This window comes from Anser cygnoides, chromosome 37 (genome assembly GCF_040182565.1).
Source record: "Anser cygnoides isolate HZ-2024a breed goose chromosome 37, Taihu_goose_T2T_genome, whole genome shotgun sequence".
In the NCBI taxonomy this organism is placed as follows: Eukaryota; Metazoa; Chordata; class Aves; order Anseriformes; family Anatidae; genus Anser; species Anser cygnoides.
The window spans coordinates 903,041-1,043,240 of NC_089909.1; the positions used below are offsets into that span (position 1 = coordinate 903,041).

At 61.9% G+C, this 140,200-nt stretch overlaps 6 protein-coding genes, 3 long non-coding RNA genes and 1 pseudogene across 10 annotated transcripts in view; 3 read left to right on the forward strand and 7 right to left on the reverse strand.

The window, feature by feature from the left end:
• Positions 1-10,846: 10,846 nt before the first annotated feature.
• LOC136788479 (uncharacterized) lies at positions 10,847-13,336 on the reverse strand. The gene is made up of 3 exons (XR_010827237.1): positions 13,269-13,336; positions 11,545-11,631; positions 10,847-11,462 (listed from the first exon to the last, which is right to left on the reverse strand). It is a non-coding gene; the product is annotated as an uncharacterized lncRNA (long non-coding RNA).
• Positions 13,337-16,614: 3,278 nt separating this feature from the next.
• On the reverse strand, positions 16,615-105,221 carry BCL3 (BCL3 transcription coactivator). Its single transcript, XM_066987018.1, is given in 16 exon segments — positions 16,615-16,744; positions 17,443-17,580; positions 18,588-18,829; positions 21,379-21,544; positions 23,315-23,937; positions 88,469-88,505; positions 92,272-92,439; positions 93,326-93,403; positions 95,296-95,340; positions 95,342-95,385; positions 97,997-98,144; positions 98,147-98,188; positions 101,218-101,326; positions 103,681-103,691; positions 103,693-103,775; positions 105,179-105,221. Coding segments are annotated over 15 exon segments (1,878 nt in total). The 3' UTR covers positions 16,615-16,744; positions 17,443-17,541.
• On the reverse strand, positions 26,892-43,315 carry PSMC4 (proteasome 26S subunit, ATPase 4). The gene is made up of 11 exons (XM_066986972.1): positions 43,176-43,315; positions 40,607-40,705; positions 39,766-39,952; positions 36,590-36,736; positions 34,803-34,912; positions 34,608-34,701; positions 33,226-33,393; positions 31,775-31,851; positions 28,867-29,035; positions 27,713-27,768; positions 26,892-27,078 (listed from the first exon to the last, which is right to left on the reverse strand). The coding sequence occupies exons 1-11, from the start codon at positions 43,209-43,211 to the stop codon at positions 26,965-26,967; spliced, it is 1,257 nt and encodes a 418-aa protein (XP_066843073.1). The 5' UTR covers positions 43,212-43,315; the 3' UTR covers positions 26,892-26,964.
• On the forward strand, positions 44,897-52,223 carry LOC136788473 (endogenous retrovirus group 3 member 1 Env polyprotein-like). 2 transcript variants are annotated; one of them, XM_066987023.1, is made up of 2 exons: positions 44,897-45,562; positions 50,486-52,223. In XM_066987023.1, exon 2 carries the CDS (start codon positions 50,534-50,536, stop codon positions 51,698-51,700), a length of 1,167 nt encoding a protein of 388 aa, XP_066843124.1. In that variant the 5' UTR covers positions 44,897-45,562; positions 50,486-50,533; the 3' UTR covers positions 51,701-52,223. The 2 variants fall into 2 exon arrangements, with proteins under 2 accessions (XP_066843124.1, XP_066843123.1); XM_066987022.1 differs by having other exon boundaries at positions 44,897-45,558.
• On the reverse strand, positions 61,346-66,012 carry LOC136788432 (uncharacterized). Its single transcript, XR_010827228.1, has 4 exons — positions 65,993-66,012; positions 64,516-64,566; positions 63,295-63,447; positions 61,346-61,615 (listed from the first exon to the last, which is right to left on the reverse strand). It is a non-coding gene; the product is annotated as an uncharacterized lncRNA (long non-coding RNA).
• Positions 64,987-65,973, forward strand: LOC136788447 (uncharacterized; annotated as a pseudogene).
• On the reverse strand, positions 66,563-70,596 carry LOC136788448 (uncharacterized). The gene is made up of 3 exons (XM_066986991.1): positions 70,375-70,596; positions 68,717-69,994; positions 66,563-66,606 (listed from the first exon to the last, which is right to left on the reverse strand). Exons 2-3 carry the CDS (start codon positions 69,918-69,920, stop codon positions 66,563-66,565), a joined length of 1,248 nt encoding a protein of 415 aa, XP_066843092.1. The 5' UTR covers positions 69,921-69,994; positions 70,375-70,596.
• Positions 70,678-83,654, reverse strand: TOMM40 (translocase of outer mitochondrial membrane 40). The gene is given in 11 exon segments (XM_066986973.1): positions 70,678-71,442; positions 71,444-71,498; positions 72,658-72,682; positions 72,684-72,761; positions 74,165-74,241; positions 75,839-75,961; positions 78,246-78,285; positions 78,287-78,343; positions 78,463-78,564; positions 80,037-80,129; positions 83,324-83,654. Coding segments are annotated over 11 exon segments (978 nt in total). The 5' UTR covers positions 83,570-83,654; the 3' UTR covers positions 70,678-71,360.
• A 5,149-nt stretch (positions 105,222-110,370) lies between the features above and the next one.
• The window catches only part of LIPE (lipase E, hormone sensitive type), a 31,430-nt gene continuing 1,600 nt past the window's right edge, over positions 110,371-140,200 (forward strand). The window contains 14 exon segments of the mRNA XM_066987019.1: positions 110,371-110,457; positions 115,100-115,695; positions 120,788-120,831; positions 120,833-120,881; positions 121,998-122,143; positions 126,383-126,583; positions 127,740-128,034; positions 134,572-134,666; positions 134,668-134,812; positions 136,298-136,450; positions 137,157-137,323; positions 137,325-137,441; positions 139,327-139,416; positions 139,418-140,200. The exon segment at positions 139,418-140,200 is cut by the window's right edge and continues 1,600 nt beyond it. Coding sequence (XP_066843120.1) covers positions 110,447-110,457; positions 115,100-115,695; positions 120,788-120,831; positions 120,833-120,881; positions 121,998-122,143; positions 126,383-126,583; positions 127,740-128,034; positions 134,572-134,666; positions 134,668-134,812; positions 136,298-136,450; positions 137,157-137,323; positions 137,325-137,441; positions 139,327-139,416; positions 139,418-140,200 — 2,892 coding nt within the window. The 5' untranslated portion in view covers positions 110,371-110,446.
• Positions 113,441-114,189, reverse strand: LOC136788483 (uncharacterized). The gene is made up of 3 exons (XR_010827240.1): positions 114,116-114,189; positions 113,564-113,880; positions 113,441-113,523 (listed from the first exon to the last, which is right to left on the reverse strand). It is a non-coding gene; the product is annotated as an uncharacterized lncRNA (long non-coding RNA).

Here is a 140,200-nt window from a genome sequence, read left to right on the forward strand (position 1 = left end):
CCACCCCCCGACCCCACAACCCCGTACCTGCGCTGCCGGCCCCATAACCACCCCATAACCCCATATCCCCCCTGACCCCACAACCACCTCTGACCCCATAACCCCCCACAATCCCCCAACCCCATAACCCCCCCATAACCCCCCCGACCCCATAACCACCCCATAACCCCACAGCCCCCTGACCCCATAACCACCCCACAACCCCCCGACCCCATAACCACCCCATAACCCCACAGCCCCCTGACCACATAACCCCCCCGACCCCATAAGCCCCCCCTGACCCCCCGACCCCATAACCACCCCGCAACCCCATACCTGCGCTGCCGGCCCCATAACCCCCCCATAACCCCATAACCCCCCACAACCCCCCGACCCCATAACCACCCGATAACCCCATAACCCCCCGACCCCATAACCCCCCCATAACCCCCCTGACCCCATAACCACCCCCCGACCCCATAACCCCGTACCTGAGCTGCTGGCCCCATAACCCCCCCATAACCCCATATCCCCCATAACCCCAAGCCCCCCCCGACCCCATAACCCCCCCGACCCCATAACCCCCGCCCCCGCCCGCGACCCCGTACCTGCGCAGCCGGCCCCATAACCCCCCCCGCAACCCCGTATCCCCCATAACCCCACAGCCCCGACCCCATAACCCCCATAACCCCCTGACCCCATAACCCCCCCGACCCCATAACCGCCCCCGACCCCATAACCCCCCCGACCCCGTACCTGCGCTCCCGGCCCCATAACCCCCCCATAACCCCATATCCCCCATAACCCCCCCCCGACCCCCCGACCCCATAACCACCCCATAACCCCGTACCTCGCAGCCGGCCCCATAACCACCCCATAACCCCCCCCCCGACCCCACAACCCCCCCGAACCCATAACCCCCCACAACCCCCCCCGACCGCATAACCACCCCATAACCACCCCATAACCCCCCCGACCCCATAACCACCCCCGACCCCATAACCCCATATCCCCCATAACCCCATAACCCCCCACCCCATAACCCCCCGGCCCCATAACCACCCCATAACCCCATAACCCCTCTGACCCCATAACCCCCCCGACCCCACCCCCCCCCGACCCCATAGCCCCCCTGACCCCATAACCCCCCATAACCCCCCCGACCCCATAACCCCCCCGACCCCACAACCCCCCCCGACCCCATAACCACCCCATAACGCCCCCCGACCCCGTACCTGCGCTCCCGGCCCCATAGCCCCCCATAACCCCATATCCCCCATAACCCCCCCCGACCGCCAACCCCCCCCGACCCCATAACCCCCCATAACCCCCCCCCGACCCCATAACCCCCCGACCCCATCGACCCCATAACTCCCCCCCGACCCCATAACCCCCCATAACCCCCCCGACCCCATAACCCCCCATAACCCCCCCCCGACCCCATAACCCCCATAACCCCCCCCCGACCCCATAACCCCCCATAACCCCCCCCGACCCCATAACCCCCCGACCCCATAACGACCCCATAACCCCCCCGACCCCATAACGCCCCCTGACCCCACCCCCCATAACCCCCCATAACCCCCCCCCGACCCCATAACCACCCCATAACCCCATATCCCCCCATAACCCCATATCCCCCCATAACCCCATAACCCCCCCCGACCCCATAACCCCCCCGACCCCATAACCACCCCATAAGCCCCCGACCCCGTACCTGCGCTCCCGGCCCCATAGCCCCGCAGAGGTGGCAGCCGTGGGGCAGGAGCAGCCCCAGCAGCGCCAGCTCCAGCGCCGCGCCCACCGCGCTCAGCACCCCCAGCGCCAGCCCCGCCCGCACCTGCGGCACCCGCGCCGTCACCCGGCGGCACCCAACGTCACCCCGTGGCACCCAATGGCACCCTACATGGCACCCCGTGGCACCCCGTGGCACCCAACGTCACCCTACATGGCACCCTACATGGCAACGTCACTCTGTGTCACCCTACATGGCACCCGGCGGCACCCAGTGGCACCCAACATCACCCCCGTGGCACCCGGTGGCACCCTACATGGCACCCCATGGCACCCAGTGGCACCCAATGTCAGTCTATGTCACCCTACATGGCACCCTGTGGCACCCAATGGCACCCAACGTCACCCCATGGCACCCGGTGGCACCCAGTGGCACCCGGTGTCACCCTACATGGCACCCTGTGGCACTCTATGTCCTCCTACATGGCACCCAATGGCACCCGGTGGCACCCAGTGGCACCCAATGGCACCATATGGCACCCGGTGGCACCCTACATGGCACCCAGTGTCACCCAACATGTCATCTAGTGTCCCCAATGTCACCCGGTGGCACCCCATGGCACCCAGTGGCACCCAATGGCACCCAATGGCACCCAATGGCACCCAATGGCACCCTACATGGCACCCGGTGTCCCCAATGTCACCCAGTGGCACCCTACATGTCACCCAGTGGCACCCAACATCACTCTATGTCACCCTACATGGCACCCAGTGGCACCCAATGTCACCATGTGACACCCTACATGGCACCCGGTGTCCCCAGTGTCACCCCATGGCACCCAGGGTCACCCTACATGGCACCCCGTGGCACCCAACATCACCCCGTGGCACCCTACATGGCACCCCGTGGCACCCAATGGCACCCAACATCACTCTGTGTCACCCTACATGGCACCCAATGTCACCATGTGGCACCCTACGTGGCACCTGGTGTCCCCAGTGTCACCCCATGGCACCCGGTGGCACCCTACATGGCACCCCGTGGCACCCAGTGGCACCCAACATCACCCCGTGGCACCCAGTGGCACCCTTCATGGCACCCAATGGCACCCAACGTCACCCTACGTGTCATCCGGTGTCACCCCATGGCACCCAGTGGCACCCAACATCACTCTATGTCACCCTACATGTCACCCCATAGCACCCAATGGCACCCAACGTCACCCCGTGGCACCCTACATGGCACCCCGTGGCACCCAGTGGCACCCTATGTCACCCTCCATGGCACCCAATGTCACCATGTGGCACCCTACGTGGCACCTGGTGTCCCCAGTGTCACCCCATGGCACCCGGTGGCACCCTACATGGCACCCGGTGGCACCCTACATGGCACCCAGTGGCACCCAGTGCCACCCAGTGCCACCCAACGTCACCCTACATGGCACCCCATGTCACCCCATGGCACCCCATGGCACCCAGTGGCACCCAACGTCACCATGTGGCACCCAGTGGCACCCTACATGTCACCTGGTGTCACCCCATGGCACCCCATGGCACACAGTGGCACCCAGTGGCACCCCATGGCACCCAACGTCACTCTGTCACCCTATGTGGTACCCAGTGGCACCCAGTGGCACCCAGTTGCACCCCATGTCACCCTACATGGCATCCCATGGCACCTGGTGGCACCCTACATGTCACCCGGTGTCACCCAGTGTCACCCAACGTCAGCCTACATGGCACCCTATAGCAACCCATGGCACCCCATGGCACCCAGTGGCACCCCGCGGACCCACGGGGTGTCCCCATAGGGTGACCCCATAGGGTGACGCCATAGGGTGACCCTATAGGGTGTTCCTATAGGGTGTCCCTATGGGGTGTCCCTACAGGGTGACCCTATAGGGTATCACTATGGGGTGTCCCTATAGGGTGTCCCATGAGGTGTCCCTATAGGGTGACCCTATGGGGTGACCAAAGGGGTGTCCCTATAGGGTATACCATGGGTTGTCCCTATAGGGTGACCCCAAAGGGTGTCCCAATGGGGTGTCCCTACAGGGTGACCCTATAGGGTATCACTATGGGGTGTCCCTATAGGGTGCCCCTTGGGGTGTCCCTACAGGGTGACCCTATAGGGTGACCAATGGGGTGACCCTGTAGGAGTATCTCTATGGGGTGTTCCCATAGGGTGACCCTATAGCGTGTCCCTATAGGATATTCCATGGGGTGTCCCTACAGGGTGACCCTATAGGGTATCACTATGGGGTGTCCCTATAGGGTGCCCCTTGGGGTGTCCCTACAGGGTGACCCTATAGGGTGACCAATGGGGTGACCCTGTAGGGTATCTCTATGGGGTGTTCCCATAGGGTGACCCTATAGCGTGTCCCTATAGGATATTCCATGGGGTGTCCCTACAGGGTGACCCTATAGGGTATCACTATGGGGTGTCCCTATAGGGTGTCCCATGAGGTGTCCCTATAGGGTGTCCCTATAGGGTATCCCATGGGCTGTCCCTATAGGGTGACCCCATAGGGTGACCAATGGGGTGTCCCCATAGGGTGACCCTATAGGGTGTCCCTATGACCCCATAGGGTGACCCCATAGGGTGTCCCATGGGGTGTCCCCGTAGGGTCACCCCATGGCGTGACACCCAAATAACCCCCATAGGGGTGCCCCCCGCCCCCCCCCAGTATCCCACATTATGCCCCTCCCCCTTCCCCCAAGCCCCGCCCCCTTTCCCCAAGCCCCGCCCCCTTCCCCAAGCCCCGCCCCTTCCCCCAAGCCCCGCCCCTTTCCCCAAGCCCCGCCCCTTCCCCAAGCCCCGCCCCTTTCCTCCCCAAGCCCCGCCCCCTTTCCCCAAGCCCCTCCCCCTTCCCCAAGCCCCGCCCCTTTCCTCCCAAGCCCCGCCCCCTTTCCCCAAGCCCCGCCCCCTTCCCCAAGCCCCGCCCCCTCCCCCACAAGCCCCGCCCCCTTCCCCAAGCCCCGCCCCCTTTCCCCAAGCCCCGCCCCCTCCCCCCAAGCCCCGCCCCCTCCGCTCACCCTCCCCAGGGAGGGGCTCAGCGCCGCCGCCGCCAGCACCGCCCCCGACACCATGAACTGGGGGGGGGGGGGGGGGCAATTAGGGGGCAATTAGGGTGGGGGGCAATTGGGTGGGGGGGGCATCGCCTGCCCCACAACTGCCCCCCCCCACCCCTTATTGCCCCAGGGTGCCCCCCCCCACCTCTTTACCCCCCCCCCCCCAGAGACCCCCACCCTATTGCCCCCCATAGGTGCCCCCCCCATAATTGCCCCTCCCCAGTTAGCTCCCCCCCCATAATTACCCCCATTAACCCCCCAATAATTGCCCCCCAATAATTGCCCCCAATAATTGCCCCCCAATAATTAACCCTCCATTTAACCCCCCAAACATTTGCCCCCCAATTAACCCCCCCCAATAACTGCCCCTCCCCAATTACCCCTTAATTAACCCTCCCCAATAATTGACCCCCCAATAATTGCCCCCTCCCCAATAAATCCCCCCAATAATTACCCCCAATAATTACCCTTTCTCTAATCAACCCTTAATTAACCCCCCCAATAATTGCCCCCCAATTAACCCACCATAATTGCCCCCATTTAACCCCCATAATTGCCCCCACCCCCCAATAATTAACGCCCCATTTAACCCCCCCATAATTGCCCCCTCCCCAATTACCCCCCCAATAATTACCCCCCAATAATTACCCCAATAATTAACCCCCATTTCACCCCCCAATAATTGCCCCCTCCCAATAACCCCCCAATAATTACCCTTAATTAACCCCCCAATAATTGCCCCCATTTAACCCACCCATTTCAGCCCCCATTAATTGCCCCCTCCCCAATAACCCCCCCCAATAATTACCCCCCAATAATTACCCCCCCATTTAACACCCCCAATAATTGCCCCCTCCCCACTTACCCCCCCATAATTACCCCCCAAATTGCCCCCCAGTAATTGCCCCTCACCCCCAACTACCCCCCAATTGCCCCCCATTATCCCCCATTACCCCCCAATTACCCCCCCACCCCCCAATTGCCCCCCTTGCCCCCGCCCCCCCCCTCACCAGGGTGCCGGTGCCCAGGGGGACCCCGAGCTGGGCGCTGAGGGGGTCGGGCAGGGCCCCCAGCAGCGCCCCCAGTGCCACCTGCAGCGCCCCCAGCAGCACCTGGGTCACCTGCGGGGGGACAGCGGCTGGGGCGGCCCCATGCCCCTACTCACACCCTACTCACCCCCTACTCACTCCCTACTCGCACCCCTAATCACCCCCTACTCGTCCCCTTTAGCCCCATTCACCCCTATCACTACTTATCCCCTACAGCCCCCAGCCCTATTCACCTTTATCACTACTCACACTTTACTCACACCCTACTCACTCCCTACTCACACACTACTCGCACCCCTAATCACCCCCTACTCGTCCCCTTTAGCCCCATTCACCCCCGTCACTACTTATCCCCTATTGCCCCCAACCTCATTCACCTTTTCACTACTCACCCCCTGCTCACCCCCTACCCCCCAGCCCCATTCTCCCCTTATCACTACTCACACTTTACTCACACCCTACTCACGCCCTACTCGTAGCCATAATCACCCCTTACACATCCCCTTTGGCCTCTTTCACCCCTTTTTCACTATTCACCCCTGCTCACACCCTACCCCCCAGCCCCATTCACCCCTTATCACTACTCACACTCTACTCACACTCTACTCACCCTTTACTCACTCCCTACTCGCACCCCCTAATAACCCATTACTCATCCCCTTTAGCCCCATTCACCCCCTGTCACTACTTACCCCCTACAGCCCCCAGCCCTATTCACCTTTATCACTACTCACACTTTACTCACACCTTACTCACACCTTACTCACCCCCTACTCGCACCCCTAATCACCCCTTACTCATCCCCTTTAGTCCCATTCACCCCCATCACTACTTATCCCCTATTGCCCCCAGCCTCATTCATCCCTTTTCACTACTCACCCCCTGCCCACCCCCTACCCCCAGCCCCATTCACCCCTTATCACTACTCACACTCTACTCACCCTCTACTCACTCCCTACTCGTACCCCTAATCACCCCTACTCGTCCCCTTTAGCCCCATTCACCCCCTATCACTACTTAACCCCTAAAGCCCCCAGCCCTATTCACCTTTATCACTACTCACACTTTACTCACACCCTACTCACGCCCCTACTCGTACCCATAATCACCCCTTACTCATCCCCTTTGACCTCATTCACCCCTCATCACTACTCACCCCCTGCTACACGCCCTACCCCCAGCCCCATTCACCCCTTATCACTACTCACACTTTACTCACACCCTACTCACGCCCTACTCACACCCTACTCTTAACCATAATCACCCCCTACTCATCCCCTTTAGTCCCATTCACCCCATCACTACTTATCCCCTATTGCCCCCAGCCTCGTTCACCCCTTTTCACTACTCACCCCCTGCTCACGCCCTACCCCCAGCCCCATTCACCCCTTATCACTACTCACACTCTACTCATACCCTACTCACACCCCCTACTCACCCCCTACTCCTCCACTTTAACCCCATTCACCCCCTATCACTACTTATCCCCTATCACCCCCAGCCTCATTCATCCCTTATCACTACTCACACCCTACTCGCACCCTACACACACCCTATTCACCCCCTACTCGTCCCCTTTGCCCCCCTTCCCCCCTTTCTCCCCCCTACTCCCCCTACACCCCCTACTCCCCCCTTACTCCCCCCAATCCCCCTACTCCCTCCTTACTCCTCCCCTCCTCACTTATTCCCTACTATCCCCTGCTCATTCCCTACTCCCCCAACCCCTTACCCCCCACCCCCCTTACTCCCCCCTTACTCACCCCCTTCCCCCCTCCTCCCCCTTCTCCCCCTCCCCTTACTCCCCCTTACTCCCCTCTTACTCCCCCCTCCTCTACCCCCCCTCCTTTACCCCCTCCCTCCTCCTCCTCCCCCTCCTTCCCCCCCTTACTACCCCCTCACTCCCCCTCCTCCACCCCTACTCCGCCCTTACTCCACCCCTCCTCTACCCTCTTCCCCTCCCCCTCCCCCCTTACTCCCCCCCTTCCCCCCTTCTCCCCCCTCCTCCCCCTCCTCTCCCCTTACTCCCCCCTTACTCCCCCCATACTCCCCCTTACTCCCCCTCCTCCACCCCTACTCCGCCCTTACCCCACCCCTCCTCTACCCCCCTCCCCAACTCCTCCCCTCCTCCTCCCCCCTTACTCCCCCCCACTTCTGCCCTCCTCCCCCTCCCCCCTCCCTTACTCCCCCCTTACCCCTCCCCTCCTCCACCCCTACTCCACCATTACTCCACCCTCCTCTACCCCTCCCCTCCTCCTCCCCACCTCCTCCCCTCCTCCTCCTCCTCCCCTTTACTCCCCCTACTCCCCCTTACTCCCCCTCCTCCACCCCTATTCCGCCCTTACTCCACCCCTCTTCTACCCCCTTCCCTCCTCCTCCCCACCTCCTCCCCTCCTCCTCCCCCCTTACTCCCCCCCTTCCCCCCTCCTCCCCCCCCTCCCCCCCTTACTCCCCCCTCCCCCTTACTCCCCCCCACTCCCCCTCTTACTCCCACCCTCCTCTACCCCTACCTCCTCCCTCCTCCTCCCCCTCCCCTTTCTCCCCCCTTCCCCCTCCTCCCCCCAGTTACCTCCCCTTACTCCCCCCTCCCCCTTACTCCCCCCCACTCCCCCTCTTACTCCCCCCTTACTCCACCCCTACTCTACCCTCCTCCCCTCCCCTCCCCCCCCTTACTCCCCCCTTCCCCCTCCTCCCCCTCCTCCCCCCCAGTTACCCCCCTTACTCCCCCGCTCCCCCCTACTCCCCCCTTACTCCACCCTTACTCCCACCCCTACTCTACCCTCCTCCCCTCCCCCTCCCCCCTTACTCCCCCCTTCCCCCCTCCTCCCCCTCCCCCTCCCTTCCCCCCTTACCCCCCCCCCCCTCCCCCTCCCCCCCTTACTCTACCCCCTCCCCCCTCCCCCCTTACTCCGCCCTTACTCCGCCCTTACTCCGCCCTTACTCCGCCCCTCCCCGCTCACCCCCAGGGCCAGCGCCTCCCCCCGCAGCAGCCGGGTTTGGATTTTCGGGGGGCCCAGGCCCGGCCCCCCGGCACGACGCGGGTCAGCAGCAGCACCCCCGCCATGGCGCCCCTGGGGGGGGGCGTTTATAGGGACAGACGGACAGCGGGGTTTATAGGGACAGACGGACGGGGGGGGGGGGGGGGGGGTTATAGGGACAGACGGACAGCGGGGTTTTTGTAGGGACAGACGGACGGGGGGGGTTTGTAGGGACAGACGGACGGGGAGGTTTATAGGGACAGACGGACAGTGGGATTTTATGGGGACAGACGGATGGGGGGGGGGTTTATAGGGACAGATGGACAATGGGATCCTTATGGGGACAGACGGACGGGGGGGTTTGGGGACAGACGGACAATGGGATTTTATAGGGACAGACGGACAGCGGGGATTTTATGGGGACAGACGGACAGGGGGACTTTATGGGGACAGACGGACAGGGGGATCTTGGGGACAGACGGACAATGGGATTTTTATAGGGACAGACGGACGGGGGGAGGGTTTATGGGGACAGACGGACGGGGGGTTTATAGGGACAGACGGACAATGGGATCCTTATGGGGACAGACAGATGGGGGGGGGGTTATAGGGACAGACGGACAATGGGATTTTTATAGGGACAGACGGACGGGGGGGGGGTTTATAGGGACAGACGGACAAGGGGGGCTTGGGGACCCTTATGGGGACGGGGGGGCAGTTATAGGGACAGACGGACATTGGGATTTTATAGGGACAGACGGACGGGGGGATCTTGGGGACAGACGGACAATGGGATTTTATGGGGACAGACGGACGGGGGGGTTTATAGGGACAGATGGACAATGGGATCCTTATGGGGACAGACGGACGGGGGGGCTTGGGGACAGACGGACAATGGGATTTTATAGGGACAGACGGACAGCGGGGATTTTATGGGGACAGACGGACAATAGGATCCTTATGGGGACAGACGGACGGGGGGGCTTGGGGACAGCGGGACCCTTATGGGGACGGGGGGCACTTATAGGGACAGACGGACATTGGGATTTTTATAGGGACAGACGGACGGGGGGGGTTATGGGGACAGACGGACAATGGGATTTTATAGGGACAGACGGATGGGGGGGGTCTTGGGGACAGATGGACGGGGGGGTTTATGGGGACAGACGGACAATGGGATTTTATAGGGACAGACGGACGGGGGGGTCTTGGGGACAGACGGACAATGGGATTTTATAGGGACAGACGGACGGGGGGGCTTGGGGACAGACGGACGGCGGGGGGGGCTTGGGGACAATGGGACCTTTATGGGGACGGCGGGGCACTTATAGGGACAGACGGACAGGGGGGTTTATGGGGACAGACGGACAGCGGGACTTTATGGGGACAGACAGACGGGGGGGTTTATAGGGACAGACGGACAAGGGGGCTTGGGGACCCTTATGGGGACGGGGGGGCACTTATAGGGACAGACGGACATTGGGATTTTTATAGGGACAGACGGACGGGGGGGACTTTTATGGGGATAGACGGACGGGGGGATCTTGGGGACAGACGGACATTGGGATTTTTTATAGGGACAGACGGACGGGGGGGGGGGTTATGGGGACAGACGGATGGCGGGGGGGCTTGGGGACAGTGGGACCCTTATGGGGACGGGGGGGCACTTATAGGGACAGACGGACGGGGGGGGGCTTTTATGGGGACAGACGGACGGGGGGACACTTATAGGGACAGCGGGACCCTTATGGGGACGTTGGGACCCCCCCCCCCATTCCCCCCCCCCCCCCCCCCCCCGTGTCCCCAATGTCCCCAATCCCCCCCCCCTCCCCCCCCCCCCCCCCGTCCCCTACCTCTCGTCCCCGATTTTTGTCCCTAAAGGGGGGGGGGGGACCTTGACCCCCCCCGCCCCCCCCCCCCGGCCCCTCCCCCCCTTTCGGCCCCGCCCCCCCCAAAAAAATTCCGGGATTTTGGTTTCGACAGCTTTCGGGGCCCGACGCGGTTTTGAGGACAAAACGGGCGATTTTGGGGGCAAGAAATTATTATTTTTTTTTTTTTTTTTTGGGGGGGGGGGGGGCTCGGATCAGACTTTGGGGACAAAAACTCATTTTTTGGGTAAAAACGCGGTCCGGGGAAGAATAGGGTTCGGGCCCGAGGGGAATTTTGGGGCCAAACCGCCTCTTTTTTGCAGCTAGGATCACATTTTCTTCGAAAAACGCCCTTTTTTGGCCAAAACGCCGTTTTTTTTTTTTTTCGCTCTAAAACCCTTTTTTTTTTTTTTTTTTGCACCAACCCCCCGTTTTGGGGCCAAAACCTGCTTTTTTGGCCAAGAGTCGGGCCCGGGGCCAAGCCCCGAGCCGCAAGCACGTGGCCGAGCCCCTGTTTCGGGGCTAAAAATTGCTTTTTTTTTTCATCCAAATGTCGTCGTTTCGGTGGTTTTCTTTTTTCGGCGCGACGTCGTTTCGGGGCTAAAAGCGAGTTTTTGGGGCACGGGGCAGCCGCCCCCCCAGCACGGACACGCGGGGTCCCCCCAGGGTGACGACGGCCGGGGGGGCCAGATGATGACGGTGGTGCTGCGGCGTGAGGTCATCGGTGACGTCATCGGTGACGTCAGCGGCGACGTCAGCGGCGGCGGCGCGCAGCAGCTGCAGCCCTGCAAAGCGACGCCCGTCAGGACCCCAAAATCGCCCGAATTTCACCCAAAACGAGGCGGGGGGGGGGGGGGAGGCACCCACCTGCTGCTTGGGCGCCTTCCTCTTGGCCCCGGGGCTTTTGCGCCGCCTCCTGCACCGGCAAAGCCGCCCCATGCGCCCCCAAAAGCCCTAAAACCGCCCCAAAACGGCGCCGTGAACCAAAAACGGCCCAAACGGCCCCAAAACGGCCCCTCCCCCTCAAAAGCGGCACGGAGGGAATTGGGCGGAATTACCCCAAAATCCACCCCGAGCACCCCATATAAGATCCTCACCTCTCGCCCCAAAATACCCCCAAAAAACCCTAAAGCGCCCCAAATTAACCAAAACTGGCAGAAATCGGCCCAAAGGACCCCCAAAGTCCCTAAACTACCTGAAAGACACCAAACCAGCCCAAACTGCCCCAATTATGCCAAAATAGCCCCGAAACAACCCGAATCACACCCCCAAACCCCAAATTCTTCCTCATATCAACCCAAAAGTCCCCGAATCACTCCAAAATAGCCCAAATTACCCCCAAAAGACCCCAAATCACCCCAAAATAGCCCAAAATAGCCCAAATTACCCCAAAATAGCCCAAAACAACCCCAAATAAGACCAAATTCCTCCCAAATCCCCAAAAGTCCCCAAATCCCCCCAAAAGACCCCAAATTCCCCCAAAAGACCCCAAATCCCCCCAAAACAGCCTAAATCACCCCGAAATAGCCCAAAATACCCCAAAACAACCCCATATTCTACCCAAATCCCCCCAAAAGTCCCCAAACCACCCCAAATTCACCCAAAGTGTCCCCAAAATCCCCCCAGCACCAACCCCACCCCTCAGTCCCCTCCAAATCACCCCGAGAAACCCCAAAAGACCCCAAAATGCCCCAAATTACCCCCAAAGAGCCCCAACAGCCTCTAATCACCCCAAAATACCCCAAATCACCCCCAAATACCCCAAATCACCCCCAAATTACCCCAAATCGCACCAGAAGACCCCAAACCACCCCAAATTCCCCAAAGTGCCCCAAAACACCCCGAAAACAGCCAAAATTGTCAGTAATCACCCCAAAACAACCCCAAAGTGCCCCAAACGCCCCAAATCCCCCCAAATCCCCCCAAATAAGCTCCCAAAAGCCCTAAAATACCCCCAAATCACCCCAAAACAACCCAAAATTGCCCAAAATCACCCCAAAATCACCCCAAATAACCCCAAATCCCCCAAATAACCCCCAAAGACCCCAAATCCACCCAAATAACCCCAAGATCCCAAAGAGCCCCAAATCCCCCAAACAAGCCCCCAAAAGCCCTAAAATACCCCAAAAGAACCCCAAAGCACCCCAAAATACCCCAAATTCCCCAAATCCACCCAAGTAACCCCAAAAGACCCCAAAACCACCCAAATAACCCCCAAAGACCCCAAAACCACCCAAATAACCCCAAAAGACCCCAACCAGCCCTAAATCCCCCCAAACACCCCCAAATTGTCCCAGATGAACCCCAAATTCCCCCAAACACCCCAAATCTCATCAAAGCCCCCCAAATCCCTCAAATTCCCCCAAAACACCCCCCAAAACCCCAAATCCTCCCAAATTAACCCAAATTGTCCCAAAACGCCCCCAAATCACCCCAAAACCCCCCAAATCCCCCCAAATCCCCCCAAATTCCCCCAAATCAACCCCCTCCCCCCAAAGCACCCCCCAATAATCCCAAAACCCCTAAAACCCCCAAAACCCCCAAATCCCCCCCAATTTCCCTCCCCTCTCCCCTTTTTGCCTGAATCCCACCGGTTTTGCCCAAATTCGGCTGTTTTGGGCCCGAAGCGGTGCCTGGCCCCAGCCCAGGGCGGGCATTTATAGGGCGGCGGGACCGGATGCCGCACCCCAAAATGGGTCACCCCAAAAGTGACGTCACCGAACCCCAAAAGCCCCAAAACCCCCTCATTAAGGGCCGCCGCCCCGTCATTAACCCCCAAAAGCCGTGATTCAACCCCAAAACACGTCGTTAGAGCCCGAAACGGGCGGGGCGCCCGAAACCCCTCATTTGGGGCCGAAATGGGGCCGCCAACCCCAAAAACCGGTTCCCGAACCCCAAAACCAGCTCCTGAACCCCAAAACCAGCTCCCAAACCCCAAAACCCAGCTCTAAACCCCAAAATTTGTGTTTTAAGCCCCAAAACCAGCTCGCAAACCCCCAAGCCCACCCCCAAACCCCAAAAACTAACCCCTAAACCCCAAAATTGGGGTTTTCAACCCCAAAACCAGATCCAGAACCCCAAAACCAGCTCCCAAACCCACCCCTAAACCCCAAAATAGGAGTTTTCCAGCCCCAAAACAGGGTCCTGGACCCCAAAAACTCCTCCTAAAGCCCAAAATTGGGGTTTTCAGCCCCAAAACAGGGTCCTGGACCCCAAAAACTCCTCCTAAAGCCCAAAATTGGGGTTTTCAGCCCCAAAACAGGGTCCTGGAACCCAAAACCTACCCCTAAACACCAGAATTGGGGATTTCAGCCCCAAAACGGGGCCCTGGACCACAAAAACCAACCCATAACCCCAAAATTATTCTTTTTTCAGCCCCAAAACGGGGCCCTGGAACCCAAAACCTACCCCTAAACCCCAAAATTGGGGTTTTCAGCCCCAAAATGGGGCCCTGGACCCCCAAACCCACCCCTAAACCCCAAAATCAGGGGTTTTCAGCCCCAAAACGGAACCCTGGACCCCAAACCCCACCCTAAAACCCCAAAATCGGAGTTTTCAGCCCCAAAAAGTGGTCCTGGACCCCAAAACCCATCCCTAAACCCCAAAATCGTGGTTTTTCAGCCCCAAAACAGAACCCTGGACCCCAAACCCCACCCTAAAACCCCAAAATCAGGGTTTTCAGCCCCAAAAGATGTCCTAGACCCCAAAACCCACCCCTAAACCCCAAAATTGAGGTTTTCAGCCCAAAAACGGGGTCCTCGACCCCAAACCCCACCCTAAAACCCCAAAATCGGGGTTTTCCAGCCCCAAAACGGGGTCCTGGACCCCAAACCCCCCAAATTTGGGTTTTCAGCCCCAAAACAGGGCCCTGCTCCCGCCTTTTGGGGTGAAAAAAGCAGAAAACGGGAGCGGGGAGGGTGATGACATCATCGGGGTTTTGGGGGCAAAAAAGGGGGATTTGGGGCCAACGGAGCCCGGAGCAAGTCAGGGAGCGCTGCAAGGGGGGGCTCATTTGCATATCGATTTGCATATCGGCTCATTTGCATATCGACACACCCCGTCTTTCGCCCGTGGTATATTTGAGCGTCGCCTCATTTGCATACCGCCTCATTTGCATAACATCTCATTTGCACGCCCACGATGTCACGTGATCCCCCGGCCCACCATTCGGGGTCATTAGGGACCCAGCTCATTTGCATATCGATCAATCCAAGTGGTTTATTGGTGATTCGTTTGCATATCATTTACATATCGGCTCATTTACATACCGATCGCAGCTCGGCTCATTTGCATATTGCTCATTTACAGGCTGGCTCGGGCGCGCATTCGCGCCCGGCTCATTTGCATATTGCACATTTGCATGCCGGCTCATTTGCATACCGCTCATTTGCATATCACCCACGCATGTTTCAGTGCCTCCGCAAACCCGATTTTGGCTTTTTTCGCCCCAAAACTGGGGCCGCGAAGCGTGGGGGGAGGGGGCAAGAATCAGTGCAAAAAACACCCGCTGGCAGCTGCGGAATTTTGGGTCGAAACCGGCTCTTTTTGGGGCAGCCCGCCAAAAATCGCCGCTTTCGCCCCCCTTCGTGCAAGTAGTGCCCCTAAAATCGGGCTTTTTCACCCCAAAAAAACAAGAAAAAAAAGCGCAAACCCGGGGCGGGCTCCCGGGGATTTTTTATTGCCCCCAAAAAATCGTGCAAAAGCGGCCGAGTGGACGGATCCGGTGCTTTTTGGCCCCAAAACGGGGCCCCCATGCAAAAAAACAAACAATTTTGAAAAAAACAACAAAAAAAACGTAATTTCCGGGGCGAAACGGGAGGATTTTGGCTCAAAGCGCCGCTTCGGCCTCGAAAAGGGAGGACTTTGCCCCGAGGGGCCCCTGCACCGGGGCAGGGAGCACCCATGGGTGCTCGGGGCCGTCCTGGGGGCACCCGTGGGTGTGGGGGGAGGCGGGGCCTTTGGGTAGCACCCACGGGTGCCCCGGTGCTTCGGTATTTCCTGGTAGCACCCATGGGTGCTGGGGGAGCTGAGTCCTTCGTGGTAGCACCCATGGGTGCTCTGACGCTTGGGTCCTTCATAGCAGCACCCATGGGTGCTCCAACGCTTGGGTCTGTCCTGGGGGTACCCATGGGTGCCTCGACGTCCAGGTCCTTCGTGGGAGCATCCATGGGTGCCCCGGTGCCCACTTCCTTCCTGGTAGCACCCATGGGTGCTAGCTGCCATAATGCTTGGATCCTTCTTAGTAGCACCCATGGGTGCTGTGGTGCCTTGGGTCCTTCGTGGGAGCACCCACAAGGCTGAGTCCTTCACGGCAGCACCCATGAGTGCCCCAGCACCCGAGTCCTCTTCAGCAGCACCCATGGGTGCCCCACCACCGATTCCTTCAAGGCAGCACCCATGGGTGTCCCGATGCCCAATTCCTCCAGGGCAACACCCATGGGTGCTCTGGCACCCCAGTCCTCTCCAGCAGCACCCATGGGTGCCCCAGCACCAATTCCTCCACGGCAGCACCCATGGGTGTCCCAATGCCTGAGTTCTTCATGGCAGCACCCACAGGTGCCCCAATGTCCAATTCCTCCAGGGCAGCACCCATGGGTGCCCTGACGCTCAATTCCTCCACAGCAGCACCCATGGGTGCCCTGACACCTGAGTCCTCCAGGGCAGCACCCATGGGTGCCCCGACACCTGAGTCCTCTCCAGTAGCACCCATGGGTGCCTCAACACCTGAGTCCTCTCCAGCAGCACCCAAGGGTGCCCTGGCACCAATTCCTTCAAGGCAGCACCCATGGGTGCCCCGACGTCCAATTCCTCCAGGGCAGCACCCATGGGTGCCCCGACCCCTGAGTCCTCTCCAGCAGCACCCATGGGTGCCCCGCCGCCCGTCTCCATCCTGGGGGCACCCATGGGTGGGGGCGCGGGCGCTGGGGCTGTGCCGCGCCCCGGGGGGTTGTTGCAGGGGGGGGGGGGAGGTGCCGGGGCGAGGGGGGGCACCCATGGGTGCTACTCGGCCACCTGCACCCCCGCGCAGTTCTCCTTGCTCTCCGACGTGATGGCCAGGTACTCGGAGCTGGGGGAGGGGAGACACCGTTGGGACCCTACTGGGAGCCCACTGGGACCCTACTGGGACCCCATTTCCTACTGGGAGCCCACTGGGACCCTACTGGGACCCCATCTCCTACTGGGAGCCCACTGGGACCCTACTGGGACCCCATTTCCTACTGGGAACCCACTGGGACCCTACTGGGAGCCCATTTTCTACTGGGACCCAACTGGGACCCTACTGGGACCCTACTGGGAGCCCACTGGGACCCTACTGGGAGCCCACTGGGACTCCCCTGGGACCCCATTTCCTACTGGGAACCCACTGGGACCCTACTGGGAGCCCACTGGGACCCTACTGGGAGCCCACTGGGACTCCCCTGGGACCCCATTTCCTATTGGGACCCCACTGGGACCCTACTGGGAGCCCACTGGGAGCCTACTGGGACTCCACTGGGAGCCCACTGGGACCCCATTTCCTACTGGGACCCCACTGGGACCCTACTGGGAGCCCACTGGGACTCCACTGGGAGCCCACTGGGAACACACTGGGACCCCCACCCTTGGTCCAGCCCACCCCATGACCCCGCCCACCCCCTGACCCCCGCCCACCCCGCGCCCCACACCCACCCCACGACCCCGCCCTCCCCGCGACCCCGCCCGCCCCTCAGCCCCGCCCACCCCCCTCGGCCCCGCCCACCCCTCCCCTCGGCCCCGCCCACTCACGCGCTGTCGGGGGCGGGGCCGAGGCGGCGGCCACCTTGCGGTAGCAGTAGAGCATCTCGGCGGCCAGCCAGAGGGTGAGCAGCACGATGAGGGCGTACATCAGCACCTCCGACACGATGCTCGCCAGGTCCCGCCGCGCTGCGGGACACGCCCCCCGCCCCTAAGCCACGCCCCCTTCCCCAAGCCACGCCCCCTTCCCCAAGCCACGCCCCCTTCCCCCAAGCCCCGCCCCCTTTCCCAAAAGCCACGCCCCTTTCCCAAAGCCACGCCCCCTTCCCCAAGCCCCGCCCCCTTTCCCAAAAGCCACGCCCCCTTTCCCAAAAGCCACGCCCCCCTCCCCTCTAGGAGGCCCCCGGGCTCTTTTGCCCTTCCCTCCGGCCCCGCCCCTTCGCGTAAGCCCCGCCCCTCGCCTCAAGCCCCGCCCCTAACAATAAGCCACGCCCCCTACCCGTAGCCACGCCCCCTTGAATCCCAAGCCCCGCCCCCCTGCTGCCCTGAGCCCTACCAGCACCCAACGCACCCCACCCTAAAATAAGCCCCGCCCCCTACTAAGCCCCGCCCACCCAAGCCCCGCCCACCCAAGCCCCGCCTCCATTTATAAGCCCCGCCTCCATTTATAAGCCACGCCCCTCCCCGGTTAGACCACGCCCCCAGCAATAAGCCCCGCCCCCTGACACCCTCCCCCACCCCAGTGCCTCACCCCTCCCAAACCCCGCCCCTTCCCAAGCCCCGCCCCCCGTAAGCCCCACCCTTCTAAGCCCCTCCCCTTAAGTAAGCCCCTCCCCCTTTTCTTAGCTCCTCCCCCTTTCTTAGCCCCTCCCCTTAAAGCCCCACCACCCCTTATTCCTCCACCCCAACCTCCCCTTCCCCACCCCAACCTCCCCCCTTCCCCTCCCCCTTCCCCTCCCCCAAAGGCCCCGCCCCTTCCTTGGCTCCTCCCCCCTTTCCCCAAGCCCCTCCCCCTTCCTTGGCTCCTCCCCCTTTCCTTAGCCCCTCCCCTTAAAGCCCCACCACCCTTCACTCCTCCCCTTCCCCACCCCAACCTCCGCCCCTTCCCCTCCCCCAAACCCCACCCCCCGGAGGCTCCGCCCCCCCCGACCCCCACCCAAATTAAGCCCCGCCCGCCGCCCTCAAGCCCCGCCCACCCTCGTCGACGACGGCCAGGCGCACGGTCTTGTTGCGGGCCAGGCTGTAGACGTAGCCCTCGAAGGTGAGGTTGCGGCGGAGGCGGCAGACGTAGAGGCCGGCGTGGGGGCCGCCCCACGGCCGCCAGGCGCACCGAGAGGTCCTGCAGGTCCCGCGTGCCCCGCGAGCCGTTCCACGCCAGCACCCCCTGGAACGGGCCCGGCGCCACCCACGCGCCCTCCTCCGGGGTGTAGTGGAGGATCTGGGGGAGAGGACGGAGGGTGGAGGCCCTAAAGCATTTGGGGTCATGGCCCTAAAGGATTTGGGATACGACCCTCACGTATTTGGGAGCACGGACCTAAAGGATTTGGGATCATGACCCTAAAGGATTTGGAGATATGGCCCTAAAGGATTTGGGATCATGACCCTAAAGGACTTGGGATCATGACCCTAAAGGACTTGGGATCACGGCCCTAAAGGATTCGGGGTCTGCCCCGCGAGCCGTTCCACGCCAGCACCCCTGGAACGGGCCCGGCGCCACCCACGCGCCCTCCTCCGGGGTGTAGTGGAGGATCTGGGGGGAGAGGACAGAGGGTGGAGGCCCTAAAGGATTTGGGGTCACGGCCCTAAAGGATCTGGGGTAACGGTCCTAAAGGATTTGGGATCATGACCCTAAAGGACTTGGGATCATGACCCTAAAGGACTTGGGATCATGACCCTAAAGGATTTGGAGATATGGCCCTAAAGCATTTGGGGTCATGGCCCTAAAGAATTTGGGATACGACCCTCACGTATTTGGGAGCTCGGACCTAAAGGATTTGGGATCATGGCCCTAAAGGATTTGGGATTACAATCCTAAAGTATTGGAATCATGACCCTAAAGGATTTGGAGATATAGCCCTAAAGTATTTGGGGTCATGGCCTTAAAGCATTTGGGGTCATGGCCCCAAAGAATTTGGTATCATGGCCCCAAAGAATTTGGGATCATGGCCCTAAAGGATTTGGGGTCATGGCCCTAAAGGATTTGGAAGCATGGACCTAAAGGATTTGGGAGCACGGACCTAAAGGATTTGGGATCATGACCCTAAAGCATTGGGATCATGACCCTAAAGGACTTGGGATCATGACCCTAAAGGATTTGGGGTCATGGCCCTAAAGGATTCGGGGTCATGGCCCTAAAGGATTTGGGGTCACGGCCCTAAAGGATCTGGGGTAACGGTCCTAAAGGATTTGGGATCATGACCCTAAAGAATTTGGAGATATGGCCCTAAAGGATTGGAATCATGACCCTAAAGGATTTAGAGATATGACCCTAAAGCATTTGGGGTCATGGCCCTAAAGAATTTGGGGTCATGGCCCTAAAGAATTTGGGGTCAGGGACCTACAGAATTTGGGGTCAGGGACCTATGGAACTTGGATTATGACCCTAAAGGATTTGGAGATACGGCCCTAAAGGACTGGAATCATGACCCTAAAGGATTTGGAGATATGGCCCTAAAGCATTTGGGGTCATGGCCCTAAAGCATTTGGGGTCATGGCCCTAAAGCATTTGGGATACGACGCTCACGTATTTGGGATCATGGCCCTAAAGTATTTGGGGTTACAAGCCTAAAGGATTGGGATCATGACCCTAAAAGACTTGGAATCATGACCCTAAAGGATTTGGGGTCACGGCCCTAAAGGATTTGGGGTCACGGCCCTAAAGGATTTGGGGTCACGGCCCTAAAAGATTTGGAGATATGGCCCTAAAGTATTTGGGGTCATGGCCCTAAAGGGTTTGGGGCCATGGACCTAAAGGATTTGGGGTAACAGCCCTAAAGGATTTGGGGTCACGGCCCTGAAGGATGGGGATCATGGCCCTAAAGCATTTGGGGTCATGGACCTGAAGGATTCGGAGTCATGGTCCTAAAGGATTTGGGGTAACAGCCCTAAAGGACTTGGGATCATGGCCCCATAAGCACCGTTCCCTGGCCCCATAAGCACCCCTGCAGCCCCATAAGCGCCCCATAAGTGCTCTCCCCCAGCCCCCTAAGTGCCCTCCTGGCCCCATAAGCACCCCCCCGGCCCCATAAGTGCCTTCCTGGCCCATAAACACCCCCCTGGCCCCATAAGTGCCCCATAAGCGCCCTCCCGGCCCCATAAGCGCCCCCTCCCTGGCCCATAAGCTCCCCCTGGCCCCATAAGCGCCCTTCCCAGGCCCCATAAGCGCCCTTCCCGGGCCCCATAAACGCCCCCTGCGGCCCCATAAACGCCCCCCAGCCCCATAAGTGCCCTCTCTCCGGCCCCATAAGCTCCCCCCGGCCCCATAAACACCCTCCCAGCCCCATAAGCGCCCTTCCCGGGCCCCATAAGAGCCCCCCCGGCCCCGTAACCACCTCCCCGGCCCCATAAGCCCCCCCCGGCCCCGTAACCGCCTCCCTGGCCCCATAAGAGCCCCCCCCCCGGCCCCGTAACCGCCTCCCCAGCCCCATAAGTGCCCCCCCCGGCCCCGTAACCACCTCCCTGGCCCCCTAAACGCCCCCCCTGGCCCCATAAGCGCTTCCCTGGCCCCATAAGCGCTTCCCTGGCCCCCATAAGCGCCCCCCGGCCCCATAAATGCCTCCCTGGCCCCATAAGTGCCCCCCCGGCCCCATAAACGCCCCCCCTGGCCCAATAAGAGCCTGCCTGGCCCCATAAACGCCCCCCTGGCCCCATAAACGCCCACCCCCGGCCCCATAAGCCACCCCCCGGCCCCGTAAGTGACCCCCTGGCCCCGTAACCGCCTCCCCGGCCCCATAAGCCCCCCGGCCCCATAAGCGGCCCCACACACACCTTGGTGAAGTCGGGGGCGCCCTCGGGGCGGAAGAACCACTCGCCCTCGGCCTCGGCGGGGGTCTCGCTGCGGCGCTTGCAGGCGATGCACAGCAGCTTGAAGGGGAGCCCCAGCACCGCCTCCGTCTCCGAGTCCACCTCCACGCAGCCCCCTGCGCCCCCGAGGCTGTGGGGGGGCGTAAAGGGGGGGGGGTCAGTTATAGGGACACCCCCCCGACCCCAAAATTGGGGAGAAATCGGGGTTTAATGGGATCGGAGCGGGGTGGGGTCTCCCATCCAGCTGCGAACCGGGCCTGATCCTGCTTAGCTTCTTAATTAAATGGGGTGTTCCAGGGGGGTGAACATAGGGAAAATTGGAGGGGGGCACCCAAATGGGGACCCCCCCAGCACCCCAATATTGGGGGAGTCACATGGGGGGTCAGGTAAAGGGGAGACTGCCCCCCGACCCCAAAATTTGGGAGAAATTGGGGTTTAATGGGATCGGAGCGGGGGTGGGGTCTCCCATCCAGCTGCGAACCGGGCCGGACCCTGCTTAGCTTCCCAATTAAATGGGGTGTTCCAGGGGGGTGGGAGCATAGGGAAAATGGGGGAAGGACCCAAATGGGGACCCCCCCAGCACCCCAATATTGGGGGAGTCACATGGGGGGTCAGGTAAAGGGGAGACTGCCCCCCGACCCCAAAATTTGGGAGAAATTGGGGTTTAATGGGATCGGAGGGTGGTTGGGTCTCCCATCCAGGTGGGGACCGGGCTGGACCCTGCTTAGCTTCCCAATTAAATGGGGTGTTCCAGGGGGGTGAACATAGGGAAAATTGGGGCACCCAAATAGGGACCCCCCAGCACCCCAATATTGGGGGAGTCACATGGGGGGGTCAGGTAAAGGGGAGACTCCCCCCGACCCCAAAACTGGGGAGAAGTCGGGGTTCAATGGGATTGGAGGGTGGATGGGGTCTCCCATCCCAGCTCCGACCGGGCCCGACCCTGCTTAGCTTCCCAAATTAGATCGCGTGTTTTAGGCAAAAAGGGGGGGGCCGAACACCTGCCACCCCCCGAGCACTGCAGGGACACGGGGGGGGGGGTTGGTGACACGCGTGTGCCACCCCCGGCACCGCAGGGACGCGTCACGGGTGGCGGTGGACACCGGGGTGGGTGGGCTGGGGGATGGGGGGGGGGGTGGGACCCCGGGGAGGGGACAGGGACATGGGGGGGGGGGGGGGGGGGGGCAGGGACTGCGGCAAAGGGGACACTTGGGGACGAGGGGGGGTTGGGGGGGGGGGACAGGGACTGCGGCAGGGACAGGTGACAGCGGGGACACTGCGGAGAGGTGGCACTTGGTGGGGGGGAGGTGGCAGTTGGGGGGGAGGGGACACTTGGGGGGGGGGAGGGACACTTTTGGGGGGAGGGGACACTTGGGGGGGTGGAAGGGACACTTGGAGGGGGGAGGGGACACTTCGGGGGGGGGGGGTGACATCTCCGGTGTCATCTGTCCCCGTGGTGTCACTTGTCATTGACGGTGGGGGGGGGGAAGCGGGGGGGGGGGCAAGTTGGGGTCCCGGGACAGGACTTGGGGGGGGCGGGGGGGGGGGCGGAAGGGTCTTGAGGGCCTCTGGGGGTCCTCGAGGGGATCCCGAGGGGTCCTGAGGAGTTTGGGGGAAGTTTTAAGGGGTCTGGGGGTCCGGGGGGTCCAGGGGAGTTTAAGAGGGGTCTAGGGGGTCCGGGGGGTTAGGGGGTCCTGGGGGGTCCATGAGGGTCTAGGGGGTTCTGAGGGGTCCGGGGGGGTCTGAGGGGGTCCTTGGGGGTCGAGGGGGGTTCTGGGGGGTCTAGGGGGTCCTGGGGGGTCCAGGGGAGTCCTTGGGGGGTCCAGGGGGTTCCTGGGGGTCCAGGGGGTTCCTGGGGGGTCCAGGGGGGTCCTGGGGTCCCGGCCCCCCCCAAACTCACCCATGAGGAGGCCGAGGAGCAGCGAGAGGCCGCTGAGGGCCATGGCGGGCCGAGCCCGGCTCCGGGCCGGTTCGGGTCCTTTCGGCCGGGTTCGGGCCGGGTTCGGGTCTCTTCGGGTGGGTTCGGGTCCGGTTCGGGTCCTTTCGGCCGGGTTCGGGCCGGGCTCGGGTCCCTTCGGGTGGGTTCGGGTCCGGTTCGGGTCCTTTCGGCCGGGTTCGGGCCGGGTTCGGGTCCCTTCGGGTGGGTTCGGGCCGGGTTCGGGTCCCTTCGGGTGGGTTCGGGCCGGGTTCGGGTCCCTTCGGGTGGGTTCGGGCCCGGTTCGGGTCTCTTCGGGTGGGTTCGGGTCCGGTTCGGGTCTCTTCGGGCCCGGTTCGGGTCTCTTCGGCCGGGTTCGGGTCTCTTCGGGCCCGGTTCGGCTCCCTTCGGCCCTCCCCGTCCCGCCGCTGCCTCCGCGCCGCCCCCCTCAGCCCCTGCCCCGGCCATGGGCCCCTCCCCCGCCGGATCCCGGTCCCCGCGGGGGGGGGGGGGGGGGGGGAGGAGCGGGGCGGGGGGGTCCCGGCCGCTGCTGAGGGCCCGGGATGAGGAGGGGGCTTCACGGCATGGCCGCCGGGGGGGCGCCGGGGCCGCTTCGGCTCCTTTCGGGGCTCTTCGGAGCCGGTCGGAACCGTTCGGGGCCCGGGATGGGTTCGGGGAGGGTTCGGAAGGGTTCGGAAAGGTTCGGGGAGGGTTCGGAAAGGTTCGGGGAGGGTTCGGAGCCGCTCGGCAACGTTCGGCTCTTTCCGGAGCCGCTCGGCCCGGCGCAGTGCGGCGGCGGAGGGGGGCGGGGCTGTGGCGTCAGAGGGAGGGGGCGGGGTCCGCGCGTGGCCACGCCCCCTCCTCTCCCCCGCCCGCCCTCCGGGTCCCAAAATGGCGGCGGTCCGCCCCAAAACGCCCAAATCCCCCTTAAATCACCCAAATTCCGCCTTAAATCCCCCCAATTTCCCCTTAAATCCCCCAATTTCCCCCTCCATCCTTCCAAATCCCCCCTAAACCTTCTCAGTTTTCCCCCCAATCCCCCATTTCCACACAAATTCCACCAAATTCCACCTAAATCCCCCCAAAATCCCACTTTTTCACCAAACTTCCCCAAAACCCTCCCCAAATGCCCTTGCACCCCCCCAAATCCCCTCTAAATGCTCCGAATTCCCCTTAAAGCTCCCCAATTACCATCCTAAGTGTCCCCAAATCCCACCTAAATTAACCCAAATCCCTCTTAAACGCCCCCAAATCCTCCCTAAATCCCCCAAATCCCGCCTAAATTAACCCAAATCCCTCTTAAATGCCCCCACATCCTCCCTAAATGCCCCAAATCCCACCTAAATTAACCCAAATCCCTCTTAAATGCCCCCAAATCCTCCCTAAATCCCCCAAATCCCACCTAAATTAACCCAAATCCCTCTTAAATGCCCCCAAATCCTCCCTAAATCCCCCAAATCCCACCTAAATTAACCCAAATCCCTTAAATGCCCCCAAATCCTCCCTAAATCCCCCAAATTCACCCTAACTTAACCCAAATCCTTCTTAAATGCCCCCAAATCCTCCCTGAACAGCCCCAAATCCTCCCCAAACACACCAAATTCCCCCTAAATCCCACAATTTCCCCTAAATTTGCCCACTTTGCCCTTAAATCCCCCCCCAGATCCTCCAAATCCCCCCCTTAATGACCCCAAATTCCCCCCAAATTAACCTAAATTCCTCCTAAGTGCCCCCAAATCCCCTATCCCTGAAATGCCATCTCCCCAAATTCCCCCTAAAATCCCCCAATTCCTCCCGAATTCCCCTTAGGTCCTTCAAAAATCCTTCAAATTCTACTCATTTCCCTAAATTCTCCCTAAATCTCCCCAAATTCCCCCTCAATCTGCCCAAATTGCCCCTAAATCTCTCAAAGCCCCCCTAAATCCCCTTAATTCAACCCAAATCCCCCAAATTCACCCCAAATCCCCCAAATTCACCCTAAATTGCCCCGAATCGCCCTCCCCTGAAGCCACCGCATGGTCGTGTCCCCACCGATGTCCCCAGGGATGTCCCCATCCTGTCCCCATGTCCCCAAAGATACCCCAAGGCTGCCCCCATAGCCCCAAGATCGTCCCCAAGGCTGTCCCAAAACCCTCAAGATTGTCCCCAAGGCCCCAGGGTTGTCCCCAAGGTTGTCCCCATGTCCCCAAGGCTGCCCCAAAGTCCTCAAGATTGTCCCCAAGGCCCCAAGGTTGTCCCCAGTGCTGTCCCCAGGTCCCCAAGATTGTCCCCATAGTCTCAGGGTTGTCCCCAAGGTTGTCCCCAAGACCCCAAGCTTGTCCCCATGTCCCCAAGGCTGCCCCAAAGTCCTCAAAATTGTCCCCAAGGCCCCAGGATTGTCCCCAAGGCCATCCCCATGTCCCCAAGGCCACCCCCATGTTCCCAGGGTTGTCCCCATGTCCCCAAGGCACCCAAGGTTGTCCCCAAGGCCGTCCCCTTGGCCCCAAGATTGTCTCTATGTCCCCAGGATTGTCCCCAAGGCTGTCTCCATGTCCCCAAGGCCATCCCCATGGCCCCAAGATTGTCCCCAAGTCCCCAGGGTTGTCCCCAAGGCCATCCCCATGTCCCCAAGGCTGTGCCCAAGTCCACAGGACTGTCCCCAAGGCCGTCCCCATGGTCCCAAGATTGTCCCCATGACCCCAAGGCTGTCCCCAAGTCCCAAAGATTGTCCCCAAGGCCATCCCCATGTCCCCAAGGCTGTCCCCAAGGCCCCAATATTGCCCCCAAGGCTGTCCCCATGTCCCCAAGGCCCCAAGACCGTCCCCAAGGCTGTCCCCAAGTCCCAGGGTTGTCCCCAAGGCCCCAGGGTTGTCCCCAAGGCCATCCCCATGTCCCCAAGGCTGTCCCCAAGTCCACAGGACTGTCCCCAAGGCCGTCCCCATGGTCCCAAGATTGTCCCCATGACCCCAAGGCTGTCCCCAAGTCCCAAAGATTGTCCCCAAGCCCATCCCCATGTCCCCAAGGCTGTCCCCAAGGCCCCAATATTGCCCCCAAGGCTGTCCCCATGTCCCCAAGACCATCCCCATGTCCCCAAGGCCCCAAGACCGTCCCCAAGGCTGTCCCCATGTCGCCAGGGTTGTCCCCAAGGCCCCAGGGTTGTCCCCAAGGCCATCCCCATGTCCCCAAGACCATCCCCAAGGCCGTCCCCATGTCCCCAGGGTTGTCCCCAAGGCCCCAGGACTGTCCCCAAGGCCATTCACATGTCCCCAAGATTGTCCCCATGTCCCCAAGATTGCCCCCATGTCCCCAAGACCGCCCCCACGTCCCCAAGACCGCCCCCATGTCCCCAAGGCTGTCCCCATGTCGCCAGGGTTGTCCCCAAGGCCATCCCCATGTCCCCAGGGTTGTCCCCAAGACCCCAGGACTGCCCCCAAGGCCATCTCCATGTCCCCAAGATTGTCCCCATGTCCCCAAGGCCGTTCCCACGTCCCAGAATTGTCCCCGCCGCCACCTCCACCCCGCCCCCGTGTCCCCAAGCAGACGCAGCGCAGGCGGGCGTTGAAGGGAAGGGTCCGGGCGGGGGTGGGGGAGCGGGGGGGAGGGTTTATTGGGGGTGGCCGCGCGTCCCCAAGGTCCCCGAGGTCCCCCGAGAGCTGTCACTTGTAGAACTCGTGCTCCTGCTCGTCCTTCTTGATGACCGTCTTGTAGGCCTTCTCGAAGTCCTTGGCCAGCACGATGTACCGGTTCTCCCGCACCGCCAGCATGCCGCCCTGGGGACGTCACCGTGTCACCCGGTGTCACCTCCGTCACCCGCATCACCCCCCCCCCAACTCCGCATCACGTCACCCCCCCCCCCCCGCCCGGTGTCACTGAGGTCGCGTCGCCCAGCTCCGCGTCACCTCACGGTGGGTAGACCAGGCCTCCGTGTCACCCAACGATGGGGGGACGATGGATTTGTCACCCGTGTCCCCAACTTGTCACCCTTCTGGACATAGACATGGCCTCCGTGTCACCTTGTCACCCTTCTCGAGGTGGACACGGCCTCAATGTCCCCAACTTGTCACCTGACTGAGGGTAGACCTGGTCCCCGTGTCACCTCCGTGTCACCCAACGATGGGGGGACGACGAATTTGTCACCCGTGTCCCCAACTTGTCACCCTTCTGGACGTAGACATGGCCTCCGTGTCACGTCTTTGTCACCCAACCATGGAGGGACAACACATTTGTCACCCGCATCACCTCGTCACCTTACTGTGGGTAGACCTGGCCTCCGTGTCACCCAACGATGGGGGGAGAACGGATTTGTCACCCGTGTCCCCAACTTGTCACCCTTCCGGAGGTGTCCCCGTGTCCCCACGTCCCCTGTCTCCACGTCCCCATGTCCCCTGTCCCCCTGTCACCCACCTCCTGGCAGATGGAGTTGATGTCGGCCCCCGAAATCTTGTCCGGCCGCGCCACGTCTGGGTGAGGGTGAAGGAAGCCAACGGTCCCCGGTGTCCCCGATGTCCCCAGTGTCCCCTCCCTGTCCCTACAGGGTCCCCGATGTCCCCTGGGGTCCCCAGGGTCCCCATGGGGTCCCCAATGTCCCTCTCAGGTCCCTGGTGTCCCTTGGTGTCCCCACGGCCCTTGGTGGCCCCGGTGTCCCACCACGTCCCCATGTCCTTGGTGTCCCCATGTCCCCAGTTGTCCCCACGTCCCCTCATTATCCTCTTGTCCCAATTGTCCCCACGTCCCCTCATTGTCCCCACGTCCCAACTGTCCCCACGTCCCCTCATTGTCCCCACGTCCCCTACGTCCTCCATTGTCCTCACACCCCCTCGTTGTCCCCGTGTCCCCCATCGTCCCCACGTCCCCCACCGTCCCCGTAACCCTTCATTGTCCCCACGTCCTCCATCGTCCTCATTGTCCCCTTTGTCCCCCCATTGTCCCCATCGTCCCCATGTCCCCCATTGTCCCCATGTCCCCCATCACCCCCACGTCCCTTTATTGTCCCCACGTCCCCCATCATCCCCACCTTCTCCTTCGCCCTCACATCCCCTTATCGCCCGTGTCCTCTGCCATCCCCGTCCCCCATTGTCCCCGTGCCCCCCATCAGCCCCGCGTCCCCTCATCGTCCCCGCGTCCCCAACTGTCCCCACGCCCCTTCAACATCTCCGCATCCTCCGTTGTCCCCACGTCCTCCACCACCCCCGTGTCCCCTTATCATCCCCGTGTCCTCCGTCGTCCCCGTGTCCCTTTATTGTCCCCGTGTCCCTTTATTGTCCCCATGTCCCCCGTTGTCCCCATGTCTTCCATCGCCCCCACGTCCCCTTATCGTCCCCGTGTCCTCCATCGTCCCCGTGTCCCTTTATTGTCCCCATGTCCTCCATCGCCCCCACGTCCTCCACCACCCCCACGTCCCCTTATCGTCCCCGTGTCCTCCGTCGTCCCCGCGTCCCCTTATTGTCCCCGTGTCCCCTTATTGTCCCCACGTCCCCTTACTGTCCCCACGCCCCCTTACTGTCCCCATGCCCAGCATCGTCCCCACGTCCCCCGATTGTCCCCGTGTCCCCGGATACAGTCCTCGAGGTCCACCTCCTCGGAGAGGTTCATCTTGCCAGTGATGGTGGAGAAGATGAGGCGCTTCTGGCGCCGGTCGGGCAGCGGGAACTCGATCTTGCGGTCCAGGCGGCCGGGCCGCAGCAGCGCCGGGTCCAGCGTGTCCGCGCGGTTGGTGGCCATGATCACCTGGGGGGACACATCACCCGCGGGACCTCCTAGAACCCACAGGACCTCCTAGAAGCCGTGGGGCCTTCCAGAACCCATGGGACAAGCCTGGCACTTATAGGGTCACCTAGAACCTGTGGGATAACCCTGGCACCTCTAGGATCACCTAGAACCTGTGGGATAACCCCGGCACCTCTACGATCACCTAGAACCTGTGGGATAACCCCGGCACCTCTAGGATCACCTAGAACCCGTGGGTCCTCCTAGAACCCGTGGGACGATCCTGGGACCTACGGGACAACCTAGAACCTGTAGGACTATCTAGAAGCCATGGGACACCCCTGACATCTATGGGACCACCTACGACCTGTGGGACAGCCCTGGCACCTATAGGATCACCTAGAACCTGTGAGATAACCCTGACACCTATAGGACCACCTAGAACCCATGGGAAACCCCTGACATCTACAGAACCACCTAAAACCTGTGGGACACCCCTGGCACCTATAGGGCCACCCAGAACCCACGGGACACCCCTGGCACCTATGGGACCTCTGAGAACAAGTGGGGCCACCTAGAACCCATGGGACACCGTTGGCACCTATGGGACAACCTAGAACCCATGGGACAATCCTGGCACCTACAGGGCCACCTAGAACCCATGGGACCATCTAGAACCCACGGGACAACCCTGGCACCTATAGGGCCACCTAGAACCTGTGGGACAGCCCTGGCACCCAGAGGGCCACCTAGAACCTGTAGGACTATCTAGAATCCATGGGACACCACTGACACCTATGGGACAACCTAGAACCCATAAGACCATCTAGAACCTGTAGGACACCCCTGGCACCTATGGGACCTTCTAGAACCCGTGGGACAGCCCTGGCACCTATAGGGCCACCAAGAACCTGTGGGACCTTCTAGAACATGTGGGACATCCCGGTACCTATAGGGCCACCTAGAACCCGTGGACACCCCTGGCACCTATGGGACCACCTAAAACCTGTAGGGCCGCCTAGAACCCATGGGACACCCCTGGCACCTGTAGGACCACCCAGAACCCACAGGACCACCTAGAACCTGTGGGGCACCCCTGGCACCTATAGGACCACCTAGAACCCGTGGGACACCCCTGGCACCTATGGGACCTTCTAGAAGCCACAGGACCACCCAGCACCCATGGGACACCCCCAGAATGCATGGAACTCCCGTAGGACCACCCAGAACCCACAGGACACCCCCGGCACCCATGGGACCACCTAGAACCCTTGGGACCTCCTAACACCCATGGGACCTCCTAGCACCCATGGGATGTCCCCAGCACCCGTAGGGCCACCTAGCACCCACGGGACCTGGTGCCAGGGACACCAATAGGGTGCTGGGAACACCCGGAACCCTCAGGAACCCAGGGACACCTCTGGGCCTCCTGGCGACACCCAAAGGACATCGGGGACACCCAAAGGGTCTCCTTGCACCCATGGGACGCTGGGGGCACCCATGGTACCCTGGGGGCACCCACAGGACCCTGGGGGCACCCACAGGACCCCGAGGGCACCCACGGGACATCAGGGACATCCATAGGACACTGGGGACACCCACGGGGTCTCCTTGCACCCATGGGACTCCAGGGGCACCCACGGGACTCCAGGGGCAAGACTCTGGGGGCACCCATGCGACTCTGGGGGCACCCACGGGACTCCGGGGGCACCCACCGGACTCCGGGGGCACCCACGGGACCCTGGTGCACCCACCGGACTCTGGGGGCACCCACGGGGTCTCCTTGCACCCATGGGACTCTGGGGGCACCCATGGGACCCCGGGGGCACCCAGGGGTCCCTGGGGACACCCACGGGAGACTGGGGACACCCAAGGGGTCTCCTTCTACCCATGGGACTCCGGGGGCACCCATGGGACTCTGGGGGCACCCACGGGACCCCAGGGGCACCCATGGGACTCCGGGGGCACCCACCGGACTCTGGGGGCACCCGTGGGACATCGGGGACACCCATGCGACACTGGGGACACCCACGGGGTCTCCTTGCACCCATGGGACTCTGGGGGCACCCACGGGACACTGGGGGCACCCACGGGACCCTGGGGGCACCCACGGGACATCAGGGACACTCATAGGACACTGGGGACACCCACGGGGTCTCCTTGCACCCATGGGACTCCGGGGGCACCCACGGGACCCTGGGGGCACCCACGGGACCCTGGGGGCACCCACGGGGTCTCCTTGCACCCATGGGACTCCAGGGGCAAGACTCCGGGGGCACCCATGCGACTCTGGGGGCACCCACGGGACCCTGGGGGCACCCACGGGACATCAGGGACACCCATAGGACACTGGGGGCACCCACGGGGTCTCCTTGCACCCATGGGACTCTGGGGGCACCCACGGGACTCCGGGGGCACCTGTGGGACCCTGGGGGCACCCGTGGGACTCCGGGGGCACCCATGGGACCCTGGGGGCACCCACGGGACATCAGGGACACCCATAGGACACTGGGGACACCCACGGGGTCTCCTTGCACCCATGGGACTCTGGGGGCACCCATGCGACTCTGGGGGCACCCACGGGACCCCAGGGGCACCCATGGGACTCCGGGGGCACCCACGGGACTCCAGGAGCACCCACAGGACATCAGGGACACCCATAGGACACTGGGGACACCCACGGGGTCTCCTTGCACCCACGGGACTTTGGGGGCACCCACGGGACTCCGGGGGCACCCACGGGACCCCGGGGGCACCCACCTTGACGTTGACGTTCTGGTCGAAGCCGTCCATCTGGTTGAGGAGCTCCAGGAGGATGCGCTGGACCTCGCGGTCGGCTGGGGAGGGGACGGGGGGGGGTGGGGGGGTGACACCCAAGGGAGACCCCCCCCCCAGCACCCCTCGGAGCCCCGGCATGGGGACACCCCAAGGATTGATCGGGGACACCGAGGGTTGGGGTGATCCCACCTTGGGGTCCTCCGAGGGGTCCCTGAACCCCACCCCGGAGGCACCCAAAGGACCAGGGGACGCCAGGGGGTCCCTGACCCCAAAATGGGGTCCCTGAACCCCACCCTGGAGGCACCCCAAGGACTGGGGGACCCCAAAGATTGGGTGACCCAACCATGGGGTCCTCCAAGGGGTCCCTGAACCCCACCCTGGAGGCACCCAAAGGACCAGGGGAAGCCAGGGGGTCCCTGACCCCAAAATGGTGTCCTCCAAGGGGTCCCTGAACCCCTCCCTGGAGGCACCCCAAGGACCGGGGGACCCCAATGGTTGGGTGACCCAATCATGGGGTCCTCCAAGGGGTCCCTGAACCCCACCCTGGAGCCACCCCAAGGACTGGGGGAACACCAGGGGGTCCCTGACCCCAAAATGGGGTCCTCCAAGGGGTCCAGGAACCCCACCCCGGAGCCACCCCAAGGACCGGGGGGCCCCAAAGATTGGGTGACCCAACCACGGGGTCCTCCAAGGGGTCCCTTGAACCCCACCCCGGAGCCACCCCAAGGACCTGGGGACCCCAAAGGTTGGGTGACCCAACCATGGTGCCCCTAAACCCCACCCTAGAGCCACCCAAAGGACCACGGGGTCCCTGACCCCAAAAAGGGGGTCCTCCGAGGTGCCCCCGAACCCCACCCCGGAGCCACCCCAAGGACCTGGGGACCCCAAAGGTTGGGTGACCCAACCATGGTGCCCCTAAAACCCATCCTGGAGGCACCCCAAGTACCGGTGGACCCCAAAGCTTGGGTGACCCAACCATGGGGTCCTCCAAGGGGTCCCTGAACCCCACCCCGGAGGCACCCCAAGGACCTGGGGACCCCAAAGGTTGGGTGACCCAACCATGGGGTCCTCCAAGGGGTCCATGAACCCCATCCTGGAGCCACCCCAAGGACTGGGGGACCCCAAAGGTTGGGTGACCCAACCATGGTGCCTCTAAACCCCACCCTGGAGCCACCCAAAGGACCACGGGGTCCCTGACCCCAAAAGGGGGTCCTCCGAGGGGTCCTTGAACCCCACCCTGGAGCCACCCCAAGGACCAAGAGACACCAAGGGTTGGGTGATCCCACCACGGTGCCCCCAAAACCCCACCCTGGAGCCACCCCAAGGTCCGGGAGACCCCAAGACGTCCTCCGAGGTGCCCCCGAACCCCACCCCGGAGCCACCCCGAGGTCCGGGGGGGGGTCCACCCAGGGTTCCCCACGCCCCTCCCTCACCTCCGGTCTGGGCGTCGAAGCGCTTGGTGGCGATGGCGTCGATCTCGTCGATGAAGATGATGGCGGGCGCGTTCTCCTTGGCCAGGCGGAAGACGTCGCGCACCATGCGGGGCCCCTCGCCCAGGTACTTCTGCACGAACTCCGAGCCCACCACGCGGATGAAGGCGGCTGGGGGGGGGGGGCACCCAAAGGCGCTGGCACCCGGGCGGCGGGGTCACCCCCGAAAAACCTCCCCGGGGCGCCGCCGGCACCCTGGGGTGCCGCCACCGCCAGCTTCTGGCGTCACCTCGAGCTTTCGGCGTCGCCTCAGAAGCTTCCGGGGTCACCAGCAACCCCAAGGACCCCATCAGCACCTCGGGGTGCCCACCAGCACCCTTGGGTGTCAACGCCACCTCTCGGGTGCCACCACCACCCTGGGGTGCCACCAGCACCCCAAGGTCCCAAATGCCACCCCAAGGACCTGACCACAACCCCAAGGACCCCACCACCACCCCAAGGACCTCACCATGACCCCAAGGACCTCACCACCACCCATGGGTGCCACCACCACCCCAACGACCCAACAGCCACCCCAAGGACCCCACCACAACCCCAAGGACCCAACCACCACCCATGGGTGCCACCACAACCCCAAGGACCTCAGCACTACCCCAAGGACCCAAATAGCACCCATGGGTGCCACCACCACCCCAAGGACCCAAATGCCACCCCAAGCACCCAACCGACACCCATGGCTGCCACCACAACCCCAAGGACCCAACCAGAACTCCAAGGACCCAACCACCACCCATGGGTGCCACCACAACCCCAAGGACCTCAGCACTACCCCAAGGACCCAAATAGCACCCATGGGTGCCACCACCACCCCAAGGACCCAAATGCCACCCCAAGCACCCAACCGACACCCATGGCTGCCACCACAACCCCAAGGACCCAACCAGAACTCCAAGGACCCAACCACAACCCCAAGGACCCAACCACCACCCATAGGTGCCACCACAACCCCAAGGACCCAACCATGACCCCAAGCACCCAACCACGACCCCAAGGACCCCACCACCACCCCAAGAACCCCACCACCACCCATGGGTGCCACCACCCCCCCAAGGACCCAACCGCCGCCCCAAGGTCCCCACCATGACCCCAAAGACCCAACCATGACCCCAAGGACCCCACCACCACCCCAAGAACCCCACTGCCACCCATGGGTGCCACCACCCCCCCAAGGACACAACCGCCACCCCAAGGACCCCACCATGACCCCAAAGACCCCACCATGACCCCAAAGACCCAACCACCACCCCAAGGACCCCACCGCCACCCCAGAAACACCCCAGCACCCCCAAAAACACCCCCCCCCCCAGCACCCACGGGTGCCCCACCTGTGGTGTGATGGGCCACCGCCTTGGCCAACATGGTCTTCCCGCAGCCAGGCGGGCCGTACATGAGGACACCCCGCGGGGGGTCGATGCCGATCTGGGAGGGGGGGACACGAAACCCACGGGGAGGACGTCACGGGGACTCCAAAGCGTCCCACGGGTGTGTCCCCACCCCAGGGTGCTGCAGGGGGGACCCACCTGCTTGTAGAGCTCGAAGTGGGTGAGGGGGAGCTCGACGGCCTCGCGCACCTCCTGCTTCTGGATGTCCATGCCCCCGATGTCGGCGTACATCACGTCGGGCTTCTGGTCTGGGGGGACGGGGGAGGTCGGGGTGGGGGGGTACCCGGGGGCTTCTCCTGGCCAGGTCGGGGACCTCCAAGGATGGAGGACCCCCACCCAACTAGGCCTAGACATCGACTCTACCGTGGGATGTCAGGGAGAAGGTCCCTGGTCCGCTCTACTCCTCAAAACTGGTCAAACCTCCCCAAAAAAACTTCAAATATATCGTGGATGATTTAGGATCTTTTCCCAGAAGACCTTGGGTAGACCCAACGATGGAGACCCACCACCCATTGGGGTCTAAATCCTGGCTTTATTCTCCTAGGACATCAGGGAGAAGGTCCCAGGTCCACTCTACTCCCCAAAACTGGTCAAAACTCCCCAAAAAACCTTCAAATATATCGTGGATGATTTAGGATCCTGTCCCAGAAGACCTTGGGTAGACCCAAGGACGGAGACCCACCACCCATTTGGGTCTAAATCCTGGCTTTATTCTCCTAGGACATCAGGGAGAAGGTCCCTGGTCCACTCTACTCCCCAAAACTGGTCAAAACTCCCCAAAAAAACTTCAAATATATCGTGGATGATTTAGGATTTTGTCCCAGAAGACCTTGGGTAGACCCAAGGACGGAGACCCACCACCCATTTACGTCTAAATATGGGGTTTATCCTCCTAGGACATCAGGGAGAAGGTCCCTGGTCCGCTCCACTCCTCAAAACTGGTCAAACCTCCCCAAAAAAACTTCAAATATATCGTGGATGATTTAGGATTTTGTCCCAGAAGACCTTGGGTAGACCCAAGGACGGAGACCCACCACCCATTGGGGTCTAAACCTTGACTCTGTCCTCCTAGGACAAGGCCAGAAGATCCCAGGTCCTCTCTACTCCTCAAAACAGGTCAAAACTCCCCAAAAACTCCTTCCTCCCGTCCCAGGGAGGTGGTGGCCCATCCCGTGAAGGTGGTGACCCACCCCATAGAGGTGGTGGCCCACCCCAGGGAGGTGGTGCCCCATCCCATGGAGGTGGTGGCCCACCCCATGGAGGTGGTGGCCCACCCCAGGGAGGCGGTGTCCCATCCCATGGTGGTCATGGCCCATTCAAGGGAGGTGGTGGCCCACCCCATGGAGGTTGTGGCCCACCCCAGGGAGGTGGTAGCCCACCCCAGGGAGGTGGTGGCCCACTCCATACAGGTGGTATCCCATCCCATGGAGGTGGTGGCCAATTCCATAGACGTGGTGGCCCACCCCATGGTGGTCATGGCCCACCCCATGGAGGTGGTGGCCAATCCCGTGGACGTGGTGGCCCACCCCACAGAGGTGGTGGCCCACTGCACAGACATGGTGGCCCACCCCAGGGAGTTGGTGGCCCACCCCATAGAGGCGGTGGCCCACCCCATAGAGGTGGTATCCCATCCCAGGGAGGTGGTGGCTCATCCCATGGTGGTCATGGCCCACCCCATAGAGGTGTTGGCCCATCCCATGGAGGTGGTGGCCCACCCCACAGAGGTGCTGGCCCACCGCACGGAGGTGCTGGCCCACCCCATAGACATGGTGGCCCACCCCATGGAGGTGGTGGCCCACCCCATGGAGGTGGTGGCCCACCCCGTAGAGGTGGCGGCCCATATCATGGTGGTCATGGCCCACCCCATGGAGGTGGTGGCCCACCCCAGGGAGTCGGTGGCCCACCCCGCGGAGTCGCTGGCCCACCTGAGGTGAGCATCATGATGCTGCTGTCGGCCTCGGGGGGCAGGACGTCCACCAGGGCGTTGCTGTGCTTGTGCAGCGCCACCGAGGCGTTGGGCTTCAGCAGCTCGCGGTCGATGGTGCTCAGGATGCGCACGTAGTAGTTGGAGCCTGCGGGGACCCGGCCGCAGCGTCCCCAATGGGGTGGGGGGCACCGGGGCCACCCCGTTGGGCTCCTCGTCCCACCCATGACCCTACAAGCGTCCCCCGTGTCCCTCGTGGCCATAACCGCGATCCTACAAGAGTTCCTCCTGACCCCAAAGATGATCCTACAAGTAGCACTGTGTCCCCTCATGGCCAGAACCATGATCCTACAAGCGTTCCTCATGACCCCAACCATGATCCTAAGTGACCCCATATCCCCTCATGACCCCAGCCATGATCCTACAACTGTCCCCACGTTCCTCATGACCCCAACCATGACCCTACAAGTGTCCCCATATCTCTTCATGACCCCAACCATGATCCTAAAAGTGTCCCTCATGACCCCAACCATGATCCTAAAAGTGTCCTCATGTTCCTCATGACCATAATCATGATCCTACAAGTGTCCCCATGTCCCTCATGACCCCAACCATGACCCTACAAGTGTCCCCGTGTCCCTCATGACCCCAGCCATGATCCTACAAGTGTTCCTCATGACCACAACCATGATCCTACAAGTGTCCTCATGTTCCTCATGACCCCAACCATGACCCTACAAATGTCCCTGTGTCCCTCACGACCCCAACCATGACCCTACAAGCGTCCCTCACGACCCCAAAGATCATCCTACAAGCGTCGTTGTGTCCCCTCATGGCCATAGCCATGATCCTACAAGTGTTCCTCATGACCCCAACCATGGTCCTACAAGTGTCCCCATGTCCCTTCATGACCCCAACCACGATCCTACAAGTGTTCCTCATGTCCCTCATGACCATAATCATGACCCTACAAGCGTCCCCCGTGTCCCTCATGGCCATAACCGCGACCCTACAAGTGTTCCTCGTGACCCCAACCATGATCCTAAGTGTCCCCATATCCCCTCATGGCCATAACCATGACCCTACAAGTGTCCCCATGTCCCTCCCGACCCCAACGATGATCCTACAACTGTCGTTGTGTCCCCTCATGACCATAACCGCGATCCTACAAGTGTTCCTCATGACCCCAACCATGATCCTAAAAGTGTCCCCATGTCCCTCACGACCATAATCATGATCCTACAAGTGTCCCCATACCCCTTCATGACCCCACCCATGACCCTATAAGCGTCCCCACGTCCCTCATGACCATAACCACGATCCTACAAGTGTTCCTCACGACCCCAACCACGACCCTACAAGTGTCCCCACGCCCCTCATGACCCCACCCATGATCCTACAAGTGTCCCCACGCCCCTCACGACCCCATCCACAACCCTACAAGCGTCCCCACGTCCCTCACGACCGTAGCCCTGATCCTACAAGTGTCCATGTCCCCTGGTGACCATACCCACGACCCTACAAGTGTCCCTACGTCCCTTCATGACCCCAACCATGACCCTACAAGCGTCCCCATGCCTCTCACGACCCCAACCATGACCCTACAAGTGTCCCCACATCCCTCATGACCATAACCACAACCCTAAAAGCGTCCCCATGTCTTTCATGACCATACCCCTGATCCTACAAGTATCCATGTCCCCTGATGACCATACCCATGACCCTACAAGTGTCCCTATGTCCCTCATGACCCCAACCACGACCCTACAAGCGTCCCCACACCCCTCAAGACCCCATCCACAACCCTACAAGCGTCCCCACGTCCCTCACGACCATAACCACAACCCTACAAGTATCCCTATGTCCCTTCACGACCCCAACCATGATCCTACAAGTGTCCCCATGCCCCTCATGACCCCACCCATGATCCTACAAGTACCTCCATGACCCTACAAGTGTCCCCATGCCCCTCATGACCATACCCATGACCCTACAAGTACCCCCACGACCCTTTACGACCCCAACCATGACCCTACAAGTGTTCCCACGTCCCTCATGACCATACCCATGATCCTACAAGTGTCCCCACGCCCCTCACGACCCCATCCACAACCCTACAAGCGTCCCCACGTCCCTCACGACCGTACCCCTGATCCTACAAGTGTCCGTGTCCCCTGATGACCTTACCCATTATCCTACAAGTGTCCCTACGTCCCTTAATGACCCCAACCATGACTCTACAAGCGTCCCCATGCCCCTCACGACCCCAACCATGACCCTGCAAGTGTCCCCACATCCCTCATGACCATAACCACAACCCTAAAAGCGTCCCCATGTCTTTCATGACCATACCCCTGATCCTACAAGTATCCGTGTCCCCTGATGACCATACCCATGACCCTACAAGTGTCCCTACGTCCCTTAATGACCCCAATCATGACCCTACAAGCGTCCCCATGCCCCTCACGACCCCAACCATGACCCCACAAATGTCCCCACATCCCCCTCATGACCATAACCACAACCCTAAAAGCGTCCCCATGTCTTTCATGACCATACCCCTGATCCTACAAGTATCCGTGTCCCCTGATGACCATACCCATGACCCTACAAGTGTCCCTATGTCCCTCATGACCCCAACCACAACCCTACAAGCGTCCCCACGTCCCTCATGACCCCAACCATGACCCTATGAGCGTCCCCACGTCCCTCAGGACCCCACCCACGACCCTACAAGTATCCCTATGTCCCTTCATGACCCAAACCTTGATCCTACAAGTGTCCCCATGCCCCTCACGACCCCACCCATGATCCTACAAGTACCCCCATGACCCTACAAGCGTCCCCACGTCCCTCACGACCGTACCCCTGATCCTACAAGTATCCGTATCCCCTGATGACCGCACCCATGATCCTACAAGTGTCCCTACGTCCCTTCATGACCCCAACCACGACCCTACAAGTGTCCCCATGTCCCTTCATGACCCCAACCATGACCCTACAAGTGTCCCCACGCCCCTCACGACCCCAGCCATGATCCTACAAGTACCCCCATGACCCTACAAGCGTCCCCACGTCCCTCACGACCCCACCCACGACCCTACAAGCCTCCCCGTGTCCCTCCACGACCCCGCAAGCGTCCCCTCGTCCCGTAACCGCCCCCCCCGCCCCCGCTACCCGTGGTGGAGCCGACAATGGCGGTGTTCTGGTCAACGGCCTCGAGGAACTGCCCGATGACCAGGGGGATGCTCTGGATGCGCTTCACCTCCTCCTGCGCGTGCAGGAACTCCTTCTTCAGGTTCTTCTGCTCGTCCTTGATGTACTCCTCCTGCACCTCCAGGAACTCCAGCTCCTGCTGCAGCTTCTGCGGGGGGGGGACGCGCAGAGGGTGGGGGACCCCGAAAGGCCACCGCGGGGCCCCGAAGGGCCAGCACGTGTCCCCAAGGGTCCCAAGTGTCGCCAGGAGGCGCCACGTGTCCCCAAAGTGCCCACGTCCCCGAGGGGTCATCCCGTAACCCCAAGGTGCCCCACGTGTCCCCAAGGTGCCCACATGTCCCCGAGGAGCCCCACGTGTCCCCAAGGGGCCACCGTGGGTCCTCAAAGGGCCACCGCGGGTCCCTAAGGGTCCCAAGTGTCCCCAAGAGGCACCACGTGTCCCCGAGGAACCCAGGTCCCCAGGGGGTCATCCCATATCCCCAAGGTGCCCCACGTGTCCCCAAGGGCCACCCATGTCCCCGAGGGTCCCAAGTGTCCCCAAGAGGTCCCACGTGTCCCCAAGGGGCCACCCCACGTCCTCCATGTGTCCCCAAAGGGCCACCGTGGGTCCCCGAGGGGTCCACGTGTCCCCAAGGACCACCCATGTCCCCGAGGTGCCCCCACACGTCCCCGAGGGCCACCCATGTCCCCAAGGCCACCCCACATGTCCCTGAGGTGCCCCCCCACGTGCCCGAGGTGCCCCCGAGGTGCCCCCACACGTCCCCGAGGTGCCCCCCCGTGTCCCCAAGGTGCCCCCACCCACCTTGTAGCGGCTGTAGAGGTCCTCCAGGTCCTCGGGCTCGGGGACGAGGAAGGACAGCCCGGCGTGGGGACGCGGCACGGCCAGCGCGGGGAGGTCATCCTGGGGGGGGGGGGGGAGGGGCGGGTCACCCAAATCTGGGGGGGCGGGGGGGGACGGGACACCCCGATGTCCCCCAGGACCCCTCGGTGTCCCCACCACCTCGGTGTCCCCAGCCTTCGGGGGTCCCCAACGCTTGGGTGTCCTCAAAACCCCGATGTCCCCAAAAACACCTCGGTGTCCCCAAAACATATCGGGGTGTCCCCAAAACGTATCGGGGTGTCCTCAAGAGACCCCGATGTCCCCAGATCTTGGGTGTCCCCAAATCTTGGGTGTCCCCAAAATACGTCCAGGTGTCCCCAAGACCCTGATGTCCCCAAAACTTGGGGGTCCCCAAAAGTCATTTGGGTGTCCCCAAGAGACCCCAATGTCCCCAAAACTTGGGTGTCCCCAAAATTTGGGTGTCCCCAGAACGTTTCGGGGTGTCCCCAAGACACCCCAAAGTCCCCAAAACTTGGATGTCCCCAAAAACACCTCGGTGTCCCCAAAACTGTGGTGACCCCAACACCTGGGTGTCCCCAAAACATACTGGGGTGTCCCCAAGAGACCCCGATGTCCCCAAATCTTGGGGGTCCCCAAAATGTATTTGGGTGTCCCCAACACCCCGATGTCCCCAAAACTTGGGGGTCCCCAAAACATATCGGGGTGTCCCCAAGAGACCCCGATGTCCCCAGATCTTGGGTGTCCCCAGATCTTGGTGTCCCCAAAACTCACCCAATTGTCCCCAAGACACCTCGGTGTCCCCAAAACTGCGGTGACCCCAACCCTTGGGTGTCCCCAAAACATACTGGGGTGTCCCCAAGAGACCCCGATGTCCCCAAATCTTGGGTATCCCCAAAACCTGGTGTCCCCAAGAGACATCGGTGTCCCCAAAACACGTCCAGGTGTCCCCAAAAGACCCCGATGTCCCCAAGAAACTTTGATGTCCCCAAGACCCCGATGTCCCCAAAACTTGGGGGTCCCCAAAACGTATCAGGGTGTCCTCAAGAGACCCCGATGTCCCCAAATCTTGGGGGTCCCCAAATCTTGGGTGTCCCCAAAACACGTCCAGGTGTCCCCAAGACCCCGATGTCCCCAAATCTTGGGGGTCCCCAAAAGACATTTGGGTGTCCCCAAGAGACCTCGGTGTCCCCAAAACGTATCGGGGTGTCCCCAAGAGACCCCGATGTCCCCAAATCTTGGTGTCCCCAAAACTTGGGTGTCCCCAAAACGTATTTGGGTGTCCCCAACACCCCAATGTCCCCAAAACTTGGGGGTCCCCAAAAGACATTCGAGTGTCCCCAAGACACCCCGATGTCCCCAAAACTTGGGGGTCCCCAAAATATATCGGGGTGTCCCCAAAAGACCCCGATGTCCCCAAATCTTGGGGGTCCCCAAAACTTGGTGTCCCCAGGAGACCTCAGTGTCCCCAAAACACGTCCAGGTGTCCCCAAAAGACCCCGACGTCCCCAAAACTTGGGGGTCCTCAAGACATTTTTGGGTGTCCCCAAGACACTTGAACGTCCCCAACGCCTCGGTGGCCCCAAAACCCCCCCAATTGTCCCCAAACCCCCCCCCATTGTCCCCAACCCCCCCCCAATTGTCCCCAACCCCCCCCCAGTTGTCCCCAAAACCCCCTCGGGTCCCCCCCCCCCCCCCCCGAAAAAAAACCCCGAGACCTCCCTGAAAACCCCTCGTTTCTCCCCAAAATCTGGGTGTCCCCCCCCCCCCAACTTGTGGGTGTCCCCAAGGTCACCCGGAGACCCCAAAACCCCACGGTTTTACCCCAAAATCTGCTTACCCCCCCCCCAAAAAAAATGGGTGGCCCCAACATCCGGCTGACCCCAAAATCCCCGTTCCCCCCCCCCCAAAAAAAGTTTTTCTCCCCAAATCCCAAAACCCCTCTTTTCCTCCCCAAAAACCAAAACCCCCGTCTTCCCAGCCAAAAACCCAAAACCCCTCATTTTACCCCAAAACCCCCTTTTTCACCCCAAAACCCCAAACCCCCATTTCTTCCCCAAAACCCCAACTGCCCGCCCCCAAACTCAACTCCCCCCTCCAACCCCAGTTCCCCCCCCACCCGTGTGCACCCACAGTCACCTAGAGTCCCAAAATCCCCCAGTTTTACCCCAAAAACTGTCTTTCCCCCAAAATAAAACAGTTTCCAAAAACCCTCCGTTTTTTCCCCAAAAACCCACCTCCCCCCCCTCAAAAAACCCAGCTCCCCCCCTCCCCCCGGCTCCCCCCTATCCGTATGCACCCCGCCAGTCACCTGGGTGCCCCAAAAACCCCCCATTTCCCCCCAAAATCCGCGCCCCCCCAAAAAAAAACAGTGTCCAAAACCCCCCCAGTTTTCCCCCAAAACTGAACTGCCCCCCCCCAAAACCCCGCTCCCCCCCTCCCCCCGGCTCCCCCCTACCCGTGTCCGCCCCCACGGCCACGTGGGTGCCCCAAAAACCCCCGATTTCGCCCCAAAACCGCGCCCCCCCCCCACCTGCGCCTTCTCCCCCAGCACCCCGATCTCCTCCATCGTGACTCGGCGCGCGGGGGCCGACGGGAACTGGGCGGGAGGGGGCGGGGCGCGGGGCCTTATGGGAGGAGGGCGGTGGCGCGGGGCATGCTGGGAGTTGTAGTCCGGCCGCGGGGGGAGGAGTCAATGTACACAGCGGAGGCGCAGGGGGTGATGGGAGTTGTAGTCCGGCCGCGGGGCGTGCTGGGAAATGGAGTCCTGGAGAGGCCAAAGGGCCCCCTCAGAGGCCCTGCCGCCATCTTGTGTCCTCCCCCCCCCCAATGTCCCCAAACTCGTTTTTTTGTCCCCAAAGTGTCCCCCGCTGTCCCCAAACCCACAGATTTGTGTCCCCCCATGTCCCCAAACGCCTCTTTTTGTCCCCAAAGTGGCCCCCGTTGTCCCTAAACTCGCAGATTTGTGGCCCCAAAGCGTCCCCCCATGTCCCCAACGCCATGTTGGTGTCCCCAAAGTGTCCCCAACCCCATATTTGTGTTCCCCCCCATGTCCCCAACCCCATATTTGTGTCCCCAAAGTGTCCCCTCATTGTCCCCAACCCCATTTTTGTGTCCCCAAAGTGTCCCCCCATGTCCCCAACCCCACAACTTTGTCCCCAAAATGTCCCCTCAGTATCCCTGAACCCCATATTTGTGTCCCCAAATGTCCCCTCATCGTCCCCAACCCCATTTTTGTGTCCCCAAATGTCCCCACATGTCCCCAAACCCCTATTTGTGTCCCCAAAATGTCCCCAACCCCATTTTTGTGTCCCCCCCTGTCCCCTCATTGTCCCCAAACCCCTATTTGTGTCCCCAAAATATCCCCAGACACCATTTTGTGTCCCCAAAATGTCCCCCCCATGTCCCCAACCCCATATTTGTGTCCCCAAATGTCCCCTCATTGTCCCCAACCCCCATTTTGTGTCCCCAAATGTCCCCCCCATGTCCCCAACCCCATTTTGTGTCCCCAAGATGTCCCCAACCCCAATTTTTGTGTCCCCAAAATGTCCCCCCATGTCCCCAACCCCCTATTTGTGTCCCCCCATGTCCCCTCATTGTCCCCAAACCCCATTTTGTGTCCCCAAAATGTCCCCAAACCCCATTTTGTGTCCCCAAATGTCCCCCCCATGTCCCCAACCCCACAACTTTGTCCCCAAAGTGTCCCCTCATTGTCCCCAACCCCATTTTTGTATCCCCAAAGTGTCCCCACATGTCCCCAACCCCACAACTTTGTCCCCAAAGTGTCCCCTCATTGTCCCCAACCCCATTTTTGTATCCCCAAAGTGTCCCCACATGTCCCCAAGTGTCCCCCCCACAACTTTGTCCCCAAAGTGTCCCCCCCCCCCATGTCCCCAACCCCATTTTTGTGTCCCCAAATGTCCCCTCATTGTCCCCAAACCCCTATTTGTGTCCCCAAAATGTCCCCCCATGTCCCCAACCCCATTTTTGTGTCCCCAAAATGTCCCCTCATTGTCCCCAAACCCCTATTTGTGTCCCCAAAATGTCCCCAAACCCCATTTTGTGTCCCCAAATGTCCCCCCCATGTCCCCAACCCCAATTTTTGTGTCCCCAAAATGTCCCCCCATGTCCCCAACCCCATTTTTGTGTCCCCAAATGTCCCCTCGTTGTCCCCAAACCCCATTTTGTGTCCCCAAAATGTCCCCAAACCCCATTTTGTGTCCCCAAATGTCCCCCCCATGTCCCCAACCCCAATTTTTGTGTCCCCAAAATGTCCCCCCTGTTGAGGGTTGGCTCGCTGCGCGTAATCACATTGATCTCGTGCAGCTGCAAGATAAGGAAATGGCGGATTACCGCACCCAGCTGGTCTAGAAAAACAAGAGCAAAGGCACGTACGCAAGGCTTGTCCGGGAACTCTTGCGAAAAGTCCCAGGCAGTTAGAACCAATGATAGTAGAGGGCATACTACCCTTGGAGTTATAGTTAAACTAGAAAAGGGAACTAGCAGATAAAAGAATGCGGAACTAACGGGTAGGGCAGGAGATGACGCTTACCAATAAGGAGCTTGGCTTTTGCAATATGTGTGAGCTAATTATCCTGTACACGATAAAAGACAATTGAGCTGTCCATTAAAGCTGAAGCATACTTAACACTCATATTGAGCGTTTGTGTCTTCCCTCCGTCGACAACAAAATGGCGCCCGAACAGGGACCCTTGCTGGACGAGGACCCGAAACGAGTAAGCCGGCCTTAGGTGACGGAGAATAAGTGGAAAGTCGGTTCTGACTACGTACCCGGAATCTGGAACGCAAATTGGGACTGTAGCAGAAGGCGACTCAGGAAGAGCGCCCGGGACGAGCCCATAGTGGGTCCCGCCGGAACGCCGCGAACAGGGGCTTTGCACGGGGGCAACGGCACCGTAAGTAAGAATGGAGAAACAAGCGGCAGTTGATTTACTTAAGTGCTTTTTAGAAAAGCGTAAGACGCCAGAGATAGATTGTCGTAAAGAGTTACCGGGGTTAGTGGCCTATGGGGTGGCAAAGGGTTGCTTCATTAACCCCGACACCTTGTTTGAGGAGGATGAGTGGCGTAAATTTGGCGATATATTGTTTGAGGAATTGATTGGTGAGAATAAGACGGCTAAGAAATTGGCAAAGCCGTGGCGGGCAGTCACGAACGCTTTAACAATACATCGAGTAGAACAGAAAGTAGCAGCCGCTGCGACAGAGCGGCTGGGCAAAACGATGAGGGCCGATGAAGAAGCCAATCCGTACCCCTTCCCTCCATCGGTCCAACAATTCACTATGGAGCAGCCCGTGGGACGGGAAGCGAGGGCGCGACCCAGTGCGCCTCCTCTACCCCTGGAAACTCCCGAGGAAGAGGTGACTGGGGAAGGGAGAAATAGGAATCCATTCTTGGAAGATATGAGAATCGAGTCAGGAGGGTCGGAGAGAGCAGGACTTTGGGCGAGGATAGCGGGGGAGGCATTGCGTGAAGGCGATGTGGGGGCAGCGACAGAGCTTGTAGGCGCCTTCCCCGTAGTGTACTCCCCACCCAATGCCCAGGGCCAGATAACTGTTACTATGACAAATCTGGATTGGAAAATACTGACTCAATTGCGTGCCACGGTAAATGAGTCAGGAATACGAGGGGAGCCTACAAAACAGATGTTAGACTATTTGTGGTCCACTAATATATTGCTCCCCGGTGACATTCGTAATATCATGAAGCTAATACTGACGCAGCATCAGATTCTGCTGTTCAATGCCCACTGGCAGTCAGCTTGTCAGGAGGCAGTTGCGGTGCAGCGCCAGCCCGGAGATCCGCTACACGGGGTCACGCTGGATGAGCTCTTGGGGGTCGGCGCATACAATCGCTTGGAGGCCCAGGCTCTGATGGGGCCGGATAAGGCGAAAGCTGCCATGACGCTAGCTAGGAGAGCACTGGACCAAATTAGAGAGCCTGGAGGAATGCCCTCCTATATGTCCATCAAGCAAGGGCGAGACGAAGCGTTTGGAACGTTTATTGATAGGGTTTGCCGCAGCTATACAGGTAGCTGGATTGCCCGAATATCTCAAAGGTCCTATTCTCAAACAATGTGCCCTTCAAAATTGTAATCAAACTTCTCGAAATGTCTTAAATACGCTGCCCAGTACCTGGACCATAGAAGAGGCTCTTGATCGGTTGTCGCAGATACCGATAGGCTCTCAGGCACTATTGGTTGACGCCATCCGAAGGGTAGGAGAAAGTATTACTCAGGGACTGCAGGCCAGCCAGTCGCAGGTATTCGCTGCCCTTGCCCCCCTGCAAAGTGTAAAAGGACCTCACTCGTCGGGGAGGCCTGCACTACGCTGCTATCGATGTGGCATCGCGGGTCATATGAAGAAGCAATGCAGAACGGCTAATGTGTGGTGCCCATCTTGTCGATCCAATACGCATAATGAAACTGCTTGCCGGAGAAAGACCCAGGGAAACGGGAAGACCAGCGGGAACCGCCGCCCCGCGATGACACAAAAAGCGGCCTTTCCCTCAACAGCGGCGGCAGCTGCGGGGAATCCAGCCGAAATGAATCCCTTCACCTCCAACCAGCCACCAGAGGGAGCCTTGGGTTGGACTTGGCAACCGCAGTAAATGTGACTTTGATGGACAATAAGCCTGTTAGGGTGAAAACAGGCGTCATGGGACCTGTAAAAATTAATAATGAGCCCGTCGGAGCGCTTCTGATTGGAAGGTCATCGGCGACATTGAATGGGGCTTTAGTGTTAACAGGACTTATCGACAAGGACTTTACTGGGGAGATACTAATTATGGTGTCTGCCATGTTCCCTCCGTTACATATACCAAAGGGAACTCGACTGGCTCAATTGGTGCCTTTGCCACACTTGACTGAAAATGTTCCCCCGCTACATAGTCAACCACGAGGATCGAGGGCGTTTGGATCAACGGGAGGAATAGCGATGTTGACAATAGGATTGAGACAGAGACCCCGAAAAACAGTTGACGTAGCATACGAGGGCGAGACAGTAAAAATCGAGGCATTGCTGGATACGGGAGCTGATGTTTCTATTATCAGTACACAACGATGGCCTCCCCATTGGCCAGCCATGGACACGAACATTACAATTAGTGGAGTTGGGGGAATGACCTACGCGAAGCGATCGCCGTTGTTACGAATAACCATAGGTGAAAAAGTAGTTACCTGCACCGTGTCAATTTTACCACTCCCAGATGGAGTGCAGGCATTGATCGGCCGCGACATACTAGCACAGATGGGAATGGTGCTGACAACGGACGGCTGCCCTTTATAAATACGGCCATTGCTTGGACTTTCCCAATCCCCATCAGGTGGAAAACTGAACAGCCTGTGTGGGTTGAGCAATGGCCACTAAAAAGGGAAAGTCTGGTCCAGGCACACGCCCTGGTAAGGGAACAGTATTCCCAGGGACACTTAAAACTATCTGTTAGCCCATGGAATACCCCTATTTTTATAATAAAAAAGAAGTCAGGAAAATATAGGTTGTTACATGACCTACGGGCTGTCAATAGGCAGATGCATGACATGGGGGCCTTACAACCTGGGTTGCCCAATCCATCCATGATTCCTGAGGGATGGGCTCTGCTGATCATTGACCTGAAAGACTGTTTCTTCACGATCAAGTTGCACCCCCAGGACACTCAAAGATTCGCATTCACCCTCCCTGCAATAAATAGGGAAGGACCGGACCAACGGTTTGAGTGGACGGTGTTGCCGCAGGGAATGAAGAACTCGCCTACACTTTGCCAGATATATGTGGATGCAGCACTCCAACAAGTATGTCGGCGATGGTCTAAGACAGTAATCTATCACTATATGGATGACATCCTAGTGGCACAGCCGACCCCCTTTACATCACATCAAAAAGACCTGTTACAAGAGCAATTGAGCAAGGCGGGCTTGACCATTGCACCAGAAAAAATACAGGAGACAAGCCCTTGGAAATACCTTGGGTGGCAGATTACTGATACATGCATTCAACCACAGAAGATAACTATACAAACAGAAATCAAGACTCTTAACGATGCTCAAAAACTGTTGGGAGACATTCAGTGGGTACGACCAGTAGTAGGAATTCCAAATGAGCTACTGAACGTACTACGACCTATGTTGAAAGGCACTGATCCAGCAACACCGGTCTCGGTGACACCGGAGCAGCAAGCTGCAATTCAACAAATTGCCTCTATGATCGCGTCACACACAATACAACGGCGTACGGAGGGGCTGCCGCTTGACCTCACAATCCTATGTGGGTCACAATATCTGATGGGGGCCATTACCCAACACAAAATAAAAACGGGGGAGAAGAGGCTAGAAGTAAAAGTCCTGGAATGGTTGGCACCTCCATTGCAGCCCAGAAGAACAGTGCAAGAAAAAATTTTTTCGCTCGCGGAACTTATAAAAAAGGGACGCGAACGGGTGTTGCAGATAGATGGTACCCCGCCTAATACAATTTGGGTCCCGATTAGGCAAGGTGACCTAGAATGGTACTTGCGAAACTCGCCAGAGCTCCAGGCCGCTTTACTGCAAGATGGAACCGAGATCGTGGCAAAGCCCCTTCCATCAATAGCTTTGGCATGGATGCAGAACCAGCATTGGCTCGTTACGCCAAAGAGATCGACTGAGCCTCTGCCCAAGGCCGTTACGGTCTTCACTGATGCCGGAAAACGTTCGCGTACGGCGGCAATTACCTGGAAAGAAGGGTCCAGATGGAATCAACATATCTTACAAGCCACACCAGAGGATTCCCTACAGACTATGGAACTCTATGCTGTTGTTTGGGCATTCTTAAAATGGAGAGATGCTCCGTTGAATGTTGTATCAGACTCATTATATGTAGTGGGAATTGTTAGCCGCATTGAAGATGCAAGTCTGCGAGACATGAAGAATAAACGATTGGCAGAATTATTGATAAGCCTTCGGCAAGCCATAAGACAAAGAACGGAGGCCTATGCAGTCATCCATATAAGGAGCCATCAATGGGAAGAAGGCTTAGGGGAAGGCAATGCCCGAGCTGATCGATTGGTGGCAGGCATTGCCGACGAGGCACCTCTGTCGCAGTTCTGTAAAGCTCGAGAAGCTCACTCTACATTCCACCAAAACGCTAAAGGACTCGCCCAGGCATACCGAATATCTAGAACGGATGCTCGGGCGATTGTGAAGGCTTGCCCTATTTGCAGTCACCACAACATGGGACTGGGGATAGGAATAGGGGTAAACCCTCGAGGCCTGAAGGCCAATGAGGTCTGGCAGATGGATGTCACGCATATAAATAGCTTTGGAAGGTTAAAGTATGTTCACATTACGATTGACACGTACAGCCATATGATCTGGGCGACACCACAATCCGGGGAAAAAGCACGGGATGTGCGACGACATCTTACGTGCTGCTTTGCAGTCATGGGTGTGCCCGAAATAATCAAGACAGATAACGGGCCAGCGTATATAAGTAAGGCCACAAAGACATTCATGGATCAATGGGGTATCAGGCATATTACTGGCATCCCGCATTCACCAACTGGGCAAGCAGTTGTAGAAAGAGCGAATCGAACCCTCAAGCAATATATCGACAAGTTCAGGGACATTATGGATGTTAGGGAAAGACTGGCAAAGGTTTTATTTGTCCTTAATTACCTGTGCGTGTTTGGCGAGTTCGACGAGCCCCCCGTGAGAAGACACTGTTCCACGGGTAGTAAATATAACAAGCAGAAATTGCGAGTGAGATATCGAGACATGAAAACGGGCCAATGGTTAGGACCCGTGGATGTTATATACGTAGGCAGAGGTTATGTTTGTGTCTCTACCCCCTCAGGTCCAGTGTGGGTACCCAGCCGATTTGTGAAACCGGTCATCAAGGAAGATGGATCCGAAGAGAGATATGCTGGGCCTGACTCTGCATCTAGTGCTCTTGATCCACCTAGCACAAGGACTCACGCAGATTGAGCCACGCGACAATATATGGGTTACTTGGGCCAACTCCACCGGTCAGTCTGCTTTCTGCCTGTCTCTTGCCAAAGCGACCGATCCCTTCCGCACCTGTTTGTTCGGGGTCCCAATAGGGGACAAGGATGAGCTGAAACAACTGTTAGCACCATATTCCGCAAGTACTGAGTTATTCAATCTTTCGCCCAACCTCTCCGACGCCGTTGTGGCGGCGCTAGTGGCACTGAACACGAGCTTGCCCTGGGATCCCCAGGAACTGGATTTGTTGGGATCAGTGGCGGTAGGGAATACCAGTAATAACTGGACACAGACGTGCTTTATGTGGAATAAAGGAAAACAAAATACGTCTCAATGGACTAATGTGACCTCTCACACAAGGGGGTTCGAGGCCAATAGCAGCTACTGCGGGTACAACGACACCACCAACACCAGCATGGGGGCATACGGGAACGAGTCAAGCACATGGCCAGGGCAAACTGCCAAGGCCTTACCACCTGGCATATTCCTGATCTGTGGAGATCGAGCCTGGCAGGGGATTCCAGCAAATGCGTACGGTGGGCCATGCTATTTGGGACGCCTGACCTTGTTTGCCCCTGATCTACATAGTCAAGAGTTGCGAAACATTACTCAACAATGGAAACGCCGGACGAAACGCAGTCTCCAAACCTTGGGGAGTGACTGCGATGACCAGGTCGAACTCTGGGGTCCTGCTGAAAGGTTCTTTTCGGCGGCACTTGTGCCTGGAGTGGCGGTGGCTCATGCTATGGCTAGTCTTGGGAAACTAGCTTGTTGGGCTGTAAAGCAGGCAAATGTGACAACGCAGATACTCACAGAAATGGCCCAGGACCTGGATAGCCTGCGACACGCTGTATTACAGAACAGAGCGGCGATTGATTTTCTGCTGCTGGCACAGGGCCACGGGTGTGAAGAGCTCGAAGGAATGTGCTGTTTTAATCTCTCGGACCATGGCGAGTCAATCCACGAGCAGCTGAAATGGCTGAGAGACCACACCAAGAAGATAGTGGTCCAGAAAAATTGGCTTGATGAACCGTTTGCAAGTTGGTTTGGGAGCATGGGAGGCTGAATATTGGGTCTAATAAAAGAAGGGCTACGCTTACTGCTAATAATCGTCCTAATCATAATAGCGGCGCGAGTAATATTTAGTTGCCTAACAAAAAGGCTCGAGCAACTAACGAGTAAGGTTTTTCTAGCCCAAAATAAAAACGGGGGAATTGTTGAGGGTTGGCTCGCTGCGCGTAATCACATTGATCTCGTGCAGCTGCAAGATAAGGAAATGGCGGATTACCGCACCCAGCTGGTCTAGAAAAACAAGAGCAAAGGCACGTACGCAAGGCTTGTCCGGGAACTCTTGCGAAAAGTCCCAGGCAGTTAGAACCAATGATAGTAGAGGGCATACTACCCTTGGAGTTATAGTTAAACTAGAAAAGGGAACTAGCAGATAAAAGAATGCGGAACTAACGGGTAGGGCAGGAGATGACGCTTACCAATAAGGAGCTTGGCTTTTGCAATATGTGTGAGCTAATTATCCTGTACACGATAAAAGACAATTGAGCTGTCCATTAAAGCTGAAGCATACTTAACACTCATATTGAGCGTTTGTGTCTTCCCTCCGTCCGACAACATCCCCCCCATGTCCCCAACCCCACAACTTTGTCCCCAAATGGTCCCCTCATTGTCCCCAAACCCCTATTTGTGTCCCCAAAATGTCCCCAAACCCCATTTTTGTGTCCCCAAATGTCCCCCCATGTCCCCAACCCCATATTTTTGTCCCCAAATGTCCCCTCATTGTCCCCAACCCCATATTTGTGTCCCCAAATGTCCCCTCATTGTCCCCAAACCCCATTTTGTGTCCCCCAAAATGTCCCCTCATTGTCCCCAAACCCCTATTTGTGTCCCCAAAATGTCCCCAAACCCCATTTTGTGTCCCCAAAGTGTCCCCCCATGTCCCCAACCCCACAACTTTGTCCCCAAATGTCCCCTCATTGTCCCCAAACCCCATTTTGTGTCCCCAAAATGTCCCCTCGTTGTCCCCAACCCCCATTTTGTGTCCCCAAAATGTCCCCCCATGTCCCCAACCCCACAACTTTGTCCCCAAATGTCCCCTCATTGTCCCCAACCCCCTATTTGTGTCCCCTCAATGTCCCCAAACCCCATTTTGTGTCCCCAAATGTCCCCCCATGTCCCCAACCCCACAACTTTGTCCCCAAAATGCCCCCCCATGTCCCCAAAACCCCATTTATGTCCCCAAATGTCCCCCCCATGGGGTGTGCCCCCCCCCAAACAAGCCGGGCACCCATCAGCCATCCGCTTTATTGGGGGGGGGGGGGTCCCCAATTTTGGGGGGTCCCCCATTTTGGGGGGTCCCCATTTACAGGTGGGGACCCCAATTCCGGGGGACCCCAATTTCGGGGGGACCCCAATTTGGGGGGGTCCCCCATTTTGGGGGGGGGTCCCCATTTACAGCAGGGGTGGCCCCAATTCCAGGGGGGGGGCCACCATTTTTTAGGGGCCCCCCTCATTTTGGGGGGGTCCCCAAAATCCAGGGGGGCCCAGAAACCAAAAGGGGGGGGGTGCCCCCATTATGGGGGTCCCCATTTTTTGGGGGGGGGTCCCCATTTTGGGTGGGGGCCCCATTATGGGGGGTCCCCATTATGGGGGGGGGTCCCATTTTGGGGGGGGTCCCCATTTTTTTATGGGGGGGGGTCCCATTTTGGGGGGTCTCCATTTTGTAGGGTCTCCATTTTGGGGGGGGTCCCCATTTTGGGGGGGGGTCCCCGTTTTGGGGGGGGGTCCCCACTATAGGGGAGCTCCCATTTTGGGGGGGGGGGGGCTCCCCATTTTTGCCCCCCCCCAGAAGAAACCCTCCCACCCCCCCATTTGACCCCATTTTTCCCTTGGGGGGGGGCATTTCCCCAATCCACACCCCCCAAAAAAATTTTAGGCCCCCCCCAAATTATAAGCCACCCCCTAAATTTAGCCCCCCCAAATTTTAAGCCCCCCCGCAAATTTTACCCCCCTCTATTTTCAGCCCTCCCCCTGGGGACAATCCCCCCCCCAAACCATTTTACCCCCCCCCCCCCGCAACTTTTACCCCCCCCGCACGAATTTTGGCCCCCCCCCATATTTAGGGACCCCCCCCCAATATTTTAAGCCCCCCCCCAAATTTTAGCCCCCCCCCCCTCTGCGCCAGCCCTCCCCTGGGGAAAAATCCCCCCAAAAAACCATTTTACCCCCCCCCCCGCAATCTTTACCCCCCCCCCCCCCCCTCGAATTTTGGGGTCCCCCCCCATATTTTAGGGACCCCCCGTGTATTTTTTTTTTCGGGGGGGGGGGGTCACTGCTCCCCTGCCACCAGTGGTAGAGCTGATCGGTCAGGATGCCCGTGTAGGTCATGACGGCCACCGTGCCCCTCTCGTAGGCTTCCTGGGGGGGGGGGGCACCCCAAAAATTTAAGGGTGCCCCCCATTTTATAATTTTGGGGTCCCCCCCCTTTTTTTTTAGCCACTTACCGGATGCTTTGCGGGGCCGTGGGGGGTTTGAGGCGCTCCAGGAGCCCCCGCCACCCCGCGCCCCGGCCCAGGAGCGCCCCCCAGGGGGAAAAGGGGGGGGCCTCGGCGGGGGGGGCCGGGGGGTCGCGGGGGGGGGTGGGGGGGGCGGGGGGGGGCGGCCGGAGGAGGCTGGGTTGGGGGGGGGGGGTTTAAATTTGGGGTTAGTTCGGGGGGATTGGGTGGGGATTTGGGGGGGGGTAATTGGGGTGGGGGCAATTGGGGGGGCAATTGGGGGGGATTTGGGGTATGGGGGGGCAACTGGGGGGGTTGGGGGCAATTGGGGGGCTTTGGGGGGCAATTGGGGGGGCAATTGGGGGGATTTGGCGTATGGGGGGGCAACTGGAGGGGTGGGGGGCAATTGGGGGGCTTTGGGGGAGACAGTGGGGGGGGGTAAATGGGGGGTGGGGGGCAATTGGGGGGGGGGCAAATGGGGGGGATTTGGGGTATGGGGGGGCAACTGGGGGGGTTAGGGCAATTGGGGGGTTGGGGGCAATTGGGGGGTAAAGGTGGGGTGGGGGCAATTGGGGGGGTTGGGGGGGTCCGGGGGCTTGGGAGGGCACTGGGGGGGGCAATTGGGGGGGGGGCAATTGGGGGATTTGGGGTATGGGGGGCAGCTGGGGGGGGTTAGGGGGCAATTGGGGGGGCTTTGGGGGGCAATTGGGGGGTAATTTGGGGTGGGGGGGCAATTGGGGGGCAATTGGGGGGATTTGGGGTATGGGGGGGCAACTGGGGGGTTGGGGAGCAATTGGGGCTTTGGGGGCAATTGGGGGGGTAATTGGGGTGGGGGGGCAATTGGGGGGGGTCTGGGGGGCAATTGGGGGGGGTCTGGGGGGCAATTGGGGGGCAATTGGGGGGATTTGGGGTATGGGGGGCACTGGGGGGGTTGGGGGCACTGGGGGGGCTTTGAGGGGGCAATTGGGGGGTGGGGGGGGGATTTGGGGTATGGGGGGGCAACGGGGGTTGGGGGCAGATTGGGGGCTTTGGGGGCAATTGGGGGGGTAATTGGGGTGGGGGCACGGGTGGGGGAGCAATTGGGGGGTTGGGGGGGGCAATTGGGGGGGCTTTGGGGCAGTATTGGGGGTAATTGGGGTGGGGGGGCACTGGGTTGGGGGGCAATTGGGGGGATTTGGGGCATGGGGGGGCAACTCTGGGGGTGGGGGGCAATTGGGGGGCTTTGGGGGGTAATTGGGGGGGTAATTGGGGTGGGGGGGCAATTGGGGGGCAATTGGGGGGGCCTGGGGGGCAATTGGGGGGGGCTTTGGGGGGCAATTGGGGGGGTAAATGGGGTGGGGGGCAATTGGGGGAGCAATTGGGGGGGGGTTGGGGGCAAATGGGGGGCAACTGGGGGGTTGGGAGCAATTGGGGGGCTTTGGGGGGCAACTGGGGGGCAACTGGGGTGGGGGGGCAATTGGGGGGTCTGGGGGCAATTGGGGGGCTTTGGGGGCAATTGGGGGGTAATTGGGGGGATTTGGGGTATGGGGGGCAACTGGGGGGGTTGGGGGCATTTGGGGGGCTTTGGGGGCTTGGGGGGCAATTGGGGGGGGGTAATTGGGGTGGGGGGGCAATTGGGGGGCAATTGGGGGGATTTGGGGCAAATGGGGGGGCAACTGGGGTTGGGGGAAATTGGGGGGCTTTGGGGGGCAATTGGGGGGTAAATGGGGTGGGGGGGCAATTGGGGGGTCTGGGGGCAATTGGGGGGCTTTGGGGGGCAATTGGGGGGCAATTGGGGGGATTTGGGGTATGGGGGGGCCATGGGGGGCAACTGGGGTGGGGGGGTCATTGGGGGGGGGGTCATTTGGGGGGGAGGTCCTTTTTTGGGGGGGGGCATTTTGGGGGGAATCTCACTTCGTGGGGGTCTATTTTGGGGCGGGGGGGGATTTAGGGTACGGGGGGGGGATTTAGGGTATGGGGGGTCACTTTTTGGGGTGGGGGGGTCATTTTGGGGGGTCATTTTGGGGTGGGGGTCATTTTGGGGGGGTCATTTTGGGGTGGGGGTCATTTTTTGGGGGGGGGGGGGGGGGCTGACCGGAGCAGAGCAGCAGCAGCAGCAGCGCCGTCGCCGTCACCTTGGGGTGCGCCCGGGCCATGCTCAGCCCTGGGGGGGGGGGGGGGGGGTCAAAGGTGGGGGGGCACCCCAAAACTGGGACCCCTCCCCCATCCCCGACATCCCCCCCCCCCTTCCAAAATTACCCACCCCGTTTTGGGCTTAAAAACCCGATTTTTGGGGACATTTGGGGCTTAAAAAACCTCCTTTTTGGGACATGTTGGGTTCAAAACCCACCGTTTCTGGCAAGTTTTTTGGGGGGGTCCAACCCCCCCCTCGGGGCAAATTTTGGGGTGCCCCCCCCTCCACGACCCCCCCCAAAGCCCCCCCCCGAAACCCCCTCCCCAACCTCCTTCCTACCACACTTTTGGGCTTAAACCACCCCTATTTGGGACATTTTGGGTTCAATTCCCCATTTCTGGCACTTTTTTGGGTGAAAAATCCCATTTCTGGCAAATTTTTGGGGGGGCGCTCCACAGAACCCCCCCCAAAGCCCCCATAGATGCCCCCCCCCCAAAAACACACCCCCCCCCCCCGGGCCCCCCAACCTAAAACCCATTTTTGGGCTTAAATCCCCCATTTTTGGCACATTTTGGGCCCCAAACCCCCCTTTTGGTAAATTCAGGGGCGCAGATCCCATTTCCCCTGACCCATTTCGGGCCGCCCCCCCCCCTCAAAACCCCCCTTTACCCCCGCCCAAATCTGCCCCCCTCCCCACGGGGCCCCATTAACCCCCTCCCCGTCTCATTTTTGGGCTGAAAACCCCCTTTTTGGGCAAATTCCCCCTCCGACCCCCCCTCCAACCAACCCCGTGGTTCCCCCCCCCCCAAAACACCCCCCTGGCCCCCCCCACGGCCCCCACCCCAAACCCATTTTTGGGCTTAAATCCCCCATTTTTGGGACTTTTTCGGTGCCGACCCCCTCCCCTAAATATTTCGGGGTCCCCCCCCCCGGACGCCCCCGGCCCCCCCGTGCCCCCCCCCCCACGCACCCATCGCCGCTCGCTCCCGTCCGGGCCCCGCCGCGGGGGCGCCCCCGGTTATAAATTGGGGGGGGGGGGGGAGGGGAGGGGGGGGGGGGCGGGGGGGGGCAAAGTCCGGGGGGCTGGGGGGGGAGGGGGGAGGAAGGGGGGGGGCGGGGCGGCGGAGGGCTCCAGCGTGGCGGGGGCGGGGGGGGGGGGAGGGGTGGGGGGAACGGGGGGGTTATGGGGGTAACTGGGGGGCAATGGGGGCAATTTGGGGGTTATGGGGGGGTAATTTTGGGGTAATTGGGGGATTACGGGGGCAATTGGGGGGAAATGGGGGGTTATGGGGGTAATTGGGGGTTGGTGGGGGGGTTATGGGGGGGTTATGGGGGCAATTGGGGGCAATGGGGGGGCAATGGGGGCAATTGGGGGGGTTATGGGGGGCAATTGGGGGAAATGGGGGCAATGGGGGTTATGGGGGGTTATGGGGGCAATTGGGGGCAATGGGGGGGCAATGGGGGCAATTGGGGGTTGGGGGCATGGGGGGGCAATTAGGGGAAACGTGGGGGGAGGGCAATGGGGAGACGGTGGGGGGGTTATGGGGGCAATGGTGGGGGAAATGGGGGGGCAATGGGGCGCAATTGGGGGTTGATGGGGGTAATGGGGGTAACTGGGGGGGTTATGGGGCAATTGGGGGGGAAATGGGGGGGTTATGGGGGTAATTGGGGGGGTTATGGGGGGGAAATGGGGGGGTGGGGTAATGGGGGCAATTGGGGGGGTTATGGGGGGTTATGGGGGCAATTGGGGGCAATGGGGGGGCAATGGGGGCAATTGGGGGGTTATGGGGCAATTGGGGGGTAATGGGGGGTTATGGGGGCAATTGGGGAAATGGGGGGGACAATGGGGGCAATTGGGGGTTATGGGGGGTAATGGGGGGTTATGGGGGGTTATGGGGGACAATGGGGGCAATTGGGGGGGTTATGGGGGGGTTATGGGGCAATTGGGGGGGTAATGGGGGGTTGTGGGGCAGTTGGGGGGGTGATGGGGGCAACTGGGGGGTTATGGTGGGTAATTGGGGAAATGGGGGGTTATGGGGGCAATTGGGGGTAATGGGGGTAATGGGGGGGGGAAATGGTGGGTTATTGGGGCAATTGGGGGGGTTATGGGGGGTTATGGGGGCAATTGGGGGCAATGGGGGCAATTGGGGGAGAAATGGGGGGGTTATGGGGGCAATGTGGGGGGTTATGGGGGGTGTAATGGGGGTAATTGGGGGATTACGGGGCAATTGGGGGGGAATGGGGGGTTATGGGGGCAATTGGGGGCAAAGGGGGCAATTGGGAGGTTACAGGGGGGTTATTGGGGCAATTGGGGGGTTATGGGGGTTATGGGGGCAATTGGGGGAAATGGGGGGCAATGGGGGCAATTGGGGTGGTTATGGGGGCAATTGGCGGGGTAATGGGGGCAATGGGGGCAATTGGGGTGGGTTATGGGGCAATTTGGCGGGGTAATGGGGGCAATGGGGGCAATTGGGGTGGTTATGGGGCAATTGGCGGGGTGGGGGCAATAATTGGGGGGTTATGGGGCAATTGGGGGGCTGGGGGTAAGGGGTGGTGGGGGGTTATGGGGGGAGTAACTGGGGGGTAATGGGGGGGGGGTATGGGGGCAATTGGGGGGTTATGGGGGGCAATTGGGGGCAATGGGGGGGCAATGGGGGCAATTGGGGTGGTTACGGGGGGTTATGGGGCAATTGGGTGGGTAATGGGGGTTATGGGGGTAATTGGGGGGGTTATGGGGAAATCGGGGGTTAATGGGGGGTTATGGGGGCAATTGGGGGGTAATGGGGGGTAATAGGGGCAAAATGGGGCGCTTCTGGGGCAATTGGGGGTAATGGCGCATTTGGGGGGGAAATTGGGGGGTAATGGGGTAATGGGGGTTACGGGGCAATTGGGGTGGTTATGGGGGGAATGGGGGGTTATGGGGCAATTGGGGGGTAATGGGGGTAATTGAGGGGGAAATGGGGGGTTATTGGGGCAATTGGGGGGGCAATGGGGAGCAATTGGGGGGGTTATGGGGGGTTACGGGGGCAATTGGGGGGCAGTTGGGGGGCAATGGGGTAACTGGGGAGGCAACGGGGGGGTGATGGGGGTAATTGGGTGGTTATGGGGGGTAATGGGGCAATTGGAGGGGCAATGGGGGTAATTGGGGGTAATTGGGGGGTTATGGGGCAACTGGGGGGGCAATGGGGCAATTGGGGGTAATTGGGGGTAATCGGGGGGTTATGGGGCAACTGGGGGGCAATGGGGGGAGTAACTGGGGGGCAGGCCCCGCTCGCAAGGTTTTGGGGTGCGAAGTGGGGTGCCCGGGGTGCCCCCCCCGTCCCACAGCACCCCCTGATGGCCCCCCGTGCATTGCACCCCAGAATTAATTGCACCTTAATTGCACCCCGAATTAATTGCACCCGAATTAATTGCACCCCAAATTAATCGCACCCCGAATTAATTGCACCTTAAATTAATTGCACCCCGAATTAATTGCACCCCGAATTAATTGCACCTTAATTGAACCCCGAATTAATTGCACCCCGAATTAATTGCACCCCGAATTAATTGCACCTTAAATTAATTGCACCCCGAATTAATTGCACCCCGAATTAATTGCACCCCGAATTAATTGCACCCCGAATTAATTGTACACCTTAAATTAATTGCACCCCAAATTAATTGAACCCCAAATTAATTGTACCTTAAATTAATTGCACCTCGAATTAATTGCACCCCGAATTAATTGTACCTTAAATTAATTGCACCCCGAATTAATTGAACCCCGAATTAATTGCACCTTAAATTAATTTCACCCCGAATTAATTTCACCCCGAATTAATTGCACCCCGAATTAATTACACCGTAAATTCATCGCACCCCGAATTAATTGCAACGCGGACGCCTCGCACCCCGAGCATTGCGCCCCAAATGCCCCCCGCCCCTCCCCCCCGGTGCCCCGCCCCCCCTCCCCTCCCCCCACCCCTCGGCCCCGGTTGCAATTAGCTCGGCCTCGTTTTAATTGCCCGGAACAAACACCGCGGTACCGCGCGGGGGGAGGGGGCGGGGCCTCGGACGAAGGGGGCGTGGCCTCAAAGGGGGCGTGGCCTCAGCCACTGGGGGCGGGGCTTCAATTAGTGGGGGGTCTTTAATTAAGGGGGCGAGGTGTCGATCAAGCGGGGAGGGTCCTCGAGCCATGGGGGGCGGGGCTTCGAACAAAGGGGGCGTGGCCTCAACCACCGGGTGGGTGTGGCCTCAGGCGAGTGGGCGTGGCCTCCACAGAGGGGGGCGTGGCCTCGAGTGGGCGTGGCCTCGCCCCCGCGGCCTCGATGACCCTCAAGGAAAAGGGGCGGGGCCACAACGCGCGGGTGGGCGTGGTCTCCGCCGGGTGGGCGTGGCCTCAGGCGAGTGGGCGTGGTCTTAATCAAGCGAGCTTGGCCTTTTAGCGAGTGGGCGTGGCTTGTAGCGAGTGGGCGTGGCCTGTAGCGGGTGGGCGTGGCCCGTAGCGAGTGGGCGTGGCCCGTAGCGAGTGGGCGTGGCCTGTAGCGAGTGGGCGTGGCCTGTATCGGGTGGGCGTGGCCTGTAGCGAGTGGGCGTGGCCTGTAGCGAGTGGGCGTGGCCTGTATCGGGTGGGCGTGGCCTGTATCGGGTGGGCGTGGCCTGTAGCGAGTGGGCGTGGCCTTCACCGAGCAGGCGTCGCCCCCACCGACCGGGCTCGGCCTCCCCCACCCGGGCGCCCCCTCCCCCACCCCCATCGCCCCCTTCCCCTCCCCCAAATCCCCTCCCCTTCCCCCCCACCCCCTCCCCATCACCCCCCTTCCCCCTCCCCACCCCCCCACCCCTCCCCTCCGCCTCCCCTCCCCTCCCCCCACCCCCTCCCCACCCCCCTCCCCTCCCCCCTCCCCCTCCCCACCCCCTCCCCATCACCCCCCCCACCCCCACCCCCTCCCCACCCCCCACCCCCTCCCCACCCCCTCCCCCTCCCCCCACCCCCTCCCCATCACCCCCCCACCCCCCTCCCCATCACCCCCTCCCCCTCCAACCCCCCCCTTCAATCCCCCCCTCCCTCCCCCACCCCCACCCCCACCCCCTCCCCCTCCCCCCCGCCCCCCCCCCAGCAGCTCCCGCAGCCTGCGCGCCCCGCGGCCGCCGCCCGCCCGTAGGCGCCGAGGCGCTCCCGGAGCTCGTCCCCGTCGCGGGCCAGGCGGCGGCGGAGGCGGCGCCCGTAGGCGGCGGCGCGGGCCCGCAGCTCGGCCCCCCTTGCTCGAGGGCGGCGCGCGCCTCCGCCCCGTAGGCGGCCGCCCGCGCCCCCGCCGCCGCCGCCTCCGCCGCCGCCGCCCCGCGCAGGGCGCGCGCCTGGGAGCGCAGCTCCGAGAGGAGGGCGCTGGGGGGGGGGGGGATAAAGGGGGGGGTTAGGGGGTGGGGGGGGAGGGGAAGACCGGGACCCCCCCCCATAGAGCCACGACCCCCCCATGTCCCCCAGGACCCCCCCCCAAGGACCCCCCACCCAAGGACCCCCCCCCATAGAGCCACGACCCCCCCATGGCCCCCCCATGTCCTCAAGGACCCCCCCCCCCCCAAGGACCCCCCCCCCCATAGAGCCAGGACCCCCCCCCCCAAGCCCCCCCCATGTCCCCCCAAAGTCCCCAAGGACACCCCCCCCCCCAAAAGGACCCCCCCCCCCCCCCATAGAGCCAGGACCCCCCCTCCCCCATATCCTCAACGACCCCCCAGGACCAGGACCCCTCCCCAAGGACCCCCATGTCCCCCCCAAAGTCCCCAAGGACCCCCCCAGGACCCCCCACCCAAAGACACCCCCCCCCATAGACCCAGGAGCCCCCCATGTCCCCCCCAATGTCCCCAAGGACCCCCCCCCAAGGACGCCCCCCCCCAAGGACCCCCCCCAGGACCCCCCCACCCAAGGACCCCCCCCCATAGAGCCAGGACCCCCCCCATGTCCCCCCCATGTCCCCCAGGACCCCCCCCCCAGGACCCCCCCACCCAAGGACCCCCCCCCCCATAGACCCAGGACCCCCCCCATGTCCCCCCCATGTCCTCAACGACCCCCCCCAAGGACCCCCCCACCCAAGGACCCCCCCCCCCCATAGACCCAGGACCCCCCCCATGTCCCCCATGTCCTCAAGGACCCCCCCCAGGACCCCCCCCCCCCCAAGGACCCCCCCCCATAGAGCCAGGACCCCCCCCATGGCCCCCCCATGTCCCCCAGGACCCCCCCCCCAGGACCCCCCCCCCCAAGGACCCCCCCTCCCATAGACCCAGGAGCCCCCCCCATGTCCCCCCCAATGTCCCCAAGGACCCCCCCCCAGGACCAGGGCCCCCCCAGGACCCCCATGTCCCCAAGGACCCCCCATAGAGCCAGGACCCCCCCCCCATGTCCCCCCCATGTCCTCAAGGACCCCCCCCCCTAAGGACCCCCCCCGCATAGACCCAGGACCCCCCCCATGTCCCCCCATATCCCCAAGGACCCCCCCCCATAGAGCCAGGACCCCCCCCCCCAGGACCCCCACCCAAGGACCCCCCCCCCATAGACCCAGGAGCCCCCATGTCCCCCATGTCCTCAAGGACCCCCCCCCCCAGGACCCCCCCCCCAAGGACCCCCCCCATAGACCCTGGACCCCCCCATGTCCCCCCCATGTCCTCAAGGACCCCCCCCCCCAGGACCAGGGCCCCCCCCAGGACCCCCATATCCCCAAGGACCCCCCCCATAGAGCCAGGACCCCCCAGGACCCCCAGGACCCCACTGACCCCCCCCCAGACCCAAAAGACCCCCGCCAGGACCAGGACCACCCCCCCAGGACCTCCCCCCCCAAGGCCCCCCCCCCCCATAGACCCAGGACCCCCCCCAAGGACCCCCCCCCCAATGTTCCCAAGGACCCCCCCCCCCAGGATCAGGACCCCCCCAGGACCCCCCCAGGACCCCATTGACCCCCCAGACCCCAAAGACCCCCCCCAGGACCCCCCCATGTCCCCAATGTCCCCAAGGACCCCCCCCGCCCCCATAACCCCCCCCCGCCCCCATAACGCCCCCCCCCGGGCTCTCACCCCACTTTCTGCCCCACGGCGCTGCCCCACAGCCGGGCGCTGGCGTTCTCGGCCGCCCGCCCCACAACGGCCACGTAACCCCACAGCCCCCCGGGGCCGGGGCTCGGGGTCGGGCTCGGGGTCGGGGCCTGGGGGGCTCCTCGGCCCCACAAACTATGGGGGGGGGGGGGGGTCGGGGGAAGGGGCGCGGGAGCCCCCCCCCCCCACCGGACCCGTAGAGGGCGGTGGGGGAGGGCCCTGAGACCCCAAATCCTACAGGAGTCCGTATAGGATATGGGGGCCCCCCCAGCCCATAAAGCCCCTTATAGGATATGGGGGCCCCCCCCGACCCCATAAAGCCCATTATAGGATATGGGGGCCCCCAAGACCCCCTAACCCCATAAAGCCCCTTATAGGATATGGGGGGCCCCCAAGACCCCATAAAGACTATTATAGGATTTGGGGGGCCCTAAGACCCCATAAAGACTATTATAGGATTTGGGGGCCCTAAGACCCCCAACCCCATAGGACCCAATATAGGATATGGGGGTCCCCCAACCCCACAAAGCCCATTATGGGATTTAGGGTGCCCCCAAGACCCCATAAAGACTATTATAGGATTTGGGGGGGCCCCAAGACCTGCCCAACCCCATAAAACCCATTATAGGATATGCCCCCCCCAACCCCATAAAGCCCATTATAGGATTTGGGGGCCCCCAGGACCTCCCCAACCCCATAAAGCCCGTTATAGGATATGGGGGGCCCCCAGGACCCCCCTGACCCCATAAAGCCCGTTATAGGATTTGGGGCCCCCCCGACCCCATAAAGCCCATTATAGGATATGGGGGCTCCCAAGACCCCCCAGGACCCCCAGCCCCATAAAGCCCAATATAGGATATGGGGGCCCCTCCAACCCCATAAAGCCCATTATAGGATTTGGGGGCCCCCAGGACCTCCCCAACCCCATAAAGCCCCTTATAGGATATGGGGGCCCCCAACCCCATAAAGCCCGTTATAGGATTTAGGGTGCCCCCAAGACCCCCCAGGACCCCCAGCCCCATAAAGCCCATTATAGGATTTGGGGTGCCCCCAAAGACCCCATAAAGACTATTATAGGATTTTGGGGGGGCCCCAAGACCCCCCTGACCCCATAAAGCCCGTTATAGGATTTGGGGGGCCCCCCCCGACCCCATAAAGCCCGTTATAGGATCTGGGGGTCCCGGGGGGTTCCAGGGGGCTCACCCGCCAGCAGCGCCGCTGCCACCAGCACGGCCCAGAGCTTCATGGTGCCACCTGCGGGACCCCAAAGAGCGCCCGTGACCCCAAAACGGCCCCAAATATCCCCAAACGGCCCCGAATATCCCAAAACGGCCCCAAATAGCCCCAAAACGTCTTAAAACGGCCCCAGATACCCCAAAAATGGCCCCAAACGGCCCCCAAATGGCCCCAAAACGGCCACAAAGGGTCCCAAACGGCCCCAAAATGACCCCCCAAATCCCAAAAGTGTCCCCCAAACGACCCCAAATGTCCCCCAAAGGACCCCAGAATCCCAGAAATGTCCTAAAACAGCCCCAAAATACCCCCAAGTGGCCCCAAACGGCCCCAAAATGACCCCAAATATCCCCAGTTCCCATCCCCAAAACGACCCCAAATATCACCCAAACGGCCCCAAAAATCCCCAAAACGTCCTAAAACGACCCCAATATCCCCAAAATGGCCCCGAACGTCCCTAAAACGTCCCCGAAACGACCCCAAATATCCCCCAAATGGCCCCAAAATCCCAAAAATGTCCTAAAACGTCCCCAAAACGACCCCAAAACCCCCGGAATCACCCCCAAAACGACCCCAAAATGCCCTAAAACGTCCCCGAAAGGACCCAATATCCCCCCGAATGACCCCAAAACGCCCCCCCCAAACGCCCCCTTGTTCCCCCGACCCCAAAATGCCCCCAAACGTCCCCAAAATGCCCCCCCCAAAATGTCCCCAATGCCCCCCGACCCCAAAGCCCCCAAATCCCCCCAAATCCCCCCAACCCCCCCATGTCCCCAACGTCCCCCTTGCCCCCCGACCCCAAATCCCTCAAATCCCCCCAAAAGCCCCCAAATTCCCCCCAGATGTCCCCATTACCCCTCCCCGGACCCCAAAAGCCCCCCCCCGACCCCAATAACCCCATTACCCCCCCCCCGTCCCCATAACCCCCCCATGTCCCCAACGTCCCCAACCCCCCCATGTTCCCATTACCCCCCAACCCCAAAGCCCCCCGGGACCCCAACCCCCCCCCGACCCCATAAACCACCCCCGACCCCATTACCCCCCTGACCCCATTACCCCCCCCGGACCCCAAAAGCCCCCCCGACCCCATATTAACCCCCCCCCCGGACCCCAAAGCCCCCCCCCCCCCCGACCCCATAAACCCCCCCCCCCCCCGACCCCATTACCCCCCCTGACCCCAAAACCCCCCCCGACCCCATTACCCCCCCGACCCCAAAAGCCCCCCCCCGGACCCCATTACCCCCCTGACCCCAAACTCCCCCAACCCCAAAACCCCCCCGGACCCCATAAACCCCCCCCCCGACCCCAATACCCCCCTGACCCCAAACCCCCCCGACCCCAATACCCCCCGGACCCCAAAAGCCCCCCCCGACCCCAAAGCCCCCCCCGGACCCCAAAACCCCCCCCGGACCCCATTACCCCCCCGACCCCATAACCCCCCCCTCACCTGTGCCCCGCGGGGGTCCCCGCTCCTCGGCTCCCCCCCCGCGCCCTTAAATCCCCCTTTTTGGGGGGGGGGGGGGGGGCAGTGCCCGGGGGGGGGGGCAAGCCCCCCCCTTTAACCCCAATATTTGCCCCCCGCGCCCCGACCCCATAAAATTAATGGGATTTTTTTTTTGGGGGGGGGGGGCAAACAATGGGGGGGGGGGGGGGGGGGGGGGGTTAAAGGGGGGGGGGGGCAAGGGGGGGCAAAAAGGGGGGGTCAACCCCCCCCCCCCCCGAGGCCCCGCCCCCCGGACTTGGCCCCCGACGTGGCGGGGGGCGGGGGGGGGCAAGGTCCAGGCGGCGGCGCCCGGGGCCAACGTGGAGGGGGCGGGGTGGGGAAAAGGGGGGGGGGGGACCCCGAATTTATGGGGTGCGGGAGCCCCCAAAGGTGGGGTGAACCCCAAATCCGTGGGGTTGGACCCCAAAAGTAGGGGGCTGAACCCCCAAATTTGTGGGGTGAGAGCCCCAAAAGGGGGGGTGAACCCCAAATCTGTGGGGTTGGACCCCAAAAGTAGGGGGGTGAACCCCAAATTTATGGGGTGAGAACCTCAAAAGTAGGGGGCTGAACCCCCAAATCTGTGGGGTGAGAACCCCAAAATTGGGGCTGAACCCCAAATCTGTGGGGTGAGAACCCCAAAAGTGGGGGTGAACCCCAAAATCTAGGGGGCTGAACCCCAAAATTTATGGGGTGAGAAACCTCAAAAGTGGGGGGCTGAACCCCCAAATTTATGGAGGGGTGAACCCCCAAATCTGTGGGGTTGGACCCCAAAAGTAGGGGGCACAAGCCCCAAATGTTGGGGGGTGAACCCCCAAATTTATGGGGTGGGAACCCCAAAAGTGGGGGGGTGAACCCCAAATCTGTGGGGTGAGAACCCCAAAAGTGGGGGCCTGAACCCCAAAATTACGGGGTGAGAACCTCAAAAGTAGGGGGCTGAACCCCCAAATTTATGGAGTGTGAACACCCAAATGTGGGGGGCTGAACCCCAAATCTGTGGGTTTCGAACCCCAAAAGTAGGGGGCATGAGCCCCCGAATGTTGGGGGGTGAACCCCAAATTTATGGGGTGAGAAACCCCAAAAGTGGGGGCTGAACCCCCAAAATATATGGGGTGTGAACCCCCCAAAATTTATGGGGTGCGAATACCCAAAGGTGGGGGTGAACCCCAAATCTGTGGGGCTGGACCCCAAAAGTAGGGGTGTGAACCCCCGAAATGTTGGGGGGTGAACCCCCAAATCTGTGGGGTGAGAACCCCAAAAGTGGGGGCTGAACCCCCAAATTTATGGGGGCGTGAACCCCGAAATTTATGGGGTGTGAAGCCCCAAATCTGTGGGGGCTGAACCCCCAAATCTGTGGGGTGAGAACCCCAAATTTATGGGGTGTGAATACCCAAAGGTGGGGGGTGAACCCCCAAATCTGTGGGGTTGGACCCCAAAAGTAGGGGGCACGAGCACCAGATGTTGGGGGTGAACCCCCAAATCTATGGGGTGAGAAACCCCAAAAAGTGGGGGGCTGAACCCCAAAACCTAGGGGGCTGATCCCCCAAATTTATGGGGTGTGAACACCCAAATGTCAGGGAGTGGACCCCAAATCTGTGGGGCTGAGAAACCCCAAAAGTTGGGGGCACGTGCCCTGAATGTTGGGGGGTGAACCCCAAATCTGTGGGGCCTGAACCCCCAAATTTTGGGGGTATCACCCCCAAATGTCAGAGGCTGGACCCTAAATTTATGGGGTAAGAACCCCTAAAAGTGGGGGGCTGAACCCCAAATCTAGGGGGTGTGAACCCCCAAATGTGGGGGGCTGGGCCCCAAATCTATGGGGTTGGAACCCCCAAATCTATGGGGTACAAAACCCCCAAATGTGGGGGGCTGGGCCCCAAATCTATGGGGCCTGAACCCCAAATCTACGGGGTATGACCCCCCAGTTTATGGGGCCGAACCCCAAATCTGAGGTCCTGAACCCCAAATCTATGGGGTATGACCCCCCAATTTATGGGGCCAGATCCCCAAATCTATGGGGCTGAAAACCCCAAATGTGGGGGCCTGAACCCCCAAATCCATGGGGCAGGAACCCCAAATCCTTGCCTCCGCACCCCAAAACCTATGGGGCGGATTTGGGGCACTGACCCCCCCCCAGGACCCCCAAATCCCCCTCCCCCGATATCTGGGGGTCCCCCCACCCCAAAACGGGGACCCCCCAACCCCAAAATCGGGACATCCCACCCCAAAAACGGGGTCCCCACCCCAAAACGGGTCCCCCACCCCAAAACGGGGCCCCCCACCCTAAAATTGGGACATCTCACCCCAAAACGGGGTCCCCCCACCCCAAAATCGGGCTCCCCCACCCCCAAAACGGGTCCCCCCCAACCCCAAAATCGGGACATCCCACCCCAAAATGGGTCCCCCCCAAAACGGGGTCCCCCAACCCCAAAATTGGGACATCTCACCCCAAAACGGGGTCCCCCCACCCCAAAATCGGGCCCCCCCCACCCCAAAATCGGGCCCCCCCACCCCAAAATCGGGACATCCCACCCCAAAATGGGGTCCCCCACCCCAAAACCGGGTCCCCCCCCCAAAGCGGGGACCCCCACCCCAAAATGGGGTCCCCCCAACCCCAAAATTGGGACATCCCACCCCAAAACGGGTCCCCCCCCCCAAAATCGGGGTCCCCCCCAAACCCCAAAGACACACCGAGACCCCGACCCGAGGCCGCCTCCTTTATTGGGGTCCCCCCGGGGGGGGGGGGCGCCCCCAAGTCCGTTGGGGGGTGGGGGGGGGGATGGGAAGAGCCCCTCCCCTCCCCCCCCCTCATTGCACCCCGAAATTGGACCCGTCTCGGGGGGGGGGAGGGGCAGCGTCCTTCTTGGGGGGGGGGGACGATGAAGATGATGGCGGTGATGAAGATGAAGGCGATGAAGATGAGGAAGATGAGGGTGATGAAGACGACGGTGATGAAGACGATGGTGATGAAGACGAGGGCGATGAAGATGAGGAAGATGAGGGTGATGAAGATGATGATGAAGATGAAGATGATGAAGATGACGGTGATGAAGATGATGAAGATAAAGACGAAGAAGATGACGGTGAGGATGATGGTGATGAAGACGACGACGATGAAGACGATGCCGGTGACGAAGATGAAGGTGACGAAGTGATGAAGACGACGGTGACGAAGACGATGCCGGTGACGAAGATGACGTTGATGAAGATGACGATGAAGATGATGGTGGTGGTGGTGATGAAGATCTACGTGATGAAGGAAGAAGCCGAGGAGGAGGAAGGCGGTGGTGACGATGATGATGGTGATGAAGAGGAAGGGGAGGAGGAGGAGGAGGAGGAAGAAGGTGGCGGTGATGATGGTGACAAAGATGAAGGTGAGGAGGAGGAGGAGGAAGGTGATGATGGTGACGAAGATGAAGGTGAGGAGGAGGAGGACGGTGGTGGTGGTGATGACGAGGAGGAAGATGAGGAAAACGGTGAGGAAGAGGAGGAAGAAGAGGAGGAGGAGGAGGAGGAAGAGGAAGGCAACGGTGATGATGAGGAGGAAGAGGATGGTGGCAGTGAGGATGAAGAGCGTGAGGACCACGGGGGCTCTTCGCAGCGGTGACGACGATGATGAAGATGATGATGATGATGATGATGAAAATGACGATGAAGGCTCTTCCCACGATGACAACGAAGGCTCTTCCCGATGATGATGATGATGATGAAGATGGCTCTTCCAACTGTGACGATGATGATGATGACGATGATGACGATGATGATGATGATGGCTCTCCCAAGGGTGCCGATGACAACGGGGGCTCTTCGTAATGTTGATGATGAAGATGAAGATGAAGATGAAGATGAAGATGAAGATGAAGATGAAGATGAAGATGAAGATGGGGCTCTTCATCGAGGTGACGATGATGGCGATGGCTCTTCCACTTGTGACAATAACGATGACGATGACGAAGGCTCTTCCAACGTTGACGATGACAATGGGGGCTCTTCATCACGGTGACGATGACGACGGGGCTCTTCCACCGGTGACCAATAATGGCGGAGCTCTTCATAAAGTTGACTTTAACGATGATGACGATGACGATGATGACGATGGAGCTCTTCCACCGGTGACGATGACGATGACGGGGTTCTTCCAACGTTGACGATGATGATGATGATGATGATGATGACAGTGGGGGCTCTTCATCATGGTGACGATGACAACGGGGCTCTTCCGACAGTGACAATAATGGCGGGCTCTTCATAAAGTTGACTTTAACAATGACAACGATGACGACGGAGCTCTTCCACCGGTGACGATGACGATGTTGGGGTTCTTCCAACGTTGACAATGATGATGATGATGACGATGACAATGGGGGCTCTTCATCACGGTGACGATGACGACGGGGCTCTTCCGGCGGTGTCAATAATGGCGGGCTCTTCATAACGTTGACTTTAACGATGACGACGATGATGATGGAGCTCTTCCAACGTTGACGATGACGATGACGGGGTTCTTCCGAAGATAACGACGACGACAATGATGAAGACGACAATGATGATGACGACGATGATGATGACGACGACGACAATGGGGGCTCTTCATCACGGTGATGATGACGACGGGGCTCTTCCGGCGGTGACAATAATGGCGGGCTCTTCATCACGTTGACGATGATGATGATGATGACGACGGGGCTCTTCCGAGGGTGACAATAATGGCAGGCTCTTCATCATGTTGACGATAACGATGACGACGATGACGACGGGGCTCTTCCACCGGTGACAATAATGGCGGGCTCTTTCATCACGTTGACGATAACGATGACGACAATGACGACGGAGCTCTTCCACCGGTGATGATGACGGGGTTCTTCCAAAGATGACGACGAGCGATGATGATGAAGACGACAATGACATTGGGGGCTCTTCATCACGGTGACGATGACGACGGGGCTCTTCCACCGGTGACAATAATGGCGGGCTCTTCATCACGTTGACGATAACGATGACGACGATGACAATGGGGCTCTTCCAAGGTTGACGATGACAATGATGACAACGATGATGACAACAATGGACGACGATGACAATGGGGGCTCTTCATCACGGTGACGATGACGACGGGGCTCTTCCGGCGGTGACAATAATGGCGGGCTCTTCATCACGTTGACTTTAACGATGACGACGCCGACAGACGCTGACGACGGGGCTCTTCCACCGGTGACGATGACGATGACGACGCCGAAGCCGCCGCCGAAGGCTCCCCGGGCGCTGGCCCCACCCACGGGCGACGGTGACGGTGACGGGAGGGGGGCGGTGAGGATGAGGAGGAGGCCGGCGGGCTCTAGCCGATGGTGAGGCCGAAGCCGCACTGGAACTTGTTCTTGCGGTGGTTGAGGAAGGCCCCGAGGGCCAGCGTCAGGGGCAGGGGGCAGCTTCTTCTCCAGCACCGCCCCCACCACCCAGCTGCTGTCCACCGAGCCTGGGGACACAGGGGGGACAGTGGGTCACGGGGGGCGGGGTGGGGACGGGGGGTGGGGACGTCATGGGATGGGGTGGGGACGGGGTGGGGACGTCACGGGGGGGTATTGTAGGGGGGCTTGGGGGGCATCATGGGGGCGTGGGGGCATCATGGGGGGCTTGGGGCATCATGGGGGGGTTGGGGGGCATCAAGGGGGGTTGGGGACATCATGGGGAGCTTGGGGGCATCATGGGGGGCTTGGGGGGCATCAAGGGGGGCATGAAAGGGGGATGTGGGGGCATCAAGGGGGCTTGGGGAGGCATCACGGGGGGCAGTAAGGGGGCATTTAGGGGGGCATCCAAGGGGGGCGTGGGGGCATAACGGGGGGCTTGGGGGCATCATGGGGGCATCATGGGGGGCATCAAGGGGGCCTTGGGGACATCATGGGGGGCATCCAAGGGGGCATGGGGGCATCATGGGGGGCATCAAGGGGGACGTGGGGGCATCAAGGGGGGCTTGGGGGCATCATGGGGGGCATCAAGGGGGCTTGGGGACATCATGAGGGGCATGAAAGGGGGACGTGGGGGCATCAAAGGGGGTGTGGGGGCATCAAGGGGGGCGTGGGGGCATCATGGGGGGCATCAAGGGGGCTTGGGGACATCATGGGGGGCATGAAAGGGGACGTGGGGGCATCAAGGGGGGCGTGGGGGCATCATGGGGAGCTTGGGGGCATCATGGGGGGCATCAAGGGGGGCGTGGGGGTATCATGGGGGGGTTGGGGGGGCATCACGGGGGCTTGGGGACATCATGGGGGGCATCAAAGGGGCTTGGGGGGGGCATCAAGGGGGGTGTGGGGACATCATGGGGGGGTTGGGGGGGCATCAAGGGGGGCTTGGGGGGCATCCAAAGGGGGCTTGGGGACATCATGGGGGGCGTGGGGGCATCCAAGGGGGGCTTGGGGACATCACAGGGGGCTTGGGGGCATCAAGGGGGGCATCAAGGGGGGCGTGGGGGCATCAAGGGGGGTTGGGGGCATCATGGGGGGCATCAAGGGGGGTGTGGGGTCACCACGGGGGGTTTTGGGGTCAGACATGGGGACATGGGGACACCACGGGGGGTTACGGGGCCACGTCGGGGCCGTTTTGGGGCCGTTTGGGGGCATTTTGGGGCCGTTCCCCACCTCGGAAGGTGAGGTGGGCGCGGGGGCAGCTCCAGCTGGTAGCCGAAGGCCACGCTCGAGTCCTGCAGCCGCGGGCTGGCCTCCAGCTCCACCCCCACCTGCACCTGGGGACCCAAAAACGGCCCTTTTCACCCCAAAAAAGCACCCGGGGATCCCAAAGGGAACCAGGGCCCCGAAACAGGACCCGGGGACCCCAAAAAGGGACCCCAAAAAGGGACCCCAAAAAGGACCCCAAATGGCCCCAGGGAGCCTCCAGCTCCACCTCTACCTGCACCTGGGGACCCAAAACTGGCCCTTTTCACCCCAAAAAATGGCCCTTTTCACCCCAAAAAGGGACCCCCGGACCCCAAAGGGAACCAGGGCCCCGAAACGGGACCCGGGGACCCCAAAAGGGACCCCAAAAAGGGACCCCAAAAAGGACCCCAAATGGCCCCAGGGAGCCTCCAGCTCCACCTCTACCTGCACCTGGGGACCCAAAATTGGCCCTTTTCACCCCAAAAAGGGCCCTTTTCACCCCAAAAACATCCCTCTCCACCCCAAAACCAGCCCTTTTCACCCCAAAAACTGCCCTTTTCACCCCCAAAACGGCCTTTTTCACCCCAAAATGACCCTTTCCACCCCCAAAATGGCCCTTTTCACCCCAAAATAGCCCCCGGGGACCCCCAAATTTGCCCCAAACCCACAGATTTCCCCCCAAAAGCCCCCCAGATCCCAATTTGCCCAAACCCCCCTGATTTCCCCCCAAACCCCTTTTTTTCCCCCCAAACCCTAAACCCCCCTTTGTTCCCCCAAAACCCCCAAACCCCCCTTTTTTCCCCCAAACTTCAACCCCCCCGATTTCTGCCAACCCCCCCCACCCCCCGCTTTGCCCAAAACCCCCCTTTTTTCCCCCAAAACCCCAATTCCCTTTTTTCCCCCTAAAACCCCCGTTTCCCCCCAAAACCCCCCTTTTCCCCCCCAAACCCCAACCCCCCGTTTCCCCCCCAACCCCCCCCAGCCCCCCCTTCCCCCCCGCTTTGCCCAAAATCCCCCTTTTTCCCCCCCAAACCCCAACCCCTCTTTTTTCCCCCTAAAACCCCCTTTTTACCCCCAAACCCCAAACCCCCTTTTTTCCCCAAAACCCCCAAATCCCCCTTTTTCCCCCCAACCCCCCCAGCCCCCCCCAGCCCCCCCAACCCCCGCTTTGCCCAAAATCCCCCTTTTTTCCCCCAAAACCCCAAACCCCCTTTTTCCCCCCAAAACCCCCCTTTTTCCCCCCAAACCCCAAACCCCCATTTCCCCCCAATCCCCCCAGCCCCTCCCCAGCCCCCCCCTCCCCCCGATTTTGCCCAAAACCCCCCTTTTTTCCCCCAAAACCCCCAACCCCCTTTTTTCCCCCCAAACCCCCTTTTCCCCCCCAAACCCCCCTTTTTCCCCCCAACCCCCACCCCCCCACTTCCCCCCAACCCCCCCGGCCCCCCCCGCCCCCGCTTTGCCCAAAATCCCCGTTTTTCGCCCCGAAGCGCACCTGCTCGTTGGCGCGGTGGTAGTACGTGGCGTGGGCGCCCGCCTGCCCCAGCGTCACCGTCCCGATCCACTGCGGGGCTGCCCGGAGGCTCCCGTAAGCCCCGCCCCCAACAAGCCCCGCCCCTCCAGTAAGCCCCGCCCCCTCCCGTAAGCCCCTCCCCCTCCCATAACCCACGCCCAATAAGCCCCGCCCCCTCCCAGAACACACACCGATAAGCCCCGCCCCTTCACAAGCCCCGCCCCCTCCCATAACCCCACCCCATAAGCCCCACCCGATAAGCCCCGCCCCCTCCCATAAGCCCCTCCCCAACAATCCACACCCAATAAGCCCCGCCCCCTCCCATAACCCACACCCGATAAGCCCCGCCCCTCCACAAGCCCCTCCCATCCCATAAGCCCCGCCCCTCCAATAACCCACACCCAATAAGCCCCGCCCCCTCCCATAACCCCACCCGATAAGCCCCCCGATAATCCACACCATATGAGCCCCGCCCCTCCACAAGCCCCTCCCCTCCCTTAAGCCCCGCCCCCTCGATAACCCACACAGATAAGCCACGCCCGATAAGCCCCGCCCCCTCCCATAACCCACACAGATAAGCCACGCCCGATAAGCCCCGCCCCCTCCCTTAAGCTCCACACCCTCCCATAACCCACACCCAAGCCCCGCCCCCTTCCCAAGCTCCACCCCTCCGATAACCCACACCAACACGCCCCGCCCCCTTAAGCCCCGCCCCCTCCCATAACCCCACCCCATAAGCCCCACCCGATAAGCCCCGCCCCCTCCCATAAGCCCCGCCCCCCAACAATCCACACCCAATAAGCCCCGCCCCCTCCCATAACCCACACCCGATAAGCCCCGCCCCTCCACAAGCCCCTCCCATCCCATAAGCCCCGCCCCTCCAATAACCCACACCCAATAAGCCCCGCCCCCTCCCATAACCCACACCCAATAAGCCCCGCCCCCTCCCATAACCCCACCCGATAAGCCCCCCGATAATCCACACCATATGAGCCCCGCCCCTCCACAAGCCCCTCCCCTCCCTTAAGCCCCGCCCCCTCGATAACCCACACAGATAAGCCACGCCCGATAAGCCCCGCCCCCTCCCTTAAGCTCCACCCCCTCCCATAACCCACACCCAAGCCCCGCCCCCTTCCCAAGCTCCACCCCTCCGATAACCCACACCAACACGCCCCGCCCCCTTAAGCCCCGCCCCTCCAATAACCCACACCCAGTAGCCCACACCCCAATAAGCCCCGCCCCATTAAGCTCCTCCCCTCCCTTAAGCCCCGCCCCTCCAATAACCCACGCCCGATAAGCCCCGCCCCCTTAAGCCCCGCCTACCAATAACCCACACCCAATAAGCCCCGCCCCCGACACCCCACACACCCAATAAGCCACACTCCAACAAGCCCCGCCCCCTTAAGCCCCGCCCATTCCCTTAAGCCCCGCCCACCAATAACCCACACCCGATAAGCCCCGCCCCCTCCGATAACCCACACCCAATAATCCCCGCCCCCTCCCTCAAGCCCCGCCCCCCTTCCCTTAAGCCCCGCCCCTCCGATACCCCACACGTCCCCGCCCCCTCCGATAACCCACGCCAATAAGCTCCCGCCCCCTTAAGCCCCCGCCCCCTTAAGCCCCGCCCAAGGAGGGGAGGGGCCGAGGGGGCGGTACCCGTGTAGCGCCCGGCCAATGAGAGCACGGCGCCCTCCTCCCCGGGGCGGCGGTGGTAGACAAGCTCCGCCCCCAGCGCCAGCGCCGGGGTCACGCTCTGCAGGTAGTGGGCTACCAGGATCCCTGGGGGGGCCACCGAGTTTGGGGGGTCGTTACGGGGTCGTTACGGGGTCGTTACGGGGGTTGGGGGGGTTATGGGGTCACGGGGGGTTATGGGGGTCACGGGGGGCGGGGTTATGGGGGGGGAGCAGCGGGGTCAGGCTCGGCGGGGGGTGGGCTACCAGGATCCCCTGGGGGGGCCACCAGGTTTATGGGGGTCAGTTATAGGGTCGGGGGGGGATTATGGGGTCATGGGGGGTTATGAGGTCACGGGGGGTTATGGGGTCCCGGGGGGCGGGGTTATGGGGTGGGAGCGCCGGGGTCACGCTCTGCAGGTAGTGGGCTACCAGGATCCCCTGGGGGGGCCACCGAGTTTACGGGGTCGTTATGGGGTCACGGGGGTTATGGGGTCACGGGGGGTTGTGGGGTCGCGGGGGGTTAGCATGGGGTCACGGGGGGTGTGGTTATGGGGTGGGAGCCCCGACCCCACAAATTTCGGCCCCCCCAATCCCATAAATTTCGTGCCCCAACCCCGCAACCTCCGACCCCCGACCCCACAGATTTTGGGGCCCCGACCCCACAGATTTCACCCCCCCCGACCCCACAGATTTTGAGACCTCCCCTTTTGGGGTCTCCCCTTTTGGGGTCTCCCTTTTGGGGTTTGCCCCTTTTGGGGTCTCCCCTTTTAGGGTCCCCCCCTTTCAGGATCTCCCCCTTTTAGGGTCTCCCTTTTAGGGTCTCCCTTTTAGGGTCTCCCCTTTTAGGACCTCCTTTTTAGGGTCTCCCTTTTAGGATCACCCTTTTGGGGTCTCCCCTTTTAGGATCTCCCCTTTTAGGGTCTCCCCTTTTAGGGTCTCCCTTTTAGGGTCTCCCCTTTTAGGGTCTCCCCTTTTGGGGTCTTCCCTTTTGGGGTCTCTCCCTTTTGGGGTCACCCTTTTAGGTCTCTTTTAGGATCTCCCCTTTTAGGATCTCCCCTTTTAGGGTCTCCCTTTTAGGGTCTCCCTTTTAGGGTCTCCCTTTTGGGATCTCCCCTTTTTAAGGATTTTACCCCTTTTAGGGTCTCCCCTTTTAGGATCTCCCCATTTTAGGGTCTCCCCTTTTAGGGTCTCCCCTTTTAGGGTCTCCCCTTTTAGGATCTCCCCATTTTAGGGTCTCCCCTTTTAGGGTCTCTTTTAGGATCACCCTTTTAGGGTCACCCTTTTAGGATCTCCCCTTTTAGGGTCTCCCCCTTTTAGGGTCTCCCCTTTTAGGGTCACCCTTTTGCAGGATTTCCCCCTTTTAGGGTCTGGCCCTTTTGGGGTCTGCCCCTTTTGGGGTCTCCCTTTTAGGGTCTCCCTTTCGGGGTCTCCCCCTTTTAGGATCACCCTTTTAGGGTCTCCCCTTTTAGGGTCTCTTTTTGAGGATCTCCCCCTTTTAGGATCTCCCCTTTTAGGGTCCCCCTTTTAGGATTTCCCCCTTTTAGGGTCCCCCCTTTTGGGATCTCCCCTTTTAGGATCTCCCCCTTTTGGGGTCTCCCCTTTTAGGATTTCCCCTTTTGTGGTCTCCCCCTTTTAGGATCACCCTTTTAGGGTCTCCCCTTTTAGGATCTCCCCCTTTTAGGGTCTCTTTTAGGATCACCCTTTTAGGGTCACCCTTTTAGGATCTCCCCTTCTAGGGTCTCCCCTTTTGGGGTCTCCCTTTTGGGATTTCCCCCTTTTGGGGTCTCCTTTTTAGGATTTCCCCCTTTTAGGGTCTGCCCCTTTTGGGGTCTGCCCCTTTCGGGGTCTCCCTTTTAGGATCTCCCCCTTTTAGGATCTCCCTTTTAGGGTCTCTCCTTTTAGGGTCACCCTTTTGGGATTTCCCCCTTTTAGGGTCTCCCCTTTTAGGATCTCCCCTTTTAGGGTCCCCCCTTTGGGATCTCCCCTTTTAGGATTTCCCCTTTTGGGGTCTCCCCCTTTTAGGATCACCCTTTTGGGGTCTCCCCTTTTAGGGTCTCTTTTAGGATCTCCCTTTCGGGATCTCCCCCTTTTAGGGTCTCTTTTAGGATCACCCTTTTAGGGTCCCCTTTTAGGATCTCCCTTTTTGGGGTTTGCCCCTTTTGGGGTCTCCCTTTTAGGATTTCCCCCTTTTAGGGTCTGCCCCTTTTAGGATCCCCTTTTAGGGTCTCCCCTTTTAGGGTCTGCCCGTTCTAGGATCTCCCCTTTTAGGATCACCCTTTTGGGATTTCCCCCTTTTAGGGTCTCCCCTTTTAGGGTCTCCCTTTTAGGGTCCCCCTTTTAGGATTTCCCCTTTTAGGGTCTCCCCTTTCGGGGGCCTCACCTGAGCCCACCCAGGATATCGGGGTTGCCCAGCGTGAGGGCGGCGGTGAAAGTCGGCCCCGCGGTACTCGCCGTCCAGCTGCCAGTTGACGAACTTGGCCTGCTGCGTCTGCGGGGACCCCCAAAAACCCCCGAATTCACCCCAAAACCCACCGAAAGGGCCGGGACCCCCCGGTTTCGGGGGGCCGACCCTATAAAAACGGTTATGGGGCGGCCCTACAAACGCACCTGGAAGGCCAGCTTGGAGCGCAGGCGCGGCGCCAGCTGGTGCAGGACCTGGGCGTTGAGGCTGCCGCTGCTGTCCATGTCCCCCACCAGCACCGGGAAGGCCTGCGGGGGTTTTATAGGGTTTTTATAGGATTTTTTGTAGGATTTTTATAGGATTTCGGGGTTTTGGGGAAGTCTAAGGGGGTTTTCGGGTAGGATTAAGGAGGATTCGGGGAGTTTTAGGGCAGACGGTCGCTGCTGTCCACGTCCCCCACCAGCACCGGGAAGGCCTGCGGGGGTTTGTAGGGTTTTTGTAGGGTTTTTGTAGGGGTTTTATAGGATTTCGGGGTTTTGGGGGGTCTAAGGGGGTTTTTGGGTGGGATTAAGGAGGATTCAGGGGAGTTTTAGGGGAGACGGTCGCTACTGTCCATGTCCCCCACCAGCACCGGGAAGGCCTGCGGGGGTTTATAGGGTCTTTGTAGGGTCTTTGTAGGGTTTTTGTAGGGTTTTTGGAGGGTTTTTATAGGATTTGGGGGTTTTGGGGAAGTCTAAGGGGGTTTTCGGGTGGGATTAAGGAGGATTTGGGGGTTTTAGGGGAGGCGGTCGCTGCTGTCCACGTCCCCCACCAGCACCGGGAAGGCCTGCGGGGGTTTATAGGGTTTTTGTAGGGTTTTTGTAGGATTTTTATAGGATTTCGGGGTTTTGGGGGGTCTAAGGGGGTTTTTGGGTGGGATTAAGGAGGATTTGGGGGTTTCAGGGGAGACGGTCGCTGCTGTCCATGTCCCCCACCAGCACCGGGGAAGGCCTGCAGGGGTTTATAGGGTTTTTGTAGGGTTTTTGTAGGATTTTTATAGGATTTCGGGGTTTTGGGGGGGTTCAAGGGGGTTTTCAGGTGGGATTAGGGAGGATTCGGGGAGTTTTAGGGGAGACGGTGGCTGCTGTGCACGTCCCCCACCAGCACCGGGAAGGCCTGCGGGGGTTTTATAGGGTTTTTGTAGGGTTTTTGTAGGATTTTTATAGGATTTTTATAGGATTTCGGGGTTTTGGGGGGGGGGTTCAAGGGGTTTTTTTCGGGTGGGATTAAGGAGGATTTGGGGGAGTTTTCAGGGAGACGGTCGCTGCTGTCCATGTCCCCCACCAGCACCGGGAAGGCCTGCGGGGGTTTTATAGGGTTTTTGTAGGGGTTTTTGTAGGATTTCCGTTTTTTGGGGGGGGGGGTTGGGGGGATTTGGGGCGAGTTTGGGGTGAATTACGGGAGTTTTAGGGGAGACGATTCAGAGGGGACAGCAGCTTCCATCCGTGTCCCCCACCAGCACCGGGAACACCCTGTGGAGTTTTTATAGGGCTTTTATAGGATTTCAGGATTTTTATGGGGTTTTAGGATTTTTATGCTTTTTTTTTTAACCTCCAAAAACCCCCAAATCCCCCAATCACCCCCAAATCCCCCATTACCTCCCAAAAACCCCAAAATCTCTCAATTACCCCAAATCCCCAAAACCCCAACCCCCCTGTCCCACCATTCCCCCATTCCCCCCAAAAAACCCAAACCCCCCAAAACGCCCCAAAGCCGCCCAAAAGGCCCCGATCCCACTGACCTCAGTGGGGCTCAGCTGCTGGGTGCCCACGTAGGTGGCCCCGAAGTGGTACCCGGAGTCGCCCACGGTGCTCAGCGCCACCGTGTGGTTCACCTGCGGCCCCAAAATCCCGATGTTTAGCCCCAAAACGTGGCATCGGGCCCCGAAACCCCACAATGGGCCCGAAACCCCGAATTTGGGCTCCAAAAGTCCCATTTTTGGCCCCAAAACGCAGCATTAGGCCCCAAAACCCCCAGTTTGGCCCCAAAGCCCCGCAGTTTGGCCACAAAAATCCCATTTGGGTCCCCAAAAATCCCCTATTAGACCGCAAAATGCAGCATTGGGCCCTAATGGGTCCTAAAAATCCCATTTTAGGTCCCAAAACCCTGCTGTTTGGCCCCAAAACGCAGTGTCGGGCCCCGAAACCCCGCACTGGGCCCAAAACCCCGCGTTGGGCCCCAAAAGTCCCACGTTTGGCATCAAAACGCAGCATTAGGCCCCAAAATCCCACAGTTTGGGCCCAAAAATGCCATAGTAGACCCCAAAAGCTGGAGATGGGCCCCAAAAATCCCATTTTGGGCCCCAAAACGTGGAATTGGGCCCTAAAAATCCCATGTTAAACCCAAAATCTCAGTACTGGGCCCGAAACGCAACATTAGGCCCCCAAACCCCATAGTTTAGCCCCAAAACCCTACAGTTTGGCCCCAAAATTCCGTATTAGACCCCAAAATGTGGCGTTGGGCCCTAAAAATCCCGTTTTGGACCCCAAAACCCCACAGTTTGGCCCCAAAATGTGAAGTTGGAGCCCTAAATCCCATTTTGAGCCCCAAAACAGGGCGTCAGGCCCCGAAACCCCGCACTGGGCCCAAAACCCCACGTCGGGCCCCCAAAATCCCATTATGCGCCCCAAAACTCCTGTTTTGGGACCCAAAACATGGCATTAGGCCCCCAAGCCCCACATTTTGGCCCCCAAAATCCCATTTTGGGCCCCCAAAAATCCCCTATTAGACCCCCAAAACGCAGCATTGGCCACAAAAATCCCACACTGGACCCCAAATCCCAGTGTTGGTCCCCAAAACGCGGCGCTGAGCCCTAAAATCCCGTTAGGCCCCAAAACCCCGTGTTGGGCCTCAAAAGTCTCATTTTTTGGCCCCAAAATGGAGCGTTAGGCCCCAAAACCCCACAGTTTGGCCCCAAAACCCCACAGTTTGGGCCCTAAAAAATCCCTTACTAGACTCCAAAATGCGGAATTGGGCCCCAAAAATCCCGTTCTGGCAGCAAAACCCCACAGTTTGGCCCCCAAAATCCCATTTTGGGCCCCCCAAAATCCCATATTAGACCCCAAAATGTGGCATTGGGTCCTAAAAGTCCCATTTTCGGTCCCAAAACCCCACAGTTTGGCACCAAAACGCGGCGCTGGGCCTCCCAAAACCCCACGTTGGGCCCCAAAAATCCCCTTTTGGGCCCCAAAACCCCGCTGTTTGGCCCCAAAACGCAGCGTCGGGCCCCGAAACCCCCACACTGGGCCCAAAACCCCACAGTAGGCCCGCAAAATCCCATTTTTTGACCCAAAACATGGCATTAGGCCCCAAAACCCCACAGTTTGGCCCTGGGGCCCCAAAGCTTGGCCCCAAAAATCCCATTTTGGGCCTCCAAAAATCCCATTTTAAACCCCAAAACGTGGAGTTGGGCCCCAAAAATCCCATTGTGGGTCCCAAAAGCCCACAGTTTGGCCCCAAAAATCCCATTCTGAGCCCCCCAAAAATCCCATATTAGGCCCCAAAACGTGGCGTTGGGCCCCCAAAATCCCATTTTGGGCCCCCAAAACAAAGCATTGGGCCCCCAAACCCCACAGTTTGGCCACAAAATCCCATTTTGGGCCCCCCAAAAATCCCTTATTACACCCCAAAATGCGGAGTTGGGCCCCAAAAATCCCATTTTGGGCCCCCAAAAATCCCTTATTAGACCCCAAAATGCGGAGTTGGGCCCCAAAAATCCCATTTTGGGCCCCAAAACCCCACAGTTTGGCCCCAAAACCCCGCATTGGGCCCTAAAATCCCATTTGGCCCCAAAAATCCCATTCTGGCAGCAAAACCCCCCAGTTGGGCCCCCAAAATCCCGTATTAGACCCCAAAACGTGGCATTGGCTCCTAAAAATCCCATTTTGGGCCCCAAAACCCCGCTGTTCGGCCCCAAACCGTGGCGTTGGCCCCCAAAGCCCCCGCCGCACCCCCAGATCCTCCCGTTTCACCCCAAAACCCCCTGCCCCCCCCACGCCTCTATGGCCCCCGCACCCCCTGCCCCCAAGTCCCTCCCCAGCCCCCCAGGTGCCCCCCAAGCGCCCCCAGCCCCCCAAGTGCCCCCAGCCCCCCAAGTGCCCCCAAGTGCCATCCCCAGCCCCCAAGCACCCCCCGTGCCCCCCAAGTGCCCCCAGCCCCCCAAGTCCCTCCCCCAGCCCCCAAGTCGCCCCCAAGCGCCCCCCAAGACCCCCAGTGCCCCCCAAGTCCCATCCCCCAGCCCCCCAAGTGCCCCCCAAGCACCCCCCTGTGCCCCCCAAGTGCCCCCTAAGTCCCTCCCAGCCCCCCAAACACCCCCCGTGCCCCCCAAGTCCCCTCCCCTGCCCCCAAGCGCCCCCCTCCCCCCAAGTCCTTCCAGCCCCCCAAGTCCCCTCCTACCCCCCAAGTGCCCCCAGCCCCCCAAGTGCCCCCCAAGTCCTTCCAGCCCCCAAGTCCCATCCCCAGCCCCCCAACTGTCCCCCCAAATCCCTCCCCTGCCCAAGCGCCCCCCTGCCCCCCAAGTACCCCCCTGCCCCCCAAGTCTCTCGCAGCCCCCCAAGTGCCCCCCAAGTCCCATCCCCAGCCCCCCAAGTGCCCCCCTGCCCCCCAAGTCCCCTCTAGCCCCCAAGTGCCCCCCCAAGTCCCTCCCAGCCCCAAAAGTGCCCAAGTCCCCTCCTGCCCCCCAAGCGCCCCCCAAGCCCCCCCAAGCCCCTCCCCAGCCCCCCAAGTGCCCCCCTACCCCCCAAGTCCCCTCTAGCCCCAAGTGCCCCCCCAAGTCCCTCCCAGCCCCCCAAGTGCCCCCCAAGTCCCCTCCTGCCCCCCAAGTGCCCCCCAAGTGCCCCCAAGTCCCCTCCCCTGCCCCTCAAGCGCCCCCCTGCACCCCCCAAGTACCCCCTGCCCCCCAAGTCCCATCCCCAGCCCCCCAAGTGCCCCCCAAGCGCCCCCCACGTACCCCCCAAGTCCCTCCCCCTACCACCAACCGCCCCCCAAGTCCCTCCCCTGCCCCCCAAGCGCCCCCCCCCCCGCCCCCACCTGGAAGTGGTTGCTGAGCCCCTTGTTGACGCTCAGCTTCACGGCCCTCCATCTGCACCCGGGAACAGCTCTGGGGGGGCAACGGGGACCCCAAAGTGGGCACGGGGGGGGTGTGGGGGCGCCCCACGGCCACTTGGGGGGCAGGAGCAATCCGTGGGGCGCCCCCAAGCACTTATGGGGCAGGAGCAATCTGTGGGGCGCCCCCAAGCACCTTGTGGGGCAGGAGCAATCTGTGGGGCACCCCATGGCCACTTATGGGGCAGGAGCAATCTGTGGGGCGCCCCCAGCACTTGTGGGGCAGGAGCAATCCGTGGGGCGCCCCCCAAGCACTTATGGGGCAGGAGCAATCCAGGGGCGCCCCCAAGCACTTGTGGGGCAGGAGCAATCCGTGGGGCGCCCCCAAGCACTTATGGGGCAGGAGCAATCTGTGGGGGCGCCCCCAAGCACTTGTGGGGCAGGAGCAATCTGTGGGGCGCCCCCAAGCACTTATGGGGCAGGAGCATCCGTGGGGCGCCCCCAAGCACTTATGGGGCAGGAGCAATCCCAGGGGCGCCCCCAAGCACTTGTGGGGCAGGAGCAATCTGTGGGGCGCCCCATGGCCACTTATGGGGCAGGAGCAATCTGTGGGGCGCCCCCAGCACTTGTGGGGCAGGAGCAATCCGTGGGCGCCCCCCAAGCACTTATGGGGCAGGAGCAATCCGTGGGGCGCCCCCAAGCACTTATGGGGCGCGCACTCACCCTTGCAGCGCCGGTGGCACTCCTCGAAGGCCCCCGGGTTGGGCAGGGCCCCCCCGGCCCCGGGGGGGCTCCCCCGTGGGGGGGGGGAATTTGGGGGGGGGGGTTGGGGGGCGGCGGCGGGGGGAGGGGCCCCGGCCGCCCCTCCCCCCCCCCCGGGGTGCCGGGGGGAAGCCGGGGGGAGGGGCGGCAGCAGCCCCACGGCGGGGGGGGCGGCGGGGGGAGCCGAGCGGCCACCACGTTGCCCATGTCGGGGGCTGGGGGGGAGGAGGGCACGTAAGGGGGGGCCCGGCCCCATAAGTGACCCCCCCAGCCCCATAAGTAGACCTCCAGCCCCCCAAGTGGATCCCCAGCCCCATAAGTCGCCCCCCAGCCCCATAAGTAGATCTCCAGCCCCATAAGTCGATCCCCGGACCCATAAGTGACCCCCAGCCCCATAAGTGGGGCCTGGACCCCTAAGTTGATCCCCAGCCCCATAAGTAGACCCTGAGCCCCCCAAGTGGACCCCCAGCCCCATAAGTGGACCCCCGGACCCATAAGTGGACCCCCAAGGCTCCCCCAGCCCCATAAGTGGGCCCCCCAGCCCCATAAGTAGATCCCCAGCCCCATAAGTACATCCTCAACCCCCCAAGTGGACCCCCCAGCCCCACAAGTGGACCCCAAAATGGCCCCCCAGCCCCATAAGTGGACCCTGAGCCCCCCAAGTGGACCCCCAGCCCCATAAGTGGATTCTGAGCCCCCCAAGGGAATCACCCAGCCCCATAACTGGACCCCCGGCCCCATAAGTAGATCCCCCCAGCCCCATAAGTGGACCCCAGCCCCATAAGTAGATCCCCCAGCCCCATAAGTGGACCCCCAGCCCCATAAGTAGATCCCCCAGCCCCATAAATGGACCCCCAGCCCCATAAGTGGGGGCCCAGCCCCCCAAGTGGACCCCCCAGCCCCATAAGTAGGCCCTCAACCCCCCAAGTGGACCCCCCAGCCCCACAAGTGGACCCCAAAATGGCCCCCAGCCCCATAAGTGGACCCTGAGCCCCCCAAGTGGACCCCCCCAGCCCCATAAGTGGCCCCCCCAAGGCTCCCCCAGCCCTGTAAGTGGACCCCCCCAGCCCCATAACTGACCCCCAGCCCCATAAGTAGACCCCCAGACCCATAAGTGGCCCCCCAGCCCCACAAGTGGACCCCCCAATTGGACCCCCAGCCCCATAAGTGGCCCCCGGCCCCATAAGTAGACCCCCAAGTGATCCCCCAGCCCCCCAAGTTGCCCCCCTGCCCCCCAAGTGCCCCCAAAGACACCCCCCCCGGCCCCATAAGTGCCCCCCAGGCCCACAGCCACCCCCAGAGCCCCATAGCCCCCCCCATAACCCCCCCAGCCCCATAAGAACCCCCCAAAGCCCCCCTCCCAGCCCCACAGCTGCCCCATAACCCCCCCAGCCCCATAAGAGCCCCCCCAGCGCCCCCATAACCCCCCCCTCCGGCCCCCCAAGTGCCCCCCCCACCCCATAACTGTGCCCCCAGCCCTACAAGTGCCCGCCCAAAGACCCCACCTACCCCATAAGTGCCCCCAAACGCCCCCCCAAGTGCCCCCCGCAGCCCCATAACCGCCCCCCAAAGACCCCCCCCGGCCCCATAACTGCCCCACAGCCCCCCCCCCCCCCCCCCAGCCCCTCTATTGCCCCCCCAGCCCCAAAACCGCCCCCCAAAGACCCCCCCCGGCCCCATAAGCACCCCCCAGCCCCCCAATTGCCTCTCCAGCCCCCCCCAAACCCCCCCACCCCCCAACTGCCCCCCGCCCCCCAACTGCCCCCCACCCCCCCCAATTGCCCCCCCACCCCATAATTGCCCCCCCCACCCCCAAAACCGCCCCCCCAAAGACCCCCCCGGCCCCATAAGTGCCCCCCCAACCCATAATTGCTCCCCCCAGCCCCAAAACCGCCCCCCAAAGACCCCCCCAGCCCCCATAACCCCCCCAAACCCCATAACCCCCCCCGCAGCCCCATAACTGCCCCCCAAAGACCCCCCCGCCCCCCAACTGTCCCCCCAGCCCCCCAATTGCCCCCAGAGCCCCCCCCCCAACCGCCCCCCCCACCCCATAATTGCCCCCCAGCCCCATAACCGCCCCCCAAAGACCCCCCCCGGCCCCATAACCCCCCCCCAGTCCCCCCCCGGCCCCATAAGTGCCCCCCAGCCCCCCAATTGCCCCCAGAGCCCCCCCAACCGCCCCCCCACCCCATAATTGCCCCCCCACCCCATAATTGCCCACCCCAGCCCCATAACCGCCCCCCAAAGACCCCCCGGCCCCATAACCCCCCCAGCCCGCTCCCCCGGCCCCATAAGAGCCCCCCCAGCCCCCCCACCCCCCCCCCCCCAGCCCCCAACCGCCACCCCCACCCCATAATTGCCCCCCACCCCATAACCCCCCCAGTCCCCCCCCGGCCCCATAAGAGCCCCCCAACCCCCCCTCCCCCATATTTCCCCCCCCCTCCCCCCCCCCGTTTTCCCCCCTCCCCCCCTTCCCGCCCACCCCCGGAGCCCCCCGTCACGTGACCCCCCCCACGTGACCCCGACCCCTCCCCACGTGACCCCAAGCCCCCCAAATCCCCCCCCCCACGTGCCCCCCCCGCCCCCGCTCACGCGGCGGCGGCGGCGGCGGCCGGAGGAGCGCCGAGAGCCCGGGGCCACGCCCCCCGCGCTCCCATTGGCCCCGGGCCCGGGCCCCGCCCCGCCCCTTCCGCCCGCGCCGCCGGCCAATGGGGAGCCCGGAACGCCGCGGCCGGAAGTGGGCGGGGCCCCCGCGGCCATAGAGGCGCCAAGGGCGCGCGGGGCCAGAGCGGCCGCGCTGGGCGCCGCCATTTTGGGGAGGACTCGGGATGGGGGGGGGATGGGGTGGTTTTAGGCCACGCCCACCGCGCTATTAGCCACGCCCCCTTCATTAACAGCCCCCGGGAGGCCCCGCCCCCAATATTTGAGGCCCCGCCCCCTCGTAGATAAGGGCTAATTAGCGTTTTGGCCCCGCGCCATCTTGTTTTAGCCCCGCCCCTTCCTCATTAGCCCCGCCCCTTCCTCATTAGCCCCGCCCCTTCCTTATTAGCCACGCCCCTTTCTTGTTAGCCACGCCCTTTTCTTATTAGCCCCGCCCCTTCCTTATTAGCCACGCCCTTCCCTATTAGCCACGCCCCTTCCTTATTAGCCCCGCCCCTTCCTTATTAGCCCCGCCCCTTCCTTATTAGCCACGCCCCTTCCTTATTAGCCCCGCCCCTTCCTTATTAGCCCCGCCCCTTCACCGTTAGCCCCGCCCCCAGCAAATCAGCCCCCACCCCCTCCTTGATTAACCCTAATTAACCCCACGGCCCCGCCCCCTTCTCGTTTTAGCCACGCCCCCTCTCGCTTTAGCCCCGCCCCTTTCGTGTTAGCCACACCCCTTCACCGTTAGCCCCGCCCCCTAACGAATTAGCCCCTCCCTCCCTCATTAACCCCCCTAATTAAGGCCGTAGCCCCGCCCCTCCTGATATACCACGCCCCCAGTTTAAGCCACGCCCACGTTGTGCTAAGCCCCGCCCCCAAATCAAACCCCGCCCCTTAATTACCACCCTAATTAACACCATAACCCTGCCTCTCCTTCATTAACCCCCCTAATTAAGGCCCTTAACCCTAATTAGCCCCCTAATTAACCCCAATTAACTCCCCAGCCCCGCCCCCCTCCTGATATACCACGCCCCCAGGTTTAGCCCCCGCCCCCTCTATGCTAAACCACGCCCCCAAAATAAGCCACGCCCCCTTAATTACCCCACCACTCACTAATTAGCCCCGCCCCCTCCATATAAGCCCCACCCCTCCCTAATTAACCCTCATTAACCCCCCTAGCCCCGCCCCCAATAACCCACACTCATTAAGCCCCGCCTGCCCCTCATTAACCCAGCCCCTCCCTCTTTAACCCCGCCCCCCTTCGTCCCAAGCCCCGCCCCCAGACTTAAGCCCCGCCCCCTCCCACCGCAGCCCCGCCCACTAACGAAGCCCCGCCCCCAGCCGCTTGGCAGCCAATCACTTTATTGCGTTAATGCTGGGGGTGGGGCAGGGGCGGGGTCACCTGGCCCCGCCCCGCCCTGGCCCCGCCCCTCCCGGGGGCGGGAGCCTCGGGGGCGGGGCTGGGAGGCGTCGCCCCCGCCTCCCCCCGCCTCCGATTGGTCGGCATCCCGGCCGGGCGACGCCATTGGCTGGAGCTCCGGCGGCAGCCCCGCCTCCGCCCCTCTGATTGGCCGGGGGCTGGGAGGGAGGCGTGGCCTAGGAGGGGGGGCGGGGGGGGTTAGGGCGGGGGCGGGGCATCAAGGGGCGGGGCTCCGCTTGGCCACGCCCCCTTTAGGCCACGCCCCCTTTAAGCCCCGCCCTCACCGTTGGGGGTCCGGGGGTGCCGGGGGCGGGCGGCTTTGCCCCGCAGGATGTCGATGACCTGGGGGGGGGAAAAGACCCAAAATCGGCATTTTTCAACCCAAAACGAGCCCGGGCCCATTCCCCCTCTCCCCCACCCCCGCCCCTCCCCCAGCCCCTAAAATCCTCCCGGACCCCAAATCGTCGGGTTTCAACCCGAAACATCCCTCTGCCAAAAACTCCCCTTGTGACCCTAAAAAGCCCTGGTTTCACCCCAAAACGCGCGCGCGCCCCCTCCCCCCCGCCCCCCCGCACACCCCAATCCCGCCCCCAGACCCAAAATCCTTGCATTTCACCCCAAAACCCCTTTCCCCCAAAACCCCATGTGGCATCCCCAAAACCCAGGATTGCACCCCAAAACCTGATGCACCCCCTCCCTCCCCTCCCCCCAACACCCCCACATACCTGGAATCCCCCCAGACCCAAAACCCTTGCATTTCACCCCAAAACCCCCCTCCCCCAAAACCCCCCGTTGCATCCCCAAAACCCAGGATTGCACCCCAAAACCTGATGCACCCCAACCCCCCCCACCCCCCCTCCCCTTCTACCCCATGCAACCCCCTCCCCAGACCCAAAACCCTTGCATTTCACCCCAAAACCTCTGTCCCCCCAAAAGTCCCATTACAATCCCAAAACCCCCCATTGCACCCCAAAACCTGATGCACCCCAACCCTCCCCTCCCCCCAACCCCCCCATCCTTTCCTGGATATCCCCCCCAGACCCAAAACCCTTGCATTTCACCCCAAAACCCCTTCCCCCCAAACCCCCGTTGCAATCCCCAAACCCGCGGTGCACCCCGAAACCTGATGCACCCCAACCCTCCCCTCCCCCTCAACACCCCCACCCCCTCCATATCCCCCCCAGACCCAAAACCCTTGCATTTCACCCCAAAATCCCTCTCCCCCAAAACCCTGTGTTGCATCCCCAAAACCCAGAATTGCACCCAAAACCTGATGCACCCCAACCCCCCACCCCCCTCTCCTTCCACCCCTCCAATCCCTCCCCAGACCCAAAACCCTTGCATTTCACCCCAAAAACCCCTCCCCCCAAAACCCCCCGTTGCAATCCCCAAACCCGCGATTGCACCCCGAAACCTGATGCACCCCAACCCTCCCCTCCCCCCTCAACACCCCCACCCCCCTCCATATCCCTCCCCAGACCCAAAACCCTTGCATTTCACCCCAAAACCCCTCTCCCCCAAAACCCTGTGTTGCATCCCCAAAACCCGCGATTGCACCCCAAAACCTGATGCACCCCCTCCCCCTCCACCCCCCCAAAACCCCCGTCCCCTCCAATCCCTCCCCAGACCCAAAACCCTTGCATTTCACCCCAAAACCCCTCCCCCCCCAAAACCCCCCGTTGCAATCCCCAAACCCGCGATTGCACCCCGAAACCTGATGCACCCCAACCCTCCCCTCCCCCCTCTCCTTCCACCCCCTCCAATCCCTCCCCAGACCCAAAACCCTTGCATTTCACCCCAAAACCTCTCTCCCCCCAAAAGTCCCATTGCAATCCCAAAACCTGCTATTGCACCCCAAAACCTGATGCACCCCAACCCTCCCCTCCCCCCTCCCCTTCTACCCCATGCAACCCCTCCCCAGACCCAAAACCCTTGCAATTCACCCCAAAACCCCTCTCCCCCAAAACCCCCATTGCAATCCCAAAACCCGCGATTGCACCCCAAAACCTGATGCACCCCTCCCCTCCACCCCCCAACCCCCCATCCCCTCCAAATCCCCCCCAGACCCAAAACCCTTGCAATTCACCCCAAAACCCCTCTCCCCCAAAACCCCCCGTTGCAATCCCCAAACCCGCGATTGCACCCCAAAACCTGATGCACCCCAACCCCCCCACCCCCATCTCCTTTCACCCCCTCCAATCCCTCCCCAGACCCAAAACCCTTGCATTTCACCCCAAAACCTCTCTCCCCCAAAAGTCCCATTGCAATCCCAAAACCCGCGATTGCACCCCAAAACCTGATGCACCCCAACCCCCCCCACCCCCCTCTCCTTCCACCCCTCCAATCCCTCCCCAGACCCAAAACCCTTGCATTTCACCCCAAAAACCCCTCCCCCCAAAACCCCCGTTGCAATCCCCAAACCCGCGATTGCACCCCGAAACCTGATGCACCCCAACCCTCCCCTCCCCTCAACACCCCCACCCCTCCAATCCCTCCCCAGACCCAAAACCCTTGCATTTCACCCCAAAACCCCTCTCCCCCAAAACCCTGTGTTGCATCCCCAAAACCCGCGATTGCACCCCAAAACCTGATGCACCCCTCCCCTCCACCCCCCCAAAACCCCCGTCCCCTCCAATCCCCTCCCCAGACCCAAAACCCTTGCATTTCACCCCAAAACCCCTCCCCCCAAAACCCCCGTTGCAATCCCCAAACCCGCGATTGCACCCCGAAACCTGATGCACCCCAACCCTCCCCTCCCCCCCTCTCCTTCCACCCCCTCCAATCCCTCCCCAGACCCAAAACCCTTGCATTTCACCCCAAAACCTCTCTCCCCCCAAAAGTCCCATTGCAATCCCAAAACCTGCTATTGCACCCCAAAACCTGATGCACCCCAACCCTCCCCTCCCCCTCCCCTTCTACCCCATGCAACCCCCTCCCCAGACCCAAAACCCTTGCAATTCACTCCCAAAACCCCTCTCCCCCAAAACCCCCCATTGCAATCCCAAAACCCGCGATTGCACCCCAAAACCTGATGCACCCCCTCCCCCTCCACCCCCCCAACCCCCCCATCCCCTCCAAATCCCCCCCAGACCCAAAACCCTTGCAATTCACCCCAAAACCCCTCTCCCCCAAAACCCCCCGTTGCAATCCCCAAACCCGCGATTGCACCCCAAAACCTGATGCACCCCAACCCCCCCCACCCCCATCTCCTTTCTACCCCCTCCAATCCCTCCCCAGACCCAAAACCCTTGCATTTCACCCCAAAACCTCTCTCCCCCCAAAAGTCCCATTGCAATCCCAAAACCCGCGATTGCACCCCAAAACCTGATGCACCCCAACCCTCCCCTCCCCCCTCCCCTTCTACCCCATGCAACCCCTCCCCAGACCCAAAACCCTTGCATTTCACCCCAAAACCCCTCTCCCCCAAAACCCCCCGTTGCATCCACAAAACCCAAGATTGCACCCCAAAACCTGATGCACCCCCCTCCCTCCCCTCCCCCTCAACACCCCCACCCCCTATATATCCCTTCTGCACCCAAAACCTTTGCATTTCACCCCAAAACCCCCTCCCCCCAAACCCCCTGTTGCAATCCCCCAACCCCCCATTGCACCCCAAAACCTGATGCACCCCAACCCTGCCCTCCCCCCAACACCCCCACATACCTGAAATCCCCCCAGACCCAAAACCCTTGCATTTCACCCCAAAACACCTCTCCCCCAAAACCCCCCGTTGCAATCCCCAAACCCGCGTTGCACCCCGAAACCTGATGCACCCCAACCCTCCCCTCCCCCCAAACCTCCCACCCCCTCCAAATCCCCCAGACCCAAAACCCTTGCATTTCACCCCAAAACCCCTCCCCCCAAAAGTCCCATTGCAATCCCAAAACCTGCTATTGCACCCCAAAACCTGATGCACCCCAACCCTCCCCTCCCCCCTCCCCTTCTACCCCATGCAACCCCTCCCCAGACCCAAAACCCTTGCATTTCACCCCAAAACCCCTCCCCCCAAAACCCCCCGTTGCAATCCCCAAACCCGCGATTGCACCCCGAAACCCCATGCACCCCCTCCCCCTCCCCTCCCCCCCCCGCCCCCCGTCCCCTCCCCCACCTGGCGGCTGCTGGCCAGCGCCAGCGCCGTCTCGTTGTGGTTGTTGCGCAGGGCGCAGTCGGCGCCGCTCCGCAGCAGCAGGCGCAGCGCCCCCAGCGGGCCCCGCCCCGCCGCCGCGTGCAGCGCCGTGCAGCCCGCGTACGATTGGGCGTTGACGGCGGCGCCGTGCTGAGGGGGCGGCCAATCAGCGAGCGGGAAAAGGGCCGCCGGGGTCCCGCCTCCCCGCCGTAGGTCCCGCCCCCTGTAGACCACGCCCCCAAGAGGCCCCGCCCCAAGAGGCTCCGCCCCTTCGAGCCCCGCCCCCTTCAAGCCCCGCCCCTAGAGGCCCCGCCCACAAAGGCCCCGCCCCATTAGAAGCCACGCCCACCCAGGTAAGGAGCCGGGGCATCGCCCTCCCCTATCGCCCACCCACCTAAGCCCCGCCCCCATAGACCCCGCCCCCATAGACCCCGCCCCTTCAAGCCCCCGCCCCACGAAGCCCCGCCCATTGAAGCCCCACCTACGAAGCCCCTCCCCCTAAAAGCCACGCCCCCAGAAGCCCCACCCCCTAGAAGCCACGCCCACCCGGGTAAGGAGCCGGGGCATCGCCCTCCCCTATCGCCCACCCACCTAAGCCCCGCCCCCAGAGACCCCGCCCCCATAGAGCTCCACCCCTTCAAGCCCCGCCCACAAAGGCCCCGCCCGCATAGGCCCCGCCCACAAAGGCCCCGCCCCATTAGAAGCCACGCCCACCCAGGTAAGGAGCCGGGGCATCGCCCTCCCCTATCCCCCACCCACCTAAGCCCCGCCCCCATAGACCCCGCCCCCATAGACCCCGCCCCTTCACGCCCCGCCCATTTAAGCCCCGCCCTTTGAAGCCCCTCCCCCTAGAAGCCCCTCCCCTTGAAGCCCCTCCCCCAGAAGCCACGCCCCCCAGAAGCCACGCCCACCCCGGGGGCACCTCCCTCCCCTTTCCCCCACCCCAGGCCCCGCCCACCCAGGCCCCGCCCACCAGGACCCCCACCCACCCAAGCCCCGCCCCCCGACAGGCCCCGCCCCCCGAAGCCCCGCCCACCTGGATGAGCAGCTCGGCCATCTCCAGGCTGTTGGCCTCCACCGCGTGCAGCAGGGGCGAGCGCCCGCTCTTAATGTCCTGGGGGAGGGGCCATCAGCCACGCCCACCGCTGGCCACGCCCCCTCTGACCCCTCCCCCGTTAGCCACGCCCACAACGACCACGCCCCCGTTAGCCCCGCCCACCGTTCCCCCGTACCCCGACCCCTTCCATACCGCCCACGCCCCCTGCTCCACCCCCCATAGCCCTGCCCACGTTTAGCCCCGCCCACGTTTTAGCCCCGCCCACGTTTAGCCCCGCCCACATTTAGCCCCGCCCACATGCGGCCACGCCCCCAAATGGCCACGCCCACAATTAGCCACGCCCCTTCCCTCCCTCCCTTTCCACGGCCCCGTACCCCACCCCCATGACCCACCCCCATCGACCGCACCTCACAGCCCCTCCCACGTTGACCACGCCCCCGTGACCACGCCCCTGATGACCACTCCCCCTAATTAGCCACGCCCCTAATTAGCCACGCCCCCAAGCCACCCCACCCCATGCCCCCACCCCCCACCCCCATCGACCGCACCCCCCGTAGCCCCTCCCCGCCTTGACCACGCCCCTTGTGACCACGCCCCCTGATGACCACGCCCCTAATAATCCACACCCCTAATTATCCACGCCCCTAATCAGCCACGCCCCTAATTAGCCACTCCCCCAGTTAGCCACGCCCCCAAGCCACCCCACCCCGCGCCCTCATACCCCACCCCCATCGACCACACCCCCCTGTAGCCCCTCCCACGTTGACCACGCCCTTATGACCACGCCCATAATAAGCCACGCCCCTAATTAGCCACTCCCCCAATTAGCCACACCCCCAAGCCGCCCCACCCCGCCCCCATACCCCCACCCCCATCAACCTCACCCCCGTAGCCCCCTCCCACGTTGACCACACCCCCGTGACCACGCCCCCTGATGACCACGCCCCTAATTAGCCACGCCTCTAATTAGCCACGCCCCCAAGCCACCACACCCCACACCCCCATACCCCACCCCCATCGACCTCACCCCCGTAGCCCCTCCCACGTTGACCACGCCCCCTGATGACCACTCCCCCTAATTAGCCACGCCCCTAATTAGTCACGCCCCTAATTAGCCACGCCCCTAATTAGCCACGCCCCCAAGCCACCCCACCCTGCGCCCCCACACCCCACCCCCATCGACCACACCCCCATAGCCCCTCCCCGTGTTGACCACGCCCCTTGCGACCACGCCCCCTAATGACCACGCCCCGCATGACCACACCCCTAACCAGCCACGCCCCTAATTAGCCACTCCCCCAATTAAGCCACACCCCCAAGCTGCCCCACCCCGCCCCCCCCCCATACCCCCACCCCCCATCGACTGCACCCCCGTAGCCCCTCCCACGTTGACCACGCCCCCTTATGACCACGCCCCCTTGACCACGCCCCTAATTAGCCACGCCCCCAACCAGCCACGCCCCTAATTAGCCACGCCCCCAAGCCACCCCACCCCATGCCCCCCACACCCCACCCCCATCGACCGCACCCCCATAGCCCCTCCCGCGTTGACCACGCCCCTTTTTGTGACCACGCCCCCTAATGACCACGCCCCTAATTAGCCACGCCCCTAATTAGCCACGCCCCTAATTAGCCACGCCCCAATTAGCCACGCCCCCAAGCCGCCCCACCCCGCCCCCCATACCCCACCCCCATCGACTGCACCCCCCATAGCCCCTCCCACGTTGACCACGCCCCTTATGACCACGCCCTCATGACCACGCCCCTAATCAGCCACGCCCCCAATTAGCCACGCCCCTAATTAGCCACCCCACCCCGCCGCCCCCATACCCCACCCCCATCAACCCCACCCCCGTAGCCCCTCCCGCGTCGACCACGCCCCCGCGACCACGCCCCCTTTGGCCCCCGCCCCCTGACCACGCCCCCCGCCCTTTTGGCCCCGCCCCTACCGCGGCGTCGATGTCGGCGCCGTGCTCCAGCAGCAGCAGCACGCTTCTCCCGGGCGCCCGCGCTCACGGCCACGTGCAGGGGGGTCAGGCCTGGGGGGGGGGCGGGGTTACGCGGAAGGGGGCGGGGCCTCCGGGGACACGCCCACCTCCCCCGTGGCCCCGGCCTCGTTGCCACCCCCTATAGACCCCCCCTCAACGCCCCCCACCCCATTACCCGCCCGCACTGCCCGTTGACCCCATAACCCCCGACCCCATGAACCCCCGTGACCCTATAACCTGCCCCATGACCCCACGACCCCCCCGATGACCCTATAACCCCCCCATGACCCTATAACCTCCCCCATGACCCTATAACCACCCCAAGACCCCGACCCCCCCCATGACCCTATAACCCCCCCACAACCCTATAACCCCCCCATGACCCTATAACCCCCCCATGACCCTATAACCCCCCCCATGACCCTATAACTCCCCCCATGACCCTATAACCCCCCCATGACCCTATAACCCTCCCGACCCTATAACCGACCCCATAAATTCCGTGGCCCCCCCAGGGATCCTGGTAGCCCACTCCCTGCAGAGCGTGACCCCGGCGCTCCCACCCCATAACCCCACCCCCCCCATGACCCCGAACCCCCCCATGACCCCACGACCCCCTGTGACCCCATATGACCCCACAAACCCCCCGACCCTATAACGGCCCTATAAGTGACCCCATAACCCTACCCTCGTAGTCACTCACCCCCAAGGCCAGACCTTTCCCATCCCATCACCCCCATTTCCCCCCATCACCCCCAATATCCTCCCACCCCCCTGACCCCATAACCCTCCCCACGACCCCGTAACCCCCCGACCCTATAACGGCCCTATAAGCGACCCTATAACCCTACCCTCGTAGTCACTCACCCCCAGGCCAGACCATTCCCATCCCATTCCCCCCACTCCCCCCCATAACCCCAACCCCCCGTGACCCCACGACCCCCCTGTGACCCCATATGACCCCGTAACGCCCCCGACCCTATAACGGCCCTATAAGCGACCCCATAACCCTACCCTCGTAGTCACTCACCCCCAGGCCAGACCTTTCCCATCCCATTACTCCCACTCCCCCCATTACCCCCAATATCCTCCCACCCCCTGACCCCATAACCCTCCCCACGACCCCACAAACCCCCCGACCCTATAACTCACTCCCTGACCCTATAACCCCCCCCCAGACCCTACAACGACCCTATAACCCTATCCTTGCCGTCATGCACCCCCAGGTCAGGTTGGGCCCATCCCATTCCCCCATCCCACGACCCCTGACCCCACAACCCTCCCCACGACCCCACAAAGCCCCCGACCCTATAACGGCCCTATAAGCGACCCCACAACCCCACCCTCTTAATCATGTGCCTCGGGGTCAGGCTGTTCCCATCCCATTCCCCCCACTCCCCCCCATAACCCCAACCCCCCCCCATGACCCCACGACACCCCCGTGACCCCATATGACCCCGTAAAGCCCCCGACCCTATAACGGCCCTATAAGCGACCCCATAACCCTACCCTCTTAATCACGTGCCTCGGGGTCAGGCTGTTCCCATCCCATTCCCCCCACTCCCCCATCACCCCCAATATCCTCCCCCCCTGACCCCATAACCCTCCCCACGACCCCACAAACCCCCCGACCCTATAACTCACTCCCTGACCCTATAACCCCCCGACCCTACAACGACCCTATAACCCCTATCCTTGCCGTCATGCACCCCCAGGTCAGGTTGGGCCCATCCCATTCCCCCCATCCCACGACCCCCTGACCCCACAACCCCTCCCACGACCCCCGTAAAGCCCCCGACCCTATAACGGCCCTATAAGCGACCCCACAACCCCACCCTCTTAATCATGTGCCTCGGGGTCAGGCCGTTCCCCATCCCATCACCCCCATTTCCCCACGACCCCATAACCTCCCCCCACGACCCCCTGACCCCATAACCCTCCCCACGACCCCATAAACTCCCCTGACCCTATAACTCACTCCCCTGACCCTATAACCCCCCTGACCCTACAACGACCCTATAAGTTACTTTCATAGTCACTCACCCCCAGGTCGGGTTGGGCCCATCCCATTCCCCCATCCCACGACCCCCTGACCCCACAACCCCTCCCACGACCCCACAAAGCCCCCGACCCTATAACGGCCCTATAAGCGACCCCACAACCCCACCCCTCTTAATCATGTGCCTCGGGGTCAGGCCGTTCCCATCCCACCACCCCCATTTCCCCACGACCCCATAACCTCCCCCCACGATCCCCTGACCCCACAACCCTCCCCACGACCCCGTAACCCCCCCGACCCTATAACGGCCCTATAAGCGACCCCATAACCCCACCCTCGTAGTCACTCACCCCCAGGCCAGACCATTCCCATCCCACCACCCCCATTTCCCCACGACCCCATAACTTCCCCCCGACCCCCTGACCCCATAACCCTCCCCACGACTCCCACAAACCCCCGACCCTATAACGGCCCTATAAGCGACCCCATAACCCCACCCTCGTAGTCACTCACCCCCAGGCCAGACCATTCCCATCCCACCACCCCCCATTTCCCCACGACCCCATAACCTCCGCCCACGACCCCCTGACCCCATAACCCTCCCCACGACCCCGTAACGCCCCCGGACCCTATAACGGCCCTATAAGCGACCCCACAACCTACCCTCGTAGTCGCGCGCCCCCAGGTCGGGCCGGGCGCGCAGGGAGCTCGCGCAGGCAGCGGGCGCCGCCCCCGCGGCCAGGTGGGCGGCCGAGCGGCCCAGGCGGTCGGGGGCCAGCGGCGAGGCCCCGTGGGCCACCAGGGAGCCGCACCAGGGCCCGGCTGCCGCGTGATCACCGCCAGGTGCAGCGGGGTCTGTGTAGGGGATTTTGTAGGGTCGGGGAGGTTATGGGGTCATATGGGATCATATAGGGTCATAGGGGGGTGGTATGGGGTCGTATAGGGTCGTATGGGGTCATATGGGGTCATAATATGGGGGGTTATAGGGGTGCAAAGGGGCTATAAAGGGTTAATCCTATAAGGAGTTATGGGGCCAACAGGTGTAAAGGGGTCTGTATAGGGGATTTTTTATGGGGGTTATGGGGTCATATAGGGTCATAGGGGGTCATAGGGGGTGGTATGGGGTCATAGGGGGTCATAGGGGGTCATATGGGGTCATAATATGGGGGGTTATAGGGTGATAAAGGGGTTATAAAGGGTTAATCCTATAAAGGGGTTATGGGGCCAACAGAGTGTAAAGGGGTCTCTATAGGGGATTTTATAGGGGATTTTATGGGGTCATATAGGGTCGTATGGGGTCATAAGGGGTCGGACAGGGTCATAGGGGTCATATAGGGTCATAATATGGGGGGTTATAGGGGTGTAAAGGGGTTATAAAGGGTTAATCCTATAAGGAGTTATGGGGCCAACAGGTGTAAAGGGGTCTCTATAGGGGATTTTGTGGGGTCGGGGGGGTTATGGGGTTGTTTGGGGTCGTATGGGGTCATAGGGGGTGGTATGGGGTCAGATGGGGGTCATAATATGGGGGTTATAGGGGTGTAAAGGGGTTATAAAGGGTTAATCCTATAAGGGATTATGGGGCCAACAGGTGTAAAGGGATCTGTAGAGGGGATTTTATAGGGTCAGGGGGGTGTTATGGGGTCGGATAAGGGTCGTATGGCGTCATAGGGGGTCGTATGGGGTCATAATATGGGGGGTTATAGGGGTGTAAAGGGGCTATAAAGGGTTAATCCTATAAGGAGTTACGGGGCCGCCAGGTGTAAAGGGGTCTCTATAGGGGATTTTATAGGGTTATGGGGTCATATAGGGTCATAGGGGAGTCATAGGGGGTGGTATGGGGTCATAGGGGGTCATAAAATTGGGGGTTATAGGGGTGTAAAGGGGTTAATCCTATAAGGAGTTATGGGGCCGCGTGATCACCGCCAGGTGCAGCGGGGTCTGTATAGGGGATTTTATAGGGTCAGGGGGGTTATGGGGTGTTATAGGGTCATAGGGGGTCATAGAGAGTGGTAGGGGGGGGTCGTATAAGGGTCGTATGGGGTCATATGGGGTCATAGGGAGTGGGTTATGGGGTGATAAAGGGGCTACAAAGGGTTAATCCTGTAAATGATTTATGGGGCCACTCACGTGCAGGGGGGTCTGTAGGGGGGATATAGGGGATTTTTATGGGGTCGGGGGGGTTATGGGGTCAGATGGGGTCAGATGGGGTCATATGGGGTCATAATATGGGGGGTTATAGGGGTGCAAAGGGGTTATAAAGGGTTAATCCTATAAGGGGTTATGGGGCCAACAGGTGTAAAGGGGTCTGTATAGGGGATTTTATGGGGTCGGGGGGGGTTATGGGGTCATAGGGGGTCAGACGGCGTCATAGGGGGTGGTGTGGGGTCATATAGGGTCACAGGGGCGCAATATCGACCGTTATGGGGTGATAAAGGGGGCGACGGGGGGTGCAGCGCGCGTGCAAGCTGTGCAAGGGCGTGCAAGGGGCTGCAAGCGTGCAGGGCGTGCGATGCACGTGCAGGGTTTGCAAGGGGGTGCAACATGCATGCAAGCTTTGCAAGGGCGTGCAATGCAGGTGCAAGGTTTGCAAGGGTGTGCAAAGTGGGTGCAAGCTGTGCAAGGGCGTGCGATGCACGCACAGGGTTTGCAAGGGTGTGCAACGTGCGTGCAGGCTGCAAGGCCGTGCAAGCTTTGCAAGGCGTGCAATGCACGTGCAGGGTTTGCAAGGGCGTGCAATGCAGGTGCAAGGTTTGCAGGAGTGTGCAAAGTGGTTGCAAGCTGTGCAAGGGTGTGCAATGCAGGTGCAAGGTTTGCAGGGCGTGCAACGTGCGTGCAGGCTTTGCAGGGCTGTGCAACGTGGCTGCAAGTGTGCAAGCTTTGCAATGCATGTGCAGGGTTTGCAAGGGTGTGCAACGTGGCTGCAAGCTTTCCAAGGGCGTGCAATGCACGTGCAAGGTTTGCAAGAGTGTGCAAAGTGGTTGCAAGCTGTGCAAGGGCGTGCGATGCACGTGCAACGTTTGCAAGGGTGTGCAAAGGGTTGCAAGCTTGCAAGGGCACGCAAGGTGTGCAAAGGTTTGCAAGGGCGTGCAATGCAGGTGCAAGCTTTGTAAGGCCACGCAACGTGGGTGCAAACTTTGCGAGGCCGTGCAACGCGTGTGCAAGCTTTACAAGGACATGCAACAGGTGTGCAAGCTTTGCAAGGGCGTGCGATGCACGCACAGGGTTTGCAAGGGTGTGCAACATGCGTGCAAGCTTTGCAAGGCGTGCAAGCTTTGCAAGGCCGTGCAACGTGTGTGCAAGCTTTGCAAGGGCGTGCAAAACACACGCATGCTTTGCAAGGGCGTGCAATGAGTGTGCAAGCTTGCAAGGCCGTGCAACGTGCATGCAAGGTTTGCAAGGCCGTGCAAGGCGTACGCAAGGTTTGCAAGGGTGTGCAACATGCATGCAACTTTGCAATGCACGTGCAAGCTTTTGCAAGGCCGTGCAATGCTCATGCAAGCTTTGCAAGGCCGTGCAAGGCGTGCGCAAGGTTTGCAAGGGCGTGCAACATGCATGCAACTTTGCAATGCACGTGCAAGCTTTGCAAGGCCGTGCAATGCTCATGCAAGCTTTGCAAGGCCGTGCAAGGCGTGCGCAAGGTTTGCAAGGGTGTGCAATGCGTGTGCAAGCTTGCTAGGCCGTGCAACGTGAGTGCAAGGCTTGCAAGAGCATGCAACAGGCGTGCAACTTTGCAGGGCACGTGCAAGCTTTGCAAGACCGTGCAACGCGCATGCAAGCTTTGCAAAGCCGTGCAAGGCCGTGCAAAGCCGTGCAAAGGCGTGCAAGGCGTGCAAAGGGCTCCGGGGACTCTCGGGTGCCCCCCCACCCCCCGGGCCCCCCCCCACCTGCCGCAGCCGGTTGTAGACGTCGAGGTCGCGCTGGCCCTGCAGGAAGAGCAGCACCAGGCGCCGGGCGGCCCCCAGCGCCCCCTGGGCCACGGCGATGTGCAGGGGGCTGGGGGGGGGGAAAGGGGGGTTAGGGGGGTTGGGGGGGGTTGGGAGGTGGAGGAGGGGGATATGGGGGGGGTTATGGGGGAGTTTGGGGGGACCTGGGGGGGGGTTGGGGGGAAATGTGGAGTTTGGGGGTTTGGGGGGGGATTTGGGGGGGTTATGGGGTGGTTATAGGGTGGGGGAGGGGGGATATGGGGGGGTTATGGGGGGATTTGGGGGGGGCCCTGGGGGGGTTGGGGGGGCCTGGGGGGGTTTTGGGGGCTCTGGGGTGGGGGAGGGGGGATATGGGGGGGGTTATGGGGGGAAAATGGGGGGGTTAGGGGGGGTTATGGAGGGTTTTGGGGGGGGGTTGGGGGGGGGCCTGGGGGGTCTTAGGCAGGGGGCTTTGGGGGGGGGGTTGGGGGGTTGGGGGGGTTATGGGGGGGTTTGGGGGGTTGGGGGGATTTGGGGGGGGGGTTATGGGGGGTTGGGGGGGTTGGGGGGGGATTTGGGGGGGGTTATGGGGGGGTTTGGGGGGGGGTTGGGGGGGGATTTGGGGGGTTATGGGGGGGTTTGGGGGGGGTTGGGGGGGATTTGGGGGGGGGGGTTATGGGGGGTTGGGGGGGGAATTAGGGGGGATACGGGGGGTTGGGGGGGATTTGGGGGGTTATGGGGGGGGGTTGGGGGGAATTAGGGGGGATACGGGGGGGTTGGGGGGGGATTTGGGGGCTCTGGGGGGGTTTGGGGGCTTTGGGGCGGTTGGGGGGAATTTGGGGGGGTTTGGGGGGGTTATGGGGGGAAATGGGGGGTTGGGGGGGGGTTATGGGGTGGGGGGAGGGGGGTTGGGGCGTTATGGGGGGGTTATGGGGGGGGGGGTTGGGGGATCTCAGAGAGGTGTTTGGGGGGGGGCTGGGGGGGGTTTTGGGGGGCTTTGGGGGGTTATGGGGGGTTTGGGGGGTTTGGGGGGAATTTCGGGGGGTTGGGGGGGTTAAGGGGTGGGGAGGGGGGATACGGGGGTTTGGGGGGTTATGGGGGAAATGGGGGGGTTGTGGGGGGGGTTGGGGGGATTTAAGGGGGTTTGGGGGGGTTTGGGGGGGGCTGTGGGGTGGGGGAGGGGGCATATGGGGGGGGCCCGGGGGGTTTGGGGGGCTGTGGGGGGATTTGGGGCAAATTTGGGGCATTTTGGGGCATTTTGGGGGGGGGGTTGGGGGCTCCCCCGAGGGAGGGGGGTCCCGGGGGGATTTTGGGGGTCCCGGGGTCCTGAGGGGGGGGGGAGGGGAGGGAGGAGGAAGCGGCCGCCCTCCCCCCCCCGCGCTTCCAGTAAAGGGGGCGGGGCCGGGGCCGTGACGTCATCGGCGGGGGGGGGGGGGGGGGGCCGGGGTCCCCGGCGGGGGGGGGGGGGAGGGGGGGGAAAGGGGGGGAGGGGGATAAAAACGGGGGGGGGGCGGAGGGGAAATGGGGGGGGAGGGGGGTCCGGGGGGGTCCCGGGGGGTCCTGGGGGGGTCTAAATTTTGGGGGGGTCCCCGATTTTTTTGGGGGGGGGTCCCCGTGGGGGGTCCCGGGGGGTCTGGGGGGGCTGGGAGGGTCCGGGGGGTCTAAAGTTGAGGGGGGGTCCCCAATTTTTTTGGGGGGGGGGCCCAGGGGGGTCCCGGGGGGTCCCATTAAAAGGGGGGCTGGGAGGGGTCCTGGGGGGTCTAAATTTTTGGGGGGGTCCCCAATTTTGCGGGGGGGTCCCAGGGGGTCCCATTAAGGGGGGGTCCCAGGGGGTCCTGGGGGGTCTAAATTTAGGGGGGTCCCAATTTTTTTGGGGGGGGGGGCCCAAGGGGGTCCCATTAAAAGGGGTGCTCTGAAGGGGTCCCGGGGGGGTCTGGGGGGTCCGGGGGGTCTAAATTTTTGGGGGGGGTCCCAATTTTTTCTGGGAGGGGTTCCCAGGGGGTCCCGGGGGGGTCCCATTAAAAGGGGGGGGGTCTGAAGGGGTCCCGGGGGGTCTGGGGGTCCCGGGGGGTCTAAATTTAGGGGGGGGTCCCAATTTTTTTGGGGGGGGGGGGGGCCCAGAGGGAGTCCCATTAAGGGGGGGTCTCAAGGGGGGTCCTGGGGGGGGTCCCATTAAAAGGGGGGGGTCCCGGGGGGGTCCCATTTTTTGGGGGGGGCTCTGGGGGGCCCGGGGGGGGTCTAGAATTTTGGGGGGGGCCCCAATTTTTTTTGGGGGGGGGTCCCATTAAAAGGGGGGGTCTGAAGGGGTCCCGGGGGTCTGGGGGGGATCCTGGGGGGGTCTAGAATTTAGGGGGGGTCCCAATTTTTTTGGGGGGGGTCCGGGGGGGGTCTAAATTTTTTGGGGGGGGGGTCCCAATTTTTTTGGGGGGGGGGGGTCCCACTCACGTGTCCCCGTCCCTCGTCCTGCCCGGTGGCGGCGGCGATGGCGGCGGCGAGGGGGGGGGCGCGGGGGGGCCGGGGGGCCCCCAGCAGGGCCAAGGCTGGGGGGGGAGGGGGGCAGGGCCAGGAGCCCCCCCCGCCGGGGGGGGGGGAGGGGGGGCCCCCCCCCCCAGCAGCGGGAGCTCCCCCAGGAGGCCCTGGAAAAGGGGGGGGGGGGGGGGGGGGTAAAAAATGGGGGGGGGGTAAAAGATGGGGGGGGTTGGGGGCAAGGGGGGCAAAGGGGGGGTTATGGGGGGGTTATGGGGGGGATTTGGGGTCTGGGGGGGGGTCCCGGGGGGGAGGGGCAATAAGGGGGGGTCTCAGGGTGGTGGGGGGGGCAATTGAGGGGGTCGGGGGGGTAATGGGGGGGATCCCGGGGGTGGGGGGGCAATTGGGGGGTTATGGGGGGGTGGGGGGGAAATGGGGGGGGGGTTGGGGGGATTTGGGGTCTGGGGGGGTCCTGGGGGGGAGGGGCAATAAGGGGGGTCTCAGGGTGGGGGGCAATTGGGGGGTCTGGGGAGGGAAATGGGGGGGGGGGTAATGGGGGGGTCATGGGGGGGTCCCAAGGAGAGGGGGGGAAATGGGGGGGTCTGGGGGGGTCCCAGGAATATGGGGGGAATAGGGGGGGGGGGGGTGTCTCTGGGGGGGGGGCAATGGGGGTCATGGGGGGGTTGGGGGGCAAACGGGGGGGGGGTCCGGGTATGGGGGGGGGGCACAAGGGGGGGTCCGGAGGGTTTGGGGGGGTCAGGGGGGTTGGGGGGGGGGTCGGGGGGGTCAGGGAGGGGTCGGGGGGTTGGGGGGGGAGGGGGGAATGGGGGGGGTCCGGGGGGGCCTGGGGGAGTCAAGGGGGGTCAGGGGGTCGGGGGGGTCAAGGGGGGTCGGGGGGTCCGGGGGGGAGGGGGTGAATTGGGGGGGGTCCAGGGGGGTTTAGGGGGTCGGGGGAGTCAAGGGGGGTCGGGGGGGGGTCAGGGGGTTGGGGGGTCCAGGGGGGTTTAGGGGGGTCGGGGGGGGTCAAGGGGGGTCAGGGGGGGTCGGGGGAGGTCCGGGGGGGGTCAGGGGGTGGGGGGGGGGGTTGGGGGGGGGTTTGGGGGGGCTCTCACCTGCGTAGAAAGCCGCGGGGGGCCCCAAGACGAAAGCTCCGGGGGGGGAGGGGGGGCAGCAGGCCGGCGGCGGGTGGGGGAGGGGCGCCGGCCCCCCCCCCCCCCCCGCCCCCAGCTCCCCCCTCCCCCCCCGCCGTTTTTCCCCGGGGGGGGGGGGGGGCTGCCGGGGGGGCCCCCGCTTTCCTGGGGGGGTCCCGAGGCGGGGGGAGGGGAGGGGGTGGGGGGGGGGGGCGGGGGGAGGCCCCCCCGCCCCCCCCCCCCCTAAGCCGAGAGCCGCTTCCGGAGGGGGAGGGAGGCCTCGAGGCTTTTTTTCGGGGGGGGGGGGGCCCCTCGCCGGGGGGGTGTCCCCCCACCCCCACCCCCACCCCCCCGGCGGGTCCTCAGGTCCACGGGGCCTTCGTGCGCCATTTGCGGGGGGGGGCCCCCAAAAAAAAAACCCCAAAAACCCCTCTTTTTCTCCCCAAAAACCCCCCCCGCGATCAAAGGTTCCGCCGGCGGGGGCGGTTTCCCCCCCCGGAGCGCTTTGGGGGGCGGAACCGGAAGTGGCGGGGGAGGGGGAGGGGGGGGTCCCCGCGAAGGGGCCCGGAGGGGGAGCGGCGGCCTCAGGGGTCCCCCCCCGGAAACGAGGGCCCGGAACTAAAGGGCCCCCCCCCCCGAAAAAGGGAGGGGAATGGGGAGGGGCCTCGGGGGGGGGGGGGGGGGGGGGAATCCCCGGGAGGGGGAGGGGAAAGGGGGAGGGGTGGGGGAGGGGTTTTGGGGGGGAGGGGCTTGGGGGGAGGGGATTTGGGGAGGGGTTTGGGGGAAGGGGGAGGGGCTGGGGGGGTTGGGGGGGATTTGGGGGGAATCCCCAGGAGGGGGAGGGGAAAGGGGGAGGGGGATGGGCTTGAGGGGGAGGGGCTTGGGGGGAGGGGATTTGGGGAGGGTTTTGGGGGGAAGGGGGAGGGAGGGGGGAGGTTTTTGGAGGGGGGAAGGGGATTGGGGGGGGGGTCCCTCGGGAGGGGGAGGGGAGGAGGGGTGGGGGAGGGGCTTGAGGGGGAGGGGCTTGGGGGAAGGGGGAGGGGTTTGGGGGGGGGAGGGGATTTGGGGGGGAGGGGTTGGGAGAGGGAGCTCGGGGAAGGGTTTGGAGGGGGAGGGGCCTCGGGGGGAATCCCCGGGAGGGGGGAGGGGAAAGGGGGGGGAGGGGCATGGAGGGGGAGGGGCTGGGGGGGTTGGGGGGGATTTGGGGGAGATTTGGGGGAGATTTGGGGGGTTTCTGGGGTGGGGGAGGGGCAGGGGGGCTTCCCCGGGGGCGGGGCCTCGCCCTGAGGGGCGGGACTTCCGGTTTGGGGGCGTGGACTCGGTCCGGATGGGCGGGGCTTCCGGATGGGGGCGGAGCTTCGGAGGGGGGCGGGGAATCCCCGGAGGGGGGGGGCGTGGCCTCATAGGGGGCGTGGCCTCATAGGGGGCGTGGCCTCATAGGGGGCGTGGCCTCATAGGGGGCGTGGCCTCGAGGCGGGGGGCGGGGACTAAGGGGATCCCCCCCCCCCCAGGGAAATTTGGGGCCCCCCCCCCGGGCTTTTGGGGCCCCCGGGTTTTTGGGGTCCCCCCCCAATTCTTGGCCCCCCCCCCCAAATATTTGGGACCTCCCCAAGGTTTGGGGCCCCCCCCCCATGGATTTTTGGCCCCCCCCCCCCAATAGTATTTTTTAATTAAAAATCGTTTATTTCAATTTCAATTTTTAACTAATTAAATTATTTTCTTTAAAATTTTTATTTTTCGGATTCTTTTTTTTTTTTTTTTTATTTTATTTTTATTTTTTAATTTTTATTCTTCAATTTTTTCTTTTTTCTTTTTTTCTTTTTTCTTTTTATTTTTTTAATTTCTTATTTTAAATTTTAAATTTTAAATTTTAAATTTTTTAAATTTTAAAGTTTTAAATTTTTAATTTTTGAAACTCTCGCTTTTAATTGATTTTCATTTCATTTCAATTTTTTTAATTAACACCCGATAAAACGATTACAATTAAAAAATCTCCGTGGGGAGGATTTTTGGGGTTGGGGGGGGTCCGGGGGGGAAATCGGGGGGAAATGGGGGGATTTTTGGGGAGTGGGGGCCATTGGGGGGGGTATTTGGGATGGGGGGGGCATGGGGGGGGGGCATTTTTTGGGGGGGGGGGGGGTCCGGGGGGGCAAATGGGGGGGCATGGGGGGATTTTTGGGGGTGGGGGGGTCCGGGGGGGGCAAATGGGGGGGATTTGGGGTGGGGGGGCATGGGGGGTGGGGGGTCCGGGGGGGATTCTTGGGGGAATATTTGGGGGGGGGGGGTTGGGGGGGGGGGGGTTTTTGGGGGGGGGGGCATTGGGGGGGTTGGGGGGAGATTTTGGGGTGGGGGGGCAATGGGGGGGGATTTGGGGGGGATTTTTGGGGGGGGGGTCCGGGGGGGGAAATGGGGGCATTTTTTTGGAGGGGGCATTGGGGGGGGGTATTTGGGGACGGGGGGCATTGGGGGGGGGGACCTGGGGGGGATTTTGGGGTGGGGGGGTCCGGGGGATTCAATGGGGGGGGATTCTGGGGGGATTTTTTGGGATGGGGGGCAATGGGGGGGGGGATTTTTTGGGGTTGGGGGGTCCGGGGGGGTTCTTGGGGGAATATTTGGGGGGGGCAATGGGGGGGGGATTCGGGGGGGGATTTTGGGGGTGGGGGGGTCCCGGGGGGGCCATTTCGAGTTGGGGGGGGGGAGGAAAAAATTTTTTGGGGGGGGGGGGGAGGGGCGGGGGGGGGAGGGGCAGGTACCTGCGCAGGGCGCGGCCCCTTCCCGGCAGCCCCACCCCCCCCCCAAAAAAAAGGGGGGGGGGCAAAAATGCGAGGGGGCAAGAAGGGGGGGAGGGGCCACATTTTTTTTGGGGGGGGGCCCCGGGAAATAAAAAGGGGGGGGAAGGGGAGGGGAGCACCCATGGGTGCCCCCCCGGCGCTGCTGTTGCTGCTGCTGCTGCTCCTCGGGGGGGGGGGCCTGGGGGCCCCCCCCGCCTCCCCGAGCTCGGGACCCCCCAGCAATTTGGGGCCCGTGACGTCACCGGCGCCCGTGACGTCACCGCAGCCCCCCCGCCAGGCCGAGGGGGTGCAAGAAATGGGGGGGGGGGGGGGAAGGATTTGGGTGGGGGGGGGGGGGTTATGGGGGGGGGAGGGGGGGATTTTTTGGGGGGGGGTGGGGTGAAGCCCCCCCCCTCATTTTGTCCCCCCCCCCTCCCCAGGACGTCGCAGGAGGGGGCGCTGCCCCCCCACCAAGGGGCTGGCGCTGCCCCTTTAAGAAGCGGGGACCCCCCCACGAGGACCCCCTCTACGAGGACCCCCCTCTACGAGGACCCCCATCTTCGGACCCCCCCCCCAAATTCCTTCTGTGACCCCCCCCTTCTTTACCCCCCCCCCCCAAAATCCCATTAAAAAGCCCCAAAAGCTCCTCGGGACCCCCCCGGACCCCCCCAAATCCCTCGAGACCCCCCCCCCCCAGGACCCCCCCCTCGCCCAAGACCCCCCCCAGGACCCCCCCCAAAACCCCTCAACCCCCCCCTCCCAAAATGCCCCAAATTTGCCCCAAAACCCCCCCAGAACCCCCCAAATCCCCCCAGACCTCCCCAGGACCCCCGAAACCCCCCAAAATGCCCCAAAATGCCCCAAATTTGCCCCCAAAACCCCCAAACCCCCCAAATCCCCCCAGATCCCCCCCCAAATCCCCCAAAATGCCCCAAATTTGCCCCAAAATGCCCCAAAATGTCCCAAATTTGCCCCCCAACCCCCCCCAAGACCCCCTCAGGACCCCCCAAAACCCCCTCAAATCGCCCAAAATGCCCCAAAATACCCCAAATTTGCCCCCAAACCCCCCAAATCCCCCAAAATGCCCCAAATTTGCCCCCAAAATGCCCCAAAATGCCCCAAATTTGCCCCACAACCCCCCCCCCGAGACCCCTTCAGGGCCCCCCAAAATCCCCCAACCCCCCCCCCCAATCCCCCAAAATGCCCCAAATTTGCCCCAAAATGTCCCAAATTTGCCCCCCAACCCCCCCCAAGACCCCCTCAGGACCCCCCAAAACCCCCTCAAATCGCCCAAAATGCCCCAAAATACCCCAAATGTGCCCCAAAACCCCCCAAATCCCCCCAAATGCCCCAAATTTGCCCCAAAATGCCCCAAATTTGCCCCACAACACCCCCAGAGACCCCCTCAGGACCCCCAACCCCCCCAAGTCCCCCAAAATGCCCCAAATTTGCCCCAAAATGCCCCAAATTTGCCCCACAACCCCCCTGAGACCCCCTCACGACCCCCAGACCCCCCCAAGTCCCCCAAAATGCCCCAAATTTGCCCCCAAAATGCCTCAAATTTACTCCCCAAATGTCCCAATTTTACCCCAAAATCCCCCAAAATGCCCCAAATGCCCCAAAGTGCCCGAAAATGTCCCAATTTTCCCCCAAATTTGCCCCGAATTTGCCCCCAGAATGCCCCAAAATGCCCAAAATTTGCCCCCAACCCCCAACCTCCCCCCAAATCCCCCCAAAATGCCCCCAAATGCCCCAAATTTGCCCCCAAATGCCCCAAATTTGCCCCAAATGTCCCAGTTTTGCCCCCAAATCCCCCCAAATCCCCCAAATTTTCCCCAAAATCCCCCAAAATGCCCCCAAATTTGCCCCCAAATGCCCCAAATTTGCCCCCAAATGTCCCAATCTTGCCCCAAAATGCCCCGAAATGCCCCAAATTTGCCCCCAACCCCCCAACCTCCCCCAAATCCCCCAAAATGCCCCAAATTTGCCCCCAAATGCCCCAAATTTGCCCCAAAAATCCCCCAAAATCCCCCCAAATTTGCCCCCAAACCTCCAAAATGCCCCAAAATGCCCCAAATTTGCCCCCAAATGCCCCAAATTTGCCCCAAATGTCCCTAATTTTGTCCCAAAATCCCCCAAATTTTCCCCAAAAATGCCCCCAAATGCCCCAAATTTGCCCCCAAAATGCCCCAAAATGCCCCAAATTTGCTCCAAATCCCCCCAACCCCCCCAAATCCCCCCCAAATGCCCCAAATTTGCCACAGATGCCCCAAATTTGCCCCCAAATGTCCTAAATTTGCCCCAAAACTCCCAAAATCCCCCAAATTTGCCCCCAAACCCCCAAAATGCCCCCAAATGCCCCAAATTTGCCCCCAAATGTCCCAATTTTACCCCAAAATCCCCCAAAAATGCCCCAAAATCCCCCAACATGCCCCAAAATGCCCCAAAATGCCCCAAATTTGCCCCCCAAATGTCCAATTTTGCCCCCAAAATCCCCCAAAATGTCCCAAAAATGCCCCCAAATCCCCTAAAATGCCCCAAATTTCCCCCAAAATGCTCCAAATTTGCCCCAAATGTCCCAAATTTGCCCAAAATCCCCCCAAAATGCTCCAAAATGCCTCAAATTTTTCCCCAAATGTCCCAATTTTGCCCCAAAATGCCCCAGAATCCCCCAAATTTGCCCCAAATCCCCCCACCCCCCCCCAATACCCCTCCTCCCCCAATAAACCACGGGGGGCGGGGCCGGGCCGCGGTCGCCATGGCGACGAGCGCGCGGGGGTGGGGGGGAGGGGCCGAGTCACGTGGCCGGAAGCGGCGGGCGCGCGCCAGGGGGCGGAGCCAAAAATGGAGCCGAGGTGGGGGGAGGCCCCGGGGGGGGGGGCGAGGGGAGGGAGGGGGTAAAAGGGGGGGAGGGGGGAGCTGGGGGGCGCTGGGTCGCTGTGCCCCATAGCGGCCCCATAGCGCCCCATAGGGTCCCATAGCGGCCCTATAGAGGCCCACGGCTGCCCCATAGCTGCCCCATAGCTGCCCCATAACTGCCCCATGGCTGCCCCATAGCTGCCCCATAACTGCCCCATAACTGCCCCATGGCTGCCCCATAGCTGCCCCATAACTGCCCCATAACTGCCCCATGGCTGCCCCATAACTGCCCCATAACTGCCCCATGGCTGCCCCATAACTGCCCCATAACTGCCCCATAACTGCCCCATGGCTGCCCCATGGCTGCCCCATAACTGCCCCATAACTGCCCCATGGCTGCCCCATGGCTGCCCCATGGCTGCCCCATAACTGCCCCATGGCTGCCCCATAGCTGCCCCATGGCTGCCCCATGGCTGCCCCATAACTGCCCCATAACTGCCCCATGGCTGCCCCATGGCTGCCCCATAACTGCCCCATAACTGCCCCATGGCTGCCCCATGGCTGCCCCATGGCTGCCCCATAACTGCCCCATGGCTGCCCCATAACTGCCCCATGGCTGCCCCATAACTGCCCCATGGCTGCCCCATAACTGCCCCATAACTGCCCCATGGCTGCCCCATGGCTGCCCCACGGCTGCCCCATAACTGCCCCATAACTGCCCCATAACTGCCCCATGGCTGCCCCATAACTGCCCCATAACTGCCCCATGGCTGCCCCACGGCTGCCCCATGGCTGCCCCATAACTGCCCCATGAACTGCCCCATAGCTGCCCCATGGCTGCCCCCATAACTGCCCCATGGCTGCCCCATAACTGCCCCATAACTGCCCCATAACTGCCCCATAACTGCCCCATAACTGCCCCATGGCTGCCCCATAACTGCCCCATAACTGCCCCATAACTGCCCCATGGCTGCCCCATAACTGCCCCATAACTGCCCCACGGCTGCCCCACGGCTGCCCCATAACTGCCCCATAACTGCCCCATAGCTGCCCCATGGCTGCCCCATAACTGCCCCATGGACAGCCCCATAGCTGCCCCATAACTGCCCCATGGCTGCCCCATGGCTGCCCCATGGTATAGCCCCATGAACCTTCAGCCCCATACACTGCCCCATGTATGGCTAGCCCCATAACTGCCCCATGGCTGCCCCATAGCTGCCCCATGGCTGCCCCATAACTGCCCCATGGCTGCCCCATAACATGCCCCATGACAGCCCCATGAGCTTGCCCCCCCATGGTAGCCCCATGGCTGCCCCATAACTGCCCCATGGCTGCCCCATAGCTGCCCCATAACTGCCCCATGGCTGCCTTCCATAGCTGCCCCATAACTGCCCCATAACTGCCCCATGGCTGCCCCATGGCTGCCCCATGAGCCTGCCCCATAACTGCCCCATGGCTGCCCCATGAGGCTGCCATGGCTGCCCCATAGCTGCCCCATGGCTGCCCCATGGCTGCCCCATGGCTGCCCCATAACTGCCCCACGGCTGCCCCACGGCTGCCCCATGGCTGCCCCATAACTGCCCCATGGCTGCCCCATAACTGCCCCATAACTGCCCCATAACTGCCCCATGGCTGCCCCATAACTGCCCCATAACTGCCCCATGGCTGCCCCATGGCTGCCCCATAACTGCCCCATAACTGCCCCATAACTGCCCCATGGCTGCCCCATAGCTGCCCCATAACTGCCCCATAGCTGCCCTATAGAGCCCCATAGCGGCCCCACAGCTGCCCCACATTCGTTTGGCTGCGTTCCTGTGCCCCACGGCTGCCCCACAGCAACCCCACACCTGCCCCACGGCTGCCCCACGGCTGCCCCACATGCACCCCATAAGTCACCCCACATCGACCTGGCTGCATTGCCCTGCCCCACAGCTGCCCCACAACAGCCCCACATCGACCTGGCTTCATTTCCCTGCCCCATAGCAGCCCCACGGCTGCCCCACAACCACCCCACAGCCACCCCACATCGACCTGGCTTCGTTTCCCTGCCCCACAGCTGCCCCACAGCAACCCCACAGCTGCCCCACGGCTGCCCCACATTCACTTGGTCACGTTCCTCTGCCCCACACCTGCCCCACAGCTGCCCCACAGCTGCCCCACAGCTGCCCCACAGCTGCCCCACAGCTGCCCCACAGCAGCCCCACACCGGCTGCCCCACAGCTGCCCCATAGATGCACCACACCTGCCCCACATGCACCTGGCTGCTCTCCCCTGCCCCACGGCTGCCCCACAGCAACCCCACACCTGCCCCACGGCTGCCCCACAACCACCCTGCAGCTGCCCCACATCGACATGGCCACGTTTCCCTGCCCCACAGCAGCCCCACACCTGCCCCACATCGACCTGGCTGTGTTCCCCTGCCCCACAGCTGCCCCATAGCAGCCCCACACCTGCCCCACAGCTACCCCACATCTGCCCCACATGCACCTGGCTGCATTCCTCTGCCCCACGGCTGCCCCACAACCACCCCATAAGCCACCCCACATCGACCTGGCTTCGTTTCCCTGCCCCACACCTGCCCCATAGCAGCCCCACAGCTGCCCCACAGCTGCCCCACAGCTGCCCCATAGCAGCCCCATACCTGCCCCACAGCTGCCCCACACCTGCCCCACATCCACCTGGCTGCATTCCCCTGCCCCACGGCTGCCCCACATCCCCCCTCCCCCCCAACCACCCCCCCGTGCCCCCCCGCCCCCGTTGGCCGCACCCCGGGGGTACCCCAGGGACCCCCCGGCCCCCCCCCCGGCCCCTGCCCCACTGCGTTGCCCAACCCCGGCCCCACATCCCCGGGGACCCCCAATTCCCCCCGCCCCACATCCCCGCCCCACACATTGGGGCCCCCTCCCTTTGGGGTGGGGCCGGGGTTTTATAAGGGCCCCCCCACCCCCGGCGCCCCACGGCCGCCCCCCCTGCCCCTCCTGCGCCCCACGGCTCCCGGCCCCACGCGTCCCCCGGCCTCGGACCCACAGCCTGCCCCATAGATCCATAGCCTGCCCCATAACCTGCCCCATAGATCCCGAACCTGCCCCATAGACCCATAACCTGCCCCATAGATCCATAACCTGCCCCATAACCTGCCCCATAGATCTATAGCCTGCCCCATAACCTGCCCCATAGCCCCCATAACCTGCCCCATAGATCCATAACCTGCCCCATAGATCCCTAACCTGCCCCATAACCTGCCCCATAGACCCACAGCCTGCCCCATAGATCCCTAACCTGCTCCATAACCTGCCCCATAGATCCCTAACCTGCTCCATAACCTGCCCCATAGATCCCTAACCTGCCCCATAACCTGCCCCATAACCTGCCCCATAGCCTGCCCCACAGACCCATAACCTGCCCCATAGCCCCATAACCTGCCCCATTGCCTGCCCCACTGACCCATAACCTGCCCCATACCCCTGCCCCACAGACCCACAGCCTGCCCCATAGACCCGTAGCCTGCCCCATAGATTCATAACCTGCCCCATAACCTGCCCCCCAGCCCCATAACCTGCCCCATAACCTGCCCCATAGACCCATAGCCTGCCCCATAACCTGCCCCATGTAGACCCGTAGCCTGCCCCATAACCTGCCCCCTAGCCCCATAACCTGCCCCATTGCCTGCCCCACTGACCCATAACCTGCCCCATACCCTGCCCCACAGACCCACAGCCTGCCCCCTAGCCCCATAACCCACCCCATAGCCCCCCCTCCTGCCCCCTAACCCCCTGCCCCGCCCCCATAACCCTCCCCTACAACCCGCAACTCTCCCGGCCGCCCCCAAGCTGCCCCCTAACCCCCCATCACCCCATAGCCCCCATTGCCCCATAACCCCCCAGCGCAGCCCCCAGCCCCCACAACCCCCAAAACCCCATAACCCCCCATCACCCCATAACCCCCACAGCCCCCCAACTCCCCCCATAACCCCCCATCATCTCCCCACAGCCCCAGAAGACCCCCCATAACCCCCCAGCGCACCCCCCAAACCCCCCAAAACCCCCCCATAACCCCCCACAGCCCCCAACTCCCCCTATAACCCCCCCATCATCACCCCCACAGCCCCATAACCCCCGGCGCACCCCCAAAACCCCCCAAAACCCCCCCCCAAACCCCCCCAAACCCCCGAAAACCCCCCAAAACCCCCCAAACCCCCCCAAACCCCCCAAACCCCCCAAACCCCCCAAAACCCCCCCAAACCCCCCAAACCCCCCAAAACCCCCAAAACCCCCCCATAACCCCCCACAGCCCCCCAACTCCCCCTATAACCCCCCCATCATCACTCCCACAGCCCCAGAAGACCCCGGCGCACCCCCCAAAACCCCCCCAAAAACCCCCCCAAAACCCCCCAAAAGCCCCCAAAACCCCCCAAAACCCCCCCAAACCCCCCCCCAAACCCCCCGTAACCCCCCACAGCCCCCCAACTCCCCCTATAACCCCCCATCATCACCCCCACAGCCCCATAACCCCCCAAGCGCACCCCCCAAAACCCCCCCAAAAACCCCCAAAACCCCCCCAAAACCCCCTTCTAACCCTTTCTACCCCCCCCATATCCCCCCCCCAACCCCATATCCCCCCATATCCCCCCCCCCCCAGCCCCATGGACCCCCGCCCCCTCTTCCAGTCGCTGGCCGCCCTGGCGGACGACAACGCCGCCTTCTTCCAGCGCCGCGGCACCGCCGCCGGCCTCCGCTTCGCCGCCGCCTTCGCCGCCCTCCGCGAGCACGGCCTCCCGCCTCCCGAGCCCGCCCTGCGCCACTTCCAGCGCCTCCAGCACCGCTTCGACCTCGACGAGGCCACCCCGGGCAACGGCTACCGCAGCCTGGCCACCGCCGCCCGCCGCTGCCTGGCCCACGCGGTGGCCAAGAGCCGCTACGTGGCCTCCCATCGCCGCAGCCTCTTCTTCCGCGCCGGGCACAACGCGGCCGAGCTGGAGGCCTACGGGGCCGCCCTGGCGCAGCTGAGGGCGTTGCTGTGCTTGGCCCAAAGGGTTTTGGCCCGCAGCGAGCCCGGGTGCCTCTTTCCGCCCGAGGAGTCCGGGCTGAGCGAGGCGGTGCTGAAGGAGTACAGCACGATGCACAACGGGTGCTTCTACGGGAGGTGCCTCGGGTTCCAGGTGCGGGGGCGACTCTTTCGGGGCGCTTCGGGGGGATTTAGGGGCGTTTGGAGAGGTTTTGGGGACGTTTGGAGAGGTTTGGGGGACATTTGGAGATGTTTTGGGGACATTTGGAGAGGTTTGGGGGACATTTGGGGATGTTTTGGGGACATTTGGAGAGGTTTGGGGGACATTTGGAGAGGTTTTGGGGACGTTTGGAGAGGTTTGGGGACATTTGGAGAGGTTTCGGGAGGTTTTGGGGAGGTTTGGAGATGATTGAGGACATGGAGGACATGAGGACATAGAGGACATGGAGGTGTAGAGGCTACAGGGAGGTGGAGGACACGAGGACCAGGTTGAACAAGGGTGTGGGGACATTTTTGGGACATTTCGGGGCATTTTGGGACATTTGGAGAGGTTTTGGGGACATTTGGAGATTTTTGGGGACATTTGGAGAGGTTTCAGGACGTTTCGGGGGAGGTTTGGGGACGATTGGAGGCGTTTCGGAGAAGATCAGGGACGTGGAGGACGTGGAGGTGTAGAGGCTACGGGGAAGTGGAGGACACGAGGACCAGGTTGAACAAGGATACGGGGACATTTTGGGACATTTCAGGACATTTTGGGACATTTGGAGATGTCTTGGAGATGATTGGGTACGTGGAGGACGTGGAGACGTAGAGGACGTGGAGGTGTAGAGGCTACAGGGAGGTGGAGGACACGAGGACCAGGTTGAACAAGGGTATGGGGACATTTCGGGACATTTCAGGGCATTTTGGGGCATTTTGGGACTTTTTGGGACACTTGGAGATGTCTTGGAGATGATTGAGGACGTGGAGGACGTGGGGATGTAGAGGACATGGAGGTGTAGAGGCTACAGGGACGTGGAGGACACGAGGACCTTTTGAACAAGGATACGGGGACATTTTGGGACATTTCTTGACATTTTGGGAGATTTGGAGAGGTTTTGGGGACATTTCGGGACGTTTCGGGATGATGGAGGACGTGGAGGACATGAGGATGTAGAGGACGTGGAGGTGTAGAGGCTACAGGGAGGTGGAGGACACGAGGACCAGGTTGAACAAGGATACGGGGACATTTTGGGACATTTTGGGACATTTTGGGACACTTTGGGACTTTTTGGGACATTTGGAGATGTTTTGGGGACATTTGGAAAGGTTTCAGGCCATTTCGGGAGGTTTCGGGAGGTTTGGGGACGATTGGAGCGTTTCGGAGAAGATCAGGGACGTGGAGGACGTGGAGGTGTAGAGGCTACGGGGACGTGGAGGACACGAGGACCAGGTTGAACAAGGATACGGGGACATTTGGGGACATTTTGGGGCATTTTGGGACATTTGGAGATGTCTTGGAGATGATTGGGTACGTGGAGGACATGGGGACGTAGAGGACGTGGAGATGTAGAGGCTACAGGGAATTGGAGGACACGAGGACCAGGTTAAACAAGGATACGGGGACATTTTGGGACATTTCGGGGCATTTTGGGAGATTTTGGGACGTTTGGAGATGTCTTGGAGGTGATTGAGGACGTGGAGGACGTGGGGACGTAGAGGACGTGGAGGTGTGGAGGCTACAGGGGAAGTGGAGGACACAAGGACCAGGTTGAACAAGGATATGGGGACATTTTGGGACATTTCGGGACATTTGGAGATTTTTTGGGGACATTTGGAGAGGTTTCAGGACGTTTCGGGGAGGTTTGGGGACGATTGGAGCGTTTCGGAGAAGATCAGGGACGTGGAGGACGTGGAGGTGTAGAGGCTACGGGGAAGTGGAGGACACGAGGACCAGGTTGTATGAGGGAAAATTTGGGGACGTTTTCGGGACATTTTGGGACTTTTGGGACATTTGGAGATGTCTTGGAGATGATTGAGGACATGGAGGACACAAGGATGTGGAGGACTTAGAGATGTAGAGGCTACAGGGAAGTGGAGGACACAAGGACCAGGTTGAACAAGGATATGGGAACATTTCGGGACATTTCTTGACATTTTGGGACATTTGGAGATGTTTTGGGGACATTTGGAGAGGTTTCAGGACGTTTCGGGGAGGTTTGGGGACGATTGGAGGCGTTTTCGGAGAAGATCAGGGACGTGGAGGACGTGGAGGTGTAGAGGCTACAGGGACGTGGAGGACACGAGGACCAGGTTGTATGAGGGAAAATTTGGGGACGTTTCGGGACATTTTGGGACTTTTTGGGACATTTGGAGATGTCTTGGAGATGATTGAGGACGTGGAGGACGTGGGGACATAGAGGACGTGGAGGTGTGGAGGCTACAGGGAAGTGGAGGACACGAGGACGAGGTCGAACAAGGATATGGGGACATTTCTTGACATTTTGGGGCATTTCGGGACATTTGGAGATGTTTTGGGGACATTTGGAGAGGTTTCAGGAGGGTTTTGGGTAGGTTTGGGGATGATCGAGGACGTGGAGGGACGTGGGGACGTGTAGAGGACGTGGAGATGTAGAGGCTACAGGGATGTGGAGGACACGGGGACCAGCTTGTATGAGCGGAAGAATTTGGGGACATTTCAGGAGATTTCGGGACATCTGGAGATGTTTTGGGGACATTTGGGGAGGTCTGGGGGTGTTTCAGGAGGTTTTGGGGAGGTTTGGAGATGATCGAGGACAGGGAGGACGTGGGGATGTGGAGGACGTGGGGATGTGGAGGCTGTAGGTTACGTGGAGGACACGAGGACGAGGTTGTACGAGGGAAAATTTGGGGACGTTTCGGGACATTTGGGGACTTTTTGGGACATTTGGAGATGTTTTGGGGACATTTCGGGAGGTTTGGGGGTGATTGAAGGACGGGGAGGACGTGGGGATGTGGAGGCTACGGGGACGTGGAGGACACGGGGACCAGGTTGAACGAGGATCGGAGGTTACGGGGGACGTGGAGGTTATGGGGACATTTCGGGAGGTTTTGGGGACATTTCGGGAGGTTTTGGGGACGTGGAGGTTATAGGGACATGGAGGTTACGGGGACGTGGAGGTTTTGGGGACATTTCGGGAGGTTTTGGGGACATTTGGGGAGGTTTTGGGGACATTTCGGGAGATTACGGGGACGGGGAGGACGCAAGAGGCGGGTTGCACAAGGCCGTGGGGACGCGGGACGGGGACATGGGGTCAGGGATACGGGGACGGGGACACGGGGATATAGGGCACGGGGGTATGGGGTCACAGGGGGGTATGGGGTCGGGGGGATTTGGGGACGGGGGATATGGGGTCACAGGGGGGATATGGGGTCGGGGGGTATGGGGTCAGGGGATATGGGGTCGGGGGTATGGGGTCGGGGGATATGGGGACGGGGGGATATGGGGTCGGGGGGATATGGGGTCGGGGGGATATGGGGTCAGGGGATATGGGGTCAGGGGATATGGGGTCACAGGGGGGATATGGGGTCGGGGGATATGGGGACGGGGGGATTTGGGGACAAGGAGATAGGGGGGATATAGGACACGGGGATATAGGGCACGGGGGTATGGGGTCGGGGGGATATGGGGTCAGGGGATATGGGGACGGGGGGATATGGGGTCGGGGGGATATGGGGTCGGGGGATATGGGGTCGGGGGGATATGGGGTCAGGGGATATGGGGTCAGGGGATATGGGGTCGGGGGATATGGGGTCGGGGGATATGGGGTCAGGGGATATGGGGACGGGGGGATATGGGGACGGGGGATATGGGGTCGGGGGATATGGGGTCGGGGGATATGGGGTCGGGGGGATATGGGGACGGGGGGGATATGGGGACGGGGGGATATGGGGACGGGGGGATATGGGGACGGGGGGATTTGGGGACAAGGAGATAGGGGGGATATAGGACACGGGGATATAGGGCACGGGGGGATATGGGGACGGGGGGATTTGGGGTCGGGGGATATGGGGTCGGGGGATATGGGGTCAGGGGATATGGGGACGGGGGGATTTGGGGATGGGGGGATATGGGGTCGGGGGATATGGGGTCAGGGGATATGGGGTCGGGGGATATGGGGACGGGGGATTTGGGGACAAGGAGATAGGGGGATATAGGACACGGGGATATAGGGCACGGGGGTATGGGGTCGGGGGGATATGGGGTCAGGGGATATGTGGGGACGGGGGGGATATGGGGTCGGGGGGATATGGGGTCGGGGGATATGGGGTCGGGGGGATATGGGGTCAGGGGATATGGGGTCAGGGGATATGGGGTCGGGGGATATGGGGTCGGGGGGATATGGGGTCAGGGGATATGGGGACGGGGGGGATATGGGGACGGGGGGATATGGGGTCGGGGGATATGGGGTCGGGGGATATGGGGTCGGGGGGATATGGGGACGGGGGGGATATGGGGACGGGGGGATATGGGGACGGGGGATATGGGGACGGGGGATTTGGGGACAAGGAGATAGGGGGGATATAGGACACGGGGATATAGGGCACGGGGGGATATGGGGACGGGGGGATTTGGGGTCGGGGGATATGGGGTCGGGGGATATGGGGTCAGGGGATATGGGGACGGGGGGATTTGGGGATGGGGGGATATGGGGTCGGGGGATATGGGGTCGGGGGGATATGGGGTCACAGGGGGGATATGGGGTCGGGGGATATGGGGACGGGGGGATTTGGGGACAAGGAGATAGGGGGGATATAGGACACGGGGATATAGGGACAGGCGGCTATGGGGTCGGGGGGATATGGGGGTCGGGGGGATATGGGGACGGGGGGATTTGGGGTCGGGGGATATGGGGTCAGGGGATATGGGGTCGGGGGATATGGGGATGGGGGGATATGGGGACAAGGAGATAGGGGGTTATAGGACACAGGGATATGGGGACAGGGGGATATAGGACATAGGGCCATAGGACATGGATATAGGACACGGGGCTATGGGGACAGGGGGCTATGGGGTCAGGGGGATGTGGGGACATGGGGCCAGGGGGATGTGGGGACAGGAGATATGGGGGCTATGGGGCACGGGGCTATGGGGCTATGGGGCCAAGGGCTGTAGGGCACGGGGCACGGGGCCGGGCATTGCAGGGCCCTGGGGACACGGGGCTGGCGCCGCCGCGCCTGGGGCCGGACGGGGGGGGACATGGGGGCGGAGGGGGTATGGGGTGGGGGGGGGGGCTATAGGGACGGGGGGGGATATGGGACATGGGGGGGGGATGTGGGGGTGATGCCGTGCCCCCCCCCCAGTTCGCCCCTCCATCCGCCCGGTGCTGCAGACCATCGCCATCGGCCCTCGTGTCCTTCGGGGAGCACTACCAGGGGGCGAGATGGGGCTGGGTGAGTGGGGGGGGGGGGCGGGGGTCCTGGGGGGGCTTGGGGGGGACTGGGGGGGTCTGGGGGGTCTGTGGGGGGTCTGGGGGGGGTTGGGGGGTCTGGGGGGGGGGGCTTGGGGGGGTCTGGGGGGTCCTGGGGGGTCTATGGGGTGCTTGGGGGGTCCGGGGGGGGTCCTGGGGGGTCCTGGGGGGGTCTATGGGGGGGCTTGGGGGGTCTGGGGGGGCTTGGGGGGGGCTTGGGGGGGTCCTGGGGGTCTTGGGGGGGCTTGGGGGGTCTGGGGGGGGTCCTGGGGGGTCTTGGGTGGTCTATGGGGGGCTTAAGGGAGGCTGGGAGGGTCTTAGGGGGGTCCATGGGGGTCTGGGGGGACTGGTGGGGGCTTGGGGGTCACCTGTGGGGGCACTTATGGGGCACTGTGGGGCACTGTGGGGCACTTAGGGGCCACTTATGGGTCACTTATGGGGCACTTATGGGGCACTTAGGGGTCACTTAGGGGTCACTTATGGGGCACTTATGGGTCCCTTATGGGTCCCTTACAGGCCACTTATGGGGCACTTATGGGGCACTTATGGGGCACTGTGGGTCCCTTACGGGGCACTTATGGGTCCCTTACAGATCACTTGTGGGGCATTTATGGGCCACTTATGGGCCCCTTACAGTCCACTTATGGGTCACTTATGGGGTACTTATGGGTCCCTTATGGGCCACTTAGGGGGCACTTATGGGGTGCTGTGGGCCACTTATGGGTCACTTATGGGTCACTTATGTGTCACTTATGGGTCACTTATGGGCCACCTATGGGGCACTTAGGGGTCCCTTACTGGCCCCTTACAGGCCACTTATGGGGCACTTATGGGCCACCAACGGGGCACTTACAGGTCACTTACAGGTCACTTATGGGGCACTTATGGGGCACTTAGGGGTCACTTACGGGTCCCTTATGGGCCACTTATGGGGCACTTATGGGGTGCTGTGGGCCACTTATGGGTCACTTATGGGCCATTTATGGGCCACTTAGGGTCACTTATGGGGCACTTATGGGCCACTTACAGGGCACTTATGGGGCGCTATGGGGCACTTATGGGGCGCTGTGGGTCCCTTCCGGGGCCCTCACTTACGGGCGCAGGCGCGGCGGCGGAGCTCGCTGTTCTCGGGGGCCGCTACGCGCTGGACCCGGAGCTGCGCGGGGCCGAGTTCGAGCGGCTGACGCAGAACCTGGAGGTCGGCTTCTGGAAGAGCTTCTGGAACCTCACCGAGAGCCAGCTGCTGGCGGTGAGCGCCCCGACCCTATAGGGGACCCCAAACCCCCCGGACCCATAACGGGACCCCCGGACCCATAACGGGACCCCCGGACCCATAACGGGACCCCCGGACCCATAGCCGGACCCCAAAAACCCCCACACCCTATAGGAGGCCCCAGACCCTATAAAGAGACCCCCGACCCTATAAGGGACCCCAAAATCCCCCGACCCTATAAAGGGACCCCCAAAACCCCCCGACCCCATAATGGGACCCCAAACCCATAATGACACCCCGACCCTATAACGGGACCCCAAAAACCCCCAGACCCTATAACGGGACCCCAAAGGCCCCCAGACCCCATTAACGGGGCCCCAAACCCGTAACGAGACCCCGACCCTAATAACGACCCCAAAGAGCTTCTGGAACCTCACCGAGAGCCAGCTGCTGGCGGTGAGCGCCCGCCCTGGGGGACCCCAAACCCCCCGGACCCATAACGGGACCCCCGGACCCATAACGGGACCCCCGGACCCATAACGGGACCCCCGGACCCGTAGCCGGACCCCAAAAACCCCCACACCCTATAGGAGGCCCCAGACCCTATAAAGAGACCCCCGACCCTATAAGGGACCCCAAAATCCCCCGACCCTATAAAGGGACCCCAAAACCCCCCGACCCCATAATGGGACCCCAAACCCATAATGACACCCCGACCCTATAACGGGACCCCAAAAACCCCCAGACCCTATAACGGGACCCCAAAGGCCCCCAGACCCCATTAACGGGGCCCCAAACCCGTAACGAGACCCCGACCCTAATAACGACCCCAAAGAGCTTCTGGAACCTCACCGAGAGCCAGCTGCTGGCGGTGAGCGCCCGCCCTGGGGGACCCCAAACCCCCGGACCCATAACGGGACCCCCGGACCCATAACGGGGCCCCCGGACCCATAACGGGACCCCCGGACCCATAGCCGGACCCCAAAAACCCCCACACCCTATAGGAGGCCCCAGACCCTATAAAGAGACCCCCGACCCTACAAGGGACCCCAAAATCCCCCGACCCTATAAAGGGACCCCCAAAAACCCCTAGACCCTATAATGGGACCCCAAAGGCCCCCAGACCCCATTAACGGGGCCCCAAACCCATAATGGGACCCCAACCCTATAACAGGACCCCCACCCTATAACGGGACCCCCAAAAACCCCCAGACCCCATAATGGGACCCCAAAACACCATAACGGGACCCCGGGACCCCCAAAACCCCAGACCCCATTAACGGGGCCCCAAACCCATAAAGAGACCCCGACCCTATAATGGGACCCCAAAACCCCAGACCCTATAGAAGGCCCCAGACCCTATAAAGAGACCCCCGACCCTATAATGGGACCCCAAAACCCCCCGACCCTATAGAAGGCCCCAGACCCTATAAAGAGACCCCCGACCCTATAGGGGACCCTGTCCCCATAACGGGACCCCCAGACCCATAGCGGGACCCCAAAAACCCCCCGACCCTATAACGGGACCCCAAAAACCCCAGACCCCATTAATGGGGCCCCAAACCCATAACAGGACCCCGACCCTATAATGGGACCCCAACCCCCCCGACCCTATAGAAGGCCCCAGACCCTATAAAGAGACCCCCGACCCTATAAGGGACCCCCAAAATCCCCCGACCCTATAACGGGACCCCAAAAACCCCCAGACCCTATAACGGGACCCCAAAATCCTACAGTGGACCCCAGACCCTATGAGGAGCCCCTAGACACTTTAGGGGACCCCTGACTCTATAACAGGACCCCGAAACCCCATAACAGGACCCCCGGACCCATAGCCGGACCCCCAAACCCATAACGGGACCCCAAAACCCCCGACCCTATAGAAGGCCCCAGACCCTATAAAGAGACCCCCGACCCTACAAGGGACCCCCAAAATCCCCCGACCCTATAAAGGGACCCCAAAAACCCCTAGACCCTATAAGGGGACCCCAAGAGGCCCCCAGACCCCATTAACGGGGCCCCAAACCCATAACGGGACCCCAACCCTATAACAGGACCCCCACCCTATAACGGGACCCCAAAAACCCCCAGACCCCATAATGGGACCCCAAAACACCATAACGGGACCCCCGGACCCATAACGGGACCCCCAAAACCCCCAGACCCCATTAACGGGGCCCCAAACCCATAAAGAGACCCCGACCCTATAACGGGACCCCAAAACCCCCCGACCCTATAGAAGGCCCCAGACCCTATAAAGAGACCCCCGACCCTATAGGGGACCCTGTCCCCATAACAGGACCCCCGGACCCATAGCCGGACCCCCAAACCCATAACGGGACCCCAAAACCCCCGACCCTATAGAAGGCCCCAGACCCTATAAAGAGACCCCTGACCCTACAAGGGACCCCAAAATCCCCCGACCCTATAACGGGACCCCAAAAACCCCCAGACCCCATAATGGGACCCCAAAACACCATAACGGGACCCCCGGACCCATAACGGGACCCCCAAAACCCCCAGACCCCATTAACGGGGCCCCAAACCCATAAAGAGACCCCGACCCTATAATGGGACCCCAAAAACCCCCAGACCCTATAGAAGGCCCCAGACCCTATAAAGAGACCCCCGACCCTATAGGGGGACCCTGTCCCCATAACGGGACCCCGGACCCATAGCGGAACCCCAAAAACCCCCAACCCTATAACGGGACCCCAAAAACCCCCAGACCCCATTAACGGGGCCCCAAACCCATAACAGGACCCCGACCCTATAAAGGGACCCCAAACCCCCATGACCCTATAGGGGACCCCAAAATCCCCCAACCCTATAAAGAGACCCCAAAATCCCCCAACCCCATAACAGGACCCCCAGCCCCTATAAAGGACCCCCAGACCCATAGCGGGACCCCCAGAAAAACCAGACCCTATAACGGGACCCCAACCCTATAATAGGACCCCAAAAACCCCCAGACCCTATAATGGGACCCCCAATCCTATAGGGGACCCCAGACCCTATTAGGAGCCCCTAGACACTATAGGGGACCCCTGACCCTATAACAGGACCCCAAAACCCCCAGACCCCATTAACGGGGCCCCAAACCCATAACGGGACCCCGACCCTATAAGGGGACCCCCAACCCTCCCCTGACCCTATAAAGGGCCCCCAAAATCCCCCGACCCTATAAGGGGACCCCCGAACCCCCCCGACCCCATAAGGGACCCCCAGACCCATAGCGGGACCCCAAAAGCCCCCAGCCCCCCCCCGACCCCCATTTCCCCCCATTTTGCCCCCCCCAATTTGCCCCCCCAAATTTGCCCCCCAATTTGCCCCCCTTAGTGACCCCCCCGTTTTGCCCCCCCAATATCACCCCCCCCAAAATCTACCCCCCCCCAATTTGACCCCCCAAAAATTACCCCCCCAAATTTGCCCCCCCCAAATTTGCCCCCCCCAATTTAAACCCCCCAATTTCACCCCCCCATTTGCCCCCCCCCAATTTCACCCCCCCCAATTTGCCCCCCCCATTATTGCCCCCCCCAATTTGACCCCCCCCTTAGTGACCCCCCCATTTTGCCCTCCCTTATGGCGTCCCCCCCCAATATCCCCCCCCAATTTGACCCCCCAATTTGCCCCCCCAATTTAACCCCCCCAATATCACCCCCCCAATATCACCCCCCCAATATCTACCCCCCCAATTTGCCCCCCCCAAATTTGCCCCCCCCAAATTTGACCCCCCCCATTTGACCCCCCCAATTTGCCCCCCCCAAATTTGCCCCCCCAATTTAACCCCCCAATATGACCCCCCCCAATTTGCCCCCCCAATATCACCCCCCCAAAATCTACCCCCCCAATATCCCCCCCCAATTTAACCCCCCAAATTTGACCCCCCCCAATTTGACCCCCAAATTCGCCCCCCCCAAATTTGCCCCCCCAATTTGCCCCCCCCTTAGTGACCCCCCCCGTTTTGCCCCCCAATATCACGCCCCCAAAATCTACCCCCCCAATTTGACCCCCCAAAAATTACCCCCCAAATTTGCCCCCCCAAAATTTGCCCCCCCCAAATTTGCCCCCCCAAATTTGCCCCCCCCAATTTAACCCCCCCCAATATGACCCCCCCCAATTTGCCCCCCCAATATCCCCCCCCAATATCCCCCCCTAAAATCTATCCCCCAAATTTGACCCCCCCCAATTTGCCCCCCCCCCAATTTGCCCCCCCCTTTGTGACCCCCCAATTTGCCCCCCCCAATGACCCCCCCCTTTTGCCCCCCCCCCCAGTCGGTGGCCTCGGTGGGGGCGGCCCCCCTGGGGCTGTGCCGGGTGCTGGCCGTGCCCCCCGAGCCCCTGGAGCTGCCCCTGGTGGGGGGCGCGGGGGGGGCGCGGGGGGGGGGCACCGTCACCATCGCCCCCCCCGTGGCCCACAGCGGGCCCGCGCCCGTCCACATGCGCCTGCTGTCCTACCACCTGCGGGAGGGGCAGGTAAATTGGGGGGGGGGGGCAAATTGGGGGGGGCGGGGGGTAAATGGGGGGGGCTGGGGGGGTAAATGGGGGGGTAAATGGGGGGTTTGGGGGGGGTTGGGGGGGTACAGGGGGGTATTGGGGGGGTATTTGGGGGTGGGGGGGGGGTCTGGGGGGGACCTGCAGGTATTTTGGGGGGGGGGGGGCAATTGGGGGGGTCGGGGGGGTAAATTGGGGGGGGGCTGGGGGGGGGAAATGGGGGGTTTGGGGGGGTTGGGGGGGTACAGGGGGGTATTGGGGGGGTATTTGGGGGTGGGGGGGGGTCTGGGGGGGACCTGCAGGTATTTTGGGGGGGGGGGGCAAATTGGGGGGGCTGGGGGGGTAAATGGGGGATTTGGGGGGGTATTGGGGGATTTTGGGGGCAAAATGGGTGTTTTTGGGACAGAAATGTCGTTTTTTTTTGGAGGGGGGCACATGGGGGGGGCTTTTTGGGGGGGGAAATGGGGTTTTTGGGGACACAATTTTTGGGGGGGGGCATATGGCGGGTCACGGGGGGCAAATCGGGGGGGTAAAAGTGGTATTTCGGGGGGGTATTGGGGGATTTTGGGGGCAAAATGGGTGGTTTTGGGGCAGAAATGTGGGTTTTTTTTGGAGGGGGGCACATGGGGGGGCTTTTTGGGGTAGGTAAAAGGGGGATTTGGGGGGATTTTGGGGGTAAAATGGGTGGTTTTGGGCAGAAATTTAGCTTTTTTTTGGAGGGGGGCACATTTGGGGGCTTTTTGGGGTACGTAAAAGGGGGATTTGGGGGGATTTTGGGGGTAAAATGGGTGTTTTTGGGGCAGAAATGAGTTTTTTTTTTGGAGGGGGGCACAAGGGGGGGCTTTTTGGGGGAGGTAAAAGGGGGATTTGGGGAGTATAGGGGGATTTTGGGGGGGAAAATGGGTGGTTTTTGGGGGCAGAAATGTAGTTTTTTGGGGGGGGCATATGGTGTGGTCATGGGGGGGCAAATTTGGGGGGTAAAAGTGGGATTTGGGAGGATTTGGGGGGATTTTGGGGGTAAAATGGGTGTTTTTGGGGCCAGAAATGTCGTTTTTTTTTTTGGAGGGGGGCACACGGGGGGGTCCATTCCCCCCCCAACCCCCCCCCTTATCCCCCCCCCCCCTTTTATTTTCCCCAGGACAGCCCGGCCCTGCAAGCCCTGAGCCGCCCCGAGCCCTCCCTCTCCCCGCCGCGTTGGTTTCGGGGCCCCCCCCTGCCCCCCAGCCCGGCTCTCCTGGTGCATTTCCACGGGGGGGGGGTTCGTGGCGCAGACGTCGCGCTCCACGAGCCCTACCTGCGGGGGTGGGCGCGCGACCTGGGCGCCCCCATCCTCTCCGTCGACTACGCCCTGGCCCCCGAGGCCCCCTTCCCGCGGGCCCTCGAGGAGTGCTTCTACGCCTACTGCTGGGCGCTGCGGCACTGCCGCATGCTGGGTACGGGGGGGGCTTATGGGGTCGTTATAGGGCCGTATGGGGCCATATGGGGTCGTATGGGGTCGTTATAGGGCCGTATGGGGGGGTTTATGGGGTCGTATGGGGGAGTTATGGGGGGTTATGGGGCTATGGGGCAGTGCTTCTACGCCTACTGCTGGGCGCTGCGGCACTGCCGCATGCTGGGTATGGGGGGGCTTATAGGGTCGTTATAGGGCCGTATGGGGCCGTATGGGGCCGTATGGGGTCTTTATAGGGTCGTATGGGGTCGTTATAGGGTTGTATGGGGGGGTTATGGGGTCGTATGGGGGAGTTATGGGGGAGTTATGGGGGGGTTATAGGGGGTTACAGGGTCAAATGGGGTGGGTATGGGGGAGTTCTAGGGGGTTGTGGGGTCATATTGGGGTTCTAGGGTCGTTATAGGGTCGTATGAGGTCGTTAAAGGGTCGTATGGGGTCGCTATAGGGTTGTATGGGGTCGTTATATGGCCGTATGGGGGGGTTATGGGGTCGTATGGGGGAGTTATGGGGGGGTTATGGGGTCGTATGGGGGAGTTATGGGGGGGTTATGGGGCTATGGGGCAGTGCTTCTACGCCTACTGCTGGGTGCTGCGGCACTGCCGCATGCTGGGTACGGGGGGGGCTGATAGGGTCGTTATAGGGCCGTATGGGGCCGTATGGGGTCGTTATGGGGTCGTATGGGGGGGTTATGGGTCATATGGGGGGCTTATGGGGTCGTATGCGGGCGTTATAGGGTCGTATGGGGGAGTTATAGGGGGTTATGCAGTCATATTGGGGTTATAGGGTCGTTATAGGGCCGTATGGGGCCGTATGGGGTCGTATGGGGTCGTTATAGGGCCGTATGGGGGGGTTATGGGGTCGTATGGGGGAGTTATGGGGGGGTTATGGGGCTATGGGGCAGTGCTTCTACGCCTACTGCTGGGCGCTGCGGCACTGCCGCATGCTGGGTATGGGGGGGCTTATAGGGTCGTTATAGGGCCGTATGGGGCCGTATGGGGCCGTATGGGGTCTTTATAGGGTCGTATGGGGTCGTTATAGGGTTGTATGGGGGGGTTATGGGGTCGTATGGGGGAGTTATGGGGGAGTTATGGGGGGGTTATAGGGGGTTACAGGGTCAAATGGGGTGGGTATGGGGGAGTTCTAGGGGGTTGTGGGGTCATATTGGGGTTCTAGGGTCGTTATAGGGTCGTATGAGGTCGTTAAAGGGTCGTATGGGGTCGCTATAGGGTTGTATGGGGTCGTTATATGGCCGTATGGGGGGGTTATGGGGTCGTATGGGGGAGTTATGGGGGGGTTATGGGGTCGTATGGGGGAGTTATGGGGGGGTTATGGGGCTATGGGGCAGTGCTTCTACGCCTACTGCTGGGTGCTGCGGCACTGCCGCATGCTGGGTACGGGGGGGGCTGATAGGGTCGTTATAGGGCCGTATGGGGCCGTATGGGGTCGTTATGGGGTCGTATGGGGGGGTTATGGGGTCATATGGGGGGCTTATGGGGTCGTATGCGGGCGTTATAGGGTCGTATGGGGGAGTTATAGGGGGTTATGCAGTCATATTGGGGTTATAGGGTCGTTATAGGGCCGTATGGGGCCGTATGGGGTCGTATGGGGTCGTTATAGGGCCGTATGGGGGGGTTATGGGGTCGTATGGGGGAGTTATGGGGGGGTTATGGGGCTATGGGGCAGTGCTTCTACGCCTACTGCTGGGCGCTGCGGCACTGCCGCATGCTGGGTACGGGGGGGGGCTTATGGGGTCGTTATAGGGCCCTATGGGGCCATATGGGGTCGTATGGGGTCGTTATAGGGCCGTATGGGGTCGTTATAGGGCTGTATGGGGGGGTTATGGGGTCGTATGGGGGAGTTATAGGGGGTTATGCCGTCATATTGGGGTTCTAGGGTCATTATAGGGCCATATGGGGTCGTATGGAGTCGTTATGGGGCCGTATGGGGTCGTTATGGGGTCGTATGGGGTGGTTATGGGGTCGTATGGGGACGTTATGGGGGGGTTATAGGGTCATATGCGGTGGGTATGGGGGAGTTATAGGGGGTTATGGGGTCATATTGGGGTTCTAGGGTCGTTATAGGGTTGTATGGGGCCGTTATAGGGCCGTATGAGGTCTTTATAGGGTCGTTATAGGGTCATATGGGGGGGTTATGGGGTCATTGGGGGGGGTTATGGGAGGTTACAGGGTCAAATGGGGTGGGTATGGGGGAGTTCTAGGGGGCTATGGGGTCATATTGGGGTTCTAGGGTCGTTATAGGGTCGTATGGGTTCTTATAGGGTCGTTATAGGGTCGTATGAGGTCGCTAGAGGATATGGGGGGGTTATGAGGTCGTATGGGGTGGGTATGGGGTGTTACAGGGTCGTATGGGGTCGTTTTATGACCGTATGGGGGAGTTATGGGGTCGTATGGGGGAGTTCTAGGGGGTTATGGGGTCATATTGGGGTTCTAGGGTCGTTATAGGGTCGTATGGGGTCGTTATAGGGCCGTATGGGGTCGTTATAGGGTTGTATGGGGGGGTTATGGGGTCGTATGGGGGAGTTATGGGGGGGTTATGGGGCTATGGGGCCGTGCTTCTACGCCTACTGCTGGGCGCTGCGGCACTGCCGCATGCTGGGTATGGGGGGGCTTATAGGGTCGTTATAGGGCCGTATGGGGCCGTATGGGGCCGTATGGGGTCTTTATAGGGTCGTATGGGGTCGTTATAGGGTTGTATGGGGGGGTTATGGGGTCGTATGGGGGAGTTATGGGGGAGTTATGGGGGGGTTATAGGGGGTTACAGGGTCAAATGGGGTGGGTATGGGGGAGTTCTAGGGGGTTGTGGGGTCATATTGGGGTTCTAGGGTCGTTATAGGGTCGTATGAGGTCGTTAAAGGGTCGTATGGGGTCGCTATAGGGTTGTATGGGGTCGTTATATGGCCGTATGGGGGGGTTATGGGGTCGTATGGGGGAGTTATGGGGGGGTTATGGGGTCGTATGGGGGAGTTATGGGGGGGTTATGGGGCTATGGGGCAGTGCTTCTACGCCTACTGCTGGGCGCTGCGGCACTGCCGCATGCTGGGTATGGGGGGGGGGCTTATAGGGCCGTTATAGGGCCGTATGGGGCCGTATGGGGTCTTTATAGGGTCGTATGGGGGGCTTATGGGGTCATATGGGGGGGGTTATGGGGTCGTATGGGGGGGTTATGGGGTCGTATGGGGACGTTATGGGGGGTTATAGGGTCATATGCGGTGCGTACGGGGGAGTTCTAGGGGGTTATGGGGTCATATTGGGGTTCTAGGGTTGTTATAGGGTCGTATGGGGTCATTATAGGGTCGTATGGGGTCGTTACAGGGTTGTATGGGCGGGTTATGGGGTTTTATGGGGGGCTTATGGGGGCGTTATAGGGTCGTATGGGGTCATTATAGCGTTGTATGGGGGGGTTATGGGGTCGTATGGGGGGCTTATGGGGTCGTATGGGGGCGTTATAGGGTCGTATGGGGGAGTTATAGGGGGTTATGCTGTCATATTGGGGTTCTAGGGTCGTTATAGGGCCATATGGGGTCATATGGGGTCGTTATAGGGTTGTATGGGGTCGTTATGGGGCCGTATGAGGTCTTTATAGGGTCGTTATAGGGTCATATGGGGGGGTTATGGGGTCATTGGGGGGGGTTATGGGGGGTTACAGGGTCAAATGGGGTGGGTATGGGGGAGTTCTAGGGGGCTATGGGGTCATATTGGGGTTCTAGGGTCGTTATAGGGTCGTATGGGTTCTTATAGGGTCGTTATAGGGTCGTATGAGGTCGCTAGAGGAGGATATGGGGGGGTTATGAGGTCGTATGGGGTGGGTATGGGGTGTTACAGGGTCGTATGGGGTCGTTTTATGACCGTATGGGGGAGTTATGGGGTCGTATGGGGGAGTTCTAGGGGGTTATGGGGTCATATTGGGGTTCTAGGGTCGTTATAGGGTCGTATGGGGTCGTTATAGGGCCGTATGGGGTCGTTATAGGGTTGTATGGGGGGGTTATGGGGTCGTATGGGGGGCTTATGGGGTCATATGCGAGCGTTATAGGGTCGTATGGGGGAGTTATGGGGTCATTATAGGGCCGTATGGGGTCGTTATATGGCTGTATGGGGGGTTATGGGGTCGTATGGGGGGCTTATGGGGTCGTATGGGGGCGTTATAGGGTCGTATGGGGGAGTTATAGGGGGTTATGCCGTCATATTGGGGTTATAGGGTTGTTATAGGGCCATATGGGGTTGTATGGGGTCGTTATAGGGTCGTATGGGGGGGTTATGGGGTCGTATGGGGGAGTTATGGGGTCGTATGGGGGAGTTACGGGGGGGTTATGGGGGGTTATAGAGTCGTATGGGGTGGGTACGGGGTCATATTGGGGTTCTAGGGTCGTTACAGGGCCGTATAGGGTTGTATGGGGTCGTTATGGGGCCGTATGGGGTCGTTATGGGGTCGTATGGGGTCTTTATAGGGTCGTATGGGGGGGTTATGGGGTCATATGGGGGGCTTATGGGGTCGTTATAGGGTCGTATGGGGGAGTTATAGGGGGTTATGCCGTCATATTGGGGTTATAGGGTCGTTATAGGGCCATATGGGGCCGTATGGGGTCATTATAGGGCCGTATGGGGTCATTATATGGCTGTATGGGGGGGTTATGGGGCCATATGGGGTCGTTATAGGGTTGTATGGGGTCGTTATAGGGCCGTATGAGGTCTTTATAGGGTCGTTATAGGGTCATATGGGGGGGTTATGGGGTCATTAGGGGGGGTTATGGGGGGTTACAGGGTCAAATGGGGTGGGTATGGGGGAGTTCTAGGGGGTTATGGGGTCATATTGGGGTTCTAGGGTCGTTATAGGGTCGTATGGGGTCGTTATAGGGCCGTATGGGGGTGTTATGGGGTCGTATGGGGGGGTTATGGGGGATGTTGGGGTCATACTGGGGGGCACTTAGGGGGTAACTGGCTGCTACTTGTGGGGCAGCCCCATGGCCTTGTGGGGCCTCTATGGGCTACTTATGGGGTACCCCCATGACACTTACGGGGTCCTTACGGGGTCCTTATGGGGCCGTTACGGGGTCCTTACGCGATCATTATGGGGTCATTACGGGGTCCTTACGCGGTCCTTACGGGTTCCTTACGGGGTTGTTACGGGGTCCTTACGGGGTCCTTTTGGGGTCCTTACAGGGTCCTTATGGGGTTGTTATGGGGCCGTTACGGGGTCCTTATGGGGTCATTACAGGGTCCTTATGGGATCATTACGGCTTCCTTATGGGGTCATTACGGGGTCCTTACGGGGTCCTTATGGGGTCGTTACGGGGTCCTTACGGGTTCCTTATGGGGTCCTTACAGGGTCCTTATGCGGTCCTTACGGGGTTGTTACGGGGTCCTTACGGGGTCCTTTTGGGGTCCTTACAGGGTCCTTATGGGGTTGTTATGGGGCCGTTACGGGGGTCCTTATGGGGTTGTTACGGGGTCCTTACGGGGTCCTTATGGGGTCATTACGGGGTCCTTATAGGGTCATTACAGGGTCCTTATGGGATCATTACGGCTTCCTTATGGGGTCATTATGGGGTCCTTACGGGGTCCTTATGGGGTCGTTACGGGGTCCTTACGGGTTCCTTATGGGGTCCTTACAGGGTCCTTACGCGGTCCTTACGGGGTTGTTACGGGGTCCTTACGGGGTCCTTTTGGGGTCCTTACAGGGTCCTTATGGGGTTGTTTTGGGGCCGTTACGGGGTCCTTATGGGGTTGTTACGGGGTCCTTATGGGGTCATTACAGGGTCCTTATGGGATCATTACGGCTTCCTCATGGGGTCCTTACGGGGTTGTTACGGGGTCCTTACGGGGTCCTTTTGGGGTCCTTACAGGGTCCTTATGGGGTTGTTTTGGGGCCGTTACGGGGTCCTTATGGGGTTGTTACGGGGTCCTTATGGGGTCATTACAGGGTCCTTATGGGATCATTACGGCTTCCTCATGGGGTCATTACCGGGTCCTTACGGGGTCCTTACGGGGTTGTTACGGGGTCCTTACGGGGTCCTTTTGGGGTCCTTACAGGGTCCTTATGGGGTTGTTATGGGGCCGTTACGGGGTCCTTATGGGGTTGTTACGGGGTCCTTACGGGGTCCTTATGGGGTCATTACGGGGTCCTTATGGGGTCGTTACGGGGTCCTTATGGGGTCATTACGGGGTCCTTACGGGGTCCTTATGGGGTCGTTACGGGGTCCTTATGGGATCGTTACGGCTTCCTTACGGGGTCCTTACGGGTTCCTTATGGGGTCCTTACGGAGTCCTTTTGGGGTCCTTACGGGGCCGTTCCGGGCTCCTTACGGGGCCGTTTCGGGGCCCTTACGGGGCCGTTATGGGGTCCTTACGGGGTCCTTACAGGGTCCTTACGGGGCTGTTACGGGGTCCTTACGGGGCCGTTCCGGGCTCCTTACGGGGCCGTTATGGGGTCCTTACGGGGCCGTTCCGGGGTCCTTACGGGGCCGTTCCGGGGCCCTTACGGGGCCGTTCCGGGCTCCTTCCAGGCTCGACGGCGCAGCGGGTGTGCCTGGCGGGGGACAGCGCCGGGGGCAACCTGTGCCTGACGGTGGCGCTGCGGGCGGCGGCGGTGGGGGTGCAGCCCCCCGCCGGGGGTGGTGGCCGCCTACCCGGTGACGCTGGTGCAGGCGGCCGTGTCCCCCTCGCGCCTCCTCACCCTGCTCGACCCCCTGCTGCCCCTCGGCGTCCTCGTCAAGTGCCTCAGCGCCTACACCGGTACGGGGGGGGGTCACTGGGGGGGGGATTGGGGTGGGGGGGGGTGGGGGGTGGGGGGGTGGTGATGGGGGTGGGGGGGAATTGGGGTGGGGGTAATTGGGGGGTGGGGGGGTAATTGGGGGTGGGGGGGGATTGGGGTGGGGGGGGAATTGGGGGGGTGGGGGTAATGGGGGGTGGGGGTAATTGGGGTGGGGGGGGTAATGGGGGGTGGGGGGGTAATTGGGGGGCTGGGGGGGGAATTGGGGGGGTGGGGGGTGATGGGGGTGGGGGCTAACTGGGAGTGGGGGGGGGTGGGGGTAATTGGGGGGCTGGGGGGGGGTAATGGGAGGGGTTGGGGGGGTAATTGGGGGTGGGGGGGTAATTGGGGGTGATGGGGGTGGGGGTAATTGGGGGGGTGGGGGGGTAATGAGGGGGTGGGGGGGTAATTGGGGAGGTGGGGGGGGAATTGGGGTGGGGGGGGTAATTGGGGGGGTGGGGGGGTGGGGGGTGGGGGGGTGATAGGGGTGGGGGGGTAATTGGGGGTGGGGGCGTAATTGGGGGTGGGGGGGTAATTGGGCGGGTGGGGGGGGTACTTGGGGGGGTGGGGGGGTAATTGGGGGGTGGGGGTAATGGGGGGGGTAATTGGGGGTGATGGGGGTGGGGGTAATTGGGGGTGGGGGGTACTTGGGGAGTGGGGGGGTAATTGGGGGGTGGGGGGGTAATTGGGGGTGGGGGGGTGATGGGGGTGGGGGGGTAATTGGGGGTGGGGGGGTGATGGGGGTGGGGGGTAATTGGGGGTGGGGGGGTGATGGGGGTGGGGGGGGTAATTGGGGGAGTGGGGGGGGTAATGGGGGGGTAATTGGGGGTGATGGGGGTGGGGGTAATTGGGGGGTGGGGGTGGGGTAATTGGGGGGGGATGGGGGTGGGGGGGAATTGGGGTGGGGGGGTGGGGGGTGATGAGGGGTGGAGGGGTGGGGAGGTGATAGGGGGTGAGGGGCAATTGGGGGGGTGGGGGTAATTGGGGGGGTGGGGTGGGGGGTGATGGGGGTGATGGGGGGTGGGGGTAATTGGGGTGGGGGGGTGGGGGGTGATGGGGGTGATGGGGGGGTAGGGGGTGATGGGGGGTGGGGGGGTAATGGGGGGTGGGGGGTAATTGGGGGTGATGGGGGGGTGGGGGTAATTGGGGTGGGGGGGTGGGGGGGGTGATGGGGGGTGGGGGGTAATGGGGGGGTGAGGGGTGATGGGGGTGGGGGGGTAATTGGGGTGGGGGGGTGGGGGGGGTGATGGGGGGTGAAGGGGGTGGGGGGAGTTGGGGGGTGGGGGCATTTGGCGGGCTGGGGGGGTAATTAGGGGGTGGGGGGGTGATGAGGGGTGGGGGGCAATTGGGGGGGTGGGGGGGCTGGGGGGGGGGGCAGTTTCAGGGCTCCCACCCCATAACGTGTATATGGGGGGGGGGCTCCCGCCCCATAGCGTGTCCGTGCCCCCCCCCCCGACCCTCCCCCCCTTTGCCCCCCCCAGGCTCTGACGGGGGCCCCGAGCCCCCCCCGGAGGCGCCTGGGGGCGGGGGGGGGCTCCTGCAGCAGCTGCGCCAGGGGGCGGCCGCCTGGCTGGGGGGGCTCCTGCGGGGGGGGGCGGCGGGCAGCGGGGGGGGGGGAGCCCCCCCCAGCACCGGTAAGTGGGGGGGGGGGGGTTGGGGGGGGGTTATGGGGTGAATGGGGGGGGGCTATAGGGTGTGGGGGGGGCTATGGGGTGGGGGTTATGGGGTGGGGGGGGGCTATGGGGGGGGCTATGGAGGGGCTATGGGGTGATGGGGGGGCTATGGGGGGGGTTATAGGGTGGGGGGGGCTATGGGGGGGCTATGGGGGGGGCTATGGGGGGGGCTATGGGGGGGTAATGGGGTGATGGGGGGGCTATGGGGTGGGGGTTATGGGGTGGGGGGGCTATGGGGGGGCTATGGGGTGATGGGGGGGCTATGGGGGGGTTATGGGGTGATGGGGGGCTGAGGGGGGGGGCTATAGGGTGGGGGGGGCTATGGGGTCATGGGGGGGCTATGGGGTGGGGGTTATGGGGTGGGAGGGTTATGGGGGGGCTAGGGGGGGGTTATGGGGTGATGGGGGGCTGAGGGGGGGCTATAGGGGGGGTGATGGGGGGGCTATGGGGGGTTATGGGATGATGGGGGGGCTGGGGGGGGCTATGGGGTGGGGGGAGGGCTTTGGGGGGGGGCTATGGGGTGGGGGTTATGGGGTTGGGGGCTGTGGGGCTGGGGGCTCTATGGGGGGGGCACCGGCAGCTCTACGGCGCCCTACGTGCCCTGCAGCCCCCCCATAAGCTGCCCCCCCCCCCCAAATAACCCCAAATCCCCCCCCCCCCCCAACAGCCCCCCGCAAGAGCCTGGCCGAGCCCCCCCCCGGCGCCCCGGAGCCCCCCGCCTCGGGACCCAAGGAGGAAGAGGAAGAGGAGGAGGAGGGGGGGGGGCAGGGGGGCGAGGCCGAAGGGGGGGCCGGGACCCCCCCGTACCCCGACGAGTTCCAGCCCCTGCGCAGCCGGGGGCCCCCCCGCCCGCTTCTGGTCGCGGACCCCCCCCCTGGCGCGCAACCCCTACGTGTCGCCGCTGCTGGCCCCCGACGGGCTCCTGGGGGGGCTGCCCCCCGTGCACCTGGTGGTGAGCCCCCCAGCGGCCCCATGGCGGCCCCATAGCGGCCCCGTAGATGCCCCATAGGGATCCCATAGCGGCCCCATAACAGCCCCATAGCGGCCCCATAGCGGCCCTGTAGATGCCCCATAGGGATCCCATAGTGACCCCATAGGGATCCCATGGCTGCCCCATAGCTGCCCCATAGCTGCCCCATAGATGCCCCATAACGGCCCCATAGATGCCCCATAGCGGCCCCATAGGGACCCCATAGTGGCCCCATAGTGGTCCCCTAAAAGTCCTGTAGCAGCCCCATAACGACCCCGTAGATGCCCATAGATGCCCCATGGCTGCCCCATAGGGATCCCATAGCAGCCCCATAGCGGCCCCATAGCAGCCCCATAGGAACCCCATAGGGATCCCATAGCGGCCCCATAGCGACCCCATAACAGCCCCATGGCGACCCCATAACAGCCCCATGGCAGACCCATAGATGCCCCATAGCTGCCCCATAGCGGCCCCATAGCGGCCCCATAAGTGACCCATAGATGCCCCATAGGGATCCCATAGCGACCCCATAGGGATCCCATAGTGACTCCATAACAGCCCCATAGCGGCCCCATAGCAGCCCCATAAGTGACCCAGAGCTGCCCCATAGATGCCCCGTAGGGACCCCATAGCAGCCCCATAGATGCCCCGTAGCGGCCCCATAGGGATCCCATAGCGACCCCATAACGGCCCCATGGCTGCCCCATAGGAGCCCCATAGTGGCCCTATAGGGATCCCATAGCGGCCCCATAGGAACCCCATGGCGACCCCATGGCTGCCCCATAGGAGCCCCATAGGGATCCCATAATGGCCCCATAGATGTCCCCATAGAGGTCCCATAGCTGCCCCATGGGAGCCCCATAGGGATCCCGTAGCAGCCCCATAGCGGCCCCATAGTGGTCCCCTGAAAGTCCTATAATAGCCCCATAGTGACCCCATAGATGCCCTATAATGGCCCCATGGCTGCCCCATAGGGGCCCCATAGGGATCCCATAGCAGCCCCATAGATATGGCCCCATAGCAGCCCCATAGGAACCCCATAACAGCCCCATAGGGATCCCATTGCAGCCCCATGGCTGCCCCATAAGTGACCCATAGATGCCCCGTAGGGACCCCATAGTGACTCCATAGGGATCCCATAGCAACCCCATAACGGCCCCATAGGGGATCCCACAGCTGCCCCATGGCGGCCCCATAGATGCCCCATAGTGGCCCCGTAGGGACCCCATAGCAGCCCCATAGATGCCCCGCAGCGGCCCCATAAGTGACCCATAGCGGCCCCATAGCTGCCCCATAGGGATCCTATAGCAGCCCCATGGTGGCCCCGTAGCTGCCCCATAGGAATCCCATGGCGACCCCATAGCTGCCCCATAGCAGCTCCATAGGGATCCTATAGCAGCCCCATAGGGATCCCATGGCTGCCCCATAGCTGCCCCATAGCGGCCCAATAAGTGACCCATAGATGCCCCGTAGGGACCCCATAGTGACCCCCATAGGGATCCCATAGCTGCCCCATGGTGGCCGCATAGATACCCTATAATGGCCCCATAGCTGCCCCATAGCGACCCCATAACAGCCCCACAGCGACCCCATAACGGCCCCATAGCGGCCCCATAGGGATCCTATAGCAGTCCCATGGTGGCCCCATAGCTGCCCCATGGCTGCCCCATGGCTGCCCCATAGCTGCCCCATAGATGCCCCATAGCTGCCCCATAGCAGCCCCATAAGTGACCCAGAGCTGCCCCATAGGGATCCCATGGCGGCCCCATAGTGGTCCCACAGCTCCCCCCTGCCCCCCATCTCCCCCCATCTCCCCCCATCTCCCCCCACCTCCTGACCCCCCCAAATCTCTCCCCCCCCCCCCCAGGCCTGCGAGCTGGACCCGATGCTGGACGACTCGGTGGCCTTCGCCCGGCGCCTGCGCGCCCTGGGCCGCCCGGTGACGCTGCGCGTGGTCCCCCGACCTGCCCCACGGCTTCCTCAGCCTGGCCCAGCTCTGCCCCGAGACCCGGCGGGCGGCCGCGCTCTGCACCCGCCTCATCCGCCGCGTCCTCCAGCCCCCGGCGCTGGCGGGGGACCTGCGGCGGGGGTCGGTTTGGGGGGATCCCGATCGGCGCGCGTCCGTTTTGGGGGATCCCGATCGGCGCGCGTCCGTTTTGGGGGATCCCACTCGAAGGGGGTCGATTTTGGGGGACCCAACTCGAAGGGGGTCAACGTTGGGTGACCCGACTCGAAGGGCTTCGATTTTGGGGGATCCCACTCGAAGGGGGGTCGGTTTTGGGGGATCCCACTCGACGTGGGTCAACGTTGGGGGACCCAACTCGAAGGGCTTCGATTTTGGGGGACCCAACTCGAAGGGGGTCGGTTTTGGGGGATCCCGATCGGCGCGCGTCGATTTTGGGGGATCCGCGGCGGGGGTCGATTTTGGGGGACCCAACTCGAAGGGGGTCAACGTTGGGAGACCCAACTCAAAGGGGGGTCAACGTTGGGAGACCCAACTCGAAGGGCTTCGATTTTGGGGGACCCAACTCGAAGGGGGTCGGTTTTGGGGGATCCCACTCAACGTGGGTCAGTTTTGGGGGACCCAACTCGAAGGGGGTCGACTTTGGGGGACCCAACTCGAAGGGGGTCAACGTTGGCCAACCCAACTCAACGTGGGTCAACACTGGGGGACCCCGCGCGCCGGGGGTCGGTGCTGGCGGGGACGCGGGGGGACGGCGCAGCCCTGCCCCATAGCGAGG

Bases quoted from the DNA above. Each gene is read 5' to 3' on its own strand.
- PSMC4 (XM_066986972.1), bottom strand. From the start codon at position 43,211: ATGGAGGAGATCGGGGTGCTGGGGGAGAAGGCGCAG. The intron at 40,706-43,175 runs GTGGGGGGGGGG...CCCCCCCCCCAG, and splicing joins TGCTGGGGGAGAAGGCGCAG to GATGACCTCCCCGCGCTGGC. The intron at 34,913-36,589 runs GTGGGCCAGCGA...CCGTCCCCCCAG, and splicing joins CATCATGATGCTCACCTCAG to ACCAGAAGCCCGACGTGATG.
- LOC136788448 (XM_066986991.1), bottom strand. From the start codon at position 69,920: ATGAAGAGCCCCATCTTCATCTTCATCTTCATCTTCATCTTCATCTTC. The intron at 66,607-68,716 runs GTGTGTCTTTGG...CTCACCCCACAG, and splicing joins GGCCTCGGGTCGGGGTCTCG to ATTTGGGGGTTCAGCCCCCT.
- LOC136788473 (XM_066987023.1), top strand. From the start codon at position 50,534: ATGGATCCGAAGAGAGATATGCTGGGCCTGACTCTGCATCTAGTGCTC.